The following is a 132,706-nucleotide window of genomic DNA, read 5'->3' as shown; positions in this document are numbered from 1 at the left end:
CACAGCTACAGGTAGATCTTTACTGGCGGATTCTCCATAGTGTTTTGATATTTGGATGGAGTTTCGCCGTATATTTATGGTTATCTCATGTCTTGCCTTCTTTAATAGCGATATTATAAGTGTGAGCCGGACGGCTCTTGGCATACCTTGGCTACTACTCCCTATGTAAAGGTAGATATGGTCTCTTTTTTTGTCCTAATCAGTGGCCTTGATTGTTACTTGTCTCATGGGAATTACACGGGATTCCTTCTCAGTCACGTCGCGTGGTTCTGTTCACCTCGTGGTGGTCCAGGAGATGGGTTTAGGTCCTAGTTTGGTGGAGATCGTTATACCAGTTATTTTTATACGGTTTTTTGAGGGTTCTAGGTCCACTTATTATTCACTTATAGATCACTAGCCCCCTTTTTTATCTTAGTGTATGTTTAGCCTCACGTCCTGGGTGGACTTTATTCTTATTCTTTTCTCAGCCTACGTCGTTGAATATTTTATGTGTTATTTATATTACTTTTTTCTGATATTATAGACTTCCTTGAGAAAGGCAAAAAATTGCCGAAACGTTGGATGATTTTTGATGTCTATTGTTCCTGTATATCGGCTGAGTGTTGAAGATAAATGAATAAAAATATCTTTTTTTCAAAGAAATAATTGAGCAATTGACTCTGAGTGCCGAAGGTTATTTCCTCTAATATATGACTTTTTAATAATAGACCTGAGACAGGGACAAGGGGGCATCCTCTACGTCTGGAGGAAAGAAGGTTTAGGCATAATAACAGATGCGGGTTCTTTACTTGTAAGAGCAGTTAGACTATGGAACTCTCTGCCGTATGATGTTGTAATGAGTGATTCATTACTTAAATTTAAGAGGGGACTGGATGCCTTTCTTGAAAAGTATAATGTTACAGGTTATATATACTAGATTCCTTGATAGGGCGTTGATCCAGGGAACTAGTCTGATTGCCGTATGTGGAGCCGGGAAGGAATTTTTTTCCCCAATGTGGAGCTTACTCTTTGCCACATGGGTTTTTTTTTTGCCTTCCTCTGGATCAACATGTTAGGGCATGTTAGGTTAGGCTATGGGTTGAACTAGATCAGTGGTCCCCAACCTTTCTGACCTTGAGAGCCACATTCAGCTTAGAAAGAGGGTCGCGAGCCACATCCAGCTCCCACCCCCCTTCAAAGTAGTGTCAACCAAAGCTCCCATTACAGGTATAATGATAACCAAAGCTTTTGCACAGAAATCACTCCAAAGCCGTAACCTGAGATCCATGGGTTCCCACAATACCCCCATTCAGTATTCTCCCATCAAGGACTCCCAACACACTGTCACGCCCAGCTTTGAGCATCTCCTCTAACAGGTAGTACCATCTTCTAGTGCAGTGTTTCCTCAACTCCGGTCCTCAAGAGCCACCAACAGGTCATGTTTTGAGGATTTCCTTAGTATTGCACAGGTCATTGAATGCTTTCCTGTCCAGGTGATGCAATTAGCACCTGTGCAATACTAAAGATATCCTGAAAACATGACCTGTTGGTGGCTCTTGAGGACCGGACTTGGGGAACACTGTTCTAGTGTACCATACCTAAAACATCTCTAAACCCCTAAGACCAGTAAATGTGCATCCAGATCTGCACTTCTCTGCAGGGCTACTCACAAAATTCACCATTTTGAGATGTGCTCTTCATACCAGTTTGCTAGACATTGAGCTAATGCACCAAGCTGGCAGACAGTCGCGAGCCACAATTCATGGGACCGCGAGCCACATGTGGCTCCCGAGCTACAGGTTGGGGACCCCTGAACTAGATGGACCTAAAGTCTTCCTTCAACCTTAATAATATGTTACAAACAAAAAACATTTTTTTTGGTAAATTCCATATTTTCCAAGACCCATAATATCTCCATTTTACCATCAATGGCGAGGTGACATTTTTATTGATAGCATTGTGGGGTAGGTGCAATGTTTTTATTGCTTCGTATTGCATTATTTGTGGTGTTGCAGCAACTCAAAAACTGCATTTCTGGAGTTTCCTTTTTTATTTTCTTAATACACCATTTACTGATCGAGCTAATGAAATATTACATTTTGATAGACTAGACATTTATGGTGTGTCATTAGGATTTTTTTTTTTAATTTCTTTATTTGTAATGAGGCAAAGGGGTTAATTCTAATTTTTTTTTTTATAAATTTTTTTTTTATTTTTTACTTTAGGGACATTAATCTGTGATCGTCAGACTGCTTACACTATATACTACAATGTCATAGTAGTGTAGTATATTTGTTAGGTAATCCCTGCAGGTGTCGAACAGCCACAAGACAAGCAGCCATGGCGACTCAAACATAGTAGTCACTAGAACTAGAGGGAACGCAAAGGTGCAGGGAACCTATTTACTTGGAAACTTTGAAGGGATCAGTTCAGTGACCCTTTTCTTTCAGGGTCATTGTAGTAATGTGTTCTGACTGATGATGCATTCAGAGTAAATAATTGGTGAACAAATGTTTGCCGAAACGCTTGTTACCAATTACAGGCCCACAGAAACAAACCAGCGATCACCCGATGATCATATCGGATGCCTGCAATTAAAGAAAACAAAAAAAATTATGTGCAGCACATCACCCAGTGTAAACAGATGAACTGCCGATCACATGATACTATATAGGAACAGAAGGATAGTATTAGCGATTGTTCTGTACCATTGCTCTACATTATTCCATTGCAAAGATATTCAGATTTGTTTTTTTTCGGCAGTGTGACTGCAAAGCAGAGATTTAACATACTACGCTCCAAAAGAAATATGTGAGTATCTCTGCAATGGAGTGGCACAGCACAATATGGAAAAGAGCAGCAGAAATAGGGGAGCTCAGGGATTTTTATATTTCAAGCAAGTAACGGGTCATCTAGAAATAAAATAAAGAGTCAAGAACAAGTCCTGGGAGGTCCTTAAAGTATTTATTTTAAACAAAATCAATTTTATTTGCAGTTGAACAGCTTATGAGATTATTAGGATAAATTTCCATTTCTCAAGGCATTTTGTCATGGAGCATAATGAAGTGTTAAATGGGCCCTGGAAGCTCACTGCAGTACAGTAAACTACAGGTCCATAAAGAAAACCTGTGGGATGGCACAAGAATTTCACACCAGAGCATTGTTCATTCCTTCCACAGAGCTGACTCACTTCAGATGGTTGGAACAGGAACACCCATTTAGCTAGCACGTGTTACATTTCACTATTTAGGTTGACATTCTTGTGCAAGGAGAACTTCTGGATGTCATCAGCATCACTGCAGTCATCAGATTTTTTACTGGGTGAGCAATTCACAGTACTGGACTTTATTAGAGCTCACTGGGTTGTAAAACCAACAGTCTCTTTAAAACCGAATCTGTGCACAACATTCCTATTAATTGGCTCACACTGTTCTATCCTCCACATATTATTCTAGAATTGCAATTCCTTATAACATACCACGGAAAGATAGAGTTATAGATACTCATAGATGAATCATGGGAGGACCTACTGGATTTCAGTTACTGAAAAATCAGATATGGAACCTTACACAGCAACATTTCGACAGTGCAAATCTGAAGGACAAACCCGTATAGCAGATATTACATTAACTCAAGCACCAGTCCTAATGCTTTAAAGGGAATCTGTCAATGTTTTACCCCTACAAACTGCTGTGATGGCGGCATAGATAAAAGTGCACGGATTCAGATTATATAGTCTCTGCACCTGGCGTTCCCATGCAGTCAGCCTCCAAAGGATCTACATGTTACAGAGGACTTCTATGTGTGCACATACAATGGAGAGTCAGTGTAATCATTATCACACAAAGTGCTCCAATGAATGGACCCAGTGCTGTTTTAGTGCAATCGTGGGACTAGTACAAAGGCACAAGTGCCCTACTACTAAGAATTCTGTAATCGTCATAAATAATGACAGATTTTCTTTAAATCGTATATTGGGCCATACACTGGCAGCAGATCAGCCATAGTTCTGTATACATTATATACACTGCCCACACCTTTTAGTTATGTTTTGTAATCATCAAATGACAACTAGTGAGACAGGCACTACTTACAGGAAGAAAATTGCTTATGTTGGCTCATGCACAAAGTGTTTGTGAAATAATATTCAATTTGCGCCGGCATATACTATTTCTGATTGGCAAGGCAGCATTCCTTCAACCACCTATAAATTTACAGAAAACATTGTTTCCAGGCTGTATCCTAAGTGAATTCTAATGAACAGAGATATTGGTATGCATGCTACCCCTGACATACATGCATCGGCTCACCTTTACTACCTAAAGAAGAAAACTGAAGACAAATAACCACAACTTTAAGGCACTTCGAAGTCGCATCCAGAAATAAGAGTAGCAAATTTTACGTTGTGACTTTCATTTCTGACCCCTTAACCAGAACATGAGGTCGAAGTTGGCTGTTAACTGCATTAAAAAAAAAAAAAACAATGCCGCAATACATACGGAGGGTAGCATTAAAGGGAAGCCATCATAGAAAAATTACCTATTTGTTAAATAATTGTTTTGCGCTAAATATATATCTTTGTTTAAATTGTGGAATTTTTTTTATGATTCATTTTAGACACCAACTTATCTTTGTTTCAAGAAACAATACATGTACAGAGCCAGATTCTGACCCTATCATTTTGCATTGAAAGATCTAATGAACATATGCAAAGGTCTTTGTGAGGCAAGGAGAAGCTGACATCACCTATTGTGATTGGTGGAACTTGTGTTTTCAGTCGTGGATAGAAGTATTGCCTGTCATTGCAATCCTAGGTCTGGTAAGGAGCCTTACTGAAAACTCTTCCTGAAAGAGGAGAAGTAGGAGTCTACAATAGCCCCAGTGACCAGAAAATGGCAAGATTTCTAATTTTGTTCTTTTTTTTTTTATAAAACACAAAAACCTGATTTAAACAGTAGATCATTTTCTCATAGAAAGAATTAAAGCCGAATCAGAGCATCTATTAACATATGATCACTCGATCATCTCTTACCAACTTTCGGACATTATGGTGGATCACATAAGGTGCTTCATCTTACTAGTGCTGTTTATTTGCTTCGGTGCATTTGTGCAAAGGTGCACGGAGCAGAGCAAATGACCATCAGGAAATCCATCTTTATGGACCAGGACTATTGTCATGGTCCATAACAGAAGGTTAGGGAGAACCCTGTGTCATTAAGGTATTTGCCTCACAGTGAACAGATCCTCCTGGACTTCACTTAAAGATGACAGAAGACATTAATTATGTTCAGGGTGTATTGGAGAGGCGTGACATAATCCGTATGCTATTGTGACTCATGGTTTAAGGTCATTTCTTATTAGTTCCCTAGGGAACAGCCTTTGGCACATAACCTGCATATTGCACTCCCTTGGGAAACATTTATTGCAGCAGTAACAGGTTTCGTTCACTGATCGGCCTGTAAAACAATTATTAAGATCACATCTGTACAGATCATGCAACAGGGAATAGGTATAACTACTTTTTATATACTTATGGGCAAGGGAGACCCAAGAAAGCAATTAGAATCAATAATGAAACATGCTTCAAGACTCTAGGAGGTTCAAAGAAAGAAAAAAAAATTAAGTCAAGGCAGAACAAATCAGTATATTTTTCCTTCATTTTTGGATCGATCCACAGAAAAGATCAATTTAAATAAAACGAAAAAAAAAAAGTAGAACAAGCCCCGTCATCAATAAACATCTTGAATATTCTGGTGTAAGAATGCTATTACATAAGTGTAAGGAAGATGCATGAGATTAGACCAGAGAACTAAACTTGTTTTGCTTCATTCATTTACTTGCCAAAGGAGAGTGCAAAATTCATTTTCCTATAGGAGAAAGATACGGGGCATGGAATTAACATATTGGTTGGCCATCCCAGCAAAACTACGCAGGCGCCAATTCAATACTACATAGCTGAAATATGTGATACTTTCAATATGTCTTTAAGGCACAATTCTCTGAATATCACCTTCTTTTAGGAATAAGGTGCACTTAAGGAAGCGGGAAGAAATTATTACATAAAGAAAAAAAAAAAAAATCATCCTTCGTTAACACTCGCCAACATAACTGAAAAGGAGAAAATGATCTGAATATAAGCAATAGCTACAGACTGCATGGCTCTGACCATCACCTAACAACCTAATCAGCTGAAACCATTCCCTGCAATGCAATTTTAACATTTTTTTTTTAAATCCAAATTTACCCATGGAAAGATTTCTTCCCCTGTATTCTGTAGAACAGGACATAGCAATAACTTAGAAAGCAGATGGCGACACATGCAGTCCACAGCAATGCACCTCCTTCTTGATAGCGGTGGTACAAAACAGAATTTGCCGAGGAAGAGAGGGCCTCATTCTGCTACTTTCCAACAAATAATCTCCAGGGTTACATTTGGTTAGAGCGATGTAGGTGAGCAGTCCAGAACTGGCTTTAAAGGGTATGATAATTCCTGTCTTTGGCCTTGCAAAATTTGTACAAAAAGAATACCACAGCTTGAATGCCCAGTACAAGAACAATTCCTCCAATAAAGCTAGCGGCGTCAAAGGTGTTCTTCCTTATTGGCGATGTTGTTGGCCCAGGGGGCACTTTTGTGGTGACTGCAAACAAAGAACAGAGAAAGTGACGTTTTATAAGATACGTCACCTTGCAACTTTCACAAAATAACTGAAAACCCAAAAGGAATTCTATTGTACATGCAACGCAAATATTACAGACTAATAGGCACAGAGAAACACTTCCTCCAAGCATAGAACACTTGCTCCAAGCTGTGCAGAAAGGTATATCAACAGAACTTACCGGTTACATTGCTTTGGGCAGTGGATGAAGCAGGAACCACCGAGATGTTGGTTACTGCAGCTAATAGGAAGAGTAGAAAAGCAAATCAGAAAAAAGGAAAAAAATAAATAAATACGCAGTTCTACATTGCCTCGACACATACAAATAAAATGGTAGCGTTTGGTAAGCAGTGGTAATCAATTTCACTGTGCTTTATCAGTTTAGACCTAAAGTACAGGGGTCCCCAACCTATCGCTCGGGAGCCACATGTGGCTGTGTAGCGCACAGCTATCGGCCATCTTGGTGCATGAACACAAGTTCCAATAAATGGCTATGAAGAGAAGATCTCCAAATGGTGACATTTGTGAGTTATCGTGAACAGAAGAGCTCTTCTGGATGTGCAGAAATATGGTAAGCTGGAGATAAAATGGTCCCATTAGTTAGCGGGGCGTGGAAACTGGATGCAGTAGTTTGGTGGGAGCGCTTCATGTGAGAATTCTGAATGGGGGTAAAATTGGAACCCCTGGATGTACGTATACTGCCTAAAAGGGATCTTGGCACAAAGTGTTTGCCTGTCGTTATACCAGTAATTGGGGTTCTGAATAACCCTACCGTTGGTGAGGGTGGGCCTGCTGGACATGCATCTCAAGGTAAAATAGGTAGGGAACCACGTCTCTAGGTGATTGGGGCAGGGGATGGAGTGTACCGTACATACATTTTTATCAAATGGTTGGTGGCTTCGGCAAGTCTTAGCCCCATTTTCGTTAGACTGGGTTCAGCTGGCCATATTTCAAAGCCTGGACTGACAGTGGGTCTCTGTAGCTGAACTTATAGCCTCAGACCTTGAGAACCACGCATATATGGACCATGAAATACAGTCATCTAAACCCGGTCTTGCTAGTTAGTTACAAACCGCAGTTGTAAGTTCAGCAAAATATTTGAAGAAGAATTTTAAGCCACATGCTCATACTTTATGATTAGACTCAGTAATTTCTTATTAAAAATAAAAATTAGTATATATTGTCATAACATTACAACAATATCCATTTAGTAAGGAAAAAAATCAATTCTCTTTTTAAACTATTTAGTACTTACATGGGACTGAGGTAGTTACATTGGTTACAGTTCCATTTGTGGTGGTCTCAGCTGCACAGAAAACAAAACAATAGAAGCTGGTGATTCAACCCCATCATATAAATCAACTGCTAAAGGGCGACCTGCTGAGACCTTGGGTTGCTATAGACTTATGGTTCCCCATGACTTCTCACTGTCCTTACTGCTATATCTTGGGTATACTGAGTCAAGAGACAATAGAAAGATTGGTTCTCAAATTGCTAGATTGTCTCAAACGGAAACAATGACCACGACAACCAACTGGGCTGAAATGAAATAGTAGGCCCACCGCATGGACGCAAGTGGCATGTTGTCTGCTACAGGTTGTGGTCTGTACAAGTTCCAACAGCATAACCCCTCAAAGGAAAAACCTAGCAATATGCCAACAATGATTACTACAGTTAGCTGTGAACTAGCGAGCCAAACAGTCACAAAACATTGTGACTACCACAATGGCTAGTCCAATGACGTCCCCAGCCTTCCCCTCCCTGCCCCGCTCTAGCTGAATGAGAAGTTTATTGGTTAGTCCGGCTTCTCTATAGTCCTCGGACGGCACTTCAAACTGATCTCTCGGACACACCACAGTGTAGTTGGGGCGGCATGACTAGTCACAGGTTCCCTTTAACGCTCCCATCTTTTCATTCCATAATCTAATGGGAACCTGGCATGGTGAAAGTGTACCGATTACATAAGTGGCATTTTTCCACTGCAGACAGTTCAGATTAAAGATGCGGCAAGTCAACGAGAAAAGTGGTAAAAAAAAATAAAATAAATAAAATACTAATGATGTGCTTTACCTGCTGGGAGAGTTGGGGTTGGTGCTGCTGTAGTTGCGGCAGCTACTGTAAAAAGATAATAAGAAAAAGATATTTTACACTCCTCTATAGGAACGTACATTAGAAGTGGAACCTGTCTGAACAGCAATACTCCTTCCTAATGGTTAAAATGACACTATAGGTTATCATAGAATGTAAGAGGTGGAAGGGACCTCCAGAGTCATCGTGTCCAACCCCTGCTCAATGCAGGATTCACTAAAGCATCTCTGACAGATGTCTGTTCAGCCTCTGTTTGAAGACTTCCATTGAAGGAGAACTCACCACCTACCTCTTGTGGCAGCCTATTCAACTCACTGATCACCCTCACTGTCAAAACCGTGAACAAACCATTCACAATACAGCACAAAAATGGATCAGGGATCATCATGAGGACATGCAAACTGCTCAGACTGGACTTTATATTATTGTTCAATCCATTCAGCAAGTTATAGCTTATATCCTGATCAAGTGAAGCATCTCAGCAGGCGGCTTTCCTGCCAAGGCCGCCCAAAGAGTGAGCAGATCACTTTTTAACCACTTCAGGGTTTATGAAAAGGATGATACAAAACACAGATCATGTATACAACAATGTTGTATTGACATGGTTATACACTATGTTCATTTTATGGGACGCTTTCACAAAGTAGATTCCAGACAGAATCTGCATGGAAAAAAGGCGTTGTGTGCACATGCTCTGATTTCAATTTTTGTGTGGATTGCATTTTTTTTTTTTTTTTAACATTTTCGGCAATATATTTTTATTTCCATATCACAATCTATTAATATAGTATAAAATAGAAATCTTGCAATTTTCACATTGGCCACTAGGGCTATTTTATCATTGTATCGAATGAGCATCTGGAAAGGTCATTGTGGATGGAGGGGACACAGGGTCAGCTGTGACATCACCTATTGTGATTGGTCGATCCTGTGTTATCAGCTGTGTATACAGGGGTTACCGGTCACTGTAGCCCTGCCTCTGATGAAGAGAAGCTCCTGTAAACTCTTCCTAAGGCCGGCTTCACACTCAGCGTATGAAAATACGGTCCGTATATTACAGCCGTAATACGCTGAAAAGTCCCGAAAATAGTGGTCCGTAGCTCCTCCGTAGGCAGGGTGTTTCAGCGTTTTTTGCGCATGGCATCCTCCGTATGTCATCCGTACTGCGTGTTTTTATCGCAGGCTTGCAAAACCGACATACAAGGGATCCATGTGTCAAAAAAAAAAAAAAAAAAAAACACACACACATATATATACACATACAAATATATATATATATATATATATATATATATATATATATATATATATATATATATATATATATATATATATATATATATATATATATATATATATATATATATATATATATATATATATATATACATACATACACACAGTATATATGTGTGTCAGTAGACACATATATGTATATATATTAACATTTCATCCAGCGCGATATAGCAGAAAGCCGGTAATTCAATTACCGGCTTTTGCTTTCTCCTTCCTAAACCCGACATGATATGAGACCTGGTTTACATACAGTAAACCATCTCATATCCCCATTTTTTTTGCATATTCCACACTACTAATGTTAGTAGTGTGTCTATGCAAAATTTGGCTGTTCTAGCTAGTAAATTAAGGGGTTAAATGGGGGAAAAAATTGGCGTGGGCTCCCGCACAATTTTCTCCGCCAGAGTAGTAAAGCCAGTGACTGAGGGCAGATATTAATAGCCTGGAGAGGGTCCACGGTTATTGGCACCCCCCTGGCTAAAAACACCTGCCCCCAGCCACCCCAGAAAAGGCACATCTGGAAAATGCGCCTATTCTGGCACTTGGCCACTGTCTTCCCATTCCCGTGTAGCGGTGGGATATGGGGTAATGAAGGGTTAATGTCACCTTGCTATTGTAAGGTGACTAGGGTTGAGCGAAACGGGTCGAACATTTTCAAAAGTCGCCGACTTTTGGCTAAGTCGGGGTTTCATGAAACCCGATCCGACCCCTGTGCGGGGTCGGCCATGCGGTACGCGACTTTCGCGCCAAAGTCGCGTTTCAATGACGCGAAAAGCGCCATTTCTCAGCCAATGAAGGTAAACGCAGAGTGTGGGCAGCGTGATGACATAGGTCCTGGTCCCCACCATCTTAGAGAAGGGCATTGCAGTGATTGGCTTGCTGTCTGCGACGTCACAGGGGCTATAAAGAGGCGTTCCCGCCGACCGCCATCTTACTGCTGCTGATCTGAGCTTAGGGAGAGGTTGCTGCCGCTTTGTCAGAAGCAGGGATAGCGTTAGGCAGGGTCCATTAACCACAAAACCGCTTGTGCTGCAGCGATTTGCACTGTCCAACACCACCCTCGGTGTGCAGGGACAGTGGAAGTTTTTTTTTTTTTTTTTTTCCCCTCAGCGCTGTAGCTCATTGGGCTGCCCTAGAAGGCTCCCTGATAGCTGCATTGCTGTGTGTACGCCGCTGTGCAAACCAACTGCTTTTTTCAAAGCACAAATCCTCTTGTTCCTTCCTTTCTGCAAAGCTATCTTTTTTGTTTGTCCACACTTTTTATTTCATTTGTGCATCAGTCCACTCCTTATTGCTGCCTGCCATACCTGGCTGAGATTACTGCAGGCAGGGAGATAGTAGCTGCCTGCCATACCTGGCTGAGATTACTGCAGGCAGGGAGATAGTAATTGTAGGACATTCCCTGTTTTTTTTTTTTTTTTTTTTTTGGTGGGAGATTAAGATTGGCAATTTGGCATTTCTGCTAGAGTGCCATCCCTGTGTGTGCCATCTCTCTCACATAGTGGGCCATAGAAAGCCTTTTCATTTTTCTGTATTTTTTTTTGTGGGGTGTATAAATTCTCCCTGATAAAAATACAGTGGGAGATTAATATTGGCCTTTGGGCTTGTGTGCCAGTCCTGAGTGTGCCATCTCTCTCACAAATAGTGGGCCATAGAAAGCCTATTTATTTTTTTTTTTGGTTTTATAAATTCTCCCTGAAAAAAAGGGAGATTAATATTGGCCTCTGGGCTTGTGTGCCAGTCCTGAGCGTGCCATCTGTGCCAGCCCTGAGCGTGCCATCTCTCTCACAAATAGTGGGCCATAGAAAGCCTATTTAAATATTTTTTTGGTTTTATAAATTCTCCCAGAAAAAAAGGGAGATTAATATTGGCCTCTGGGCTTGTGTGCCAGTCCTGAGCGTGCCATCTGTGCCAGCCAGCCCTGAGCGTGCCATCTCTCTCACAAATAGTGGGCCATAGAAAGCCTATTTAATTTTTTTTTTTGTTTTATCAATTTTCCCTGAAAAAAGGGAGATTAATATTGGCCTCTGGGCTTGTGTGCCAGTTGTGAGCGTGCCATCTGTGCCAGTCCTGAGCGTGCCATCTCTCTCACAAATAGTGGGCCATAGAAAGCCTATTTAAATATTTTTTTGGTTTTATAAATTCTCCCAGAAAAAAAGGGAGATTAATATTGGCCTCTGGGCTTGTGTGCCAGTCCTGAGCGTGCCATCTGTGCCAGCCAGCCCTGAGCGTGCCATCTCTCTCACAAATAGTGGGCCATAGAAAGCCTATTTAATTTTTTTTTTTGTTTTATCAATTTTCCCTGAAAAAAGGGAGATTAATATTGGCCTCTGGGCTTGTGTGCCAGTTGTGAGCGTGCCATCTGTGCCAGTCCTGAGCGTGCCATCTCTCTCACAAATAGTGGGCCATAGAAAGCCTATTTAAATATTTTTTTGGTTTTATAAATTCTCCCAGAAAAAAAGGGAGATTAATATTGGCCTCTGGGCTTGTGTGCCAGTCCTGAGCGTGCCATCTGTGCCAGCCAGCCCTGAGCGTGCCATCTCTCTCACAAATAGTGGGCCATAGAAAGCCTATTTAATTTTTTTTTTTGTTTTATCAATTTTCCCTGAAAAAAGGGAGATTAATATTGGCCTCTGGGCTTGTGTGCCAGTTGTGAGCGTGCCATCTGTGCCAGTCCTGAGCGTGCCATCTCTCTCACAAATAGTGGGCCATAGAAAGCCTATTTAAATATTTTTTTGGTTTTATAAATTCTCCCAGAAAAAAAGGGAGATTAATATTGGCCTCTGGGCTTCTGTGCCAGTCCTGAGCGTGCCATCTGTGCCAGTCCTGAGCGTCCCATCTCTCTCACAAATAGTGGGCCATAGAAAGCCTATTTTATTTTTTTTTTGGGTTTTAGAAATTCTCCCTGAAAAAAGGGAGATTAATATTGGCCTCTGGGCTTGTGTGCCAGTTGTGAGCGTGCCATCTGTGCCAGTCCTGAGCGTGCCATCTCTCTCACAAATAGTGGGCCATAGAAAGCCTATTTAAATATTTTTTTGGTTTTATAAATTCTCCCAGAAAAAAAGGGAGATTAATATTGGCCTCTGGGCTTCTGTGCCAGTCCTGAGCGTGCCATCTGTGCCAGTCCTGAGCGTCCCATCTCTCTCACAAATAGTGGGCCATAGAAAGCCTATTTTATTTTTTTTGGGGGTTTTATAAATTCTCCCTGAAAAAAAGGGAGATTAATATTGGCCTCTGGGCTTGTGTGCCAGTCCTGAGCGTGCCATCTGTGCCAGCCCTGAGCGTGCCATCTCTCTCACAAATAGTGGGCCATAGAAAGCCTATTTAATTTTTTTTTTTGTTTTATAAATTTTCCCTGAAAAAAGGGAGATTAATATTGGCCTCTGGGCTTGTGTGCCAGTTGTGAGCGTGCCATCTGTGCCAGTCCTGAGCGTGCCATCTCTCTCACAAATAGTGGGCCATAGAAAGCCTATTTAAATATTTTTTTGGTTTTATAAATTCTCCCAGAAAAAAAGGGAGATTAATATTGGCCTCTGGGCTTCTGTGCCAGTCCTGAGCGTGCCATCTGTGCCAGTCCTGAGCGTCCCATCTCTCTCACAAATAGTGGGCCATAGAAAGCCTATTTTATTTTTTTTTGGGGTTTCAGAAATTCTCCCTGGAAAAAAAAAGGGAGATTAATATTGCCCTTTGGGCTTGTGTGCCAGTACTAAGCGTTCCATCTCTCTCTCTCTCTCAGTCAGTGGGCCATAGAACGCCTATTTTTGGTTTTATTTGTTTTCTAAATTCTCCCTGAAAAAATCATTTTATTTTATTTGGTTTCTAAATTCTTCCTGATAAAATCATATTTTTTTTATTATTTTTATTTCTAAAGTCTCCCTGAAAAAAAAAAAAAAAAAACAACCAAAAAAACAGTGGGAGATTAATATTGGCCTTTCTGCTTGTGTGCCAGTCTTGACTCCTGGGTGTGCCATCTCTCTCTCTCTCTCTCTCTCTCTCTCTCTCTCTCCAATTGTGGTCCATAGAAAGCCTATATTTTTTTTCCTTGATTTGGGTTCTAAAATCTACCAGAGAAAATAACTACATCAATCATTGGTAGAAAAATATTGGCCTCTGGGTTTGTGTGCCACTCCTGACTCCTGTGTGCGTCATCTCTCAGTCAGTGGGCCATAGAACGCCTATTTTTGGTTTTATTTGTTTTCTAAATTCTCCCTGAAAAAATCATTTTATTTTATTTGGTTTCTAAATTCTTCCTGATAAAATCATATTTTTTTTATTATTTTTTTTTCTAAAGTCTCCCTGAAAAAAAAAAAAAAAAAACAGTGGGAGATTAATATTGGCCTTTCTGCTTGTGTGCCAGTCTTGACTCCTGTGTGCGTCATCTCTCAGTCAGTGGGCCATAGAACGCCTATTTTTGGTTTTATTTGTTTTATAAATTCTCCCTGAAAAAATCATTTTATTTTATTTGGTTTCTAAATTCTTCCTGATAAAATCATATTTTTTTTATTATTTTTTTTTCTAAAGTCTCCCTGAAAAAAAAAAAAAAAAAACAACCAAAAAAAACAGTGGGAGATTAATATTGGCCTTTCTGCTTGTGTGCCAGTCTTGACTCCTGGGTGCGTCATCTCTCAGTCAGTGGGCCATAGAACGCCTATTTTTGGTTTTATTTGTTTTATAAATTCTCCCTGAAAAAATCATTTTATTTTATTTGGTTTCTAAATTCTTCCTGATAAAATCATATTTTTTTTATTATTTTTTTTTCTAAAGTCTCCCTGAAAAAAAAAAAAAAAAAACAACCAAAAAAAACAGTGGGAGATTAATATTGGCCTTTCTGTTTGTGTGCCAGTCTTGACTCCTGGGTGTGCCATCTCTCTCTCTCTCTCTCTCTCTCTCTCTCTCTCTCCAATTGTGGTCCATAGAAAGCCTATATTTTTTTTCCTTGATTTGGGTTCTAAAATCTACCAGAGAAAATAACTACATCAATCATTGGTAGAAAAATATTGGCCTCTGGGTTTGTGTGCCACTCCTGACTCCTGTGTGCGTCATCTCTCAGTCAGTGGGCCATAGAACGCCTATTTTTGTTTTTATTTGTTTTATAAATTCTCCCTGAAAAAATCATTTTATTTTATTTGGTTTCTAAATTCTTCCTGATAAAATCATATTTTTTTTATTATTTTTTTTTCTAAAGTCTCCCTGAAAAAAAAAAAAAAAAAAAAAAAAAACAGTGGGAGATTAATATTGGCCTTTCTGCTTGTGTGCCAGTCTTGACTCCTGGGTGTGCCATCTCTCTCTCTCTCTCTCTCTCCAATTGTGGTCCATAGAAAGCCTACATTTTTTTTCCTTGATTTGGGTTCCAAAATCTACCAGAGAAAATAACTCCATCAATCATTGGTAGAAAAATATTGGCCTCTGGGCTTGTGTGCCACTCCTGATTCCTGTGTGCGTCATCTCTCACTCAGTGGCCCATAGAAAGCATATAGTTTGTTACATTTGTTTTCTAAATTCTCCCTGCAAAAATCTATTTTTTTTTTTTTGGGGGGTTTCTAAAGTGTTCCTGAAAAAAATAAAAATAAAAAAAGAATAATAGTGTGACATTAATATTAACATTTGTGCTTCAGTGACAGTCCTGCGTGTGGGGCATCTCTCTAATTTGCAGCCACCAAAAAAAGAGTGTGTAACATTGGGCCTGATTTTCGCTGTGGTCTCACCAACCTGTAAAGGGGTAGCTAAATCATACTGAAGTTATAGCTCACCGTGTAAGTTGTGTGACTGCAACAAATAACGTTAGTTTGGTTACGTTTTTAAAACAATGAGGAAGTCTAGTGGAAGAGGTCGTGGCCGGGGGCGTTCATTGTCAGCTGGTAATGAGGGTAGTGGTAGTGGTGGAGCATCAGGTGGTCGTGGGGGAAAAAATATTGCACCTAAGTCTGGAGCTGTGGAGCCAGGTTCGTCGTCCGGCTACACAAGGCCTCGAACGCTCCCTTTTCTGGGATTAGGAAAACCGCTTTTAAAGCCGGAGCAGCAAGAGCAAGTTTTGGCTTATCTTGCTGACTCAGCCTCTAGCTCTTTTGCCTCATCTCGTGAAACTGGTAAAAGTAAAAGCAGCGCGTCGTTAGTGGATGTTCACGGTCAGGGACAAGTCACTTCCTTGTCCTCTTCAGCAAAAACAACAACAGAAGAATGCAGCAGGCGACACAACGGGTTACTCCATGGAGCTCTTTACACATACCGTCCCTGGCTTAGAAAGTGAAGCAGTTAACAGTCCATGCCCATTACAAATTGAATCTGACATGGAGTGCACTGACGCACAGCCACAGCCAGACTACTATGCTGGTCCTTTGACTCAGACCACAACATTGCCCTCGCAGGGTGCTGATCAAGAATCAGACCCTGATGAGACTATGTTGCCCCATCACGAACGCTATACCACCGAACGACACGGTGACACAGACGAAGTTGCGCAGGAGGTACAAGAAGAGTTATTAGATGACCCAGTTCTTGACCCCGATTGGCAGCCATTGGGGGAACAGGGTGCAGGCGGCAGCAGTTCTGAAGCAGAGGAGGAGGAGGGGCCGCAGCAGGCATCAACATCGCCACAGGTTCCATCTGCCGGGCCCGTATCTTGCCCAAAACGCGTGGCAAAGCCAAAACCTGGTGGAGGACAGCGTGGCCATCCGGTTAAAGCTCAGTCTGCAATGCCTGAAAAGGTATCCGATGCTAGAAAGAGTGCAGTCTGGCATTTTTTTAAACAACATCCAATTGATCAGCGCAAAGTCATCTGTCAAAAATGTTCTACTTCCTTAAGCAGAGGTCAGAATCTGAAAAGTCTCAATACTAGTTGCATGCATAGACATTTAACCACCATGCATTTGAAAGCTTGGACTAACTACCAAACGTCCCTTAAGGTTGTTGCACCCTCGGCCAATGAAGCTAGTCATCAACGCAACATCCCTTCCGGCAGTGTAGGACCACCATTTAGCGCACCACCTGCTGTATCTGTGCAGGTATCTTTGCCAGGCCAAAGCAGTCAGGGTCAGGGAATCACCAGTTTCGTAGTAGGAAACACTGCATCTAGGGCACCGGCGGCAACAATACCATCTCCCACCGTCTCTCAGTCTGCCATGTCCACCGGCACCCCCGCTAGTTCCACGATCTCCAGCTCTCCAGTCCAGCTCACCCTACATGAGACTATGGTTAGAAAAAGGAAATACTTAGCCTCGCATCCGCGTACACAGGGTTTGAACGCCCACATAGCTAGACTAATCTCGTTAGAGATGATGCCCTACCGGTTAGTTGAAAGCGAAGCTTTCAAAGACCTGATGGACTACGCTGTACCACGCTACGAGCTACCCAGTCGACACTTTTTTTCCAGAAAAGCCATCCCAGCCCTCCACCAGCATGTAAAAGAGCGCATCGTCCATGCACTCAGGCAATCTGTGAGCACAAAGGTGCACCTGACAACAGATGCATGGACCAGTAGGCATGGCCAGGGACGTTACGTGTCCATCACGGCACACTGGGTAAATGTGGTGGATTCAGGGTCCACAGGGGACAGCAAGTTTGGGACAGTTCTGCCTAGCCCACGGTCTAGTAAACAGTTGTCTGTAGCCGTTCGCACCCCCTCCTCCTCCTCCTCCTCGTCCTCCTGCAGAAGCAAGAGCTCGTCCACAGACCGCAGTCGCACAAACACTCCATCCGCACCTGCCACTGTTGCACACCAGGTCTCCCATTATGGGGCAGCTACTGGCATACGTCAGCAGGCTGTATTGGCTATGAAGTGTTTGGGCGACAATAGACACACCGCGGAAGTTCTGTCCGAGTTCTTGCAGCAAGAAACGCAGTCGTGGCTGGGCACTGTAGATCTTGAGGCAGGCAAGGTAGTGAGTGATAACGGAAGGAATTTCATGGCTGCCATCTCCCTTTCCCAACTGAAACACATTCCTTGCCTGGCTCACACCTTAAACCTGGTGGTGCAGTGCTTCCTGAAAAGTTATCCGGGGTTATCCGACCTGCTCCTCAAAGTGCGTGGACTTTGCGCACATATCCGCCGTTCGCCTGTACACTCCAGCCGTATGCAGACCTATCAGCGTTCTTTGAACCTTCCCCAGCATCGCCTAATCATAGACGTTGCAACAAGGTGGAACTCAACACTGCACATGCTTCAGAGACTGTGCGAACAGAGGCGGGCTGTTATGTTTTTGTGGGAGGATACACATACACGGGCAGGCAGTAGGATGGCAGACATGGAGTTGTCAGGTGTGCAGTGGTCGAAGATTCAAGACATGTGTCAAGTCCTTCAGTGTTTTGAGGAATGCACACGGCTGGTTAGTGCAGACAACGCCATAATAAGCATGAGCATCCCCCTAATGCGTCTGCTGATGCAAAGTTTGACGCACATAAAGGATCAGGCGTCTGCACCAGAGGAAGAGGAAAGCCTTGATGACAGTCAGCGATTGTCTGGTCAGGGCAGTGTACATGACGAGGTACCGGGCGAAGAGGAGGTGGAGGATGAGGAGGATGATGGGGATGAGTATATTTTTAATGAGGAAGCTTTCCCGGGGGCACGGGAAATTGGTGGCGTGGCAAGGCCGGGTTCTGGTTTTTTGAGGGACACAAGTGACGTAGATTTGCCTGCAACTGCCCCTCAACCAAGCACAACCGCAGATTTGACAACGGGAACTTTGGCCCACATGGCGGATTATGCCTTGCGTATCCTCAAAAGGGACACACGCATTACAAAAATGATGAACGATGACGATTACTGGTTGGCCTGCCTCCTTGATCCTCGCTATAAAGGCAAATTGCAAAATATTATGCCACATGAGAACTTGGAACTAATATTAGCAACAAAACAATCAACTCTTGTTGACCGTTTGCTTCTGGCATTCCCTGCACACAGCGCCCGTGATCGTTCTCACACGAGCTCCAGGGGCCAGCAGACCAGAGGTGTTAGAGGGGCAGAAATCAGAAGTGGCGTTGGACAGAGGGGTTTTCTGACCAGGTTGTGGAGTGATTTTTCTATGACCGCAGACAGGACAGGTACTGCAGCATCAATTCAAAGTGACAGGAGACAACATTTGTCCAGTATGGTTACCAACTATTTTTCATCCCTTATCGACGTTCTCCCTCAACCGTCATTCCCATTTGATTACTGGGCATCCAAATTAGACACCTGGCCAGAATTGGCAGAATATGCATTGCAGGAGCTTGCTTGCCCGGCAGCTAGTGTCCTATCAGAAAGAGTATTCAGTGCTGCAGGTTCAATACTAACAGAAAAAAGGACTCGTCTGGCTACCCAAAATGTAGATGATCTAACCTTCATTAAAATGAACCACAACTGGATTTCAAAATCTTTTGCCCCACCCTGCCCGGCTGACACCTAGCTTTCCTATGAAAAGGTCTTGCCTGTGGACTATTCTGAATGACTTTTCCAATCTCGTAATTTTCTTCACCTGATTGTCCAGCATACGACATGTTTCCACCTCACGAAATGGCCAAACTCCCCACACGGGGCCGTGCTATCGCCACTTTGCGCTTGGACCCTTGAGAGTGCTGTTTGTCTGAAGAGGTGGGTGTGGCCGCTTTTGGTCGACGGCACTGCCACTGGGTCCCTCATAGTACAATAAAGTGTCTCTGGCGGTGGTGGTGCGCACCCAACGTCAGACACACCGTTGTAATATGAGGGGCCCTGTGCCTGTACCGCCGGCCACAAGACAGTTCCCCCCCCCAGCTCAAACAGTGCTCTACCACTAGCAAAATTATCTCTCACAGCTTCACCAATGTGTAGTCTAGCCGCTGACATCCTTCAATGCCTGGCACTGACAATACCATTGTTTTGACATTTTTGTTATGTTAGGCCTTCGAAGCCTGTCTGCGGTCCCTTCTTTCTACAACTACTACACTGACCAGGCCACTGCTGGCCGTGTTACCCTGGAACCAATTTAAAAGTGCCTACAGTCAGCCCAATTTTGTTATGTTAGGCCTTCGAAGACTGTCTGCCGTCACTCCTTCCACTAGACTTCCACTGACCATACACTGCTGCCCATGTACCCCTGGAACCAATTTAAAGTGCCTACAGCCAGCCCAAGTTTGTTATGTTAGGCCTTGGAAGCCTGTCTGCGGTCACTCCTTCCACTAGACTTCCACTGACCAGACCACTGCTGCCCGTGTACCCCTGGAACCAATTTAAAAGTGCCTACAGCCAGCCCAAGTTTGTTATGTTAGGCCTTGGAAGCCTGTCTGCGGTCACTCCTTCCACTAGACTTCCACTGACCAGACCACTGCTGCCCGTGTACCCCTGCAACCAATTTAAAAGTGCCTACAGCCAGCCCAAGTTTGTTATGTTAGGCCTTGGAAGCCTGTCTGCGGTCACTCCTTCCACTAGACTTCCACTGACCAGACCACTGCTGCCCGTGTACCCCTGGAACCAATTTAAAAGTGCCTACAGCCAGCCCAAGTTTGTTATGTTAGGCCTTGGAAGCCTGTCTGCGGTCACTCCTTCCACTAGACTTCCACTGACCAGACCACTGCTGCCCGTGTACCCCTGCAACCAATTTAAAAGTGCCTACAGCCAGCCCAAGTTTGTTATGTTAGGCCTTGGAAGCCTGTCTGCGGTCACTCCTTCCACTAGACTTCCACTGACCAGACCACTGCTGCCCGTGTACCCCTGCAACCAATTTAAAAGTGCCTACAGCCAGCCCAAGTTTGTTATGTTAGGCCTTGGAAGCCTGTCTGCGGTCACTCCTTCCACTAGACTTCCACTGACCAGACCACTGCTGCCCGTGTACCCCTGGAACCAATTTAAAAGTGCCTACAGCCAGCCCAAGTTTGTTATGTTAGGCCTTGGAAGCCTGTCTGCGGTCACTCCTTCCACTAGACTTCCACTGACCAGACCACTGCTGCCCGTGTACCCCTGCAACCAATTTAAAAGTGCCTACAGCCAGCCCAAGTTTGTTATGTTAGGCCTTGGAAGCCTGTCTGCGGTCACTCCTTCCACTAGACTTCCACTGACCAGACCACTGCTGCCCGTGTACCCCTGGAACCAATTTAAAAGTGCCTACAGCCAGCCCAAGTTTGTTATGTTAGGCCTTCTAAGCCTGTCTGCGGTCCATTCTTTCAACTACTACTACACTGACCAGGTCACTGCTGCCCGTGTACCCCTGGAACCAATTTAAAATTGCCTACAGCCAGCCCAATTTTTTTATTTTAGGCCTTCGATGCCTGTCTGCGGTCCATTCTTTCAACTACTACTACACTGACCAGGTCACTGCTGCCCGTGTACCCCTGGAACCAATTTAAAATTGCCTACAGCCATGTGTTATTATTTTAGGCATTCGATGCCTGTCTGCGGTCCATTTTTTCAACTACTACTACACTGACCAGGTCACTGCTGCCCGTGTACCCCTGGAACCAATTTAAAATTGCCTACAGCCATGTGTTATTATTTTAGGCCTTCGATGCCTGTCTGCGGTCACTCCTTCCACTAGGCCTCCACTGACCACACCACTGCTGTCCGTGTACCCCTGGAACCAATTTAAAATTGCCTACAGCCATGTGTTATTATTTTAGGCCTTCGATGCCTGTCTGCGGTCCATTCTTTCAACTACTACTACACTGACCAGGTCACTGCTGCCCGTGTACCCCTGGAACCAATTTAAAATTGCCTACAGCCATGTGTTATTATTTTAGGCCTTCGATGCCTGTCTGCGGTCACTCCTTCCACTAGGCCTCCACTGACCACACCACTGCTGCCCGTGTACCCCTGGAACCAATTTAAAATTGCCTACAGCCAGCCCAATTTTTTTATTTTAGGCCTTCGATGCCTGTCTGCGGTCCATTCTTTCAACTACTACTACACTGACCACACCACTGCTGTCCGTGTACCCCTGGAACCAATTTAAAATTGCCTACAGCCATGTGTTATTATTTTAGGCATTCGATGCCTGTCTGCGGTCCATTTTTTCAACTACTACTACACTGACCAGGTCACTGCTGCCCGTGTACCCCTGGAACCAATTTAAAATTGCCTACAGCCATGTGTTATTATTTTAGGCCTTCGATGCCTGTCTGCGGTCCATTCTTTCAACTACTACTACACTGACCAGGGCACTGCTGGCCGTGTACCCCTGGAACCAACATCAGAAAATATAAAAATAAGTATTTTGCTTATAAAAAAGAAAATACTGGTGAGATATCAAATGCAGACATTTTAACATTAAAAACAAACACACAACTAAAATCTGGTACAGTACTAAAAATGGCCACCAGCTACAATTACTTTCTCCTGCAAGTAGTTAACTGAAAGTTTTTTTAAATTGAAAACACACATATGGCATCCACCGAGTGTTGTCCTGTCGCGTCTTCTTTATATTATTGCCGAGAAGATGCAAAATAATGAAAATAATAAAATCATTAATTACCAAAATAATAGAGAAAGTCAACACCACATTGCAAATAAACATTCATTCCAAATAAAGAAGCAGGGCGCGTCCGAGGGTGAGTATATACCTAATAAGAATATAATCACCCTCGGACGCGCAATGCTTATTTCCAACAGCCTTCCTTCCTAAGAATCAGCCCTTCCGTCGTGTAGAGAGACGTTGTGTTACACTCCAAGGTGTTCCCCAGGTTGCCTTTCCTGAGCTTCGATCTTCCGGCTCTCGTTTAGTAGTTCTTGGAAACTACTCTGCATTAGGCCTTCAAATTGGGTATGGGGTGTAGAGAGATGGTGTGTTCCACTCCAAGGTGTTCCCCAGGTTGCCTTTCCTGAGCTTCGATCTTCCGGCTCTCGTTTAGTAGTTGTTGGAAACTACGCTGCATTAGGCCTTCAAATTGGGTATGGGGTGTAGCGAGAGGGTGTGTTACACTCCAAGGTGTTCCCCAGGTTGCCTTTCCTGAGCTTCGATATTCCGGCTCTCGTTTAGTAGTTCTTGGAAACTACACTGCATTAGGCCTTCAAATTGGGTATGGGGTGTAGAGAGAGGGTGTGTTACACTCCAAGGTGTTCCCCAGGTTGCCTTTCCTGAGCTTCGATATTCCGGCTCTCGTTTAGTAGTTGTCGGAAACTACGCTGCATTAGGCCTACAAATTGGGTATGGGGCGTAGAGAGAGGGTGTGTTACACTCCAAGGTGTTCCCCAGGTTGCCTTTCCTGAGCTTCGATATTCCGGCTCTCGTTTAGTAGTTGTCGGAAACTACGCTGCATTAGGCCTACAAATTGGGTATGGGGTGTAGAGAGAGGGTGTGTTACACTCCAAGGTGTTCCCCAGGTTGCCTTTCCTGAGCTTCGATCTTCATGCTCTCGTTTAGTAGTTGTCGGAAACTACGCTGCATTAGGCCTACAAATTGGGTATGGGGTGTAGAGAGAGGGTTTGTTACACTCCAAGGTGTTCCCCAGGTTGCCTTTCCTGAGCTTCGATCTTCCGGCTCTCGTTTAGTAGTTGTTGGAAACTACGCTGCATTAGGCCTTCAAATTGGGTATGGGGTGTAGCGAGAGGGTGTGTTACACTCCAAGGTGTTCCCCAGGTTGCCTTTCCTGAGCTTCGATCTTCCGGCTCTCGTTTAGTAGTTCTTGGAAACTACACTGCATTAGGCCTTCAAATTGGGTATGGGGTGTAGAGAGAGGGTGTGTTACACTCCAAGGTGTTCCCCAGGTTGCCTTTCCTGAGCTTCGATATTCCGGCTCTCGTTTAGTAGTTGTCGGAAACTACGCTGCATTAGGCCTACAAATTGGGTATGGGGTGTAGAGAGAGGGTTTGTTACACTCCAAGGTGTTCCCCAGGTTGCCTTTCCTGAGCTTCGATCTTCCGGCTCTCGTTTAGTAGTTGTTGGAAACTACGCTGCATTAGGCCTTCAAATTGGGTATGGGGTGTAGCGAGAGGGTGTGTTACACTCCAAGGTGTTCCCCAGGTTGCCTTTCCTGAGCTTCGATCTTCCGGCTCTCGTTTAGTAGTTCTTGGAAACTACACTGCATTAGGCCTTCAAATTGGGTATGGGGTGTAGAGAGAGGGTGTGTTACACTCCAAGGTGTTCCCCAGGTTGCCTTTCCTGAGCTTCGATCTTCATGCTCTCGTTTAGTAGTTGTCGGAAACTACGCTGCATTAGGCCTACAAATTGGGTATGGGGTGTAGAGAGAGGGTTTGTTACACTCCAAGGTGTTCCCCAGGTTGCCTTTCCTGAGCTTCGATCTTCCGGCTCTCGTTTAGTAGTTGTTGGAAACTACGCTGCATTAGGCCTTCAAATTGGGTATGGGGTGTAGCGAGAGGGTGTGTTACACTCCAAGGTGTTCCCCAGGTTGCCTTTCCTGAGCTTCGATCTTCCGGCTCTCGTTTAGTAGTTCTTGGAAACTACACTGCATTAGACCTTCAAATTGGGTATGGGGTGTAGAGAGAGGGTGTGTTACACTCTAAGGTGTTCCCCAGGTTTCCTTGCCATTGCTTCGGTCTTCCGACTCTCGTTTAGTAGTTGTAGAAAAGTACACTGCATTAGGCCATACAAAATGGGTATGGGGTGGAGAGAGATGGTGTGTTACACTCCAAGGTGTTCCCCAGGTTGCCTTTCCTGAGCTTCTATCTTCAGGCTCTCATTAAATTGTGGTTAAATGGAACAACTGCATTTGGCGTACTAGTTGGTTTGGGGCCTACTATCGGTGTCTGCCACTCCTTGCTGTTCTCCTCCACTGAACAAAGCTGTGCCGCCTGTTTACTACGGTTGCCAATTTTGAACTGCATTTCGACTACTTACTGATTTGGCCCTACTCTCTGTGTCAGCCTCTCATTCCAGTTGTCCTCCACTGCAATGCCCCCTGGTTATTCCTGTGTTACCAATTTTGAACTGCATTTAGCCCACTATCTTCTTTGGGCCTATATCTGTGTTTCCACTTCATCGTGCCCATTGCCCAGCCAGTGATAGATGAGTCTGCTGGTACATTGACCCATAACGCAACATTCCCCGTGCACGCTACACAACAACATTGTGACCCTGCTGAAAGTCAGGTTGCTCTTCCCGCATACCATACCACCTTACACGGGGACAAAGAGGAAGGTGCAGATGAAAGTGCAGGTTCCTTCATCAGGTGGGGGGAGGAATACTAGTTGGCGACGTCACTGGCACAGGGCCTCTCATAGTACGCAAAAGTGTTGCTGCCGGTGGGAGGCGCCCCCGCCGTGCAAACACACCGCTGTACTTTGAGGGGCCCTGTGCCAGTGCCAATGCCAACGAGTGGGCCCCCCCTGCTTGCTCAGGTTCACAGCACTTGCAAAGTTGAAATACTTACCTCTCCCTGCTCCACTGCCGTGACGTGGTCCAGATTTCCTGGGCCCACTAATTACTTGAACCAGCCCTACCCCCCACAACTTTAGCCAAATGACCCCCAATTTCAAATGCCTTCCAATTATTATAAGGTAAATTACGCTTGACAAGCTTCATTAAGAAGAATGGATGGTTTTGACATTAAAATGGCCACTCTAGGTGTTTTCCTGGCCCCCACTCACTGCCGACTATGCTGCCCCATTGACTTGCATTGGGTTTCGTGTTTCGGTCGATCCCGACTTTACGTCATAATCGGCCGATTTCACTCGACCCGACTTTGGACATAGTCGGGTTTCGCAAAACCCGGCTCGACTCTAAAAAGGTCAAGGTCGCTCAACTCTAAAGGTGACATTAAGCCAAATTAATAGTGGAGAGGCGTCAATTATGACACCTATCCATTATTAATCCAATACTAGTAAAGGGTTAAATAAATACACAAACACATTATTAAAAATTATTTTAATGAAATAAAAACAAAGGTTGTTGTAATATTTTATTGAACGCCCAATCCAATCACTGAAGACCCTCGTTCTGTAACAAAAAAAACATAATAAACCAACAATATCCTTACCTTCCGCAGATCTGTAAAGTCCAACGATGTAAATCCATCTGAAGGGGTTAAAATATTTTGCAGCCACGAGCTTTGCTAATGCAACTTTGCTCATGTCTGCAAAACCCCGGAGAATGAAGGTAAAGTAGGTCAATGACCTATATTTACCTGCATTTGCGGTGAGGCGCCCTCCCTCTGCTGGCTGTTCCTGGAGCGTGGGAACTTTCCTAGAAAGCTCCCAGGCTCGAGTTCATAAGAGGCGCCCTCTGCTGGTTGTCCTCTTATGAACTCGAGCCTGGGAGCTTTCTAGGAAAGTTCCCACGATCTAGGAACAGCCAGCAGAGGGCGCCTCACCGCAAATGAAGGTAAATATAGGTCATTGACCTACTTTACCTTCATTCCCCGGGGTTTTGCAGACATGAGCAAAGTTGCATTAGCAAAGCTCGTGGCTGCAAAATATTTTAACCCCTTCAGATGGATTTACATCGTTGGACTTTACAGATCTGCGGAATGTAAGGATATTGTTGGTTTATTATGTTTTTTTTGTTACAGAACGAGGGTCTTCAGTGATTGGATTGGGCGTTCAATAAAATATTACAGCAACCTTTGTTTTTATTTCATTAAAATAATTTTTAATAATGTGTTTGTGTATTTATTTAACCCTTTACTAGTATTGGATTAATAATGGATAGGTGTCATAATTGACGCCTCTCCATTATTAATTTGGCTTAATGTCACCTTACAATAGCAAGGTGACATTAACCCTTCATTACCCCATATCCCACCGCTACACGGGAATGGGAAGACAGTGGCCAAGTGCCAGAATAGGCGCTGTCATGATATGTACTTTTGCCTTGTCCTGTATGTGAATAATATGCCATTTGATGTATGTAACTGTTCTCTGGTTTCTATTAGCTGTAATTTATGTATTTTCTTGTGCTGGGAGTTCGCCTGTAACAATATGTCTCCTTCCCCCAATACTTGCAGCCCTAAGCTATAATGTAATTAAGCTTTGTCAATACCACTAGTGAAAGAATAGCCATTCTTCCTCACAGCAGGTGGCTAGTCAAATGTACATACTACATGGACTACTTGGAGCCCACCAGTCTAGAATCTTCTGGTGGACCCAACCATTGAATAGAAGGTGTGACCCCTACACCCCTTCATGGGCGGATCCCAGGAGCTCAGACAATCCATTCTTATTTTGAGATCAGATGTGAGTTGATCCTTGAAGGAGAAGGAGTGGGGATTCTTAGCTGAGGCAAGACCCCACGCCCATCTGGGACTGCGGAAGCGAACGGGGCGAGACTTGAGCTGAGGACATATCTCGTCGTTCGTGAGATTGTTTTGGGATCCCTTGGACTCGTGTGGACTATTGCTTTGTTAGCTGGCACAAGGATTATCGGGAGGTGCCCCCGAACCTGTTCCGTTGGACTAATTGTGGACTCTGTAGATCTACCTGCATGTGTTGTTCCAGCGTTCTTGATAATAAATCTGTGGAATCATCCCTTGGCCTGTTGTCCCTTCTTGCTCTGCCGTACACCCTGTCACAGGCGCATCTTCCAGATGTGCCTTTTCTGGGGTGGCTGGGGGCAGATGTTTTTAGCCAGGTTGGGGGGGGCCAATAACCATGGACCCTCTCCAGGCTATTAATATCTGCCCTCAGTCACTGGCTTTACTACTCTGGCGGAGAAAATTGTGCGGGAGCCCACGCCAATTTTTTCCGCCATTTAACCCCTTAATTTACTAGCTAGAACGGCCAAATTTTGCATAGACACACTACTAACATTAGTAGTGTGGAATATGCAAAAAAAATGGGGATATGAGATGGTTTACTGTATGTAAACCAGGTCTCATATCATGTCGTGTTTTAGGAAGGAGAAAGCAAAAGCCGGTAATTGAATTACCGGCTTTAAAGCTGTCTAGCGCTGGAAGAAAATTATATATATATATATATATATATATATATATATATATATATATATATATATATATATATATATATATATATATATATATATATATATATATATATATTCTATGTGTACACATTTATTCTACCTATTCTACTGGAAGCTGTCAGTGTGATTTTACTGTACACCGCACTGAATTGCCGGCTTTTCTCGCTAACACCGCTGCGTATTTCTTGCAAGTCACACTGCTGGTCCGTGTGTAATCCGTATTTTTGGGGCTTCCATAGACTTTCATTGACGTTTTATTTGCGCAATACGGTGACAAACGCAGCATGCTGCGATTTTCTACGGCCGTAGAAAGCCGTATAATACTGATCAGTTTAATACGGCAGATAGGAGCAGGGGCATAGAGAATAATTGTGCCGTATGTTTTGCGAGTTTTACGGACGTAGTTTCTGCGCTCTTACGTCCGTAAAACTCGCAAGTGTGAAGCCGGCCTAAGTCAGAGTGTAAAATAGGCCCAGTGGTCAGTGTGAAAACTGCAAGATTACTAATTCTGTTCAATAATAATTTGTGATTAAAAAAAAAGCCTTTTGTTGTTAATATATGCAACAAAAAACAATATACACAATAGGTCATAATCTAATAGGGACAGTCCGCAGATCTCCTGATCTAAACTCCCTTATGGGCATACATGAGGCTGCCGAGCTTGGCCCAGTACACCCACGGGCAGTCAGCACATCGCGGTTTGTACTCTGAGAAACAAGAGAGTGTAAAACCAGACTTATAGCATAGGTTTACCACAAATTAGTATAAAGTCGCCCTCCTAAGCAAATTAACTTCACATACTTGGACATTTCCATATACAAGTGTGGAGTAAATGGACAGAATAGAGATTACCTTCACAAGGTAGGTGTGTGCAGTTGCTATCAGATGAGTTTGCTGAACATTTTGGCTTTTCATCTAGAAGGAAAGTGAAATCATTAAAAGGGAACCGCTCCCTTGAAAAAAAAAATGCAATTAACCAGCAGATATGGGGTTAATCTCCAGGTGAATAGCATCCTGAATCTGCCCGACACTCGTACCTAGAGCCGTGCTGCCCGGAGAAAGACAACTTTATTGTCCCCCGGCAGCATTTGGGCTTCAGTCACTGCGCTGTGTATAGAGAGCGGTGGCTGTAACCATGAACCCCCGCACTGACTGACAGCAGCGCAGCGTGAGGACCTGTGGGCAGTCAGTGCCGGGGTGCAGTCACAGCCGCCGCCTGAACCAGAGGCATAGAATACAGCAGACAGCTAGAGAAGCTTTATGGACCATCCCGAAGATCTCACAGACGTTAAACATGGCACGGTCATAGCATGCCACTTGTGCCAAAGTTAGTGATGTGCCCCCATAAGTGTAAGCTCTTCACAGGTCCACCTGCCGAGGGCACTCTCGTCTGAATGACTTGGCGCCATCATTCCCTGGGGCAAAGAGTGGTCCTTCAGCAAGAGCACAGTAGGAAGTCACCATCCCTAATACATGCTTCTGCCAGACATGGAGAGGACTGTGGTAGGACACGGGCATACGTGGTAGGACACGGGCATACGTGGTAGGAGGCCCAGTCTAATCCCCGGGGCTTTGGCCAACCCTGATGAAGAACCGAGTCCTCTAAGCTGGAATAGACTTTACTTCAGCTAAAAACATGAAATCTAATATTTTAAAGAAGACGAGGAAAAGGGAAAATTCTTCCAAGTGACGGAGATTATGTAGCCGTCAAGATCTCTTACCGGAGGTACAATTAACCCACGCACAGCCGGAGATGTTCATACACGCGTCACATGTACTGGCGCCATCACAGCCCTCTGCAAATAAAACAGAGATAAGTCACTGAAAACAAGACCCCACGATCTCTATACGTGAAGCGGAGACGTGGCGGGCCGACCCCGGCGGGCGGCAGATATCAGAGCCAGGCATAATGCGCACTACCTGAGACGTGAAACCCTGAAAAGACGGCAGGGGACCATGCGGCCCAGAGGGGCTTCACCCCACTACCCCTACACCTGCGGCAGTGACCCATGGCCGGCTCCGATGCCCACCCTGCCCGTCAGTAGGACCACGCTCCAGGAGGGGCCCCTGGTGACAATGTAACATGGACACTACACAGTTATCACCATCTAGGCTGGAATGTGAGGCATCCACTCAAAACTAGGTGTGGGCTCCATACAGGGTACTGCTCTTCCCTGTGCTGGCCACAATGCAGATTGTGACGTCACGATGTATCGCACTGTGACGTCACAGAGTGACTGTGCATGATTTAGAGGCAGTGTCCATACTGCGGTGCATACACAGGAAGCGTCTTACCTGCAGCAGCAGCAGCGCCCGTCGCCCCCCACAGCAGCAGCAGTCCGGGCAGCAGCAGCAGCAGGAGCCGGTGTGGCAGAGCGCCCCCCACAGTCTTCATCGCGGCTCTGGAGTGTTGCAGTCCCGCAGCGGTCAGCAGCCGTCCTCTCACTCCGCGGCGCTCCCAGCCAGGTGCGGCTCTGCAGGCAGCGGTGATCAGTGGCGGCGGTCCTATGGCCAGCAGCTCCTCTGCCGGGAACTGAGAACCGGTCTGGGGAGACTTCGCACCTCCTGCCGTGACGTCACTACGAACGTGGCACTGGAGAGCGCTCACCTCGTCACTGGCCGTCACCTTCCACCTTCTATCCCCTGGGTGATAGCGCCATCTGGAGTGTGGCTGGTGCAACTGCAGTCACGGGAGAGACCATGAACGAGTCACCTGTGAACGGTCTGCAGCCGGTGTACCGTCCGCTGCGGGTTAGGGAGGGTCAGAAATCCGGTAACCGCAGCAAAACCGCTGATCTTTTTTATATCTGCGGTTTTTCTGACACAATGTTGTGCACACATTGCGGATCCGCAGCGTTATTTGAGGTGCCGAAACGCTGCAGATCCGCAATTGATTTACAGTACAATGTAACTCAATGAGAAAAAAAAATGCTGTGCACACTTTGCAGAAAATCCGCTGCGGAAACGCTGCGGTTTGAGGCTATGTGCACACGTTGTGGATTAGGTTTAAGGGTATGTTCACACGTTCAGGATTTCCATCCTTTTTTTTCAGGACAGTTTTTTTAAAAAACTGCAGCTCTTGGCAGAAAACGCAGGTCCTTTTGTTGTCCGTTTTTGATGCGTTTTTTTATCCTTTTTTTACTGTGTGTTTCCTAGGAAGCTTTTTAGGGCTAAAATGGCTGAAAATACCTAACCCTACCCCTAACCCTACCCCTAACCCTACCCCTAACCCTACCCCTAACCCTACCCCTAACCCTAACCCTACCCCTAACCCTACCCCTAACCCTACCCCTAACCCTACCCCTAACCCTAACCCTATTCTAACCTTAGTGAAAAAAAAAAAAAAAATTCTTAATTTTTTTTATTGTCCCTACCAATGGGGGTGACAAAGTGGGGGGGTGTCATTTACTATTTTTTTATTTTGATCACTGAGATAGGTTATATCTCAGTGATCAAAATGCACTTTGGAGCGAATCTGCCGGCCGGCAGATTCGGCGGGCGCACTGCGTATGCGCCCGCCATTTTGCAAGATGGCGGCGCCCAGGGAGAAGACGGCCGGACGGACACCGGGACGCCGGGTAAGTATAAGGGGGGGAGATTAGGGCACGGGGGGGGGCATCAGAGCACTGGGGGGGGCATCGGAGCACGGGGGGGGGGCATCGGAGCACGGGGGGCGGGATCGGAGCACGGGGGGGCAGCCACACTCCGCCCACGCACTTCCGCCCGCTCCCCCGCACTTCCTGCTGCAGCGGTTCTGCACATCAAATCGCAGTAAAACCCGCAGATATATTTTTGATCTGCGGGTTTTACTGCGATTTTGACCTCACAATGGAGGTCTATGGGTGCAGAACCGCTGCGGTTCAGGAAGAAGAATTGACATGCTCCTTCTTTTTTCCGGGAGCTATTCAGCGCGTCTTTTTTTTTACAATTTCCGGACCATGTGCACAGTGTGTCCTGTTTTCCATAGGGTACAGTGTACTGTACCCTGCATGGAAAACAGCTGCGGAACCGCAGCGGCAAAACCGCCGCGGTTCCGCGGTAAAAAACGCACTGTGTGAACATGGCCTAAGAATTTCTGGTGTGGATTCTGCCTCTCCTGGCAGAAAACGCACCTGCGGATTTGTCGCGTTTTTTGTGTGGTTCCGCAGCGTTTTTTGTGCGTTTTTGCTGCGGTTTTCTTGCGGATTTGCTGCGGTTTTTACCCCTACGGTTTTCTATAATGGAATGGGTACAAAAATGCTGCAGATTCACAAAAAAGAAGTGACATTCTACTTCTTTTAAACCGCAACGTTTCCGCAGTGGATTTTCCACAAAGTGTGCACAGCATTTTTTTTTTCTCATTGATTTACATTGTACTGTAAATCATTTGCGGATCTGCAGCATTTCTGCACCTCAAAAAACGCTGCGGATCCACAGAGAATCCGCAACGTGTGCACATACCCTAAAAGAAGTAGCATGTCACTTCTTTTTTGCGAATCTGCAGCGTTTTTGTACCCATTCCATTATAGAAAACCGCAGGGGTAAAAACCGCAGCAAATCCGCAAGAAAACCGCAGCAAAAACGCACAAAAAACGCTGCGGAACTGCACAAAAAACGCGACAAATCCGCAGGTGCGTTTTCTGCCAGGAGAGGCAGAATCCGCACCAGAAATTCCTAAGCCTAATCCGCAACGTGTGCACATAGCCTGCAAATCCATGGGTGCAGAAACGCTGCAGATCCACACAAAGGGTATGTGCACACGTAGAAAGCTCCTCTGCGGATTAATCCGCAGTGCAAAACCGCTGCGGTTTTTCCTGCTGATTTATCGCGGTTTCTATTGCGGATTCCGCTGCGGTTTTACATCTGCAGTTTTCTATTGGAGCAGGTGTAAAAACACTGCGGATTCCGCACAAAGAATTGTCATGCTGCGGAAAATAAAATGCTGCGTTTCCGCGCGTTTTTTTCCGCAGCATGTGCACTGCGGATTTCGTTTCCCATAGGTTTACATTGTACTGTAAATTCATGGAAAACTGCTGTGGATCAGCAGCTGTGGAAACGCTGCGGATCCGCAGCAAAATCTGCAGCGTGTGCACATACCCAAAGAATTGACATGTTGTGGAAAAAACAACGCAGCATTTCCGCGCGTTTTTTTCTGCAGCACGTGCACTGCGGATTTGGTTTTCCATAGGTTTACATGGTGCTGTAAACCGCATGGGAAACTGCTGCAGATCCACAGCGTAGAAAACGCTGTGGATCCGCGGTGAAAACCGCAACGTGTGCACATGGCCTAAGGCTATGTGCACACATATTTTTGAGGCCTGCGGATTTTATGCGGATTTAGGGTATGTGCACACGTTGCGGACTCTCTGCGGATCCGCAGCATTTTTTGAGGTGCAGAAATGCTGCAGATCCCCACTTGATTTAGGCTATGTGCACACGTTGCGGATTAGGCTTAGGAATTTCTGGTGCGGATTCTGCTTCTCCTGGCAGAAAACGCACCTGCGTATTTGTCGCGTTTTTTGTGCGGTTCCGCAGCGTTTTTTTGTGCGTTTTTGCTGTGGTTTTCTTGCGGATTTGCTGCGTTTTTTACCCATGCGGTTTTCTATAATGGAATGGGTACAAAAACGCTGCAGATTCACAAAAAAAGAAGTGACATGCTCATTGATTTACATTGTACTGTTAGGCTATGTGCACACGTTGCGGATTCTCTGCGGATCCGCAGCGTTTTTTGCAGTGCAGAAACGCTGCAGATCCGCAATTGATAACAGTACAATGTAAATCAATGAGAAAAAAAATGCTGTGCACACGTTGCGGAAAATCTGCTGCGGAAACGCTGCGGTTTAAAAGAAGTAGCATGTCAATTCTCCTGGCAGAATCCGCAGCTGCGGATTTACCGTGGTTTTTATGCGGAATTTGTGCGTTTTTTATGCGGAATTGATGCGGATTTTCTGCCGTTTTTGCCACTGCGGATTTTTATCATGGAGGGGTGCAGAAACGCTGCAGATAAGCACAAAAGAAGTGACATGCAATTCTTTGAAATCCGCAGCAATCCGCACCATCTGTACAGCTTTTTTTTATCCCATTGAATAACATTGTACTGTACATCACAGTGCGGCTCTGCAGCGTTTCTGGGAGGGAAAATCCGCTGCGGATCCGCAGCAAATCCGCATCGTGTGCACATAGCCTAATTGCTCTAATAGCATGTAAAACTCTACAAATCAGATGACAATTGTAGACTATTGCTAGGTGTCAGCAATCTATTGGAGACGAACAAATCTTTTGTCATTCAAATTCACCAACTTTGGTATCCCCCCCCCCCCAAAAAAAAAAAAAAAAATGTCTGTTTCAAATTGATTCGTAAAAGTACTGTAAAGGCTGTAATTTCCCCAAAGGACAAGTTTAACACTCTGAGGTCTCCTAGGACTGTAGCCAACCCCTTCTGGAGTGCAAACACCGCATTAGGCCCCTTCACATGTGCACATAAAATCACATCCGTGTGGGACGTTCGTTCTGACCATCCGTGCGGTTCTTTTATCAGCACCCGCGAGACTCGGCAATGCTGAAGAGTGGCGATGTCGGTAACATTACTGCTCCTCAGACATTCCGGGTCACGCTGTGCGCTATGTGACTCGGCGACTGTGAATAGTCGTTTAATAGTCGAGAGACTCGGAGCACAGACACATGACACTTGGCTCCCGCTCGCAGCAGAACAGGAGCCGAGGGTCATTAGCATTTCGCATCCAATGCTCTCGTGTAATAGAGTGCAGGGTTGAGTATGTCACCACAGAACAGACAGACCAACTGTTGAGGGGAATTTATTAACAGGCGTAAGATTCTCCTCGCAGGGAGTAAACAGGGGGTTAATAGAGATACAGTAAACAGTTAAGCGGAATCGAAACTGTTAACGAATGTTCTTGTAACTTATCAGTCCAGGACGGTCCTGACTGGAGGGGCGCCTTTGGCTAATGACATTCCTTATAGATGAAGAAAGTGGACTCTCAGAGGGTGGACTCTCAATGCGTTTCCCCCAAGTGGGTTCATTGGGAGAGATTCTTGATAACATGGCAGTAAAGAGTTGTCCTAAAGATGAGGCGGCCTCAGAATATACAGTGCCTTGCGAAAGTATTCGGCTCCCTGGAACTTTTCAACCTTTTCCCACATATCATGCTTCAAACATAAAGATACCAAATGTAAATTTTTGGTGAAGAATCAACAAGTGGAACATAATTGTGAAGTTGAACAAAATTTATTGGTTATTTAAAATTTTTGTGGAAATTCAAAACCTGAACAGTGGGGCGTGCAATATTATTCGGCCTCTTTAACTTAATACTTTGTTGCACCGCCTTTTGCTGCGATTACAGCTGCAAGTCGCTTGGGGTATGTCTCTATCAGTTTTGTACATCAAGAGACTGAAATTCTTGCCCATTCTTCTTTGGCAAACAGCTCGAGCTCAGTGAGGTTTGATGGAGATCGTTTGTGAACAGCAGTCAGGGGTGCTGCTACCATGTGGCAAGTTGAGTGCTTTGCCTCAAGTGGCACTGCCTTCAATGGAGACAGGGGGCGGAAGATTCTGCTGCTGTAGTAACTGAATTTGCGTCCTGAATCCTTCCTTCCAGCCCTCCCCGCCTCACGTGACCGGTCACGTGATCGTGACATCATCACAGGTCCTGAAGCTGAAGTTGCTCCTCTCCTGCATCTGTTTGGGCTGCTCATAGAAGGCTGTACTGTGTACACAGGACTTGTGATGAGGTCACTGGAGGGGGGGAGTCAGGGGTCACATGATCAGGTGCCTCTGTGTATGCAGGACTCTGCTGTGCTGTTGTCTTGGTGTAGAGGACAATAAAAAACTTAAACAGAAATGAAAAAAAAATAAGAAAAAACCATGGATAAGACAGGTGACATGAAGCAGAATTGCCATGAGTGATAAACAGTTATGTCCATAAATATTTGGCCAGTTCTTAGATAAGGATTGTTTTATTGTCCTCTGATTGGGGTCTGGTTCTGTTCTGATGACCTCTCATAGTCTGAGGGGCAAGTTCCTTAGTTGACGTAAAAAAACATAAATCCGTGGCACACATTCATTCCTGCATAAAGACTGTCAAAGGTCGTCATCAGTTTATATTCCCATACTCTTCTGTCTCTCTTAGATTTGAAGCTACCTTTTAACACAAGTAATTTCATGTCCATAATGTTATGATTTGGGAGACAAAAATGTATTGCCACAGGTAGATCCATTTTTTTTTTCTCTTATTGTGTGGCGATGAGAATTCATTCCTGTTCTAAGCTTTTGCCCTGTCTCCCCCACATACAGACCCACAGTTGGACATTTAGTGCAAATAATTAGGTACACCACATTAGAAGTGACGCAGCTGAAAGTACCTGGTATCTTGTAGTCCTGATGTGAATTGGGGATCTTTATCTTGTCCGTGGTCATTATAAATGGACAGGTTTTACATTTTTTCTGATTTCAAGCAAAGGCACCTGCAGCTGTTGGAGAGGACAGGGAGAACCAGACCAACAGAACCAGACTCCAATCAGAGGACAATAAAACAATCCTTATCTAAGAACTGGCCCAATATTTATGGACATAACTGTTTATCACTCATGATAACTCTGCCATGTCTTATCCATGGTTTTTCCTTTTTTTCATTTCTGTGCTATGTTGTGCATAAATGTGTGATTCTTCAGAATTTCTTTTAGTCTTTGCCTGATGAAGAGACCTGTGTAGTCTCGAAAGCTTGCAATTTGTTACCATCTTTTCAGTTAGCCATTAAAAGGTATCAACCACTGAGGACTCTCAATTCTAAATATTTGTCCCAGTCTCAGGTCTTTTGCAGACTCCAACAGGTTTTCTTCAAGAATGGTCCTGTATTTGGCTCCATTCATCTTCCCATCAATTTTACCCATCTTCCCTGCTGAAAAAAGGAGGCCCAAACCATGATGCTGCCACCACCATGTTTGACAGTGGGGATGGTGTGTTCAGGGTGATGAGCTGTGTTGCCTTTACGCCAAACATATCAATTGGCATTGTTGCCAAAAGGTTCGATTTTGGTTTAATCTGACCAGAGCACCGTCTTCCACATGTTTGGTGTGTCTCCAAGGTGTCTTGTTGCAAACTTTAAACAACACTTTTTATGGATATCTTTGAGAAATGGCTTTCTTTATGCCACTCTTCCATAAAGGACAGATTTGTGCAGTGTACGACTGATTGTTGTCCTATGGACAGACTGTTCCACCTCAGCTGTAGATCTCTACAGATCATCCAGAGTGATCATGGGCCTCTTGGCTGCAACTCTGATCTGTCTTCTCCTTGTTTGAGATGAAAGTTTAGAGGGATGGCCGGGTCTTGGTAGATTTGCAGTGGTATGATACTCCTTCCATTTCTATTTGATTACTTGCACAGTGCTCCTTTGGATGTTTAAAGTTTTGGAAATCATTTTGTATCCAAATCTGGCTTTAAACTTCTCCACAACAGTATCACGGACCTGCCTGTTGTGTTTCTTGGTCTTCATGATGCTCTCTGTGCTTCAAACAGGACCCTGAGACTATCACAGAGCAGGTGCATTTATACGGAGACTTGATTACACACAGGTGGATTATATTTATCATCATTAGGCATTTAGGACAACACTGGATCATTCAGAGATCCACAATAAACTTCTGGAGTGAGTTTGCTGCACTGAAAGTAAAGGGGCAGAATAATATTACACACCCCACTTTTCAGTTTTTGATTTTCCACAAAAATTTTAAATAACCAATAAATTTCGTTCAACTTCATAATTGTGTTCAACTTGTTGTTGATTCTTCACCAAAAATTTACATTTGGTATCTTTATGTTTGAAGCATGATATGTGGGAAAAGGTTGAAAAGTTCCAGGTAGCCAAATACTTTTGAAAGGCACTGTAAATAGGGGAGCCACCCACAAGCTGGATCAGAGCTACCCCTTCTGGCCTGGAGTATGATCATGTTGCATGCTTGTGATTACCTGATAAGAGAGATCCTTCCTCGCTTCCAAGCGTAACATCACTCTCCCCGTGAGGAAAGCAATGCCACTGTAACAACCAGGAACCTGGGGTGTTACACAAACAATAAGCATGCACTTTGTTAGAAAGACCAAGGTCCCAGTTGATTAACTTTTTGCTTCTCCTCCTCCTCGTCAGTGACGGTTGGTCACCATAGCCTGCATTGTCATTGTGGAGTTTTTTTCAATATAAATATGAGAGACATTACATCGTTGATGCCACAATTGTCACTACTGATAAATGTAGTATTTTCTTCAATGGGCATCAGTAGGCGACATGTATCGCTCATCAGATGCCAATGGCAGATCTTAACCCTTTAATGACTGGAGCTTTTTTCGGTTTTGCGTTTTCGTTTTTCGCTCCCCTCCTTCCCAGAGCCATAACTTTTTTATTTTTCCGTCAATATGGCCATATGAGGGCTTATTTTTTGCGGGACGAGTTGTACTTTTGAACGACACCATTGGTTTTACCATGTTGTGTACTAGAAAACAGTAAAATAAAAAATTCCAAGTGCTGTGAAATTGCAAAAAAAGTGCAATTCCACCCTTGTTTTTTTATTGGCTTTTCTGCTAGGTTCACTAATTGCTAAAACTGACCAGCCATGGTGATTCTCCAGGTCATTACGAGTTCATAGACACCAAAAATTTCTAGGTTATTTTTTATCTAAGTGGTGAAAAAAATTCCAAATTTTGCTTAAAAAAAAAAAAAAAGAAGAAAAATTGTGCAATTTTCTGAGACCCGTAGCGTCTTATTTTTCGTGATCTTGGGTTGGATGAGGGCTTATTTTTTTGCTTGCTGAGCTGATATTTTTAATGATACTATTTTGGTGCAGATGCGTTCTTTTGATCGGCCACGACCCAAAAACGTAATTTTGGTGTTTTGAATTTTTTCTCACTAAGCCGTTTAGCGATCAGGTTAATCCTTTTATTTATTCATAGATTGGGTGATTCCGAACGCGGCTATACCAAATATGTGTATGTTTGATTTATTTTTTCTTTTGCTTTATTTTGAATGGGGCGGAAGGGCGGTGATTTGAAATTTTATATTTTTATTTTTTTCATATTTTTAAAAACATTTTTTTTTACTTTTGCCATACTTCAATAGCCTCCATGGGAGGCTAGAAGCTGGCATAGCCTGATTGGCTCTGCTACATAGGAGCGATGCTCAGATCGCCGCTATGTATCAAAATTACTGCATTGCTATGAGCGCCGTCCACAGGGTGGCGCTCATAGCAATGTGGTATCAACAACCAAAGAGGTCTGCTGGAAACTTCTGGTTGTTATGCCGACACACTGATGATCCCTGATCACGTGGCAGGGGTCAGCGGTGCTCGCATTTTCGGCTGGTAGCCGGAAGCGCTTGTTAAATGCCACTGTCAGTTTGACAGCAGCATTTAACTAGTTAATAAGCGCAGGCGGATCACGATTTCGCCCACGCCTATTGCGGGCACATGTCAGCTGTTCAAAACAGCTGACATGTCCCGGCTTTGATGGGGGCTCACCGACGGAGCCCGCATCAAAGCGGGGGGTCTGTCATCATAAGCCATGCTCACTTGGCTACTATATGACTTAGGCTACTTTCATACTTGCGTCGGTACGGGCCCGTTGCTATGCGTCGGGCCGACGTACCGACGCACGTTGTGAAATAAATGAACAACGAGGCAGCGGATGCAGTTTTTCAACGCATCCGCTGCCCCATTGTAATGTCCGGGGAGGAGGGGGCGGAGTTTTGGCTGCGCATGTGCGGTCGAAAATGGCGGACGCGACGCACAAAAAAAGTTACATGTAACTTTTTTTGTGCCGACGGTCTGCCAAAACACAACGCATCCGTCGCAGAACGGTTGCAACATGTGGCCATACGTCGCAATGCATCGCTAATGCAAGTCTATGGAGAAAAACGCATCCTGTGGGCAACTTTGCAGGATGCGTTTTTTCCCCAAAACGACGCATTGCGACGTATGTCACACAACGCAAGTGTGAAAGTAGCCTAAATCAGCCACTGCTTTATGCTTCTCATACCGATGCTCTAACATATGCAGTGCTAATCCCATCATGTTGCAACATCACAAATCAGGCGATGCTCAGACAGACTGTTTTTGCAAAGCCTGCAGGCCATGCTTTGCCATGCAAGACCAGTTGAAATGCCCAGATACTCTCCCCTGTCCTAGGGCATCACCTTCTTCAAGCAGATACATTTCTTTAAACAATTTAGGAAAATCACATTTAGGACATGAACAATTGAGGGAGCATGAATTACTTTGCCCAAATGTAGTGGTTCCTCAATGCCTCAGGCATTATCGCTTACTACAATGCCCAGTTGTAAGCCCAGTTGTGGCTGACAGAGAACAATCTAGCATGAGATTTGATGCTTTTTGCAGAGGTTACTTGTCCTCTGTATGGCTTTTGTTGGCCATGCTCATATACCGTAAAGTAGGTTGGAAGACATGGAGAAGCACCGTGTTTTATTGGAACTAGACCTAGTGCCCAACTGAGGCTTCATCAACTATCCTGTTGTTGTGGTATATCAATACCCTGAAAAAACATTGACCGAGTGGGCCATGAAGGAAGGGTACGGTCCAGTGTTATCTTCTAGCATGGTTGAGCGCATGCCATAATTTTCTGAAAGGCAATGGAATCCACGATGTGTTGTTTAATGGCCACAAAATCAGGTATGCACATCTAGCAAGAGAAAAGGTGAAATCTGAGTGCGACAAGCTGTAAATGACCATGAGGACACCTATCTGTGATCAGCCTCCCAGAAAGACTATCACAATAAGGAAGTGGACAGCTTGAGCTTTGCTCATATTGCTGGCCAATTTGCTTTTCCTACGTGAGCAGGTGACGCCGCTTTATGTGCTGATGATGAGCTGTAGTTCCTAGGCAATTGTGCCAGGATGTCCGCGGCTTATTTTATTCCTGCTGAGCCTGAACAGAGGAAAAGATTAATTAGTTAGCCATGTGGGAAATAATTCCAACTTCTAAGGCTACGTTCACACTAGCGTTCGGCTTGTGTGCGTCGCGCTAGCGTCGGGCGACGCAGCGGCGACGCACGCGTCATGCGCCCCTATGTTTAACATGGGGGACGCATGCGTTTTAGCTTGTTGCGTTTTCCGACACGTGCGTCTTTTTTGACGCTAGCGTCGGACCAAGAAAACGCAACAAGTTGCATTTTTCTTGCGTCCGATTTTCGTCAAAAAATGACGCGCGCGTCGAAAAACACAGCGTTTTTGCGTGCGTTTGCACGCGTTTTTCGGTGCGTTGTGCGTCGCGTCGCCGACGCAGCGGCACACAACGCTAGTGTGAACGTAGCCTAAGATGGCATAGGACGTGCCAAGCCCCCCCAACACAACACAACTAAAGCTGTCAGGAGCCTCCTACACAAACAGCAACTCCTGAGCTGACCACAAAAGAAGCAGATCTGCCTCTGAAATATCTTTTTGCTGGATGTCAGCAGCTCTCTTTATTTCAAACACTACAACCCTCCTCCTTTGATGACATCACCTCCTTATTATACAGATTTGGTTCCCAGGTGCTGTCCACAATCATCATCATCTCTCATTGTGCTGACTTTTCTAAATGTGGGAAATATCCTAAGCTCCTTGTTCCCCCAATTCTCGCCTCCATGATTTGCGTTACCAAGAGTGCCACTTTCACCTCAGCTGCCAATGCCCAAACCCGCATGGCTGAATGTGCCACTATGATTGTATCCACCAACATAGCTAAGCATTTAAGTCCTGTACTCCTATGTCACCATTTCGACTAAGTATAAACGCTGACTGCTCATCTTATCCACTACATCAACTGTATTGTATTTTCCTTAGCACCTGTAGTGTTGTGGTTTAGGGGAGAAAGTCTGCAATCGAAAAGATCAACTGCTGTGGCAGAGAAAAAGAACTGTGCATAACATTGACTCAAACTGACAGTGTCACTCTCAGAGGTAACATCATCCTTCTGTGATGAGCGATATATTCAATAATGTCCTCTTCCTGTTCACTAATACATTTGCTGGAGGCAAAGGAGAAAAATTGTAAGCTGTATATGTTAATACTACTGCTTGGAAGGCTGGTGTCAATGGTAGTGTTGTCTGCAGTTCCCACATCCTTATTGCTACTTGTAGATGTGATAAAGGAGTGCGTTTTCTTTCACATTAACCTTTCCATTTACACTTTTTTTTTCTTTTACCATAATTTTTTACTACACCAGAATTAATTTGCTACCTTTTTTATCCATGACATGCATTTCCAATTAGATTACTATAAGTGTGCAAAAAATCAGTAGGTTGTGACAAAAGCACACTTTGTGAGGCTATCACAGGTGTTTCTTTTAATGGCAAAAGTTTTTCCTGTTTCTGCATGAAGAATGAAAAAAATCTGTAAGGATAAGAACTATACAGTTTTAGTATAGCATAGAAAAGTTGCATAGAGGTTTTATATTATTTTAGTGGCTGAACAAAAAATTTGAACTTTGTAAAAAGAAAAAAATATGTTTCCGAGACCCATAGCTTTTCTTTGTTCTTTTTCTATCAACAAAGGCTTAGTTGGTTTTGCATACCGAGCTGTAGTTTTTAATAGTGCCAATTTGGGGTACATATGAAGTGTTGATTTCTTTTTATTTAATATTTTAGGATTGGTTTTGCAACCAAAAACTATAATTTTGTATTTCTTTATAATGCTTACCTAATGGGTTAAATAATTTTCATAGATCAGAATTTTATGGACACGATAAACTAAAACATGCATATCTGTTTATATTTTTCATTTCTTTATTTTTAACTGGGGAAAAGAAGGTGATTAAAAAACTTTGCTTTTAATTTTTTAAAAATTTACACTGTATTTATAGGTAATTTTATACTACAAAACTACATCATGGGCTCCTATTAGTGATGAGCGAATAAACTCGTTACTCGAGATTTCCCGAGCACGCTCGGGTGTCCTCCGAGTATTTTTTAGTGCTCGGAGATTTAGTTTTTCTTGCCGCAGCTAAATGATTTACATCTGTTAGCCAGCATAAGTACATGTGGGGATTCCCTAGCAAACAGTCAACCCTCACATGTGCTTATGTTGGCTAACAGAAGTAAATCATTTAGCTGCGGCAATAAAAACTAAATTTCCGAGCACTAAAAAATACTCGGAGGAAACCAGAGCATGCTCGGGAAATCTTGAGTAACGAGTATACTCGCTCATCACTATCTCCTATGAATCACATACTGTTATTGGGCATCACAGGGGTAGCAAGATGGCAGCAACATGAGCCTTCAGCAAGCGATAGGTGACTTAGCAGACGTGCCACCAGGTTGGTGGAAATTAAAGGGCTTGTATCAATATGATAGATAAATTATTAACTTCTTCCCGACATTGGATGTAACGGTATATAATGTTTTGCCAGGTGCTCCTACAAATGGACGCCTAGGTGATTGTATGTTATAATATAAACTAGGAGCAAAAAAAGCGCAAATACCTGAGAATACCAATTATGCAAATGAAGCATATGCTGACACACAACCATGAATACGCATGAAAACAGCCGCTACAGATTCACGGGTCTTCCGACCAGGAAAAACGGGAAAAATAAAGGAGCCAAATGTGGGCTATTTGCTTTGCTGGTAGGCAATGAAGATCCAAATGGAAGTAAAATAAAGGATTTTTTTAGGGACTTACTGGTGTTAAAATGTTACCGTGAATGAATTTTGTTTCATTATAGAGTATATCTTAATGAGAATCACAATATAAAACCAATAAGTCTCTTTTGTGGAAATCATAGCATGTCATCAATGTTATCATTCTTGTTAATTTTAATAATGCAATTTTAGTAATGTCATTTACCTTGATGTGCTCTCAAGAAGAATTTTGATCCTTTCTTTTCCTCCTTCACTCAGCTTCATGCTTCCCTTGTTTTTAGAACAGCAATTGTACTGGCAGTCCCTTCTTTTTTCTGCCTCTCACGTCCATATTGCTCACTACCGTGCAGCAGGGGACCTTCACATGCAGTGAATCACGCTGAGTCCCTTGATTGACTCAATCTCGAAGTCTATGTCACATTTACACCTATAGCCGCACTTACACTGGCAGACTCCTCTTCATTCTGTCTCTGACGTCGATCTGTCTCACGGCCATGCGGTAAGTAGAGTAGAGATGGGCGAACCCGAACAGTAAAGTTCAGCGTCCTTACCAAACAATTACTATTCAGGCATGGACACCGAACATGGACTTCACCAGAAATTCTGTGTTACTGTTCAGGTTCAGCCCCCTAAACGTCGCGTATTTCTCATGCTGTCATGTGCCGGTCAGACAGCTGCGGTTCCCACGCTGTCAAATGACAGTGTGAGCTGCAGTTGTGATTAGATGTAAAAAGTTTACCTATGGTCACTGGCTGGCAACATAGGAACAGATGATACACGGTCATACAGAATATCATACAAAAATATAAACTTTATTAATAATTATTAAAACAAATGCATGGAAGGTGATACAGACAGGGCCGCCATCAGGGCATTACAACCGTGACTGGCGTATGGGGCCCGGTGAGCAGAGGGTGCCCGCATCGGGCCCCCTCTTACCTGCTCACCGGGCCCCTACCAGCAGCCGCAGGCTGAACCGGGCCCTTAGCGGCGGCTGGCGCTACAGCTGTTTAACGCTATTGACGTGCGGGCCTGCGCCCGCACGTCAATAGTTAACAGCCGCCAGCCACAGCGTGCAGGTCGCCGGCGTCTGACGTCATTGTCAGTCGCCGGCGAGTGCACGGTGCAGCTGCGTGGAGAGATCAGGAGCGCGGCAGGTAAGCAGAACTTCTTTTTTTTTTATTGAGAGCGGCGATCCAGGGGGGGGGGGGGCCAGGGCAGTAAAGCTGGACACAGGGGGGGAGGGCAGTAAAGCTGGACACGGGGGGGGGGGGCAGAAAGCTGGACACAGAGGGGGCAGTAAAGCTGGACACGGGGGGGGGCAGTAAAGCTGGACACAGGGGGGGCAGTAAAGCTGGACACAGAGGGGGCAGTAAAGCTGGACACAGGGGGGGGCAGTAAAGCTGGACACAGGGGGGGCAGTAAAGCTGGACAGCAATGACAGTCCTCAGAACCTAATATTATTGTTATTCAAAGGTATAATCCAAGAAAAAAACTAAATAAAAGGTACAAAGAAACCTAAAAAATAAACAAAACAAACTAAATATAGCAATGTGTGGCATAATCCCTGTGGAGTGAAAAACTGAACTGCTGGCAGTAATGCACTAGGAATTACCAAGGACCTAAGACAGGGGTACACCAGATATATTATCAGTGTACCATGTAAAGATCCATATTAGGTATAAGACCGCTGATCCACAATGTAGCAGTTAAATACACCGCCGCCGGTCTCCAATGTAAAAAAATGAATACACCGCCGCAGAAAAGTACCCACCGCAAGAGGACTGAAGATCCCATGAACGCGCCTCCGCCTCAACGTGCGTTTCGGTAGTAAACCTTCGTCAGGGGGCATGCATACTGATTACACAGCAGGTATATAAAGAGAAGACCCCGGAAGTAGAATCCACCGTAACCCGGAAGTAATAATGCCGTATCCTGGCAACCACAGCGCGGCACACTCCGAGAGACACAGACGGACGCCAGAGAACACAGGGGCCCCATGTGATCAAAGGCGCCCAACCGCGGCCACGGACGTGCGCATGCGCAGCAACGCCAACCATCGGCTCGGCAAGAGGGCAGATACACATAGTGAGTAACGTATTTAAATAAACAAAGACAGATACAGAAATCGGCGACTACTTAGGTACTTGTATACCCACTATAATCGATCATATATACAGGTGTGCTAATCACTTAACTAATATAAAAGGGAAGAAACAGAAATAAATACAAATCGTCATGACAACGGAGGACATAACAAATACAGGGCTTTGGCAGATACCAGAGCCAAGATACAAGACCAAAGCCACCGCTCCAAGATATATAAGTATACAAAAATACGCTATTTAGGAAAAAGGTATCAAAATTGCAGATGTATCGCATATATTTGCCGCTATATTTAGGAGGTATATTATTAATATTAAACAACAGTGGTACACATAAAAACCAATATGCATATAAATATACAACAACCATAATCCTATATGGGGTATACCAGGCAGGCTATATAAATATAGCCTACCTAGTGGCCCTCCCCCCAAAAAATACAACTTGCAAATATAACTGAATAGGCAGCCGCCACTACGTATACTGTATAGCAATCATAAGGCTCAAGCTTGATGAAGAAAGAAGCAGTCCATATTAGTCTTTCACTGGCGTCAACTGCTGGGACTACTGCTACCATCAGCCTACACTTGCTCGCACTAATAACAGCGAGAGCAGGCAACAGCTGATGGGAGTATTCACCAGCCGGCTCCTGCACTTGAAATAAATATTTTTTTTTTTAAAAGGCAGCATGGGTTCCCCTGTATTTTTGATAACCAGCCAGTCAAAACTGACAGCTGTGGGCTGCAACCCTCAGCTGTCAGTTTTAGCAAGGTTGGTTATCAAGAATGGAGGGGTCCCCACACAGTTTTTTTTTTTTTTTTTTAAATAATTTAAAAAACAGCATGGGGTCCCCCCAATTTTTGATGACCAGCCAAGCTAAAGCAGACAACTGTGGAGTTGTTATTCTCAGGTTGGTAAAGGGGCCATGGATATTGGCCCCTCCCCAGCCTGAAAAAGAGCAGCCCCCAGCTGCCCAGAAAAGGTGCCAATTCTGGCACTTTGCCTGGCTCTTCCCATTTGCCCTGTGGTGGTGGCAAGTGGGGTTCATATCTCTGGGGTTGATGTCACCTTTGTATTGTCCGGTGACATCAAACCTCTCCATTACTAATCCTATAGTTATATTGTAAATAAACACACAGCCAGAATAAAGTTTTTCATTTTAAATGGAACAAAACACACTTTTACTTTTTAATTAAAAATAACAAACACAGTTATACTCACGTAACACCCATTCCATTGAAGACCTCATCTACTGTGATAAAAAAATAAAAAAAACAACATCCCTCTGCTGCCAGTCATTCTGTCCCATGCCGTAATCCAAAATTTAGTTTATGTCTACGCAGCTGCATGATTTGCGGCTGCTATGCAGCTTGAATACATGTGGGGATTGCCTGTTAGGCAATCCCCACATGTATTCAAGTTGTCTAGCAGCTGCAAATTATGCAGCTGAGTTGACATTAACTAAATCTCTGAGCACTCTAAAATACTCAGAGACCACCCGAGCATGCTCGGAGAAACTCGATTAGCGAGCATACTCGCTCATCACGAGTTATGTGTGGTTTTCTTGCGGATTTGCTGCGTTTTTTACCCATGCGGTTTTCTATAATGGAATGGGTACAAAAACGCTGCAGATTCAAAAAAAGAAGCGACATGCTCATTGATTTACATTGTACTGTTAGGCTATGTGCACACGTTGCGGATTCTCTGCGGATCCGCAGCGTTTTTTGAGGTGCAGAAACGCTGCAGATCCGCAATTGATAACAGTACAATGTAAATCAATGAGAAAAAAAATGCTGTGCACACGTTGCGGAAAATCTGCTGCGGAAACGCTGTGGTTTAAAAGAAGTAGCATGCCAATTCTCCTGGCAGAATCCGCAGCTGCGGATTTACCGTGGTTTTTATGCGGATTTTGTGCGTTTTTTATGCGGAATTGATGCAGATTTTGTGCGGATTTTCTGCAGTTTTTGCCACTGCGGATTTTTATCATGGAGGGGTGCAGAAACACTGCAGATCCGCACAAAAGAAGTGACATGCACTTCTTTGAAATCCGCAGCAATCCGCACCAACTGTACAGCTTTTTTTTTATCCCATTGAATAACATTGTACTGTACATCACAGTGCGTTTCTGGGAGGAAAAATCCGCTGCGGATCCGCAGCAAATGCGCATCGTGTGCACATAGCCTAATTGCTCTAATAGCATGTAAAACGCTACAAATCAGATGACAATTGTAGACTATTGCTAGGTGTCAGCAATCTATTGGAGACGAACAAATCTTTTGTCATTCAAATTCACCAACTTTGGTATCCCCCCCCCCAAAAAAAAAAAAAAAATGTCTGTGTCAAATTGATTTGTTAAAAGTACTGTAAAGGCTGTAATTTCCCCAAAGGACAAGTTTAACACTGAGGTCTCCTAGGACTGTAGCCAACCCCTTCTGGAGTGCAAACACCGCATTAGGCCCCTTCACATGGGCACATAAAATCACATCCGTGTGGGACGTTCGTTCTGACCATCTGTGCGGTTCTTTTATCAGCATCTGCGAGACCCGGCAATGCTGAAGAGTGGTGATGTCGGTAACATTACTGCTCCTCAGACATTCCGGGTCACGCTGTGCGCTGTGTGACTTGGCGACTGTGAATAGTCGTTTAATAGTCAAGAGGCTCGGAGCACAGACACATGACCCTTGGCTCCCGCTCGCAGCAGAACAGGAGCCGAGGGTCATTAGCATTTCGCATCCAATGCTCTCGTGTAATAGAGTGCAGGGTTGAGTATGTCACCACTGAACAGACAGACCAACTGTTGAGGGGAATTTATTAACAGGCGTAAGATTCTCCTCGCAGGGAGTAAACAGGGGGTTAATAGAGATACAGTAAACAGTTAAGCGGAATCGAAACTGTTAACGAATGTTCTTGTAACTTATCAGTCCAGGACGGTCCTGACTGGAGGGGCGCCTTTGGCTAATGACATTCCTTATAGATGAAGAAAGTGGACTCTCAGAGGGTGGACTCTCAACGCGTTTCCCCCAAGTGGGTTCATTAGGAGAGATTCATGATAACATGGCAGTAAAGAGTTGTCCTAAAGATGAGGCGGCCTCAGAATATACAGTGCCTTGTGAAAGTATTTGGCTCCCTGGAACTTTTCAACCTTTTCCCACATATCATGCTTCAAACATATAAATACCAAATGTAAATTTTTGGTGAAGAATCAAAAAGTGGAACACAGTTGTGAAGTTGAACAAAATTTATTGGTTATTTTAAATTTTTGTGGAAATTCAAAACGTGAACAGTGGGGCATGCAATATTATTCGACCTCTTTAACTTAATACTTTGTTGCACCACCTTTTGCTGCGATTACAGCTGCAAGTCGCTTGGGGTATGTCTCTATCAGTTTTGTACATCAAGAGACTGAAATTCTTGCCCATTCTTCTTTGGCAAACAGCTCGAGCTCAGTGAGGTTTGATGGAGATCGTTTGTGAACAGCAGTCAGGGGTGCTGCTACCATGTGGCAAGTTGAGTGCTTTGCCTCAAGTGGCACTGCCTTCAATGGAGAGAGGGGGCAGCAGATTCTGCTGCTGTAGTAACTGAATTTGCGTCCTGAATCCTTCCAGCCCTCCCCGCCTCACATGACCGGTCACGTGATCATGACATCATCACAGGTCCTGAAGCTGAAGTTGCTCCTCTCCTGCATCTGTTTGGGCTGCTCATAGAAGGCTGTACTGTGTACACAGGACCTGTGATGAAGTCACAGGAGGGGAGGAGTCAGGGGTCACATGATCAGGTGCCTCTGTGTATGCAGGACTCTGCTGTGCTGGTTGTCTTGGTGCAGAGGACAATAAAACTTAAACAGAAATGAAAAAAAAAAGAAAGAAAAAACCATGGATAAGACAGGTGACATGAAGCAGAATTGCCATGAGTGATAAACAGTTATGTCCATAAATATTTGGCCAGTTCTTAAATAAGGATTGTTTTATTGTCCTCTGATTGGGGTCTGGTTCTGTTCTGATGACCTCTCATAGTCTGAGGGGCAAGTTCCTTAGCTGACGTAAAAAAACATAAATCCGTGGCACACATTCATTCCTGCATAAAGACTGTCAAAGGTCGTCATCAGTTTGTATTCCCATACTCTTCTGTGTCTCTTAGATTTGAAGCTACCTTTTAACACAAGTAATTTCATGTCCATAATGTTATGATTTGGGAGACAAAAATGTATTGCCACAGGTAGATCCATTCTTTTTTCTCTTATTGTGTGGCGATGAGAATTCATTCTTGTTCTAAGCTGTTGCCCTGTCTCCCCCACATACAGACCCCCAGTTGGACATTTAGTGCAAATAATTAGGTACACCACATTAGAAAAGATGCAGCTGAAAGTACCTGGCATCTTGTAGTCCTGATGTGAATTGGGGATCTTTATCTTGCCGAGGTCATTATAAATGGACAGGTTTTACATTTTTTCTGATTTCAAGGAAAGGTACCTGCAGCTGTTGGAGAGGACAGGGAGAACCAGACCAACAGAACCAGACTCCAATCAGAGGACAATAAAACAATCCTTATCTAAGAACTGGCCCAATATTTATGGACATAACTGTTTATCACTCATGGTAATTCTGCCATGTCTTATCCATGGTTTTTCCTTTTTTTTCATTTCTGTGCTATGTTGTGCATAAATGTGTGATTCTTCAGAATTTGTTTTAGTCTTTGCCTGATGAAGAGACCTGTGTAGTCTCAAAAACTTGCAATTTGTTACCATCTTTTCAGTTAGCCATTAAAAGGTATCAACCACTGAGGACTCTCAATTCTAAATATTTGTCCCAGTCTTGGGTCTTTTGCAGACTCCAACAGGTTTTCTTCAAGAATGGTCCTGTATTTGGCTCCATTCATCTTCCCATCAATTTTACCCATCTTCCCTGCTGAAAAAAGGAGGCCCAAACCATGATGCTGCCACCACCATGTTTGACAGTGGGGATGGTGTGTTCAGGGTGATGAGCTGTGTTGCCTTTACGCCAAACATATCAATTGGCATTGTTGCCAAAAGGTTCGATTTTGGTTTCATCTGACCAGAGCACCGTCTTCCACATGTTTGGTGTGTCTCCAAGGTGGCTTGTTGCAAACTTTAAACAACACTTTTTATGGATATCTTTGAGAAATGGCTTTCTTTTTGCCACTCTTCCATAAAGGCCAGATTTGTGCAGTGTACGACTGATTGTTGTCCTATGGACAGACTGTTCCACCTCAGCTGTAGATCTCTGCAGTTCATCCAGAGTGATCATGAGCCTCTTGGCTGCAACTCTGATCTGTCTTCTCCTTGTTTGAGATGAAAGTTTAGAGGGATGGCCGGGTCTTGGTAGATTTGCAGTGGTATGATGCTCCTTCCATTTCTATTTGATTACTTGCACAGTGCTCCTTGGGATGTTTAAAGTTTTGGAAATCATTTTGTATCCATATCTGGCTTTAAACTTCTCCACAACAGTATCACGGACCTGCCTGTTGTGTTCCTTGGTCTTCATAATGCTCTCTGTGCTTCAAACAGAACCCTGAGACTATCACAGAGCAGGTGCATTTATACGGAGACTTGATTACACACAGGTGGATTATATTTATCATCATTAGGCATTTAGGACAACACTAGATCATTCAGAGATCCACAATAAACTTCTGGAGTGAGTTTGCTGCACTGAAAGTAAAGGGGCAGAATAATATTGCACACCCCACTTTTCAGTTTTTGATTTTCCACAAAAATTTTAAATAACCAATAAATTTTGTTCAGCTTCATAATTGTGTTCAACTTGTTGTTGATTCGTCACCAAAAATTTACATTTGGTATCTTTATGTTTGAAGCATGATATGTGGGAAAAGGTTGAAAAGTTCCAAGTAGCGAGTACTTTTGCAAGGCATTGTATATAGGGGAGCCACCCACAAGCTGGATCAGAGCTACCCCTTCTGGCCTGGAGTATGATCATGTTGCATGCTTGTGATTACCTGATAAGAGAGATCCTTCCTCGCTTCCAAGCGTAACATCACTCTCCCCGTGAGGAAAGCAATGCCACTGTAACAACCAGGAACCTGGGGTGTTACACAAACAATAAGCATGCACTTTGTTAGAAGGACCAAGGTCCCAGTTCATTAACTTTTTGCTTCTCCTCCTCCTCGTCAGTGACGGTTGGTCACCATAGCCTGCATTGTCATTGTGGAGTTTTTTTCAATATAAATATGAGAGAGATTACATTGTTGATGCCACAATTGTCACTACTGATAAATTTAGTAGTTTCTTCAATGGGCATCAGTAGGCGACATGTATCGCTCATCAGATGCCAATGGCAGATCTTAACCCTTTAATGACTGGAGCTTTTTTCGGTTTTGCGTTTTCGTTTTTCGCTCCCCTCCTTCCCAGAGCCATAACTTTTTTATTTTTCCGTCAATATGGCCATATGAGGGCTTATTTTTTGTGGGACGAGTTGTACTTTTGAACGACACCATTGGTTTTACCATGTTGTGTACTAGAAAACAGTAAAATAAAAAATTCCAAGTGCTGTGAAATTGCAAAAAAAGTGCAATTCCACCCTTGTTTTTTTATTGGCTTTTCTGCTAGGTTCACTAATTGCTAAAACTGACCAGCCATGGTGATTCTCCAGGTCATTACGAGTTCATAGACACCAAAAATTTCTAGGTTATTTTTTATCTAAGTGGTGAAAAAAATTCCAAATTTTGCTTAAAAAAAAAAAAAAAGAAGAAAAATTGTGCAATTTTCTGAGACCCGTAGCATCTCATTTTTCGTGATCTTGGGTTGGATGAGGGCTTATTTTTTTGCTTGCTGAGCTGATATTTTTAATGATACTATTTTGGTGCAGATGCGTTCTTTTGATCGGCCACGACCCAAAAACTTAATTTTGGTGTTTTGAATATACCAAATATGTGTATGTTTGATTTATTTTTTCTTTTGCTTTATTTTGAATGGGGCGAAAGGGCGGTGATTTGAAATTTTATATTTTTATTTTTTTCATATTTTTAAAAACATTTTTTTTACTTTTGCCACACTTCAATAGCCTCCATGGGAGGCTAGAAGCTGGCATAGCCTGATTGGCTCTGCTACATAGGAGCGATGCTCAGATCGCCACTATGTATCAAAATTACTGCATTGCTATGAGCGCCGTCCACAGGGTGGCGCTCATAGCAATCTGGTATCAACAACCAAAGAGGTCTGCTGGAAACTTCTGGTTGTTATGCCAACACACCGATGATCCCTGATCACGTGGCAGGGGTCAGCGGTGCTCGCATTTTCGGCTGGTAGCCGGAAGCGCTTGTTAAATGCCACTGTCAGTTTGACAGCAGCATTTAACTAGTTAATAAGCGCAGGCGTATCACAATTTCGCCCACGCCTATTGCGGGCACATATCAGCTGTTCAAAACATCTGACATGTCCCGGCTTTGATGGGGGCTCACTGACGGAGCCCGCATCAAAGCGGGGGGTCTGTCATCATAAGCCATGCTCACTTGGCTACTGTATGACTTAAGCTACTTTCATACTTGCGTTGGTATGGGCCCGTTGCTATGCGTCGGGCCGACGTACCGACGCACGTTGTGAAATAAATGAACAACGAGGCAGCGGATGCAGTTTTTCAACGCATCCGCTGTTCCATTGTAATGTCCGGGGAGGAGGGGGCGGAGTTTTGGCTGTGCATGTGCGGTCGCAAATGGCGGACGCGACGCACAAAAAAAGTTAATGTAACTTTTTTTGTGCCGACGGTCTGCCAAAACACGACGCATCCGTCGCACAATGGTTGCGACGTGTGGCCATACGTCGCAATGCATCGCTAATGCAAGTCTATGGAGAAAAACGCATCCTGTGGGCAACTTTGCAGGATGTGTTTTTTCCCCAAAACGACGCATTGTGACGTATGTCACACAACGCAAGTGTGAAAGTAGCCTAAATCAGCCACTGCTTTATGCTTCTCATACAAATGCTCTAACATATGCAGTGCTAATCCCATCATGTTGCAACATCGCAAAACAGGCGATGCTCAGACAGACTGTTTTTGCAAAGCCTGGAGGCCATGCTTTGCCATGCAAGACCAGTTGAAATGCCCAAATACTCTCCCCTGTCCTAGGGCATCACCTTCTTCAAGCAGATACATTTCTTTAAACAATTTAGGAAAATCACATTTAGGACATGAACAATTGAGGGAGCATGAATTACTTTGCCCAAATGTAGTGGTTCCTCAATGCCTCAGGCATTATCGCTTACTACAATGCTCAGTTGTAAGCCCAGTTGTGGCTGACAGAGAACCATCTAGCATGAGATTTGATGCTTTTTGCAGAGGTTACTTGTCCTCTGTATGGCTTTTGTTGGCCATGCTCATATACCGTAAAGTAGGTTGGAAGACATGGAGAAGCACCGTGTTTTATTGGAACTAGACCTAGTGCCCAACTGAGGCTTCATCAACTATCCTGGTTGTTGTGGTATATCAATACCCTGAAAAAACATTGACCCAGTGGGCCATAAAGGAAGGGTACGGTCCAGTGTTATCTTCTAGCATGGTTGAGCGCATGGCATAATTTTCTGAAAGGCAATGGAATCCACGATGTGTTGTTTAATGGCCACAAAATCAGGTATGCACATCTAGCAGTGCAAGAGAAAAGGTGGAATCTGAGTGCGACAAGCTGTAAATGACCATGAGGACACCTATCTGGTAACTGAGGATGTGATCAGCCTCCCAGAAAGACTATCACAATAAGGAAGTGAACAGCTTGAGCTTTGCTCATATTGCTGGCCAATTTGCTTTTCCTACGTGAGCAGGTGACGCCGCTTTATGTGCTGATGATGAGCTGTAGTTCCTAGGCAATTGTGCCAGGATGTCCGCGGCTTATTTTATTCCTGCTGAGCCTGAACAGAGGAAAAGATTAATTAGTTAGCCATGTGGGAAATAATTCCAACTTCTAAGATGGCATCCCCCCCAACACAACTAAAGCTGTCAGGAGCCTACACAAACAGCAACTCCTGAGCTGACCACAAAAGCAGATCTGCCTCTGAAAGATCTTTTTGCTGGATGTCAGCTACTCTCTTTATTACAACCCTCTTCCTTTGATGACATCACCTCATTATTATACAGATTTGGTTCCCAGGTGCTGTCCACAATCATCATCATCTCTGATTGTGCTGACTTTTCTAAGTGTGGGAAATGTCCTAAGCTCCTTGTTCCCCCAATTCTCGCCTCCATGATTTGCGTTACCAAGAGTGCCACTTTCACCTCAGCTGCCAATGCCCAAACCCGCATGGCTGAATGTGCCACTATGATTGTATCCACCAACATAGCTAAGCATTTAAGTCCTGTACTCCTATGTCACCATTTCGACTTAGTATAAACGCTGACTGCTCATCTTATCCACTACATCAACTGTATTGTATTTTCCTTAGCACCTGTAGTGTTGTGGTTTAGGGGAGAAAGTCTGCAATCGAAAAGATCAACTGCTGTGGCAGAGAAAAAGAACTGTGCATAACATTGACTCAAACTGACAGTGTCACTCTCAGAGGTAACATCATCCTTCTGTGATGAGCGATATATTCAATAATGTCATCTTCCTGTTCAGTAATACATTTGCTGGAGGCAAAGGAGAAAAATTGTAAGCTGTATATGTTAATACTACTGCCTGGAAGGCTGGTGTCAATGGTAGTGTTGTCTGCAGTTCCCACATCCTTATTGCTACTTGTAGATGTGATAAAGGAGTGCGTTTTCTTTCACATTAACCTTTCCATTTACACTTTTTTTTTCTTTTACCATAATTTTTTACTACACCAGAATTAATTTGCTACCTTTTTTATCCATGACATGCATTTCCAATTAGATTACTATAAGTGTGCAAAAAATCAGTAGGTTGTGACAAAAGCACACTTTGTGAGGCTATCACAGGTGTTTCTTTTAATGGCAAAAGTTTTTCCTGTTTCTGCATGAAGAATGAAAAAAATCTGTAAGGATAAGAACTATACAGTTTTAGTATAGCATAGAAAAGTTGCATAGAGGTTTTATATTATTTTAGTGGCTGAACAAAAAATTTGAACTTTGTAAAAAGAAAAAAATATGTTTCCGAGACCCATAGCTTTTCTTTGTTCTTTTTCTATCAACAAAGGCTTAGTTGGTTTTGCATACCGAGCTGTAGTTTTTAATAGTGCCAATTTGGGGTACATATGAAGTTTTGATTTCTTTTTATTTAATATTTTAGGACTGGTTTTGCAACCAAAAACTAGAATTTTGTATTTCTTTATAATGCTTACCTAATGGGTTAAATAATTTTCATAGATCAGAATTTTATGGACACGATAAACTAAAACATGCATATCTGTTTATATTTTTAATTTCTTTATTTTTAACTGGGGAAAAGAAGGTGATTAAAAAACTTTGCTTTTAATTTTTTAAAACCTTACACTGTATTTATAGGTAATTTTATACTACAAAACTACATCATGGGCTCCTATTAGTGATGAGCGAATAAACTCGTTACTCGAGATTTCCCGAGCACGCTCGGGTGTCCTCCGAGTATTTTTAGTGCTCGGAGATTTCGTTTTTCTTGCCGCAGCTGAATCATTTACATCTGTTAGCCAGCTTAATTACATGTAGGGATTTCCTAGCAACCAGGCAACCCCCACATGTGCTTATGTTGGCTAACAGATGCAAATTATTCAGCTGAGGCAATAAAAACTAAATTTCCTAGCACTAAAAAATACTCGGAGGAAACCCGAGCGTGCTCGGGAAATCTCGAGTAACGAGTATACTCGCTCATCACTATCTCCTATGAATCACATACTGTTATTGGGCATCACAGGGGTACCAAGATGGCAGCAACATGGGCCTTCAGCAAGCGATAGGTGACTTAGCAGACGTGCTACCAGGTTGGTGGAAATTAAAGGGCTTGTATCAATATGATAGCTAAATTATTAACTTCTTCCCGACATTGGATGTAACGGTATATAATGTTTTGCCAGGTGCTCCTACAAATGGACGCCTAGGTGATTGTATGTTATAATATAAACTAGGAGCAAAAAAAGCGCAAATAGGGTCTTACCTGAGAATAACAATTATGCAAATGAAGCATATGCTGACACACAACCATAAATATGCATGAAAACAGCCGCTAAAGATTCACGGGTCTTCCGACCGGGAAAAACGGGGGAAAAAAAGAGCCAAATGTGGGCTATTTGCTTTGCTGGTAGGCAATGAAGATCCAAATGGAAGTAAAATAAAGGATTTTTTTTTTAGGGACTTACTGGTGTTAAATGTTACTGTGAATGAATTTTGTTTCATTATAGAGTATATCTTAATGAGAATCACAATATAACACCAATAAGTCTCTTTTGTGGAAATCATAGCATGTCATCAATGTTATCATCCTTGTTAATTTAATTTTAATAATGCAATTTTAGTAATGTCATTTCCCTTGATGTGCTCTCAAGAAGAATTTTGATCCCTTCTTTTCCTCCCTCACTCAGCTTCATGCTTCCCTTGTTTTTAGAACAGCAATTGTACTGGCAGTCCATTCTTTTTTCTGCCTCTCACGTCCATGTTGCTCACTACCGTGCAGCAGGGGACCTTCACATGCAGTGAATCACGCTGAGTCCCTTGATTGACTCAATCTCGAAGTCTATGTCACATTTACACCTATAGCCACACTTACACTGGCAGACTCCTCTTCATTCTGTCTCTGACGTCGATCTGTCTCACGGCCATGCGGTAAGTAGAGTAGGGATGGGCGAACCCAAACAGTAAAGTTCAGCGTCCTTACCAAACAATTACTGTTCAGGCATGGACACCGAACATGGACTTCACCAGAAATTCTGTGTTACTGTTCAGCTTCGGACCCCCAAACGCCGCGTATTTCTCATGCTGTCATGTGCCGGTCAGACAACTGCGGTTCCCACGCTGTCAAATAATTTGACAGTGTGAGCCGCAGTTGTGATTAGATGTAAAAAGTTTACCTATGGTCACTGGCGTCAACTGATGGGACTACTGCTACCATCAGCCTACACTTGCTCGCACTTATAACAGCGAGAGCAGGCAACAGCTGGTGGGAGTATTCACCAGCCGGCTCCTGCACTTGAAATAAATAATTTTTTTTTTTTTAAAGCTAGCATGGGTTCCCCTGTATTTTTGATAACCAGCCAGTCAAAATTAAAAATAACAAACACAGTTATACTCACGTAACACCCATTCCATTGAAGACCTCATCTGCTGTGATAAAAAAAAAATAAAAAAAACAACATCCCTCTGCTGCCAGTCATTCTGTCCCATGCCGTAATCCAAAATTTAGTTTATGTCTACGCAGCTGCATGATTTGCGGCTGCTATGCAGCTTGAATACATGTGGGGATTGCCTGTTAGGCAATCCTCACATGTATTCAAGTTGTCTAGCAGCTGCAAATTATGCAGCTGAGTTGACATTAACTAAATCTCTGAGCACTCTAAAATACTCAGAGACCACCCGAGCATGCTCGGAGAAACTCGATTAGCGAGCATACTCGCTCATCACTAGTTATCACCCATGCATGCTCGGATAACACCTTACCTGAGCACGTTCACTCATCACTATCTAGGGTCAGTAAACATAGGTTAGCCTGGGAAGTTTGGATCTATTAACATGGGGAAGGTCTGGTCTGTATTTATTTAGGAATTTTGTTAGGTTGGTCTTAGCAAGGTTCACAAGAGTATGTCTGGGTGAGTTTGGTGTAGTAGAACTTGAGTGGCCCAAGTTAAGCCCTTCATTCCCAACAAACGCCAAGTGTCACATATTGTGGTGTAAATCACACCACCTTTGGGCACTGTAGAGGTGGAAATTAGTTTTATAGAGTGACAACTCAAGTTTCTCTATCTGGCAGTTTGATGGACCAGTTTGGGTTTGACAAGTGCCAGGAGAATGTTACCTACCTTACAGCAATGTGCAAACTATACAGTTTGCTGAGAAAGGAATAATGCTATGGGGTTGTTTTTCTGGGCTTGGCCCCAAACTCTTAGTTCTAGTGATGGTAAATCGTAATGCTTCAGCATACCAAGAGATTTAGACAATTGTATTCTTTTGACTTCGAGGGAACAATTTGGGGAAGGCTCTTTTATTTTCACTGAGTTACAACCCATGGTAAATTCTAGATCAGTGATAACACATCTGCAAGAGAAATCACCCAGTGCTGGCTGCTTGTTCATTGCTGCACAGGTTTTGCTTTAGTAATTTGCCTTTTAGGAAGGATATTGTACATTGATCGGTTTGTAGGAAAGAAACTTATCGGCTGCATTACAAAAGCTTAGCTAACTGGCAAATGTCCCTACAGGCAGAGGCTAGTTTACATTAGTGGGCAAACAAGTGGCGTGACAAGCTTTGGATAAAATTTCAGTGCTTTTATTAGGTTTACAAGAGAATAACTGCCAAAGAAAATACAAAGAAAATATGTAATTGTCAAGGGTTAAAAATGCCACAATCCACAATCGTGCAGTCCACTTTTGGTCTTTCATTGTATGTTGGGATATCCTCAATTTTCTGTAGCACCTCACTACCTTCAATCAGTTGGCTAAAATGTAGAACACAATTCCATTAGTTTCCATTGTTATGAAACATAAAATATACATAATGCTAAAAGACATAGTTATCAGGGTTGGCCTCTTATAAAGCACTAGATGATGGCCCGATTCTAACGCATCGGATATTCTAGAATATGCATGTCCACGTAGTATATTGCACAGCCCATGTAGTATATTGCCCAGCCACGTAGTATATTGCCCAGTCATGTAGTATATTGCCCAGCCACGTAGTATATTGCCCAGTCATGTAGTATATTGCCCAGCCACGTAGTATATTGCCAAGCCACGTAGTATATTGCCCAGCCACGTAGTATATTGCCCAGCCACGTAGTATATTGCCCAGCCACGTAGTATATTGCCCAGCCACGTAGTATATTGCCCAGCTACGTAGTATATTGCCCAGCCACGTAGTATATTGCCCAGTCAAGTAGTATATTGCCCAAACACGTAGTATATTGCACAAACACGTAGTATATTGCCCAGAGCTATGTAGTATATTGCCCAGCCACGTAGTATATTGCCCAGTCACGTAGTATATTGCCCAGCCACGTAGTATATTGCCCAGCCACGTAGTATATTGCCCAGCCACGTAGTATATTGCCCAGCTACGTAGTATATTGCCCAGCCACGTAGTATATTGCCCAGTCAAGTAGTATATTGCCCAGCCACGTAATATATTGCCCAAACACGTAGTATATTGCCCAGAGCTATGTAGTATATTGCCCAGCCACGTAGTATATTGGCCAGTCACGTAGTATATTGCCCAGCTACGTAGTATATTGTCCAGACACGTATGTCACAGGTTAAAAAATAAAAAATAAACATATACTCACCTTCCGAGGGCCCCTTGTAGTTCGGTCACATGACCATGACGTCATGGCAGGTTGTTCTCGCGCAGGCCCTGTGATTACGCCGCGGTCACATGACCGTGACGTCATGGCAGGTCCTTCTGCCATACCATCCTTGCCACCGAAACTTGCTGCTTGCATGGAGCGGTTACCGGAGCGTAGCGAGGAGCGGGAAAGGCAGTGGAAGGTGAGTATATAATTATTTTTTTTATTATTATTTTTAACATTAGATGTTTTTACTATTGACGCTGCATAGGCAGCATCACTAGTAAAAACTTGGTCACACAGGGTTAATAGCGGCGGTAACGGAGTGCATTACCCGCGGCATAATGCGGTCCGTTACCGCTGGCATTAACCCTGTGTGAGCGGTGACTGCAGGGAGTATGGAGCGGGCGCTGACTGCAGGGGAGTAGGGAGGGACTAATCGGACTGTGGCCGTCGCTGATTGGTCGCGGCAGCCATGACACGCAGCTGGCGAGACCAATCAGCGACTTGGATTCCATGACAGACAGAGGCCGTGACCAATGAATATCTGTGACAGACAGAAGGACAGACAGACAGAAAGACGGAAGTGACCCTTAGACAATTATATAGTAGATAGGGTGGGTATCTGAAGTTGGCCGTCCTACTATCTATTTTACAGTTGAAAGTTGGCATTTTACGTTGCAGGAGACATCCAATAAAAATGTGACAAATCTTATATTTATTACGTAACTCTCAGTTTTCATGAAAAGTAGGTGAAAAAAGTTGAACGTTCATATGGGCTTCAAAAACATGTCCTTTACTTTACAAGCCCAATTTCTACAAAACACATTCAATATCCATGTTTTTGATCCGGGCCAAGAAATAATGACAAATATAATAAGAGTAACCACTTTTTTTTTAAATCAATAGTATACATGGAAAAAAAAAGCAATTCTGCAATATATCTTATTAGAGAAATCTGTTTCTTCCTCCTTCTCAACTGATCATTCTTTCTCAAAATTCTCAATTTATGGGCGAAATCTATCTTCATTTAATACAATTTCCCATTATTGAGATATAGGAGATAACAATCGGTCCTCAAAGTTATTTGGAGAACTGTAACTTGTTTTACTAGAACTTTCCAGTAATGTTTCTGTCTCATTCTAGCCCCCCCTCCTCTCTCCATAGTTTTACAAGCACCAACTGTCATCTTTTATCTTAGTAATGTGAAAGTCTATATTTACTGAATACAGATTATAATAATGGAATGAGAGTAAAAGATCAATCCAGGGGGAAAATAAGCAGATTTTTCTAATACTATATGGATCGCCCCCGTATAGGGCAAGGTATACACGGTACCAGGTCCTTCGGTTCTCAGGGGGATGTCACGGTGGCTGACCCGGTCCGAGGCCCTCGGGAGGTCCGTTGTAAAGTGGAATGGTCTTTAAAGGGGAACTGTTCGTGATGCCACCTGTGGGTCCGCTGGGGTGATGTTATGGCAGCTGGATGGTATACCTTCCCACAGGTGAAGTGTGTCCCCAGGGCTTGTAGATGGTGGATGGTGTGAGGCGCAGTGAAGAAGGAGGACACAAGGTTGCAGTCTCTTTACCTTTTCGGAAGGCTTCAGCATCCACAGTCCAGAGCACCAGATCACAGGGCAGGCAGAGTCCGGCCGGTTTGGAGGCAAATCCAGAGTCATCTTATCCAGGTGGAAATCAGTAGCCTTCCTCTAGCACCTGGGTGTTGCAGTACCTTATTGCTGAGCCTCTCATAAGGTCCTCACAACTGTTGTAGATGTTCTAGATGCTATGTATCTCTCTGTCCCCCGGATGGAGTGGACAAACCCGTATAACTGGTGGCCTGAGGCTTTTTACAGGGAATCTAGCATGCCCCAACCCCCATAAGTTGCCACCATACCTCCTGGGTATAGGGCGGATCAGTAACTTGAAATTAGCTGTCCTGCCGGTCTCAGGAGTAAGGCATAGAGAACTGTTGCTCCCTCGGTGTTCCATCTACCAGATCCTGCGCTATATACTACGTGGCTGTGTTATATACTACATGTCTGAACTATATCCTGCACCCCGAACCCCCGACATCCAGCACCCCGAACCCCCGACATTCTGCGACCAATCAGCGACAGACGCAGTCCAGGTGCGAATTGACGCGGGATTTAAACCACGCTTAAACCACCGCGACCAATCAGCGATATTGGCACAGGATTGAAACACCTCTTCAGTGATTGGTCACGGCCGGCCGTGCACGACCAATCAGCGATATTGTCGTGGTATTTAAACACCGCTTCGGTCATTGGTCGTGCCCGGCAGGCCGTGACCAATCAGCGATATTGGCGCGGGATTTAAACGCTGCTTCAGTGATTGGTAGCTCACGGCCGGCCGCGACCAATCAGCGATATTGGCGTGGTATTTAACCCCTTAGTGACCGAGCCAAATTTTTGAAATCTGACCAGTGTCACTTTATGTGGTAATAACTCTGCAACGCTTCAAAAAATCCCAGTGATTTTGAGATTGTTTTTTCGTGACACATTATACTTTATGATAATGGTAAATTTTGTTCAACATTTTTTGTGTTTATTTATAAAAAATATCAAAAATTTGAGAAAAATGTTAAAAAATTAGCAATTTTCTAAATTTGAATGATTATCCCTTTAATCCAGATAGTCATACAACAGCAAACCATTAATAAATAACATTTCCCACATGTCTGCTTTACATCAGCACCATTTGTAAAATGTTATTTTATTTTGTTAGCATTTTAGGAGGTTTAAGAATGTAGCAGCAATTTTTCATTTTTTCAAAGAAATTTACAAAATTTATTTTTTTAGGGACTTATCCATGTTTGAAGTGACTTTAGGGGTCCCATATATTGGGAAACCCACAAACGTGATACCATTTTAAAAACAGCACCCCTAAACATATTGAAAACTGCTGTCAGGTAGTTTATTAACCCTTCAGGTGCTTTACAGGAATTAATACAAAGTGGTATGACAGAAATGAAAATGTGTATTTTTACCACCTAAATGTCTCTAACTTCTAAACAGATTACTACAGCCGTCAGACTCTAAGGCCGCTATTTGGTCATGAATTGCCATGGCAAACATCAGGACAACAAAATCATGATCTGAGGGCACCAATTGTGACAAAGAAGAAGCCCCCACACTCTGTTAACCATTTATAATGATGTAGTCACTATTGACAGCAGCATCTAAGGGGTTAAACAGATTTAGATGGTGCAAATACTGATCGTGGCTGGTACAGCAAGTTGTCAGCTATAGTGTACAACCGACAGATGCTGGATTGTCTCCTGTATGGGGAGGCTAGTCTCTTATATCTCAGGTCAGTTAAAAGACGTATTGGCGGTCATTAAGGGGTTAAAAACCGCTTCGGTCATTGGTCATGCCTGGCCGGCCGCGACCAATCAGCGTCAGGCGCAGTCGGGCCGCGAATTGGCGCCAGATTTGAACCACGCTTCGCTGATCGGCCAGCTGGGTGCGACCAATCAGCGATATTGGCGCGGAATTTAACCTCCATTCACAGCGCGACTTACATACATACATACATATTCTAGAATACCCGATGCATTAGAATCGGGCCACCATCTAGTTCTTTCTATAAATGTCCCTAATATTTACAAGAACATTGATGCGATCTGATTTGAAGTCACAAAATAGGATAGCTCAACATATAATACTGGGGTTCGACAAGCTGAACATGGACCTTAATAAGCTGTTCCCATAATGAGGACAATCAATAGTGAGTTTCATCAAAAATTCAAGTAGATCTTGTGCCTTCGATGTCGCAGTTCTGTTATGTTTTCACGTTCAGGAAACGCTGCGTGTTTGACGCTGCGTAGAGCCGCAGCGTCAAACACGCAGTGTCCAGATGTTACAGCATAGTAGAGGGGATTTCATGAAATCCCTTCTCCACTATGCATTAAAAGACGCATGCGGCAGACCCGCAGAAACGGACATGCGGCGCGTCTTTTCAGAACACAGCATGTCCTTACAATGCTCAAACAATGCACGAACAACGCAGGTGACCTGCCAGTGACCTCAGGTGCAGATTTGGTGCAGATTTTACCTGCGTAAAATCCTGTCCAAATCCTGATGCAATCCTGAACGTGGACACATACCCTTGTACAGCTGAACTGATAGTGAGCACTTAAATCCGCACATGGTTCAGGAATCCAGTGCATATGCAAAACAATGCGCAGTAGGGTTGCGCTTGTCAACATTTCTAACTTTGCTTGTACTGGTCTAGGATGAGAAGAAATCAGTGCATGTGCATTTCAGTGACCACAATCTCCAGCTTGGGCCAGATGTGTCAAAGTCATGTATTGGGGGAGGGACAAGAGCAGCGTGAAGGCAGGGAGAAAGGTTTCTCCTTAGCAGGAGGCATTTCTTACAAACACCAGAACATCTAATGAAGATATATTCATAAGCTGTAATGTGTACCTTATCTGCCTCACATTCGTAAGAATATAAAGTGGCCAACTCCTTTAACAAGCAATTCTACAGATAAAGAATCTGGATGGAGAATAGTGAAAAGATGATCATTAATAATGATGATCAGGTTAAATCAATATATATACACAAGTTAAGCAAAAAAAAAGAAATCTGAATAGGGTGGTCTTCTTTCTTTCTTTATGAGGCCACGTGCACATACTGAGTATTAGGTCAATATTTTACATCAGTATTTGTAAACCAAAACCAGGAGCGGTGATAAATACAGAAGTGGTGACGTGTTTCTATTATAGTTTTCCTCTGATTGTTCCTCTCCTGATTTCGGCTTGCAAATACTGATACTTGTGAATGTAGCCTTAATGAAACTTGGAGGAAACTGCAATTTAAGATCATGCATGTGGCTATACACACTTTTAATATACCTAAAAAAAAGACCCACTAACTGACATTAACTGCATGCCTCCAATGCCATTTTCCTGAATCTGACCTAATCCATGGTCTCGTAGCCAACAAATTAAGAGACCTCCTGTGACGCTGAGTTGCTGCTCATGGTCAAGCCATGCGGCAGGGAAGCGAAGAAGTCCAAGGTCAAAAGCCAGGAGGATACGTCAAGGAAAAAAGGGATTAGACAAATGGATAGTCAGAGGCACAGTCCGGGGTCACGTAACAAAGGTCAAAGTGCTTCGAAGGCAAAAGGGGTAATACAAATGAGTAGTTAAAAGTGAAATCCAATGTCCGGCAACAAAGATCAGGAAATCAGAACATAGAGTACAGAGCAACACACCACTGAACAAAGCTAAACTGGCAATCATCTAACCAATGCCAGCCAGCTGAATAGCCAGAGCGGGTGAGATCTGGAGGAAACCCCACATGTCCAGTCAGTTGGACCACTGGGCTGTCAGTCACAATACTGAGAGCCCGGCACACTCCTGCCTCAGACTGGATGACTAAGCTGTCACTCGCAATACCTGACAGCCCAGCATGCCCTTTTCCCCAGAGGGCGGTTGAGCTGTCACTCAAAGGGTGGAATCATGACACCTTCACACTCTACTTTTAATATAATAAAAAAGTAATCCATAAATATTGGTCAGAACCCACCACTCCATCTATCTCGTAACTGTTAGCTTTGATAAAACATTTTATGGAGGTGGAAATGGGGGATGTAGTTATTAAAGAGTTGAAATGAAGACAGTTTATTATAAAGTTTTGCACTTTGGAAGAAAAAAACAAAACAACAATTGTTGGACCTTTTGCCACAACTACCTGGTATATCTTAGAAGATCTAAAAAACAACCAAGGTCAACTTTATATCAATAATTCCATACTAAAGGGAGTGGACTGGATTATTTAGCGGGGAATTCCCCCACACCCCACCCTGCCTCCTTTTTTTGATGATGGCTTTTATGTTGCTTTAATAATGTTTTCCTTTAGTGGACATTTTCTCAATATCTGGGGCTATCTTTAGTAAATTATAAATGTGCTATTATTAATGACTTTGGATGCCCAGTCTGCGTGCTGGATGTGATTTGTTTTTATTGAAATTGTTGATTGTATTACTTAGTAAAATAAATAAAAATTATATATTTAAAAAAAAAAAAAAAGAGTAGCAGCAGCCATATATAAGTGGTCAATGGCCACTGGACCAGACCCTGCAAATCTTCTTTTACTTGATTAGTTCTGGTGCAATAATATCATTGCAATGTGACGAATGCATGACGTCGAGCTGGATCTACTAATCAGAAGAGACTATGAGAATGCTGGCAGGCAGGAAGAGATTTGCAGGGTCCTGATCCGACAGCCACAGACCACTGACAAGGCTACGGGACCACCACCCTCCGAATCTTTTGCTCGGCTCTAACATACAGTGTGTGTGTGTGTGTGTGTGTGTGTGTGTTTGTGTGTGTGTGTGTGTCCACTGCAAAATGTTCAGTTCATCTGATTTTTCTCATTACAGGTATATTTTTGAGTAAAATGTAAATTGTTCTTTTATTCTATAAACTACTGAAAATATGTCTCCGAATTTCCAAGCAATACATTTTGTATTTTTTCTCTGAAAAGGAGAAATAGTGAAAATTAAAAACTAACAGGGCTTTCAGACCTCAAATAATGCAAAGAAAACAAGTTCATAATCATTTTGAAACAACAATACTAATGTTTTAGCTCAAGAAGAGTTCAGAAATCAACCATGATTTTTAATCACAGCTTTCATGCGTCTTGGCATGCTTTCCACCAGACTTTCACATTGCTTCTGGCGCATAAATGTATGCAGCTCTTCTTTGCTTGATGGCTTGTGACTATCCATCATCCTCTTGATTATGTGGCGCCCCAGGGTCCTGGTCGTCACAGTAGCGTTGCTCTCCTCACCGGGAGGGTGATGTTACGTTTGGAAGCGATGAAAGATAACTCTCATCAGGTAACCGCCATACACACAACATGTTCACACTCCAGGCCACAAGGGGGAGCTTTTGATCCTATTTACTAGGTGACTCCTCTACATACATTGTGGTTTGGAGGGAAAGGGAGATTAGATTGTCAGAGAGACAGAAGAGAGCTGACGGACCTCGAGGGTCTGAAGTACCACAGCTCCTGGAAAGAAACACACAGAAAGCCGAGCATTGTTCAGTGAGAGTGAAGGAGAGCGAAGCAAAAGGAGAAGGACATCAGGGGAGACCAGCCACAAGCAGGCTGCGTCCCTCTGAAGCTGAAAAAGCGGGTTCCTATATATAGCTAAAATATAACTTTTAATCTTTACCAATTAAAAAAGTGCAAACATATAGTGCTGACAAAGGTGCAAAGTGCATACATACCACATAAAGACACATATAAAAACGTATACGCGTATAACCGCACGCCAAGATAGGGTCTAGTATATGGGTAAATCCACTAATATCTTGAACATAACCTGGTCATAAACTGTGAATCCGTAACCTCTAGATCTCACTGCTCCAGATCAGAGCTATATTACTATAGTGGGGTATCATCCCAACAGGCTATGTGTCTACTTCAAGCCTTACGGTATCTGCTGCTGCAGTATAAACCAAAACCCTTACACGGCGGTACGCCAAGATAGAGTCTAGTATATGGGTAAATCCACTAGTATCTTGAACATAACCTGGTCATAAACTGTGAATCCGTAACCTCTAGATCTCACTGCTCCAGACCAGAGCTAATATACTGTAGTGGGGTATTATCCCAACAGGCTACGTATCCACTTCAAGCCTTACGGTATCTGCTGCTGCAGTGTAAACCAAAACCCTTACACGGCGGTATACTTGCAATTGCTCAAAGCATCCGCAGTGATCCTATAAACGTACCAGGGCCCTTAAACTAGCGGCATTACTGGCCTAATATACATAGGGTCACATGCGTAGGTAAACCAGTGATACTCATCTGCCTTCTGCTGGTCACCGTCTAGAGACCTGGTGCAGTGCTGAGTTGTAATGGCCCGTCACGTCGGTTATTCGACTTGTAACCACATCATTCCTTCTGGGTCCATTGTCATGTGAGGTGCCTCCCTGGTACGTTTATAGGATCACTGCGGATGCTTTGAGCAATTGCAAGTATACCGCCGTGTAAGGGTTTTGGTTTACACTGCAGCAGCAGATACCGTAAGGCTTGAAGTGGATACGTAGCCTGTTGGGATAATACCCCACCACAGTATATTAGCTCTGGTCTGGAGCAGTGAGATCTAGAGGTTACGGATTCACAGTTTATGACCAGGTTATGTTCAAGATACTAGTGGATTTACCCATATACTAGACTCTATCTTGGCGTACCGCCGTGTAAGGGTTTTGGTTTATACTGCAGCAGCAGATACCGTAAGGCTTGAAGTAGACACATAGCCTGTTGGGATGATACCCCACTATAGTAATATAGCTCTGATCTGGAGCAGTGAGATCTAGAGGTTACGGATTCACAGTTTATGACCAGGTTATGTTCAAGATATTAGTGGATTTACCCATATACTAGACCCTATCTTGGCGTGCGGTTATACGCGTATACGTTTTTATATGTGTCTTTATGTGGTATGTATGCACTTTGCACTTTTGTCAGCACTATATGTTTGCACTTTTTTAATTGGTAAAGATTAAAAGTTATATTTTAGCTATACAGTGGGGCAAAAAAGTATTTAGTCAGTCAGCAATAGTGCAAGTTCCACCACTTAAAAAGATGAGAGGTGTCTGTAATTTACATCATAGGTAGACCTCAACTATGGGAGACAAACTGAGAAAAAAAAATCCAGAAAATCACATTGTCTGTTTTTTTGACATTTTTTTTGCATATTATGGTGGAAAATAAGTATTTGGTCAGAAACAAACAATCAAGATTTCTGGCTCTCACAGACCTGTAACTTCTTCTTTAAGAGTCTCCTCTTTCCTCCACTCATTACTGTAGTAATGACACCTGTTTAAACTTGTTATCAGTATAAAAAGACACCTGTGCACACCCTCAAACAGTCTGACTCCAAACTCCACTATGGTGAAGACCAAAGAGCTGTCAAAGGACACCAGAAACAAAATTGTAGCCCTGCACCAGGCTGGGAAGACTGAATCTGCAATAGCCAACCAGCTTGGAGTGAAGAAATCAACAGTGGGAGCAATAATTAGAAAATGGAAGACATACAAGACCACTGATAATCTCCCTCGATCTGGGGCGCCACGCAAAATCCCACCCCGTGGGGTCAGAATGATCACAAGAACGGTGAGCAAAAATCCCAGAACCATGCGGGGGGACCTAGTGAATGAACTGCAGAGAGCTGGGACCAATGTAACAAGGCCTACCATAAGTAACACACTACGCCACCATGGACTCAGATCCTGCAGTGCTAGACGTGTCCTACTGCTTAAGCCAGTACATGTCCGGGCCTGTCTGAAGTTTGCTAGAGAGCATTTGGATGATCCAGAGGAGTTTTGGGAGAATGTCCTATGGTCTGATGAAACCAAACTGGAACTGTTTTGTAGAAACACAACTTGTCGTGTTTGGAGGAAAAAGAATACTGAGTTGCATCCATCAAACACCATACCTATTGTAAAGCATGGTGGTGGAAACATCATGCTTTGGGGCTGTTTCTCTGCAAAGGGGCCAGGATGACTGATCCGGGTACATGAAAGAATGGATGGGGCCATGTATCGTGAGATTTTGAGTGCAAACCTCCTTCCATCAGCAAGGGCATTGAAGATGAAACGTGGCTGGGTCTTTCAAGATGACAATGATCCAAAGCACACCTCCAGGGCAACGAAGGAGTGGCTTCGTAAGAAGCATTTCAAGGTCCTGGAGTGGCCTAGCCAGTCTCCAGATCTCAACCCTATAGAAAACCTTTGGAGAGAGTTGAAAGTCCGTGTTGCCAAGCGAAAAGCCAAAAACATCATTGCTCTAGAGGAGATCTGCATGGAGGAATGGGCCAACATACCAACAACAGTGTGTGGCAACCTTGTGAAGACTTACAGAAAACGTTTGACCTCTGTCATTGCCAACAAAGGATATATTACAAAGTATTGAGATGAAATTTTGTTTCTGACCAAATACTTATTTTCCACCATAATATGCAAATAAAATGTTAAAAAAACAGACAATGTGATTTTCTGGATTTTTTTTTCTCAGTTTGTCTCCCATAGTTGAGGTCTACCTATGATGTAAATTACAGACGCCTCTCATCTTTTTAAGTGGTGAAACTTGCACTATTGCTGACTGACTAAATACTTTTTTGCCCCACTGTATATAGGAACCCGCTTTTTCAGTATTTGGTATATTCTGGTTCTTTTGGTTTATTCGAGTCTGGCTTTTTGTTGCCTCCCTCTGAAGCGCAGATAACTGGTAGCCAGTCCACACAAGGATTGAAGGAACTCCATGACTTACATCAGAGACCGGCAGGACAGCTGAACTGCAAGTTACCTGTCCACCTTAACACCCAGGAGGCACAGTGACACCTATAGAGCCTGGGGCGTGCTAGAGTCCCTATAAACCGGGTTATGTCCTATCCTATGTGGGGGACAGAGAGGAACTGTGAGGACCTTATGTGAAGCCTTAGGCAGTAAGGGACTACAATACCACCGCACTAGAGGAAGGCTTTTAACTCCCACCTGGTAACGGGGGACTCTGGATTCGCTTCCAAGCCGGCCGGACTCTGCCTGCCCTGTGATCTGGTGGCCTGGACTGTGGCTGCCTGAAGTCTTCAGTAAACCAGGTAAAGAGACTGCAAACCTGTGTCCTCATTCTTTACTGCACCATTTACCATCTTCCATCTACATACCGGGAGCCCTGGGGACACACTTCACCTGTGGGAAGTTATACCATCTAGCTGCCATAACATCACCCCAGAGGACCCTTTAAAGCAGCGTCGGTCCCTACTGACCAAATACCACAGGTGGCGTCACAAACATAAACTTTATTCCCTTTAAAGACCTTTCCCCTTTTACATGGGCGCCCAGGGCCACGGACCGGGTCGCCACCGTGACATCCCCCTGTGAACACAGGACCTGGTACAGAGAACCCCACGGCCCTGGCGGGCGACTCAATTACATTTCAGAGGTTTTCAACGGGGTTCGGGTCTGGAGATTGGGCTGCCCATGACAGGGTTTTGATGTGGTGGTCTCTTCATTTTTGCCAGAGCTGTATGTGTATATATATATATATATGTATGTGTATATATATATATATATATATACTGTATATACACTTTATATGATTATATATATTTTGTAATGATTGATTTTTGTTTTGCAGTGTTTTTCTTCTGTTGGATGAACAGATTTTTCTAAATTGAGCACTTACCCAAATGCAACGTGTTTTCTATCCATGTACGGAGTGGCCTGTAGAGTGATATAGAACTGGGAACCATTTGAATGTCGCCCCTTATTGGCCATTCCAAGAATTCCCCGCTTATTATGAGGAACTGCATAATTTTCATCTGCAAAATAATTTTCACGCTCTTTTCAGGCAAAGCAAAAAGTACACATATAAGTTTAGTCAATTTTCTGTGACACTAGATATATGACTTGCTGGCAAAAGTACGGCATGAGTTAAAATGTTAATAATGTTACATATTATCTGAAGCAGTATACAGTACTTCCACAATGAGTTGTTTAGAATGGTACATCTAGAAAATTGGAAGTGCATTACTGCCATAGACATTGGTTAAGTGCTATATTACTTACATGTGAAATTTTGCCCAACTGCAGCGTCAATGTGTACCTTATCTACATGCTAAGTACTGTATTTTCTGGCGTATAAGACTACTTTTTAACCCCTGAAAATTCTCTCAAAAGTCGGGTGTCGTCTTATACGCCAGGTGTCGTCTTATAGGGCATATTGTGGGGGGAGCCGTCCCAATGACGAGGTGAGGGGGCACCTCACCGGGAAGGTGTAAGTGAAGCAGAGGCAGAGAAGGAGATAATAGGATACAAGGGCGAGCCAGATGAGTGAAAGAGGAGTGTTTTTCTAGGCACAGCACCGCTCTCTCTCTCTTTTTTGCATACCCCTGGCATCCCAGAAGCTGATAGTTTGCTTTACTTACACCTTCCTGGTGAGGCGCTCCCTCACCTCGTCATCGGGACCACTCCCCCCCACTATATACGTCAACCGCAAATTGCTCCACACCCACCCTATAAGACGACACCTGGCATATAAGACAACCCCCGACTTTTGAGAAGATTTTATATTTTAACTGGAAAAGCTGGGGGTCGTCTTATACGCCCAGTCGTGTTATACGCCGGAAAATACGGTACCTTTTTTTTTCTGTAAATTTTCTTATAGCAAATTTTGCATTTCCAAACTTTCCAAAATTTCACATGTACGTAATATAGCACTTAGCCACTGTTCTATGGCAGTAATGCAGTTCCAATTTTCTAGATGTACTATTCTAAACAATTCAAAGTGCAGCTTTATATTTTCTTAGAATTGTTATGTTAGCTGGCACCTATTCACACTAGTAGGGATGTGCCTGTCAGTCTTTTTCTGTTTGTAGTTCCACAATGAAATGTAAAACACATGTACATGTGGCGCCCCAGGGTCCTGGTCGTCACAGTGGCATTGCTTTCCTCCCGGGGAGAGTAATGCTACGTTCGGAGGCAATATAGGATAACTGTAACCAGGTACCACAAACATGCAACACATTCACACTTCAAGCCACCAGGGGGAGCTTTTGATCCTATTTACTAGGTGACTCCCCATATATATATGGAGTGCCCCCAGACACAGGGCCACGAGTTCTCGGTACCGGGCCTCTCTGGTTCGGTTCTGAGGCTGTCACGGTGGCTAGACCCGGCCCGCGACCCTGCTAAGGGGCGTCCAATAAAGGTGATAGGAGTCTGTCAAGGTTTCGTGACGCCACCTGTGGTGTTCGGTCAGGGTGACTGACACTGCTGTGGGGTCCGCTGGGGTGATGGAATGGCAGCTGGATGGAATACCTTCCCACAGGTGAAGTATGTCCCCAGGGCTTCCCAGTAAGGTGGATGGTGATGGTGTGAGGTGCAGTCAATAACGAGGACACAAGGTTGCAGTCTCTTTACCTCTTTACTGAAGACTTCAGGATCCTCAATCCAGAGCACGCTTAACCGGGCTATCTAAGACCGGCCGGTCCGATGGGCACTTCCAGAGTTCCCTTTGCAGGTGGAAATCAGTGCCTACCACTAGCGCCTGTGTGTTGTAGTGCTACCCTGCTGAGCATTCGGAATAGTCCTCACAACTTCTGTTCTCGTTCGTTCGTTCTTTCTAATTCGTTCCAGATCTTTCTAGTTCAACGTCCCCCAGGTATGTTATGGCTAGGATGTACCCGTATGACGGGAAGGCCTGGAGTTCTTCCGGGACCCTAGAGACGCCCCTCTCCCACAGTTGCCCCCTATGTCTTCGTAGGTGTTTAGGTGAGACAGCCAACCTATAATTTTACTGTCCTGAGGAGTTTGAAGTAAAGCGTAGAGTCAGTTACTCCCTTGGTGTTCCGGCCACCGGCTACGCGCCTCAGTAGGATGTTGCCTCGGTCTCACGGCATGACTCCTACTGGTTCTCCTTTGTGCTTGATCTCGTTTCTCACTGTTCCACAATATCCTTCGCTTCGTGTCTCTTTCTTAGGATACCGCCTCGGGGTGTGCAGGCGCGGTTCCGTAACGTTCTGCTCTGTTCGCTAGGCACCTGCCAGGTTCCCAGACCTGACAGGGACCCCCCTGTGTCTTCTCCCTGCAACACCCCCTGCCACGGGATGTTGCCTGAATCCAACCCAGTCAGCTTCTGACTAACTTCCTGTCCAACCCCTAGTTTTACCAGTGTGGGGAGTGGCCCAATAAATAAAGCCTTTTGCTCCCCCTAGTGGCTGGAGTGTGAAGTGTAATGTGTGCTGGTGATACCTGGTCAGTAGAATTCCTTCAGTGCCATCAGACGTACCATCACTCCCCTTAGTGGCAGAGTGTCATACTGCAACGACCAGATCTCTGGGGCGCTGTACATATATATATATATATATATATATATATATATATATATAATCTGGTAGTCTGTAGGGAAAGTTAGTGAGTTCCAGACATCAGCCCGAGGAGGACCGAGGGTCAACGGAGCTGTGCAGGCCGCAGAGCTGCAGCTCCCGAAAAGAGACATTTTGAAAGCAGAATTGATTGCAGTGAGCGTGCAGGAGAGGAAGCACAGGAGAGGATACCAGAAGGTGACCAGCCCCGAGCAGGCTGCCTCCTTCTGAGGTGCAGAAATCCGGTAGCCGAAACACCGAGGTTGTGAGGTCCTCCACGCCTTACATTAGAGACAGGCAGGACAGCTAATTGCACGTTACCTGTCCGCACCCACACCCAGGAGGCACGGTGACACCCCACAGAGCCGGGTGGGTCATCTAAGAGACCCTATAAACAGGCTCAAGTCACCAGTCATACGGGTTTTGTCCTATCCTATCCGGGGGACAGAGAGAGAGATAACATCTGTGAAGACCTTATGTGAAGCTTGGCAGTAAGGGACAACAGCGCAAAGGCTTCTATTCTCCACCTGAATAAAGGGACTCTCGACTTGCCTCCTGACCGGCCGGACACTACCTGCCCTGTGATCTGGTGCCCTGGACTGTGGCTGCTGAAACCAACAGTAAACAAGGTAAAGAGACTGCAATCCTGTGTCCTCGTTCTTCTCTGCACCTCTCACCATACCACCATCTACACACCGGGAGCCCTGGGGACATATTTCACCTGCAGAAAGTTATACCATCTAGCTGCCATAACATCACCCCAATGGACCCCTTAAAGCAGCGTTGGTCCCCTTTTACATGGGTGCCCAGGGCAACGGACCGGGTCGCCACCGTGACATCCCCCTGTGAACACCTAACCCAGTGCCAGGCACCCCACAGCTCTGGCGGGCGACTCATCTTTGGCGTCGCAAACAGGATGGACTGACTCAGCAAATCTGGCCATGTGCGCCTAAAAGACTGCCTGAATTGTGCTTTATTGAGAAACTGTGTACTGTGAAATACCGCAAAAAATTGCCGACAAAATCGCCACCATTACAGCACCATGTGGCGTGCAGGAGGAGTGGGGAGTGTTTTCGTGGGTGGAGCATGGAAAAATGGCGCAAAAGTAGTAGCCACCCCTCACAGATACTACTATGTCCAAAGGATATGTCCATCAACAAAAGAGATCCGCCTCCTAGTCTGGGATGGTGGGGGAAGGAGCAGAGACCGCGCAGAACAGGAAGACGCCGAAGCAGACCTGGTTGGCAACATGGCGAGCGGAGGTCACCCGGAGGAGGGGGAGGAAGCCCACAGCTACTTTGACCAATTGGAGGAGCAAAGGACCCCGTCGTCACTAATGGACCCGGAGGTTCTCGGCATAGAGGTGGAGGAGCTATGCCATCAGCTCCAGTGTTCATGGTACCGCGCAGCCGCAAACGTCTGGGAGCAGCAGCGCAACCAATCCCTGGAGCCCGAGTCTGCTGCAGGAGAGACTGGCACCAGAGACGCCGCAGCAGCAGGTAAGCAATCCAAACCTAACCCGGTCACCGAGGACACCCCGCTCGTGCCAATAGACTCCCCGCCACCGTGACTACCCGGCCGGGTGTGTAGCCTCCTTGAGTGGGAACGGCCCTGGGAGACCTTGCAGACCCCTGACGTCCCACTGCAACTGACACGGAAGGCCTGGACGTACAAGGAGAGTGGGTGACCTTCCTGTGGAAGCATAGCAGCACCAACCTGATTGGGTTCCCCGGGGAGGCCCAGGCTGAAGGGGAGCAGGTGGAAACCATTAGCCCGGGAGGAGTACCGTCCTCGTTCTTCTCTGCACCTCTCACCATACCACCATCTACACACCGGGAGCCCTGGGGATATACTTCACCTGCGGAAAGTTATACCATCTAGCTGCCATAACATCACCCCAGAGGACCCCTTAAAGCAGCGTCGGTCCCCACTGCCCGAATACCACAGGTGGCGTCACGAATGTAAACTTTATCCCTTTAAAGACCTTCGCCTTTTACATGGGCGCCCAGGGCCACGGACCGTGTTATGATCTGGTGGTTTAGGAGCAACATGGAACGAGCTCTGAAGGACGTGGTAACTGTACTGACCGCAGTCCCTAAGCTCAACACAACACTAGAAGTAGCCGTGGAATGCTCCTAATGCTCCCTAGGCATCTGGTCACAGCCTAAGAGCTAACTACCCCTAAAGATAGAAGCAGGAAAGCTATCTTGCCTCAGAGAAAATCCCCAAAGGATAGATTAGCCCCCCACAAATAATGACTGTGAGTGGAGAGGGAAAAGACATACACAGAATGAAACCAGGATGAGCACAGGAGGCCAGTCTAGCTCACAGTGAGGAGATTGGAACAAAACAAAATCCTCTAAACTGCATGCTCGCAAACGCCAGAAGCCTGACAAACAAGATGGAAGAACTAGAAGCAGAAATATCTACAGGTAACTTTGACATAGTGGGAATAACCGAGACATGGTTAGATGAAAGCTATGACTGGGCAGTTAACTTACAGGGTTACAGTCTGTTTAGAAAGGATCGTAAAAATCGGAGAGGAGGAGGGGTTTGTCTCTATGTAAAGTCTTGTCTAAAGTCCACTTTAAGGGAGGATATTAGCGAAGGGAATGAGGATGTCGAGTCCATATGGGTTGAAATTCATGGAGGGAAAAATGGTAACAAAATTCTCATTGGGGTCTGTTACAAACCCCCAAATATAACAGAAAGCATGGAAAGTCTACTTCTAAAGCAGATAGATGAAGCTGCAACCCATAATGAGGTCCTGGTTATGGGGGACTTTAACTACCCGGATATTAACTGGGAAACAGAAACCTGTGAAACCCATAAAGGCAACAGGTTTCTGCTAATAACCAAGAAAAATTATCTTTCACAATTGGTGCAGAATCCAACCAGAGGAGCAGCACTTTTAGACCTAATACTATCTAATAGACCTGACAGAATAACAAATCTGCAGGTGGTTGGGCATTTAGGAAATAGCGACCACAATATTGTGCAGTTTCACCTGTCTTTCACTAGGGGGACTTGTCAGGGAGTAACAAAAACATTGAACTTTAGGAAGGCAAAGTTTGAACAGCTTTGAGATGCCCTTAATCTGGTAGACTGGGACAATATCCTCAGAAATGAGAATACAGATAATAAATGGGAAATGTTTAAGAACATCCTAAATAGGCAGTGTAAGCGGTTTATACCTTGTGGGAATAAAAGGACTAGAAATAGGAAAAACCCAATGTGGCTAAACAAAGAAGTAAGACAGGCAATTAACAGTAAAAAGAAAGCATTTGCACTACTAAAGCAGGATGGCACCATTGAAGCTCTAAAAAACTATAGGGAGAAAAATACTTTATCTAAAAAACTAATTAAAGCTGCCAAAAAGGAAACAGAGAAGCACATTGCTAAGGAGAGTAAAACTAATCCCAAACTGTTCTTCAACTATATCAATAGTAAAAGAATAAAAACTGAAAATGTAGGCCCCTTAAAAAATAGTGAGGAAAGAATGGTTGTAGATGACGAGGAAAAAGCTAACATATTAAACACCTTCTTCTCCACGGTATTCACGGTGGAAAATGAAATGCTAGGTGAAATCCCAAGAAACAATGAAAACCCTATATTAAGGGTCACCAATCTAACCCAAGAAGAGGTGCGAAACCGGCTAAAAAAGATTAAAATAGATAAATCTCCGGGTCCGGATGGCATACACCCACGAGTACTAAGAGAACTAAGTAATGTAATAGATAAACCATTATTTCTTATTTTTAGTGACTCTATAGCGACAGGGTCTGTTCCGCAGGACTGGCGCATAGCAAATGTGGTGCCAATATTCAAAAAGGGCTCTAAAAGTGAACCTGGAAATTATAGGCCAGTAAGTCTAACCTCTATTGTTGGTAAAATATTTGAAGGGTTTCTGAGGGATGTTATTCTGGATTATCTCAATGAGAATAACTGTTTAACTCCATATCAGCATGGGTTTATGAGAAATCGCTCCTGTCAAACCAATCTAATCAGTTTTTATGAAGAGGTAAGCTATAGACTGGACCACGGTGAGTCATTGGACGTGGTATATCTCGATTTTTCCAAAGCGTTTGATACCGTGCCGCACAAGAGGTTGGTACACAAAATGAGAATGCTTGGTCTGGGGGAAAATGTGTGTAAATGGGTTAGTAACTGGCTTAGTGATAGAAAGCAGAGGGTGGTTATAAATGGTATAGTCTCTAACTGGGTCGCTGTGACCAGTGGGGTACCGCAGGGGTCAGTATTGGGACCTGTTCTCTTCAACATATTCATTAATGATCTGGTAGAAGGTTTACACAGTAAAATATCGATATTTGCAGATGATACAAAACTATGTAAAGCAGTTAATACAAGAGAAGATAGTATTCTGCTACAGATGGATCTGGATAAGTTGGAAACTTGGGCTGAAAGGTGGCAGATGAGGTTTAACAATGATAAATGTAAGGTTATACACATGGGAAGAGGGAATCAATATCACCATTGCACACTGAACGGGAAACCACTGGGTAAATCTGACAGGGAGAAGGACTTGGGGATCCTAGTTAATGATAAACTTACCTGGAGCAGCCAGTGCCAGGCAGCAGCTGCCAAGGCAAACAGGATCATGGGGTGCATTAAAAGAGGTCTGGATACACATGATGAGAGCATTATACTGCCTCTGTACAAATCCCTAGTTAGACCGCACATGGAGTACTGTGTCCAGTTTTGGGCACCGGTGCTCAGGAAGGATATAATGGAACTAGAGAGAGTACAAAGGAGGGCAACAAAATTAATAAAGGGGATGGGAGAACTACAATACCCAGATAGATTAGCGAAATTAGGATTATTTAGTCTAGAAAAAAGACGACTGAGGGGCGATCTAATAACCATGTATAAGTATATAAGGGGACAATACAAATATCTCGCTGAGGATCTGTTTATACCAAGGAAGGTGACGGGCACAAGGGGGCATTCTTTGCGTCTGGAGGAGAGAAGGTTTTTCCACCAACATAGAAGAGGATTCTTTACTGTTAGGGCAGTGAGAATCTGGAATTGCTTGCCTGAGGAGGTGGTGATGGCGAACTCAGTCGAGGGGTTCAAGAGAGGCCTGGATGTCTTCCTGGAGCAGAACAATATTGTATCATACAATTATTAGGTTCTGTAGAAGGACGTAGATCTGGGTATTTATTATGATGGAATATAGGCTGAACTGGATGGACAAATGTCTTTTTTCGGCCTTACTAACTATGTTACTATGTTACTATGTAAATAGAAAGGACAGGATGGAATACTGTGCGGTCAGTATAAAACACTACAAAAAATCCACGCAGAGTTTACAAAAATCTCCACACCTGACTAAAGGTGTGGAGAGTAAATCTGCTTCCCAGAGCTTCCAGCAAGACAGAATTAATTCATACTGATAAGCTGGACAAACAAAGAAAGCAAAGAACGGATAAGTCCACAATCTATGGACAGAAAAGAGCAAGCAAAAACTTAGCTTTGCTGAACTGGTCAGGATAACAGGGAAATCCAAAGAGATGTGAATCCAACCAGGAACCATTTACAAGTGGCACTGGCTGAAGGAAAGAGCCAGGCCTAAATAGCAGAGCAGAAGAGACGATAAGTGGAGGCAGCTGATGACAGCTAACTCCAAGGAGCAGCCATACCACTTGAAACCACAAGAGGGAGCCCAAGAGCAGAACTCACAAAAGTGCCACTTACAACCACCGGAGGGAGCCCAAGAGCGGAATTCACAACAGTACCCCCGCCTTGAGGAGGGGTCACCGAACCCTCACCAGAGCCCCCAGGCCGATCAGGACAAGCCAAATGAAAAGCACGAACCAAATCGGTGGCATGGACATCGGATGCAACAACCCAAGAATTATCCTCCTGGCCATAACCCTTCCACTTGACAAGATACTGAAGCCTCCGCCTCGAAAAACGAGAATCCAAAATCTTCTCAACCTCATATTCCAACTCTCCCTCAACCAACACCGGGGCAGGAGGGTCAACAGAGGGAACAACAAGCACCACATATCTCCGCAACAAAGATCTATGGAAAACATTATGAATGGCAAAAGAGGCTGGAAGAGCCAAACGAAAAGACACCGGATTAATAATTTCATAAATTTTATAAGGGCCAATAAACCGAGGTTTAAACTTAGGGGAAGAAACCTTCATAGGAACATGACGAGAAGACAACCAAACCAAATCCCCCACACGAAGCCGGGGACCAACACACCGACGGCGATTAGCAAAACGTTGAGCCCTTTCCTGAGACAACGTCAAATTGTCCACCACATGAGTCCAAATCTGCTGCAGCCAGTCCACCACAGAATCAACAACAGGACAATCAGAAGGCTCAACCTGCCCAGAAGAAAAACGAGGATGAAAACCAAATTACAAAAGAAAGGTGAAACCAAAGTAGCCGAACTAGCCCGATTATTAAGGGCAAACTCGGCCAACGGCAAAAAAGACACCCAATCATCCTGATCAGACACAAAGCATCTCAAATAGGTCTCCAAGGTCTGATTAGTTCGCTCAGTTTGGCCATTGGTCTGAGGATGAAACGCCGAACAAAAAGACAAATCAATGCCCATCCTAGGCCCGCCAAAATCTAGAGACAAACTGAGAACCTCTGTCAGACACAATATTTTCCGGAATGCCATGCAAACGAACCACATGCTGAAAAAATAATGGAACCAGATCAGAGGAGGAAGGCAACTTAGGCAAAGGCACCAGATGGACCATTTTAGAGAACCGGTCACAAACAACCCAGATAACAGACATCTTCTGGGAAACAGGAAGATCCGAAATAAAATCCATGGAAATATGCGTCCAGGGCCTCTCAGGGACCGGCAAAGGCAAAAGCAACCCACTAGCGCGGGAACAGCAAGGCTTGGCCCGGGCGCAAGTCCCACAGGACTGCACAAAAGCACACACATAGCGCGACAAGGAAGGCCACCAAAAGGACCTAGCAACCAAATCTCTGGTACCAAAAATCCCAGGATGACCAGCCAACACTGAACAATGAACCTCAGAAATTACCTTACTTGTCCATCTATCAGGAACAAACAGCTTCCCCACTGGACAGCGGTCAGGCCTATCAGCCTGAAATTCCTGAAGTAACCGCCGCAAATCAGGGGAGATAGCAGAAAGAATCACCCCCTCCTTAAGAATGCCAACCGGCTTAAGGACTCCAGGAGAATCAGGCGAAAAACTCCTAGAGAGGGCATCAGCCTTAACATTCTTAGATCACGGAAGATACGAGACCACAAAATCAAAACGGGAGAAAAACAGGGACCATCGAGCCAGTCTAGGATTCAGCCGCTTGGCCGACTCGAGGTAAATCAGATTCTTATGATCGGTCAGGACCACAACGCGGTGTTTAGCTCCCTCAAGCCAATGTCGCCACTCCTCAAATGCCCACTTCATAGCCAACAACTCCCGATTGCCGACATCATAATTGCGTTCCGCAGGCGAAAACTTTCTGGAAAAAAAAGCACACGGTTTCATCAGACTCCCTCTGAGACAAAACGGCCCCTGCCGCAATCTCAGACGCGTCAACCTCAACCTGAAATGGAAGAGAAACATCCGGCTGACACAACACAGGGGCAGAAGTAAATCGTCCTTTAAGCTCCCGAAAGGCCTCAACAGCCTCAGAGGACCAATTCGTCACATCAGTGCCTTTCTTCGTCAAATCAGTAAGGGGCTTAACCACACTGGAAAAGTTGGCAATGAAACGGCGATAGAAATTAGCAAAGCCCCAAAATTTTTGAAGGCCTTTCACAGATGTGGGTTGGATCCAGTCATAAATAGCTTGGACCTTAACAGGATCCATTTCTATAGACGAGGGAGAAAAAATAAAACCCAAAAAAGAGACCTTCTGAACTCCGAATAGGCACTTAGACCCCTTCACAAACAAAGCATTATCACGAAGGATCTGGAACACCATCCTGACCTGCTTCACATGAGACTCCCAATCATCGGAAAAAATCAAAATATCATCCAAATATACGACCATGAATTTATCAAGATAATTGCGGAAAATATCATGCATGAAAGACTGGAACACAGATGGAGCATTAGAGAGCCCAAATGGCATCACAAGGTATTCAAAATGGCCTTCGGGCGTATTAAATGCAGTTTTCCATTCATCACCCTGTTTAATACGAACAAGATTATATGCCCCTCGGAGGTCAATCTTAGTAAACCAACTAGCCCCCTTAATCTGAGCAAACAAATCAGTAAGCAAAGGCAAGGGGTATTGGAATTTGACCTTGATCTTATTAAGAAGACGATAATCAATACAGGGTCTCAAGGAGCCATCCTTCTTAGCAACAAAAAAGAAACCCGCTCCCAATGGTGATGAAGAGGGCCGAATATGCCCCTTCTCCAAAGACTCCTTAACATAACTCCGCATGGCGGCATGCTCTGGCACAGACAGATTGAAAAGTCGGCCCTTAGGGAACTTGCAACCAGGAATCAAGTTAATAGCACCAAAGGAAACAAAGAACCTCCGCACTGCTGTTGTTAGGCTAGACTCTGTTATTTTTATCACCCTTTTTTTTGAAGTAAGCCGATATAATATCCTTTTTTATACAACGGGGTGCGACTTGCAAAGTAATACATAACAGTCCATGAAACGAAAAAAGTTAATAGCACAATCACAGTCCCTGTGCGGAGGAAGGGAACTAGACTTGGGCTCATCAAATACATCCTGGAAATCCGACAAAAACTCAGGGACCTCAGAAGAGGGGGAAGAGGAAATTGACATCAAAGGAACGTCACTATGTACCCCTTGACAACCCCAACTAGTCACCGACATAGTTTTCCAATCCAGCACCGGATTATGTTCCTGTAACCATGGAAAACCCAGTACAACAACATCATGCAGGTTATGCAACACCAGAAAACGGCAATCTTCCTGATGTGCAGGAGCCATGTACATAGTCATCTGTGTCCAGTACTGAGGTTTATCCTTGGCCAAGGGTGTAGCATCAATACCCCTCAAAGGAATAGGGCTCTGCAAAGGCTGCAAGGAAAAACCACAGCGCCTGGCGAATTCTAAGTCCATTAAGTTCAGGGCAGCGCCTGAATCCACAAATGCCATAACAGAAAAGGACGACAATGAGCAAATCAGGGTCACAGATAAGAGAAATTTAGGCTGTATAGTACTAATGGTAACAGACCTAGCGACTCTCTTAGTACGCTTAGGGCAATTAGAGATAACATGAGCAGAATCACCACAGTAAAAACACAGCCTATTCCGACGTCGGAATTCCTGCCGTTCTGTTCTAGTCAAAATCCTATCACATTGCATAGGTTCAGGACTCTGCTCAGAGGATACTGCCATATGGTGCACAGCTTTGCACTCACGCAGACGCCAATCAATCTGAATGGCTAGCGACATAGATTCGCTCAAACCGGCAGGCGTAGGAAAGCCCACCATAACATCTTTAAGGGCTTCAGAAAGACCTTTTCTGAAAATAGCAGCCAGAGCCTCTTCATTCCATTTAGTGAGCACAGACCATTTTCTAAATTTCTGGCAGTATAACTCTGCCGCTTCCTGACCTTGACACAAGGCCAACAGGGTTTTTTCTGCATGATCCATAGAATTAGGTTCGTCATACAATAATCCGAGCGCTTGAAAAAATGCATCAACATTCAATAATGCCGGATCCCCTGTTTCAAGAGAAAAAGTCCAGTCTTGAAGGTCACCACGCAGCAAGGATATGATGATTTTTACTTGCTGAATGGGATTACCAGAAGAACGGGGTTTCAAAGCAAAAAACAATTTGCAGTTATTTTTAAAGTTCAAAAACTTGGATCTGTCCCCAAAAAACAAATCAGGGGTAGGAATTCTAGGCTCTAAAGCCGGAGTCTGGACAACATAGTCCTGGATACTCTGTACTCTTGCAGCAAGTTGATCCACACGAGAAAACAAACCCTGAACATCCATGGCAAAGCATATATCCTGAACCACCCAGATATCAAGAGGAAAAAAAAGACAAACCAGAGCACAGAAAAAAAAATGGTTCAGAACTTTCTTTTCCTTCTTTTGAGATGCATTTAATTCATTTTTGGCCACTTGTACTGTTATGATCTGGTGGTTTAGGAGCAACATGGAACGAGCTCTGAAGGACGTGGTAACTGTACTGACCGCTGTCCCTAAGCTCAACACAACACTAGAAGTAGCCGTGGAATGCTCCTAACTCTCCCTAGGCATCTCGTCACAGCCTAAGAGCTAACTACCCCTAAAGATAGAAGCAGGAAAGCTATCTTGCCTCAGAGAAAATCCCCAAAGGATAGATTAGCCCCCCACAAATAATGACTGTGAGTGGAGAGGGAAAAGACATACACAGAATGAAACCAGGATGAGCACAGGAGGCCAGTCTAGCTAAATAGATAGGACAGGATGGAATACTGTGTGGTCAGTATAAAACACTACAAAAAATCCACGCAGAGTTTACAAAAATCTCCACACCTGATTAAAGGTGTGGAGGGTAAATCTGCTTCCCAGAGCTTCCAGCAATACAGAATTAATTTATACTGATAAGCTGGACAAACAAAGAAAGCACAGAACGGATAAGTCCACAATCTATGGACAGAAAAGAGCAAGCAAAAACTTAGCTTTGCTGAACTGGTCAGGATAACAGGGAAATCTAAAGAGATGTGAATCCAACCAGGAACCATTTACAAGTGGCACTGGCTGAAGGAAAGAGCCAGGCCTAAATAGCAGAGCAGAAGAGACGATAAGTGGAGGCAGCTGATGACAGCTAACTCCAAGGAGCAGCCATACCATTTGAAACCACAAGAGGGAGCCCAAGAGCAGAACTCACAAAAGTGCCACTTACAACCACCGGAGGGAGCCCAAGAGCGGAATTCACAACAGGACCGGGTCGCCACCGTGACATCCCCCTGTGAACACTGGACCGGGTGTCGGGTACCCCATGGCCCTGGCGGGCAACTCATACAACACATCCAGTGATGATTGGGAAAACAAAGATCAAGATCTAAGTTTATGGCTTTTGTCAAAAATAGAAAAATTCTGAAATAAATAAGAAAACTTGAAACACGTTTCGTCTTATGCTTTGCAAAGTGTAAGCTTTGTGGTGAAAGTCGTTGAATTTCAACATCAGAATAAGCCTGCTGAGAATTTTGAAAATTGGCAGCCTGTTCGAATTTCCTTGCAAAATGTATGTAGTACTGTACATGTGGATGGGGTTTTGATGGCACACTCTCATGTTCAAAGTGTATAGCAGTGTCCATGTCCACCTAATGAGATGAATGCAGTTGGTCTCAAGTAATGAAGGAACGTGCTCGGATAAGGTATTATCTGAGCATGCTTGGGTACTAGCCGAGTGTCGTCGGCATGCTCGAAAAACATGTTTGAGTCCTTGCGACTGCATGTCTCATAGCTGTTTGACATCCACAACTCACGCAGGGCTTGCCTGTTTCTTATTCGAGAACTCCAAAGACATTTGGTTAGCACACGAGCGTGCTCGGATAAGGTGTTAAGTTCGCTCATCACTATTGGTCAGACAGCACTCCACTTGTTAGGCGGACATGGACACTGCTATATACTTTGAACACCAGGAGGTGCCAAATTATGTATAAAAATGTTATAATATCATTTAATGTTGGGCCAACCCCATGTACATGATCATACCACAGCCATCATTTTTACTTATCTTAAACAAGGTAGAATGCGATAATCACAAAATGTTGGATTTGGTAAGGCATCACTGTGTAGCTCCCTTTTTTACAGCTTGAGGAAGGTTTATATGCTGAAATATTGCTGCTTTTGCTTAGGTGCTCACAATATGTTATTATTATATAACATATTGGTGCTGCCTTGAACTTATTTGCTTCTTCCGATTCTATAATATTAGTGGACTAAGGTGAAGCCCTCCCCAAGAGTGCATGCCTACTTTGGACCTGGTTCACATTTTACCCACCTTGGTACACCTTAGAGGGGTTGTTGACTACTCAGACAACCCATTGTCAATCCCTATGTTTCTCCCTTGTAAAATAATAACATCTATACTCGCCTCCAGTGCTGTGCCATTCCAGTGTGTGGGCAATGGCTCTCCTGGGGACACCGATTATGTCATGCGATCCCTGCGGCCAATCAGCAGCCCACCTTCGGACAAATCGCATATGAATGTGTTGTTTGCACCTTACCTTAGGTCCAATGGCAGACCCCTATCAGAGTCAATGGCGCCCTTCTGCTTCAGTTTGAATCCATTTTGTAACGAATCTGTTTTCCTAATGAATTTCATTTCTCTGCTCCAAAAAAGGAACTGAGAAATGGAACTCAAAACTCAGGTGTGAAAAGAGCCTGGGAGGCTTAGATTTTATTTTCTGTTTATCTTAGTAAAATAGTTGAATTAATTCACACTTGACTCACAATTCAGGACATTTAAAGTTACCTTCAAATGTATCTCCAAAAATAGATTCTCCTCCGTTTCCTTTTCCAGATGCTATATCTATAGAACACATAAGAAAAGCACAGAATTAGTTTCTTTTTTCATTGTTATTTAAATCATACCAAATGTGCTGCAAAAGTGGAAATCATTTTAGGCATATAATTTAAAGGGAATCTGTTGCTAGGTTTTTGCTACCTAATCTGAGACCAGCATGATGTAGGGTCAGAGACCCTGATTCCAGTGATGTGTCACTTACTGGGCTGCTTGCTGTAGTTTTTAAAGAATCATTGCTTTATTAGCAGGAAATTAGCACTGGAGGACTAGTAATCCTGTTGCCAGGTAGTCCAATCATGCTCTCGTGACTGATTGGCAGCTTTCCGTGTACACTGTACATAGGCAAAAAGGTGCCAATCAGTGATGTGGGCGGAGTTATACCGAGCTCGGAATTCGCAGAACTGCTAGATCTGCAGCAGAGAAACAGATTGTAATCAAAACTGCAGCAATCAGCAAAGTAATTGATACATTGTTGGAATTAGATCTGTATCAAGATACTCCCAGATTGGGTAGCAAAACCTGGTGACAGATTCCTTTTAATACATGAAATACAGCGGGTGAAATAAGTATTGAACACATCACATATTTTCTAAGTAAATATATTTCTAAAGGTGCTATTGACATGAAATTATCACCAGATGTTGGTAACAACCCATCAAATCCCCACAGGATTATAAGACGCTCCGGATTATAAAACGCACCCCAAATTTTGAGGAGAAAAATAGTATTTTTAAAAAAAAATAAAATGGTGGTGCTTCTTATAATCCATGCACCTTATTGCTTACCGGGGGTGGTGGCTGCGGTGAAGCGGGGACCCAGGGTCGCCACTGGAGGAGGCAAGAGTGGAGAGTTACTGCAGGCCTCAGACTGGGATGAGGGGGTGTCTGGTGCGGGTGTCTGGTGCTGCTGCGGGGGTCTCCAGTGCTGCTGCAAGGGTCTCCAGTGCTGCTGTGGGGGTCTCCAGTGCTGCTGCAGGGGTCTCTGGAGCTGAAATCTCATCTTCCGAGATCCTGGTGCCGAAATCTCCATCTGCGCATGCAAAACCGCCCCCCCACCACCACCCGGCGGCCATTTTCCCAAAGTCAACCGCACAGGAAACCATGGAACTGTGTCTGCAGGGGCTCTGGCCTTTCACAAAATGTCAGCAGGACCTCCGCAGCAGCACCGGAGACCCCCTCATGCCAGCCTGCAACCTGCAGCAACTACCGGTAAGGTATGTCCACATTATAAAACGCACCCCCATCATCGCCCCAAATTTTGGGGGGAAAAGTGCGTCTTATAATCCGAAAAATACGGTAAACCATACAGTAGCAATGTGTAAATTATATTATCGTTATGTGTAATAATGAGAAATTACACAGAGAAAAAGCATTGAACACATGAAGAAAGAGAGGTGCAAAAAGCCATGTAAGGTCATGGCTCCTGCTGACATGTATCAGTAAGTAGAAAACAATCCTGCCACATAGTGAAAAATAATATCAGCTGAGTCAACTGATGGCCTATAAAAAAAGAGTCTCATTACCAAGGTGCCACCCAAGAAGCATCTGATGATGGATAAAGTCAGTGAGCGGTCTCAAAAACATTGCAACCTTATTGTAGCAAAACATACTGATGGCATCGGTTACAGAACAATTTCTAAACTACTTAAGGCGCCAGTGAGCACTGCTGGGGCCATAATTCGAAAGTGGAAAGAACATCATTTTACCATAAATCGGGCACGACCAGGTGCTTCCTGCAAGGTTTCAGACAGAGAAGTGAAAAGAACTATCAGAACAGTTGTCCAAGAGCAAAGAACCACCTGTGGAGAACTACAGAAAGATCTGGAATCAGCAGGTACAACTGTTAAAGAAAACTATAAGTAATGCACTTAACCTGCATGGTGTGTATGAACGCTCACCACTCATGATTCCATAGCTGGTCAAAAAGCATGTTTAAGTGCATTTACAGTTTCCTCAACAACATTTAGTCAAGCCAATGAAATACTAGGAGAACAGAGTCTGGTCAGGCGAGTCCAAAATTGAACTCTTCGGATGTCATATTGCATATCATGTTTGGAGGCCAAAAGGCACTGCATATCACTCCAAAAACACATTACCAACAGTGAAGTTTAGAGGTTGGAACACCATGGTGTGGGGCTGTTTTTCAGCACATGGCACTGGCAAACTTCATATGATTGAAGGAAGGATGAATGGTAAATCTACCGAGACATTATTGTTGTTGCCATCTCCAGGATTATGAAGATGAAACGAGGGTTGACATTTCAGCAAGATAATGGTTCCTAACACACAGTTAAGGAAACTCTCAATTGGTTCAGAGGAAAAAAAAGTTGCTAAAATGGCCCAGGCAATCACCTGACCTCAAGAATTCAATAGCAAATTTACGGAAGGAACTAAAGCTCAGCGTTCATAGAAGGAGCCCATGGAACTTTCAGGATTTGAAAAGAATGAGCCAAAATCACACCTGTGCAATGCATGTGACTAGTTTCTCCATACTGGAGGCGTCTTGAAGCTGTCACAACAAAGGCTTTTGTACAAAGTATTAATTACATTTCAGGAAGTGCGTTCAATACTTTTTCCATCTGTTATTTCTCATTATTACTCATAATTTATGGACATCTATGGTTTGATTTCTTTGCCTGGGTGGAATAAATGGGTTGTTACCAACATCTGGTGAGAATTTCATGTTAATAGCATCTTTAAAAATATATTTACTTAGAAAATTGGTGATAAGTTCAATACTTATTTCACCTGCTGTATATATTTAGGCATTTAATTTAAAATGCCATTTTATGTCCTATAGTTAAACAAATTAAGCATAGGGGCTAATTCATCAAGCAGTTTATGCCACTTTTTATGGAATAAAACAGCTTGAAATGTGGCAAATTTTCGTGTAACTACAACTTTTGTCATTTTTAGCCAGCCATGGCTAGCTCCTCCAACTTTAGAGACGTGTATGACAGGGCTTGAAATCTTTTTACCTCCCCCTTGTATCCAGCCATTTTTCACTATGCGATGAAATGGAGATCCTTTGTAATGCAATTTCAAGCCACTTCTAGAATCCCCAGCTTCTCCAGAGCACAAGTATTGGAAATTTTTACATGTTTTGGGGCACATATCTGAAAATAACTGAAAATAGTCATGTAATAAATGTATCAGCTGAAAGGGAGTGTATACCATACTTACAACTTATCAACCTTATAATTGTTTTTCACTTACATTTATGCTACATGGTTCCCAAAACAAGTATTCTATACTGCTGCCCTGTTTTTACCTTTACTGGTGGGCAAATTACATGAAATCACTGGGCACAGTTTACTAATTTATTAGCTTTTTCGTATATTTTTATTATATTCATTTATTTTACTCAATTCTATAGCGCCATTAATTCCACAGCCCCTTACAGACATCATCATCACTGTCGCCATTGGAGATCACAATCTAATTTCCCTACCTTCCCTACCCTATCAGTAGTTCTGCTAATATCTCCTCCAAATACATTGCAGCACCTCAAACATAGCCTGTCGGGCAGAGCTGGGCGCACTCCCCATATGGGTCACTATACAGTAGAGGGCACTATCACAACAGGCGCACATACAGAGCAGCAACCCCAGCTCCTACAAAAATAAAGAAGATCTCAGAGAGCTGCAAGATGCAATATATAGAGGGTTGGCAGAGTGAATTAGAGAACTCCCAGAAACTCACTATCTACTGGTCACTGCAAAGGGACTATACTCTGCTCCCATATCCGGAGAGGTTCCATCACCCCAAAGACAGGCAGACCCTAAATCTGTAAAGAGTGAGTGCCCACAGCCTAGAGGTGGAAACAGGGCGGCACCGACAGACATACAATCCCCAGGAGAACAGACTGTTCCAGCACTGTCAGCAGGATGTCCTGTAAGACGAGGTGCACATCCTGCTGCACTACAACAAATACTCAGTAGTGAGGGCCTCACACTTCCAGAGACTTTCCATTCACAACCCAGACTTCCCATCCATGCAGGCTCGGACTGGCCCACCGGAGAACCGGAGGATTCTCCGGTGGGCCCAGGCACTGACACCTGCTGGCATACTGGCCAGCAGCTGCCTAGGGCCCCCACTGCTCCAGGGGCCCCTTGCCAGTGGCTATAGGGCCCCTGAGTCAAGGGGGCCCGCCCTGTGCCAGTAGCAGCAGCTGGAGACAGGATCCTGTTCCCGCTGCTAAAGCCAAATGAATATTCACGCATCCCCACGCCCCTATGGGCGTGGAAGAGGTGTGAATACCATTTCTCTTTAATAGCGGGCAGCGTTAGCCGCATGGTGCAGCTAACACTGCCCGCATGTAAAGCCGTACCACACACACACACTCACAAAGTACCGCACACCCACACACAGCACAGCACCGCACACATACACATGCAGGCACACAGACTCCCAGAGCAGCTCACCTCCGGGCGTCCTGCTTTCTGTCTGAGACAGCCCAGCTGGATGACGTCATCATCCAGCGTGCTGCTGTCTCAGTCATTATACCCTATGAGGGTGCTACATTATATTCTATGGTGGGGACTGCATTATACCTGGGGGGGGGGGGGGTTGCATTATATTTTGTGGGGTGCTGCATTAAATTCTATTAGAGGGGACTGAGTTATATTTTATGAGGGGGCTAAATTATATTCTGTGAGGGGGCTAAATTATATTCTGCGAGGGGGCTACCCCTACCTTTGCTACATAATTAAGACATGTACTACCTTATATTATACCCTGATATTAGTGCTTTTTACCACACAATTGGTGGTCTTGTATCTATTTCTATGTAGCTACATAGTGGGCCCCAAGAATGATTTTCTCTAGTGGGCCCAAGGTGCTCCAGTCCGACGCTGCATCCATTAACGAGGAGAGGAAACTCTGCATCGTACTGGGGAAAGAGGAATCAACAGTGGAGATCGCCGCCCAATACGTCACCATATGTCATAAACTGACAGGAACTTAAAACCCCCAAATTGACCATTATTTCCTAAATTGTGCCCCCAACACCCCATTCCCATAATCCCTAATCCCCTCCCCTGGCACATCTATTTTCCTTGCTTTGGCAATACTAAATGTATTTTGGTCCTGCCAATAAAGCCTATTTGAGTATGTCTTTGGAGTGTGGGAGAAAACTAGAGAACCAGGAGGAAACCCACACAAACACGGGGAGAACCTACAAACTCCTTGCAGATGTTGTCCTTGATGGGATTTGAGCCCAGAACCCCAGTGCTGCAATACATGGAGCATTGTTTTGTTTTACTATTGTATCACTTACAATAACAAAAGAGTCCAAAATGATCAGAAGTACTGAGGATAAGCAAGAAAGCCTTTCCCAGAAGGAGGCCTCCTAGAAGACTGGATAGGATGCTGACATTTAAATTTTTTAAAACTACGTTCACATTAGCGTTGCGTCGGGCGCATCCGCGGCAACACATGCGTCATGCGCCCCTATATTTAACATGGGGGCGCATGGACATGCGTTGTCTTGCGTTTTGTGACGCATGAGTCATTTTTGGCGCAAGCGTCAGGGCGCAGAGGAAGCAGCAAGTTGCATTTTTTTGCGTCCAAAAGCAAGCCAAAAATGGGGGCATGCGTCACAAAACCATGCGTTTTTGCATGCGTTTTGCATGCGTTGTGCGTTGCGTCGCCGACGCAACACACAACAACGCAAATGTGAACGTAGCCTAACTTGTCCTGGTACATTGACTTTTTATGGAATACAAGACCTCTTGAGGTCAGATAAACCTGTTTAACCCCTTAGTGACAGAGCCAATTTGGTACTTAATGACCGAGCCAATTTTTACAATTCTGACCACTGTCACTTTATGAGGTTATAACTCTGGAACGCTTCAACGGATCCCGCTGATTCTGAGTTTTTCGTGACATATTGTACTTCATGTTAGTGGTAACATTTCTTCGATATTACTTGCGATTATTTATGAAAAAAACGGAAATATGGCGAAAAATTTTTAAAATTTTGCAATTTTCAAACTTTGTATTTTTATGCCCTTAAATCAGAGAGATATGTCACGAAAAATAGTTAATAAATAACATTTCCCACATGTCTACTTTACATCAGCACAATTTTGGAAACAACATTTTTTTTTGTTAGGGAGTTATAAGGGTTAAAAGTTGACCAGCAATTTCTCATTTTTACAACACCATTTTTTTTAGGGACCACATCACATTTGAAGTCATTTTGAGGGGTCTATATGATAGAAAATAACAAAGTGTGACACCATTCTAAAAACTACACCCCTCAAGGTTCTCAAAACCACATTCAAGAAGTTTATTAACCCTTTACGTGCTTCACAGGAACTGAAACAATGTGGAAGGAAAAAATGAACATTTAACTTTTTTTTGCAAACATCTTAATTCAGAACCATTTTTTTTATTTTCACATGTGTAAAAACAGAAATGTAACCATAAATTTTGTCATGCAATTTCTCCTGAATACGACAATACCCCATATGTGGGCATATGTGGGGGTAAACCACTTTTTGGGTGCACCGCCGAACTTGGAAGTGAAGGAGCGCCGTTTGACTTTTTCAATGCAGAATTGGCTGGAATTGAGATCAGAGGCCATGTCGCGTTTGGAGAGCCCCTGATGTGCCTAAACAGTGGAAAACCCCCACAAGTGACACCATTTTGGAAACTAGACCCCTTAAGGAACTTATCTAGATGTGTGGTGAGCACTTTGAACCCCCATGTGCTTCACAGACGTTTATAACGTAGAGCCGTGAAAAAAAAAAAAAATCACATTTTTTCTACAAAAATGATTTTTCACCCACAAATTCTTATTTTCACAAGGGTAACAGGAGAAATTAGACCACAAAAGATGTTGTGCAATTTCTCCTGAGTACGTCGATACCCAATATGTGGGGGTAAACCACTGTTTGGGCGCACCGCAGATCTTGAAAGAGAAGGAGTGCCGTTTTACTTTTTCAATGTAGAATTGGCTGGAATTGAGATCGGACGCCATGTCGCGTTTGGAGAGCCCCTGATGTGCCTAAACAGTAGAAATCCCCCACAAGTGACCCCATTTTGGAAACTAGACCCCCCATGGAACTTATCTAGATGTGTGGTGAGAACTTTGAATGCCCAAGTGTTTCACAGAAGTTTAGAATGCAGAGTCGTGAAAATAAAAAATATTTTTTTTTCCACAAAAAAGATTTTTTAGCCTCCTAGTTTTTATTTTCACAAGGGTAACAAGAGAATCTGGACCCCAAAAGTTGTTGTCCAATTTGTCCTGAGTATGCTGGTACCCCATATGTGGGGGTAAACCACTGTTTGGGCGCACGGCAGAGCTCGGAAGGGAAGGAGCGCCATTTTGGAATGCAGACTTTGATAGAATGGTCTGCGGGCGTTATGTTGCGTTTGCAGACCCCCTGATGTACCTAACCAGTAGAAACCCTCCACAAGTGACCCCATTTTGGAAACTAGACCCCCAAGGAACTTATCTAGATGTGTGGTGAGAACTTTGAATGCCCAAGTGCTTCACAGAAGTTTAGAATGCAGAGTCGTGAAAATAAAAAATATTTTTTTTCCACAAAAAAAGATATTGTAGCCCCCAAGTTTTTATTTTCACAAGGGTAACAAGAGAAATTAGACCACAATAGTTGTTGTCCAATTTATCCCGAGTATGCTGATGCACCATATGTGGGGGTAAACCACTGTTTGGGTGCACGGCAGAGCTCGGAAGGGAAGGAGCGCCATTTTGGAATGCAGACTTTGATAGAATGGTCTGTGGGCGTTATGTTGCGATTGTAGAGCCCCTGATGTACCTAAACAGTAGTAACCCCCCACAAGTGACCCCATTTTGGAAACTAGACCCCCCAAGGAACTTATCTAGATGTGTGGTGAGAACTTTGAATGCCCAAGTGCTTCACAGAAGTTTAGAATGCAGAGTCGTGAAAATAAAAAATATTTTTTTTTCCACAAAAAAGATATTGTAGCCCCCAAGTTTTTATTTTCACAAGGGTAACAGGAGAAATTGGACCACAATAGTTGTTGTCCAATTTATCCCGAGTACGCTGATGCACCATATGTGGGGGTAAACCACTGTTTGGGTGCACAGCAGAGCTCGGAAGGGAAGGAGCGCCGTTTTGGAATGCAGACTTTGATAGAATGGTCTGTGGGCGTTATGTTGCGATTGTAGAGCCCCTGATGTACCTAAACAGTAGTAACCCCCCACAAGTGACCCCGTTTTGGAAACTAGACCCCCCAAGGAACTTATATAGATGTGTGGTGAGAATTTTGAATGCCCAAGTGCTTCACAGAAGTTTAGAATGCAGAGTCGTGAAAATAAAAAATATTTTTTTTTCCACAAAAAAGATATTGTAGCCCCCAAGTTTTTATTTTCACAAGAATAACAGGAGAAATTGGACAACTAAAGTTGTTGTCCAATTTATCCCGAGTACGCTGATGCACCATATGTGGGGGTAAACCACTGTTTGGGTGCACAGCAGAGCTCGGAAGGGAAGGAGCGCCGTTTTGGAATGCAGACTTTGATAGAATGGTCTGTGGGCGTTATGTTGCGATTGTAGAGCCCCTGATGTACCTAAACAGTAGTAACCCCCCACAAGTGACCCCGTTTTGGAAACTAGACCCCCCAAGGAACTTATATAGATGTGTGGTGAGAATTTTGAATGCCCAAGTGCTTCACAGAAGTTTAGAATGCAGAGTCGTGAAAATAAAAAATATTTTTTTTTCCACAAAAAAGATATTGTAGCCCCCAAGTTTTTATTTTCACAAGAATAACAGGAGAAATTGGACAACTAAAGTTGTTGTTCAATTTATCCTGAGTACGCTGATGCCCCATATGTGGAGGTAAACCACTGTTTGGGCACACGGCAGAGCTCGGAAGGGAAGGAGCGCCGTTTGGAATGCAGACTTAGATAGAATGGCCTGTGGGCGTTATGTTGCGTTTGCAGAGCCCCTGATGTACCTAAACAGTAGTAACCCCCCACAAGTGACCCCGTTTTGGAAACTAGACCCCCCAAGGAACTTATATAGATGTGTGGTGAGAACTTTGAATGCCCAACTGCTTCACAGAAGTTTATAATGCAGAGTCATTAAAAAAAAAAAAAAAAAAAAAAAAAATTTCCACAAAAAAGATTTTGTAGCCCCCAAGTTTTTATTTTCACAAGGGTAACAGGAGAAATTGGACCCCAGAAGTTGTTGTCCAATTTATCCTGAGTACGCTGATGCCCCATATGTGGGGGTAACCCACTGTTTTGGCGCACGGCAGAGCTCAGAAGGGAGGGAGCACCATTTGACTTTTTGAGCGCAAAATTGGCTGTCGTGTTTGGAGACCCCCTGATGTACCTAAACAGTGGAAACCCCCCAATTCTAGCTCCAACCCTAACCCCAACACACCCCTGACCCTAATCCCAACCCGATCCATAATCCTAATCACTAACCCTAACGATAATCACAACCGTTACCCCAAAACAACCCTAGTGTCAACCCTAACCATAACCCTAATCAAAACCCTAAATCCAACACACCCCTAATCCTAATCTCAACCCTAACCTCAAACCTAACCCTAATCCCAATACACCCCTAATCACAACCCTAACCTTAACCCAAATCCCAAACCTAACCCTAATCCCAAGCGTAACCCTAATGCCAACCCTAACCCTAATACCAACCCTAATCCAAACCCTAACCCTAATCCCAACTCTAACCCTAACTTTAGCCCCAACCCTAGCCCTAACTTTAGCCCCAACCCTAACCCTAGCCCTAAGGCTACTTTCACACTTGCGTCGTTTGGCATCCGTCGCAATTCGTCGTTTTGGACAAGAAACGGATCCTGCAAATGTGCCCGCAGGATGCGTTTTTTGCCCATAGACTTGTATTGCCAACGGATCGTGACGGATGGCCACAAGTCGCATCCGTCGTGCATTGGATCAGTGTTCTGGCGGACCGTCAGCACAAAAAACGTTCAATGTAACGTTTTTTTGTACGTCGCATCCGCCATTTCTGACCGCGCATGCGTGGCCGTAACTCCGCCCCCAGGACATAGATTGGGCAGCGGATGCGTTGAAAAACTACATCCGCTGCCCACGTTGTGCACAATTTTCACAACGTGCGTCGGTATGTCGGGCCGATGCATTGCGACAGCCCCGTACCGACGTAAGTGTGAAAGAAGCCTAACCCTAAATTTAGCGCCAACCCTAACCCTAAATTTAGCCCCAACCCTAACCCTAAATTTAGCCCTAACCCTAGCCCTAACCCTAATCCTAGCCCTAACCCTAACCCTAGCCCTAACCCTAGCCCTAACCCTAACACTAGCCCTAACCCTAACCCTAATTTTAGCCCCAACTGCTCTTCTCCAGCCGGCCGGCAGATGGAGACAGATGGCGGGCGCACTGCGCATGCGCCCACCATTTTCTTTTCCCCAGAAGACGCCGGCGGCCAGGAAGAGCAGCAGGAGGACCCAGGGACACCGGTGAGTATAATAGGGTCCCCGAATCCCCCTATTTCTCTGTCCTCTGATGTGCGATCACATCAGAGAACAGAGAATTACACTTTGCTTTTTTTTTTGCGGTCGCCGGTAAACAGTTAATTACCGGCGATCGCAAAACAGAGGTCGGTAAAACCGACCCTGATCATGCTCTTTGGGGTCTCGGCTACCCCCGGTAGCCGAGACCCCAAAGATTCTCCCGGGGCCAGCCGGCGGGCGCACTGCGCATGCGCCCGCCATTTTGAAGATGGCGGCGCCCACCGGGAGCCACGAGGAGCACCGGGGGAGATAGGTGAGTATCGGGGGGCGATCGGGGACCCCTTTTCTCTGTCCTCTGATGTGCAATCACATCGGAGGACAGAGAAATTAAAAAGAAATCACGTTTTTGTTTTTTTTTGCGATCGCCGGTAAACGGTTAATTACCGGCGATCCCAAAAGCGGGGTCGGTAAAAAAAACCCCGAATCATGTTCTCTGGGGTCTCGGCTACCCCCGGCAGCCAATACCCCGGAGAAAATCCGAATCTGGGGGGCGCTATTCACTTCTTCCACAGCGCCGTTAATTAACGGCGCTGTGGTTTAAGTACCCTTAGCGGCCGCCGTTAAAAGGCGTATCGGCGGTCGCTAAGGGGTTAAAGAGGGCCATTTACCAAATTTTTCATGTGGAACTGGCCACACAATAGAATATACAGAGCAGAATGATTTTTTTTTTTCTATTGTGGAGATATTAGCGATCAAATTATTTGGCACCTAAATAGTTAATGTTTTCAGAGTCATTACCAAAGAGATTTCACTGGGGGTGTGTTCTATTTTCTCTTTCTGACACTGACCAATCATAAGACAGCAGCAACACACTAGGAAAAGAAAAGCATGCTCCCACAATAGGTTAGAACAGGCTTTGTTTGATACAAGAACTGACTGCTCTCCTTACTGCAGAGTGATGACCTGTGCTGGAGTACAGCAGACCTGAGTGTGATTAACAGTTTCATCTCCAGCAGTCAGTGTAGTGGGAGGGGGCAGTACAGCACAGTTGGCAGCATTACACTTGCTTTGGCAATGCTAACGTTTATTTGGTCTTTCCCATAAAGCGCATGAGAATTTTTAGAGGCAAGCTATTAGAATTTGTTTGTAATGAGAATCATCTTCTGCAGTACTGCCCCTCCCCTTAAACTGCTGTCAATAAAAACTGAATGTGGTCAGTTATAGGAAACGTGTCAACAGTTTTGTCATATATCAACTAAAACTATCACCTTATTCAGCGCCTGTGCTTAATTTCATAAATGGTAACATAACCCCCTGACTCCCCCTGTATAACCTCCAAAAACCTTTTTAAGTTCTCAGTCGCTGTATGTTAATCCTGTTGATCCGGTCCAATAAGTCTCCATTCTGTGTTCTCTATTCCTCCTATTGGCTGCTGTTCGCCGTCCTCCTGCCTTGGATTAGTATGCTTACAGCCACCACTCACTGTGAACTGAGCAGTGACTGAAGCCACTCTGAGCACCTCCCCACAACTAAAAGCTGTTGGCGCCTTGGAGGAACAGTAGCCACACTTTCAGTAAAGTAGCCAGAAAGCATTGCAACACAATTAATCTGCAGATTGACCCTATATTAGCAGCTTACAAGGGTAACAGGAGAAAATTGAAGCCCAAAATTATTGTGCAATTTCTCCTGAGCACGCCGATACCCCATTTGTGGGGGGAAATGACTGTTTGGGTGCATGACTCAGAAGAAAAGGAGCACTGCTTGACTTTTTGGATGCAAAATTTGCTGGAATTGAGAGCAGCCACCATGTCTTGTTTGGAGAAAAATATAAATATGTATATATAACATTTTTCCCCAAAAAATGTTCTCTGAGCCCCAATTTTTTTTATCTTCACAAGAATAACACGAGAAATTGCACTATACAATTTTACCAATACTCCATATTTGGTCAAAAACTACATCTGGGGCACAGTGCAAAGTTCAGAAGGGAAAAAGCACCATATTGGAGTTCAGATGTTGCTGGAATGGTTTGAAGGTCCATGTCACACTGGCAGAGCCTCCGAGGTGCCAGAAGAGCAGAAAGCTCCCAAAAGTGACATCAATTTACAAACTACACCTCTCAATGAATTCATGAATTAATCTAGAGGCGGAAATTTATACCATTCGGCGGTGAAGAAAGAATACCATATATACTCGTGTATAAGCAGAGTTTTTCAGCACTTTTTTTGTGCTGAAAACGCCCCCCTTGGCTTATACACGAGTCATTATACCAGAAAGACGGCGGGGGAGGGGGAACAGCGGAGCTACGGGTCACAGAGACAGGAGCCGACAGCTAAAGTCTGTGCCCGCTGCTAAAGAGAAGTGAATATTCAATGCACTGGCAGCAGCAGCCAAGCTAGCACGGATGCCCACTCATTAAGGTAATGAATATTGACCCCTCTCCACTCCCATAGGCGTTGAGTGAAGATTCATTACCTTAATGAACGGGGACACGTGATCGTTCGTCCGGAAGAGCTGCTGGCACCAGAACGAGATGCAGCAAGGGCGCACAGGGAAGGTAAGTAGGATGTTTTTTTGTTTTTTTTATAGGAGCCATGCATACAAGGATAGGGGATAAGGAGCCATGCATACAAGACCCAGGATAAGGAGCCATGTATACAAGAACGAGGAGCCATGCATACAGGGACGGGGAGCCATGCATATAAGAATGGGGATGGGGAGACCTGCGTACATGGACAGGGATGGGGAGACATGCATACAAGGACAGGAATGAGGAGCCATGCATACAAGGACAGGGATAGAGAGCAATGCTTACAAGGATAGGGATGGGGAGCCATGCATACCAGGATAGGGATGAGGGGACAATGCATACCCGGCGCTTATACTCGAGTCAATAAGTTTTCCCAGTTTTTCATGACAAAATTAGGTGCCTTGGCTTATACTCGGGTCGACTTGAATGTGCCAGTTCTCCTGAGTCAGGAGCTACTTTTGACGCACAGTGCAATACTCAGAAGGGAAGGAGCACCATAATTTAGTGCAGATTTTACTGTTATGGTTTGCTTGTGTCAGGACCCACTGGGAGAGCCCTTGAAGTGCCAGAACAGCAGAACCCCCCATAAGTGATCCCATTTTACATACCACACCTCTCATTGAATTCATTTAAGGGTGCAGTGATCACATTGACACCACAAGTGTGTCATAGAATTTTATAACATTGGGCAGTGAAGAAAAAATAATTATATTTTTCACATTTTCACAAGGAGAAATAGGTAAAAATGGCACCATAATGTCACATAATTTTTGCTCAATGTGGAAATACCCTATATGTGAGTGTAGAGTACTGTTTAGTCACACGGCGATACTCTGTAGAAAAGAAGCACTATTTGCCTCCTGGAGGGAAGATTTTGCTACAATAGTTTGCATACTCAATATACAGAGCTCCTAAGTGCTAGAAGAGCAGAGAATCCTCCTCAAGTGACCCCATTTTGAAAATTATACCCCTTTGGGAGTGTATCTACAAGTGTAGGGATGATTTTGACTCCATGGATGTTTTCCAGAAACAAGCAGAAGTGGATATTACTGAGTGAAAATTGCTAATCTGGTATTGTAGTGACCAGTATATTGTATTTCTTCCCAATACATTAAGTCTAACTCGTGCTTCTGGAGACACACACCTGTAAATTAGGCAGGCACTCATTGCTACAGAAATGCCAAACACGTGGACGGTAAATTTGGTTTAGACACACTATGGGACTTAGAAGGGAAGTGGGCAATTGGATTTGCAGAATTCGCTGGATTTCTTTTGGGGGGCAAGGAGTCAGTGTTTTTCCAGAGCCTTTTTACTACCAGTTACGTGGAAGCCCCCTACATTTCCGTTACCAGATGATGGACATAAGTGCAGAATTGCTTTTTTTGAGGATTGATTTGAAGCATTTATTAGGAACATTTTCCATAACTTTTGTAATCACATCCAGAGCTCTACGCTGAGCACTTACTTTGCGGTTTCCATCTAAATCTTCAAATGACATGATTCAAATTAAACCCCCAAGGGATCCGTTCACTAGAATGAGGCAGCAGAGTTACTCTAGACCCATATGGCCTCTGTTCAGTGTTGTCCTTTTTAGAGGTTCACAAAACTGCTATACGAAGTAGACCGTGTCTCTATCTGCCTCATTATAGGGAATTTTCCACCGGGGGTTCCTTCTGAATAATGTATTTCAGAGGTTACATGGAAACCACAGTGCAAGTGCTCAGCTCAGAGTGCAGGATAAATGTGAGTTTAGCCTTATTGTGATCTTTGGGAGGCAGAATAAACAAATCAACAGAAGGCCAAGAATTTTTATTTCTTTTTTTCTACCACTCCTTGTGAGGTATTAGTGATAAAACAACTTTATTCTTCAGGTCGGTGCGATTACAGACTTATATAGTTTTTTTATGTTTCTACTGTCATACACTAAAATACACTTTTTTTTGCCAAAACTAGTTTTACCATCGCCATATTTTGAGAGCTATATTTTATTTCAGATTTCTGCTGATAGTCATGTGAGGGTTTGCTTTTTGCAGAACAAATTGACATTTTTATTGGTACCATTTTTGGGCACATGACATTTTTTATCTCTTTCTATTCCGATTTTTTTGGCAGAATAAACAAAAAACAGTAATGTTATGGCGAAAAAGATCATGCAGATCGAAATGTCGCCACAGAGGGCAGAATAAAGAAGATGTGACATTCACCAACTTGTGAAGTGCTTACTCTACTCTCTATTTGATATTTGCACGTTTTTCAGGAAGGACTCCCTGGATTTTGACGTGTGCTCCGACAATGGGTAAAAGTTAACCCTGTGTTGCTATGAGGTGCTGTGGATCATCATTTATTTGACTGTGCACCTGTATATGCTGTCACGCTCAGGTCAGGAGAACAGACGTCCAGTCCAAGAATTACGTTGGGATCCTCAGACATACAGCAGTCTGAATGAATCAATGACACCGGCAGAAGGATGAGGGGGATTATGAGCAGGGGAAGGGATGAATATTCATTTGGCATTATCATACATTTGACTAGCCAGCGTGAGACTATACATTTTCAGGGGTTTACCATCTATTCCCCTTCTCTATATCCATGATGCAACATTGGTTTTAGGGCACCTTTTCTCAATATTCAAATTGACTCTGTATATTATAATTCTGTTTATATGTCTGGAGTTATGTTGTGTAATTTATAGTTTTTTTTTTATTGTATTAATAAATATATAATTTTTATAAAACAAGTTATGAGTTAAATACTTCATTTCTTTTGGTTTCTATATTTTCAGGGGTTTGCAGCAACGCATCAGGGTAACGTACAAAAATAAAAGTCATATATCGTGAAAGGGCTGCCCAAGCCATAATTCAGGATACTATTAGTAGGATTCTATTAGTAGGATAGGCAAACATGACCTGACATATTCCCTTTACTATGTAAATAAGCTGGTAAGATTTAGAAGCCAGACACAGATCTCCCTGAAAACCTGCCTCAAAAACTAATTTTAAATTAAAAGGGGCATTACCAGTGTCGGACATGTAGGTCAGGAGAGCAAACTGTCAGTCATAACATGCCACTGGTATTCCCCCTCTCATTTAAAATAAGCTCTAGAGGCAGATTCTCAGGGAGATCTGTGTCCGGCCCATAGATCTTAACGGTCCATTTACATTATAAGAAAAATGTGGATTTCTCTGGAATGAAACATTGGATAACAGATATAAGGTATCGGTTATTCAATTTACTATGATCTACTTGCCCATATAGATGGCTTAGGCGGTTTGATCCTACTGATCCTACTGACAAACTCTCTTTGACATCTGATAATCAGGCTGTTAATACACAGAATAGTTTACTATTAATCAAAATAGTTTTACAAATTAAGTTAAAAGGTACCTACCAACATGAGCCATCCGACAAATGTTTCCCTTTGCTTAAAAGGACGAAAAGGTAGACCTCCCTTGAGCCAAGACTTTATGAATGATGCCCAAAACGCACAAAATGAAATCAGAGGATAAATTACTTACCTCAAAGAGTAATCTTCCTATTACTTTATCCTGAACTGCGATGTCAAGGTATACCAATGTGTGCTGGAAAAAAAAAAACATTGCTGACATGTAGAAGAAGCTCATGAATGGTTGCATGTCAATATGATGCTCTTTTGAGATGTTGCTAACATAAACCTAAAGTGTCATGTGAATACAGGCAGGACAAACCTTTCCACAGACCATCATTTAGCAGGCAAAGGCCTATAAAGTTGGTCTGGCTACTTTGCACTTGCATACTATATAGGATAGAGCAGAAGATTACATTTCCCTATACAGGGAACCACCACAAAAAAACTATCGTGCAGTGTAATTTTTTACAATGGATCTCTATCAAGGACAGAAGTCTAGGCATCAGAGTTGGTGTGAATTTATTTGCAGGACCAAGTCTATCAGCCACATCAGTAATCTGTGGCCACTGGACAGGAGGCCTGAAAACCACATTCTACTTTCAGTTATCCGCAGCGTTTCTTTTGATTAGCCATCCTGGCACGATGTCACATGTGTTCAACACAAAAAAAAATTGCTGTCCACTAGGTCAGTGTAGGGTACAACACTAATTACAATTTGCCTATGGCAACAAAAAAAAAACATCTAAAGACCATAAAAAATTCACTTTTAATTCACTACTTAAATAATTTAAAAACTTACACAGGTCAGTGTGTACAAGGAGCAGATCAGCTATATCCTATGTCTTGCTGATCATAGTCCCAGTACTTGTCTCCTTATTCATATGCATTGCCCTGTGTCACGGTTTATAGGGATTTATTGGTGCGGCCGCTACCTTATTCTCTTCAAAATCACCATACACATCTGAACAGTGTTAATTAAAAATTGCTCTAAAGGTCTCTGGTGAAACATGGCGGGGAGGCTTTAGGGCAATACCTCCTGAAAGTATGCGGCCAACATTGGCCGTAAACATATTGTGTCTCTAGCCTCCATGTACTGTACTCTGCTCACACTTTTTTGGTTATTCCTTTTCATAATTAAGAATAACATAGTCTGTATCACTGGTACTAATAATGGAACTCCACTGGAAACCTTACAGACTGCATTGTAAGTGGACATCACGATCTGTTAGGAGTATCAATGCAAGCCTTTGATTTGATACTGTACCACATAACAGCCTCATACAGAAGCCACAGAAGCAAGGACAGGTGGAAACTACAGTAGCGATCAAAAGTTTTGCATATTTTTTTTAAAGCGTGATTACTTCTGTCTGGTTGTTGTGATGCCATTTTCCTGGTGATGAATAAAAAGTGCATAAAGTTGTCATCATGCAAGACCTTAATTTTCACCAAAATGCTTTAGAATATAGGTATGGTCATTTAAAGAAAACTGATGGCCAAAAGTCTTGCATATACAATTTATTGATTACAAAATGGAGAGTAATTCATTGTTTACAATGCCATAACTTAGTATTTGTAGCATGACCTCTTGCTTTACTTACTGAACCACACAAACAGGGCATTGAAGCCACTCAGGTATTCAAGACATCCTGATGAATCTTACCCCATTCCATTTGAAAATATGCAAACATTTCATCTTTATTGCTACGTGTAAAGGCCCCAATTCGTTGCCCTAACTAATCCCAAAGGTGCTCTACAGGGATTAAATACGGTGATTTGCTTGGCCATTGCAATAAGCGAGCATTTTTCTATGCTAACCAATTTTTTACTAAATTGGATGTGTGCTTAGGATCATTGTCTTGCTGGAATTTCCTGCCCCTGCCTACGTTGGTTTTACCATGTGGCAGCATAACATTCTCCAGTATATCCTTGTACATTGAAATTCATATTTCCATCAATTCCATGCAGAGGGCCAAGGGCAGATGCAGAAAAGCAGCCCCAAATCATGACATTGCCACCACCATGTTTCACTGTAGGTGTATGATAACTTACATCATTACATTTGCCAATTGTGCGGTATATATAGTGCTTGCCATCAGTACCAAACAGATTGAACTTCGATTCATCCAACCACAACACCTTAGACCATTGTTCCCCAACTCCAGTCCTCAAGAGCCACCAACAGGTCATGTTTTCAGGATTTCCTTAGTATTTCACAGGTGATGGAATTATTGCCTGTGAAGGTGATGCAATTATCACCTGGGCAATACTAAGAAAATCTTGAAAACATGACCTGTTGGTGGCTCTTGAGGACTGGAGTTGGGGAACACTGCCTTAGACCAATCTGTCACTTTCCATTGGCTGTGTTCTTTGGCAAACTCAAGTCAGACCTACTGGTTCTTTGCAGGGATTAAAGGTTTCTTGACTAGAACTCGTGCATTCAACCCTACTGCTCTTAGCCATCACACCACAGTTTGGCTAATCACTTTGACCTCATATTGTTAGTTCATTTTGTGTGAAATCTGTACAGCGCTTTTGATTTGATGTGATCAACTTTGGAGGAAGTTTTCTGTGGTCGTCCACTTCTAGGTTTGACAGCTATTCCATAACCTTCTTTTTCTTTCTTTATTATATGTGACACTTGACTCAGAGCAGTTGAATTTCATAACTACCGTACCTCTTTTTGGCTTTTGCCTGACTATACTCATAAAGAGTTGCCTGAAATCTGGTGATAAATTTGGTTTTGTCTTTGCCATGTTTTAACCTAAAAATACACAAACAAACAAAAATTTTGACTACACATGACTACCCATGACAAAATATGCAAAACACTTGGTCCATTATTTGTTGAAAGCTAACACATATAGGGATAAAACAATGTCAAACACATTTTTCATACTTAAAGCTGAGAACCATTTGCTTCCAATTTACTAAAATCACCAGTAAAATGGCATCACAGCAACTAGACAGAAGTAATCACACTTTAAAAAAAGCAAAACTTTAGGTCACTACTGTATATGCAGATGGGTAAGGAATTGAATAAATGACAGGAAACATAGTTGTCATAAATGGTACGTTCTCTAAATGGGATATAGTCAGCAGTGGGGTACCACAGAGATCTGTGCTAGGGCCGATTCTTTTTAACCTCTTTATTAATGACCTTGTGGATGGGATTGAGAGTAAAGTATCAGTCTTTGCTGATGACACCAAATTATGTAGGATATTAAAATCTGACCTTGACATTACAATATTGCAAAATGATCTGAATAAGATGACTGAATGGGCAAACACTTGGTAAATAAGGTTTAATGTAGATAAATGTATTCACCTAGGACAGAGTAATTCTATTGCTGAATATACATTAAACGGGAGTATACTTGGGACTATAGAACAAGAGAAGGACTTGGGTATTCTTGTTACAAGTAAGCTGAGCAGTAGTACTCAATGTCAAGCAGCAGCCGCAAAAGCAAACAAGATTTTGGGATGTATATAAACAAAGATAAAATTCGGCGATCCCAACATATTGTTACCCCTTTATAAGTTACTTGTGAGGTCACATCTAGAATATGGGATCCAGTTTGGGGTTCACATTTTAAAAAGGATATTCAGAAGTTAGTCAGTTCAAAGGCGGCAACTCGATTATTACAACAGATGGAAGGCCTCTCATATGATGAGAGGTTGGAAAAGTTGGGCTTGTTTAGCTTAGAAAAAAGAAGACTCATAGGAGATGTCATTTACATCTATTTATATAATTGCCTTGTAATGTTTTAATTTCCTGTTCTGTCCAGATGTCACCGTATCCCAGAATTCCAAGCAGAGGAAACTCACCGACAGCCATATTGGGACATCCAAGTGATGGGTGTCTCAATATGGAAACTGCTGCTGGTACCAACCTATTGTGCGGTACCACCAGCGGAACACCGTCGCACCACACACACACACACACACACACACACACTCTATACGCCGTATGCACCACACACACACACACACACACACACACTCACGCAGCGTCTTGCTCGGTACCACCAATGGAACACCATCGCGAACACACCGCCACCGGCATCAGCCAAATGATTCACTGACAGCCACCATCTTTGTACAGGAGGAGCACATGAGAAGTTTTAATGTGACCACCGCTATCTGTCTGCACAAAGATGGCGGCGGTCTGATTTACTGCGCCTGCGCGAATTACGTGCAGGTGCAGCAAATCATTCGGCAGATCCCGGCGGCAGATGCGCGACGTGTCTACAGGCAGAGGAAGCCGGTCACATTAAAGGGGTTTTCCAATGAACGAAAGTTCATTTTAAAAATTTACTGTGTCTGACCGTGTACAGAGCATACCACATCTCCTGGGCAAGTGAGGAAGTAAAAGACAATACTGACATTACAGCAAGGGATCACAGTTGATTCATTTTGTGAGGCAAAATATTTCACGGACCGTTTTTACAAAATATTTTACCTCACAAAATGTATCCTCTGTGATCTCTTGCTGTAATGTCAGTATTGTCTTTTGCTTCCTCCCCTACCCAGGAGCTGTGGTATGTTCGGTACACGGTCAGACACAATTTTTAAAATGAACTTTTGTTCATGGGAAAACCCCTTTAAAAAGCAAATATCAATGCCAACATGGCTCCTCCTAAAAAGTACCCCAATGACAATGAAAGGAAAGCAGCAAAGGCACAACGTCGAAGACAACAAAGGGCAAATGAGACTCTTGAAGAGCAACAGCACCGCTGGGACAAAAACAATGCATATAAGCGTAGGCGTCAAGCACGAGTCCCCTGATGCAAAAGTAATTAGATCATCACAGGATGCCATTAGGCAACAACAGCGCCACATGCCTGCCCCTATCGTGACATTACCGCCCTCCTGATGCTATAGCATCGGGCCTCCATCTAGTGTATGAATATATGTGGTCAGTACACAGGACTGGTACATGACTTCCACAGACCATACTGAGGACTAGGGGGCACTCATTACAGGTGGAAGAAAGGCGATTCCAGCAGCTAAACAGGAAAGGCTTCTTTACAGTTAGAGAAGTCAGACTGTGGAATGCCCTACCACAAGAGGTAGTAATGGCAGACACGAACAGCTTTTAAAAAAGGGCTGGTTGATTTCCTCAGTACACATGACATTGTGGGTTATAGTTAACTAGCTATTGAACCCGTTCTACGCCCGGGTGGCGAGCATTTATATTGGTATATGGTCTCCATCCTGGTATGTGCTGCTCCATCCTGCGTCCCCATGCTATCATGTGCTGCTCCATCCTGCGTTCCCATCCTTGCATGAGCTGCTCCATCCTGCGCCCCCATCCTGTCATGTTCTGCTCCATCCTGCGCCCCCATCCTGTCATGTGCTGCACCCATCCTACGCCCCCATTCTGTCATGTGCTGCTCCCATCCTGCGCCCCCATTCTGACATGTGCTGCTCCCATCCTGCGCCCCCATTCTGACATGTGCTGCTCCCATCCTGCGCCCCCATTCTCACATGTGCTGCACCCATCCTGCGCCTCCATTCTGACATGCGCTGCACCCATCCTGTCATGTGCTGCTTCCATCCTGCACCCCCGTTCTGTCATGTGCTGCTGCCATCCTGCACCCCCGTTCTGTCATGTGCTGCTCCCATCCTTCGCCCCCGTTCTGTCATGTGCTGCTCCCATCCTGCGCCACCGTTCTGTAATTTGCTGCTACCATCCATATGCCCTATACGCTGCTCCATAAAGGTTGATGGCCCCCATAAGATGCCCCATAGTATATGCCCCATATGCTGCTGCATTATGGTTGATGGCCCCCATAAGATGCTCCGTAGTATATGCCCCGTATGCTGCTCCATAAAGGTTTATGGCCCCCATAAGATGCTCCATAGTATATGCCCCGTACACTGCTCCATAAAGGTTTATGGCCCCCATAAGATGCTCCATAGTATATGCCCCGTACACTGCTCCATAAAGGTTTATGGCCCCCATAAGATGCTCCATAGTATATGCCCCGTATGCTGCTCCATAAAGGTTTATGGCCCCCATAAGATGCTCCATAGTATATGCCCCGTACACTGCTCCATAAAGGTTTATGGCCCCCATAAGATGCCCCATAGTATATGCCCCGTACACTGCTCCATAAAGGTTTATGGCCCCCATAAGATGCTCCATACTATATGCCCCGTATGCTGCTCCATAAAGGTTTATGGCCCCCATAAAATGCTCCATAGTATATGCCCCGTATGCTGCTCCATTATGGTTGATGGCCCCCATAATATGCTCCATAGTATATGCCCCGTATGCTGCTCCATAAATGTTGATGGCCCCCATAAGATGTTCCATTATATTATATGCCCCGTATGCTGCTGCGATATATATAAAAAAAATAACATACCTATCGTCGCTGGGCGCCGAGTGCTGGGGGCCTGAGCAGGCGGGGACACCGGCGCGCTGTGGGGGTCAGGTGCCGGAGTCGCCGCTAGCTCAGGCCCCCGACACTTGCTATATTCACCTGTCCCGTTCCAGCGCTGCGTGCCGCTCCGTGTTCCGGGTCCTCTGGCTGTGACTGTTCAGTCAGAGGGGGCAGCGCGCATTAAGCGCGTCATCGCGCCCTCTGAACGTCACAGGCAGAGGACCCGGAAGAGAGCGGCACGCAGCGCTGGAACGGGACAGACAGGTGAATATAGCTTATACTTACCCTCCTGGCACGTCCCTGCCTCTCCGTTGGAGATCTCGGTGTGCGTTCAGTGCTTACGCATACCGCGATCTCCTGGGAGCGTCACTCTGTGGGGTCCAGACTGCGCCGGCGCTTGCGCTTGCGCGGTCTATAAAGGCTTCGGACAGAGTGACGCTCCCAGCCTTATATTATAGATTTAGTGACAAAATGTATAATTGGTGGAGAAAGGTTGAACTTTATGGACCTAGGTCTTTTTTCAACCTATGTACCTATGTAAGCCATGAAGCTTGTGTGAACAAAGTCTTCAACCAACAGCTTTTTCTCCAGACCCCTATACACATGCACGCTCAGCAGTGGTTTTCTGAACAGAACTAACCACCAAATCCTTGGCATTAATTTTTCAAGTCATATTATAACATCTTTCAATGGTTGCAAGCATATTAAGCACCAGCAGTCATGCAAGTCTGGAATATGCATTTGTTATATTGTATTGTTCCATGTTTATATGGTACATCTGTACATTAAACTGGTGAATATTGATATAAATCTACTAACCTTAGTATTTCTCATGTACTTGGTGTAAAAGTCCTCGGCCAGAGCCTTGTACAGTGCCAAGGGTCTGTAATCCTTGTAACCCCACGTGTCATTAGCCCACATTTTGAGGTCTTTTTCATCTCCTATGAACTGTCCATTAACAAAGCACATGACATCAGATGAAAATTCCCAAACTTCGCCTTTAATTTCCTGTGTTGCATAGGAAAATATAATGGTTCTAATGCATTAATGCAATAACAGAATAAAATAATTCTAATTACATTTACATTATAATTATTATTATTTTTTTTTTACCAAACTGTACTGTAAAGAGAGGCAGGAAGGAATTGCAACTAGTGGTGTAACTTGAAGCTTGTGGGCTCCAAAGCAAAATTTCGAACTGGGCTCAAACTATCAAAAGGTGTTTAACCCTTTCACTGCTGAGCCTGCTTTCACCTTCCTGACCAGTCCAATTTTGACAATTCTGATCAGTTTCACTCTATGTGGTAATAACTCTGGAACGCTTCAACAAACGCCAGGGATTCTGAAATAGTTTTTCCGTCAGACATTGTACTGTATGTTACTGGTAAGTTTAGGTTGATATTCTTCCATTTATTTGTGAAAATATTGCAATTTTGCAAAAAAATTTTAAAATTTGCAAATTTCAAACTTAGTTTTTATACCTTTAAATCACATATTTATATTGCACAGAATAGTTCATAAATAACATTAAAAGAGAACCTGTCAGCAGTTTTGGCAGATATAAGATACGGCCATCACCTTTCAAGGCTTATATACAGCATTCTATAATGCTGTATATACGCCCCCAACCCAACCTGGAAGAAATGAAAAATAAATTTTAATATACTCACCTGCGTGGCGGTCCGGTCCAATGGGTGTCGCTCGTCTTGGTCCGGCGCCTCCCATTTTCTACGATCACTGTCCTCCTGCTTGCTACTTGTGGATGACCTGACTCTGCATCATCCACACAGGCTTCATGGCATCGCGCTCCTGCGCAGGCGTACTTATCTGCCCTGTTGAGGGCAGAGCAAAATACTACAGTGCACAGGAGGTAGAAAAGGTCAAAGAGGCCCGGCACCTGAGCACTGCAGTACACTGCTCTACCCTCATCAAGGCAGATAAGTACGCCTGCGCAGGAGCGCGATGCCATTAAACCTGTGTGGATGATGCAGGTCAGGTAATCCACAAGAAGCAAGCATTAGGGCGGCGATCATAAGAAGCTTGGAGGCACCGGACCAAGACCAGCAACACCCATCCGACTGGACCGCACCGCAGGTGAATATAATAAAACTTATGTTTCAGTTCTTCCAGGTCGGGTTAGGGGCCATGGGCGGACATACCGCCGGTTCAACCTGTGCAACTGCACCGGGGCCCAGAACGGGAGGGGGCCCCCGAAGGACAGAGAAAGCAATGCGGTGAATGACAGCCGGCGGCAGGATTACTGATAACAGGAGAAGCAGGGGGCCCGCTCTGCTGCACACGTGATATGATGGTCAAAAGGGGCCCCCTGCCTGACCTCTCCTGTTAGCATACATTATGCTGCTGTCCGGCTGTCACTGGTGCAGTGTGGTGAGGGGCGGCAGACGCTGGAAGAGGAGTGAGGGAGTCACTGAAGCTGCGTCTCTGCTTGTGGCTCCCTGGCCTGCTGTGCAGGTACACATTCTTCCCAGAGCCCCAGTGATCGGCAGGACTGGGATACACATGAAAATAGGGGGAGGGGAGGAAGAATTACTACTCTAGGTAGGAGATAGGAGAAGGCCTGGCCCGCCGGGAGTCTGCAGGGATGAGTTCTGACAGGCTCCATGTCTCCCCTGCTCATTTCCTGTGTTCTGGGCCTGACCAGCTCCCTGCAACTGCACTCTCTGTAGGTACTGTACATATTCCATGTGATGGATGTTGATATGTCTAGTGTGTGTTTGTGTATACTGCTGTTTGTATATGAAACCAGAACACATGAGCTGCGCGCACAGTGAACAAGCCCGTAGAGACATGTTCACACCACCAAGAGACTTGAAAACACAAAAAAGCATAGTAAAACCAAAAACACACTGTTGCAAAAAAATCACAGTGGACAGCAAGTGCTAGTAAAAAGATGGAAAAAACAGGGTATTTGGTTGATACGTTTTTTGCAAAAAATGTATATTAAGCCGCTCTACCAAACGTCAAGGTATACCCATATCAAAGCAGTCCTAACTAATGTATGTAATCCCTATCTGATGTATTTAAAACCTGGTCATATGTACAATAACTGCATGAGCAGGATTCAGAAAAGGAATGTCCATGTGGACTGTTATGAACTGGTGATTTAGAACCACAATGGACCTGGTGGTTAAGAGCACTGAAAATGACCTGATAGTTACTAACAACATAGGACGAGCTCTGAGACGTGGGAACTCTGCTGACCGCAATCCCTAATCCTATCACACCACACTAGAGGTAGCCGTGGAGCGCTCCTGACCAGACCTAGGCGCCTCGGGCACAGCCTGAGAAACTCTAGCCCTGAAGATAGAAAAATAAGCCTACCTTGCCTCAGAGAAATTCCCCAAAGGAAAAGGCAGCCCCCCACATATAATGACTGTGAGTAAAGATGAAAATACAAACACAGAGATGAAATAGATTTTAGCAAAGTGAGGCCCGACTTACTGAATAGACCGAGGATAGGAAAGATAGCTTTGCGGTCAGCACAAAAACCTACAAACAACCACGCAGAGGGCGCAAAAAGACCCTCCGCACCGACTAACGGTACGGAGGTGCTCCCTCTGCGTCCCAGAGCTTCCAGCAAGCAAGAAAAACCAATATAGCAAGCTGGACAGAAAAAATAGCAAACAAAAGTAACACGAGCAGAACTTAGCTTATGCAGGGCAGACTGGCCACAAGAACGATCCAGGAGAGAGCAAGAACAATACTGGAACATTGACTGGAGGCCAGGAACAAAGAACTAGGTGGAGTTAAATAGAGCAGCACCTAACGACTTAACCTCGTCACCTGAGGAAGGAAACTCAGAAGCCGCAGCCCCACTCACATCCACCAAAGGAAGCTCATGGACAGAACCAGCCGAAGTACCACTCATGACCACAGGAGGGAGCCTGACCACAGAATTCACAACAGTACCCCCCCCTTGAGGAGGGGTCACCGAACCCTCACCAGAGCCCCCAGGCCGACCAGGATGAGCCAAATGAAAGGCACGAACCAGATCGGCAGCATGAACATCAGAGGCAAAGACCCAGGAATTATCTTCCTGACCATAACCCTTCCACTTAACCAGGTACTGGAGTTTCCGTCTCGAAATACGAGAATCCAAAATCTTCTCCACTATATACTCCAACTCCCCCTCAACCAAAACCGGGGCAGGAGGATCAACGGATGGAACCACAGGTGCCACGTATCTCCGCAACAATGACCTATGGAATACATTATGGATGGAAAAAGAAGCTGGGAGGGTCAAACGAACAGACACAGGATTAAGAACCTCAGAAATCCTATACGGACCAATGAAACGAGGCTTAAACTTAGGAGAGGAAACTTTCATAGGAATATAACGAGACGACAACCAAACCAAATCCCCAACACGAAGTCGGGGACCCACACAGCGCCTGCGGTTAGCGAAACGTTGAGCCTTCTCCTGTGACAATGTCAAATTGTCCACTACATGAGTCCAAATTTGCTGCAACCTATCCACCACAGTATCCACACCAGGACAGTCCGAAGACTCAACCTGCCCTGAAGAGAAACGAGGATGGAAACCAGAATTGCAGAAAAATGGCGAAACCAAAGTAGCCGAGCTGGCCCGATTATTAAGGGCGAACTCAGCCAAAGGCAAAAAGGACACCCAATCATCCTGATCAGCAGAAACAAAAAAATCTCAGATATGTTTCCAAGGTCTGATTGGTTCGTTCAGTTTGGCCATTTGTTTGAGGATGGAAAGCCGAGGAAAAAGACAAATCAATGCCCATCCTAGCACAAAAGGCTCGCCAAAACCTCGAAACAAACTGGGAACCTCTGTCAGAAAGGATGTTCTCCGGAATGCCATGTAAACGAATCACATGCTGGAAAAACAATGGCACCAAATCAGAGGAGGAAGGCAATTTAGACAAGGGTACCAAATGGACCATCTTAGAGAAGCGATCACAAACCACCCAAATGACCGACATCTTTTGAGAGACGGGGAGATCCGAAATAAAATCCATAGAGATATGTGTCCAGGGCCTCTTTGGGACCGGCAAGGGCAAAAGCAACCCACTGGCTCGAGAACAGCAGGGCTTAGCCCGAGCACAAATCCCACAGGACTGCACAAACTAACGCACATCCCGCGACAGAGACGGCCACCAAAAGGATCTAGCCACCAAATCTCTGGTACCAAAGATTCCAGGATGACCAGCCAACACCGAACAATGAACCTCAGAGATAACTCTACTCGTCCATTTATCAGGGACAAACAGTTTCTCCGCTGGGCAATGGTCAGGTCTATCAGCCTGAAATTTTTGCAGCACCCGCCGCAAATCAGGGGAGATGGCAGACAAAATTACCCCCTCTTTGAGAATACCCGCCGGAAGTAGCAACAATTGAATTCTGTAGCACAATTTTGTCTGGAATAGATTGTGGTTGCCATGTCATATATGAAGAGCACCTAACATGCCAAAACAGTAGAAACCCCAACAGGTGACTCCATTTTGGAAACTACACCTCTTGAGGAATTAATTTAGGGGTGTAGTGAGCATTTTTAAACCTCAGATGATTTACAAAGTTGTATAACGTTGGTAAGAGTCAATGGAAAGTTACAATTTTTTTCCACTAAAATGTTGCTTTGGCCCCAAGTTTTTAATTTTCAAAAAGGATAATAGGAGAAAATAAACAGTACAATTTGTTGCACAATTTCTCCTAACTACGCCAATACCCCATATGTGGTCAAAAACTACTTTTGAGGCACAGGGCAAAACTCAGCAGGGTGGAAGTGGCATATTGAAGTTCAAATTTTGTTGGAATGATTTGAGGGTGGTATGACACTTTGGCAGAGGCCCTGGGTTGCCAGAACAGTGGAAACCCCTCACACAATTGACCCCATTTTGGAATGTTGACTCCCTGAAGCAATTTATCTAGATGTGTGGTGAGCTCCTTGAACCCACAGGTGCTTCACAGACGTTTATAACGTACAGCTGTGAAAATAAAACAAATCAAATTTTTCACACAAAAATGTTGCTTTAGCTCCAAATTTTTTATTTTCACAGCAGTATTTGGTCAGTATTTTACATCAGTATTTGTAAGCCAAAACCAGGAGTGGGTGATAAATACAGAAGTGGTGACGTGTTTCTGTTATACTTTTCCTCTATTTGTTCCACTCCTGGTTTTGGCTTACAAATACTGACGTAAAATACTGACTAAATACTGCTAGCGTGACGGCAGCGTTACACTGACAGAAGCCTCTTGGATCATGCTCCTGGCAAGGTTTAACATGCCACCGTAGCAGACAGATCAGGAGGTCGACCTCTGGTTGCCATGACGACAATTTGGACTTAGTGAAGACGTTGCGGGGGCGCTGATCGGAATAGAAAGGGCGTCCCCTCCTTCTCCCAGCCTCCTAAATGTTCTGTTTGATATTGAAAGAGGCATTTAGAGGGTAAAATAGCCGAGAGTGGTGCAGGCACTGCTCCTGGTTATAACAGCTGGAGCTCGGCTATCATGTAAGTCAAGCTCCAGGTAACGATTGCGCTGGCACAGTTCCTGTGCCACGCACGTTCACCATGACATATCTATATATCCTGGCTTCACTCTGATCTCTATTTATAGTGACAGTCTTTTCATATGGGCCCAAAGAACTTTTTTGGTCCCCATAGGCTCTAGGTCCCAGGTGCGACTCCAACCCTACCGCCCACTATATTTGCACCACTGACTATACCTTTTTCTTCGTGCATAAATACTTGTGCCACGCACACTGCAGAAGTGGCTTCACGACTGGATCTTCAAAATGAGCATCAAATGAGTGTTTCAGCACCTAGAAATAAAAATAATTAGCAACATCGAATCAAAGCCGCTGATGATTTAACTGCACATCTCCACTTTATATTCACTATTTACTTTGTTCACTTGGCACCTTGTAGAAAACACACAAACAGCACAGGTCAGTCCCCACAATCAACTCAGGAACGGGCCCATGTTACTAAACCACAAAAGACAACTTGAACAAAAGGTGCAAATCATTTGCTGAATTTGACGCAAATCACAAAGTCACTAATTTTTTCCAGACTATTCACACCAAAAAGACTATTGGAAATAAAATGATAAATCATGCCCATTCTGCACAAAAAAAAGGAAGCAAGACAGTTTTTCATTCAATATGTGAATCAAAATCGCCCATTTTGTCCCAGCCCCGACATGCAGAGGTGTGATGAGGTCATCACACTGCTGCTGATGAGAGCCTGCAGAGGTGCCGAGGATACAACAGGCACCGGTAAGAGCTCCAGGGGCCAATAACATTATGGGGAAAAACAACTTGGAAAAACCAATATACTTGAGGTAATATAGAAGGAACTATCATAAAAACCTCATAAACACTGTTAAAAAGTTACAATAGTAAAATAGTGCACTCTAGGTTCACCCTAACAATTGTCCCTGATCAGTACCCTACCTGTCTGCGGAGGTTGGCACCCTAGATGAATATATGAGAATGGCGCCCCCGCTCAACGAAGACTGCCCCATATTTCCTATTTGGCCCTAGGGACAAGTGACCAATACATTCTAAGTCCAAAGGGGACCCTTGCAACCTAGTTTGATGCAAAAGGGACAGTAAAGAACAGGTAGTTATATAAGAGGTAAATAGAGGTGAACCCTTTTAAATTGCAGGGTAATAAGATAGACAATTATGACATGGATGTTGTCACCCCTCTGGGCTGATACCTGCGCTGTGCCCCGCCTGACAACGGAGGTTGTCACCCTACTGGTCAGCGGACATGGTGCCCCCACTCCACGACGGCTGTCCCTAGAAAACCCTTGATCAAATATAAAGTACTTTCAGACAACCTCTCAATGAAATGTGAGGCTTGACAAATAATAAAAAGCGTGGGGACACAGATTACTACATACCTGCACAAAACTCGGCAGGTCAGACTCAGGTGTTACCAGGGTCATTAGAACCTATGACTGTCAAAACAAGCAAGTTATGGGGATCCTACAGAGACACTAGGGTATTTTGACAGCGGTATACAGTTTCTTTAGAAGACCAATCGCGTCTGGTACATGGCTGGATCGAAAAATTTGTGGTTTCTTTACAGGTGGGAATTGCGTGAAATGCAGATGGATGAACCCGTGCAAATCCTTCCGCAGTTCCGCCAATGGTAAAATATTCTATCAACACGATTTCTCTAATTGCAAAAACACGGGCGTGATCTACTTGGCCACGTGTACATGTCCTAGGGATTACATAGGTAAAACTGTGAGAAAAATTAGGAGGAGGGTGGGTGAGCACATTGGGGATACCAGACAAATGTGACACCCCCCTGGCAAGGCACATGAATGAGCAACATCAGGGCAACCTCAATGAGTTTTCATTTTGTGTGATCGAGGTGGTTAAACCAAACCTAAGAGGTGGAAACGTTGATAGTCGTCTGCTCCAGAGGGAGTGTGAATGGATTTTTCGTATGAACTCGGTGGCCCCATCAGGGCTCAATGACCAGATTTCGTATGCCTGTTTCATTTAAACGACCTGACTAAACAAGGCCTGAAGATCTATGATGCGGTAGCCATGCTCTAAGACCCCGCCCATTATTATGGGGGATGTAGCGTGGCTAAAGGATGTCTAATCGATGGGAGATATGTGTCTTATAGATGGCTTGCTGCTGTGATGTAACCATAGCTACCTATATGTGTTTCAGGACCTGTGGTGATGTCACAACCACATGTCTGGTCATGTGATGGGTTCTGGGTGTGGTTAGACATATAAAAGAAAGCCTAATGCTTAACACAGGTAGATATGTGAGGAGGTGAAACCCTCCTGTGTGTGTCAAGGCTCCAGGACTGAGCCGGAAGGACTGGACATTTGTTTTCTTTTCCTGAGCCAAAGGCTATTTGTTTTCTGTTATTTCGGCACGTGGTTTATGATGCAATAAACCCTATGAACTTTTCAAGAAACGTGCCTCCTGAGTCTCAGACGTCGCACCCGAGTGAGTGAAATCCCTACAATTGGCGGTAGACGTGCGGGCAGCGTTCCCAGCGGAGACGAAGAGTCTGTTATTGGATGTCCTGGGTCAAGTCTGTGGTAAGCCAGCAAGCTTTGCCGGGGAAAATGGAGGACCTGCTGAAACACTTGCTCCAGTCGCAGCAAGAGAGCAACAGGCTGTTGACGCAGCAGATACAACAGAGCCAGCAGGCGCAACGGCAGCAGATGCAGCTTCTGGCAACCGCCATCCAGGGCAAGACGAGTGCCCCAACACCAGGTCTGGCTGATGACGCCCACGTCCGGAAGACGGTAAGACGCGCATTGCAGAAAATGACCCCCGGGGATGATGTTGAGGCCTTCCTGACAGTGTTTGAGAGGGTCGCTGAGAGGGAAAAACTTCCGCCAGAGCAGTGGGCAGAGGTATTGGCGCCATACCTGACGGGAGAACCCCAGAAGGCGTACTATGACTTGACCTTGCAGGATGCCAAGGAGTATCACAAGTTGAAAGCCGAGATTCTCGCACGTTTGGGGGTGACACGGACTGTCAGGGCACAGCGAATTCACTGCTGGGCCTATCACCGGGACAAACCACCTCGTTCCCAAATGTTTGATCTGTTGCACCTGGTCCAGAAATGGCTGCAGCCAGAGTCATCTACACCTGCACAGATGGTAGAACGGGTGATGATGGATCGGTTTGTCCATTCCCTCCCGAGGCCTATACAGTCTTGGGTTGCCCAGGGTGATCCCCAGAATGCCGACGAGCTGATCGGACTGGTTGAGAGATACCAAGGGTTGGAAGGCTCCTTCGGGAGGCAGTCCATGCCGTACTGGGGGTCCCAGAAGGGAGCTGAGTCCCAAAAAGGGGTGGTGCGTCCAAGGTCACAAAGGGCGGGGGAGGTGGTGCCCAAGGTCCCTACGGGTGATATTATTTGTTGGAGGTGCCACGGGCCGGGACATATAGCTGCCCGTTGTTCCCAGACCACTGAGCAGATGGACTGCAGCATGGGACGCCATTGTTCATACTATGCGTATCCAGCCTGTAGTGTGAACTCTCCATCCAACGAGGGACCTCAAGCGTGTCCCGTAAAGGTGAACGGTCGAGCAGTAACGGCACTGTTAGACTCGGGGAGCCTAGTGACCCTGGTGAGGGCCACTTTTCCTCTCCACCTGCTCCCAGGAAAGAAGGTCGGAGTGCGATGCATACATGGTGATGCAAAGGACTACCCTATGGCCAGGGTGGACATTGAAACGGCATGTGGCACTGAGTCCCACATAGTCGGCGTCGTTCAGGACTTGTTGCACCCTATAATTATTGGCCGGGATTTCTGTTTGTTTTGGGATTTGTGGGGGAAAGGTTCTGGGCTGCCTAGCAAGAGTAGGGAACCAATGAACCCTGGAAAGGTGTCGCCACACCCAGAGTCAGACAGGTTTCCTTTTTGTGTCCTGGTTGGAGATGAGGAGGAAGTGTCCCCTGCATCTGACATTCTGGAGTTAGAGGTGTCCGGTGAAAATTTTGGGACTGCCCAACATAGGGACCCCACTCTGAGGGAAGCCTTTAATAATGTCACAGTTATTGACGGGGTGGTACAGGAGCCGGGGGCAGACACAAGATTTCCCCATTTTCTAATGAGCAGGGAGTTGTTGTACCGGGTCACGAAAATAAGGGAGGAGTTGGTAGAGCAGTTGGTAGTGCCGGGTCCATATAGACGGAAGGTGTTGGACATGGCCCATTCACACATCTTGGGTGGACACCTAGGGGTGGAAAAAACGCAGGAACGGGTTGTGCAGAGGTTCTATTGGCCTGGGTGCCACCGGGAAATAGTGAACTATTGCAGGTCCTGCCCTACATGTCAGCTAACTGCTCCCACTCCTCATTTCCGGAACCCCCTTGTGTCACTGCCCATTATTGAGGTGCCATTCGAGAGAATTGCCATGGACTTGGTCGGTCCCTTAGTTAAATCAGCCCGGGGCCATCAGTATATATTAGTCATCCTGGACTATGCCACACGCTATCCTGAGGCAATTCCCTTGAGAAATTCTTCTTCAAAGAGTATAGCTCGCGAGTTGGTCCATGTCTTTTCCCGGACAGGTCTGCCGAAGGAGATCCTGACTGACCAGGGGACACCTTTCATGAGCAAGGTGATGAGGGAGTTATGCAAAGCCCTGAAAATCTCCCAGCTGAGGACCTCGGTGTACCATCCCCAGTCAGATGGCCTTGTTGAGAGATTTAACAAGACACTGAAGAGCATGCTGGGAAAAGCTATAGAGAAAGACGGTAGAGACTGGGATTGTCTCTTACCCTATTTGATGTTTTCCATTCGTGAAGTTCCACAGGCCTCCACAGGTTTCTCACCGTTTGAGCTTCTGTATGGCCGACATCCACGAGGACTCCTGGATATAGCCAAGGAAACCTGGGAAGCCGAAGTCACGCCCTACAGAAGCGTCATTGAGCATGTGGCCCTGATGCAGCAGAGGATTGCAAAGGTGATGCCTATCGTGAAAGAACACCTTCTCCAAGCACAAGAAGCTCAGGCCAGGGTCTACAACCGGTCTGCAAGAGTGAGGCAATTCAATCCGGGAGACCGAGTTCTTGTGTTAGTTCCGACAGTGGAAAGCAAGTTCTTGGCCAAATGGCAAGGGCCATATGAGGTTGTCGAGAAACTTGGTGAAGTAAACTATAAAATTCACCAGCCAGGAAGACGGAAACCATTCCAAGTATACCATGTCAACCTTATCAAGCCGTGGCAAGATAGAGAGCCGACAGTAACTCCATCGTTGTTAAGCAACCCAGAAGATGAGGTTGGAGCGGTTACTATAGCGGAGACGCTATCGGAGTCCCAGAAACAGCAATGCCGGGAGTTACTCCAGAAAAACAGGGACCTGTTTTCCGAGTTGCCTGGGTACACGAAGGTCATAGAGCATGAGGTCCTGACAGAGCCCCATGTGCGCGTGAACGTGAAGCCCTATAGAATTCCTGAGGCCCGTCGAGAAATAGTCTCCAAGGAAGTGGAGCGTATGTTGAAGCTTGGAGTCATTGAGGAATCCAAGAGCGGTTGGTCGAGCCCAATTGTCCTGGTCCCAAAACCTGATGGGGAGTGGAGATTTTGCAACGACTATAGGAAGTTGAATGAGGTCTCCAAGTTCGACGCATATCCCATGCCCCGCGTTGATGAGTTCATCGAAAGGCTTGGGCCCGCCAGGTACATAACCACCTTGGATTTGACGAAGGGGTATTGGCAGATCCCCATGGCACAGGAAGCCAAGGAGAAGACGGCGTTTTCTACACCAGATGGATGCTTCCAGTATGTCCGGATGCCATTTGGCCTACAGGGAGCTCCGGCCACCTTCCAAAGGGCTATGGATAGAGTCCTTGCACCCCACAAGGCATACGCTGCTGCGTACCTAGATGATATCGTCATCTTTAGCCCGGACTGGGAGAGTCATCTGGAGAAAGTCCAAGCGGTGTTTGATGCTATAAGAGAGGCCGGATTTACAATAAACCCGAAGAAGTGTGCATTGGGTAAAGAAGAAGCTAAGTACCTTGGATATATAGTGGGTCATGGAGAAATAAAACCCCAAATCAGTAAAGTGGAGGCAATTCAAACATGGCCAAAACCAGTTTCCAAGAAGCAAGTTAAAGCCTTCCTGGGAATCGTGGGATATTACAGGAGGTTCATCCCAAACTTTGCCACAATGGCGGCGCCTCTGACTGACCTGCTAAAAGGGACAAAATCAGTAATGGTTAAGTGGTCCGAAGAAACAGATTCAGCCTTCCAAGAAATGAAAGAGGCTTTATGTAAGCAACCCGTTCTGATGGCCCCAAACTTCAAGAAAGAGTTTATTCTTCAGACAGATGCCTCAGATGTTGGGGTGGGAGCAGTCCTTTCCCAAGAACTACATGGAGAAGAGCATCCTGTTCTCTATCTGAGTAGGAAGCTGTCCTCGTCTGAAAAGAACTACTCAGTCGTTGAAAAGGAGTGCTTGGCCATAAAATGGGCAGTCGACACATTACGGTACTATTTGCTGGGACGTAAATTTAGACTGATATCCGACCATGCCCCACTTAGGTGGATGAGGGAAACGAAGGGTAGAAATGCTAGGGTCACCCGTTGGTTCTTAGCCCTGCAGGACTTCTGTTTCCATGTGGAACATAGGGCCGGAAAGCTGCACGGTAATGCTGATGCCCTGTCAAGAATCCCTTGTCTAGTGGGGGAAAGTGCCAAGCCCCACGGCTTTAGGCAGAGGGGGGAGGTATGTAGCGTGGCTAAAGGATGTCTAATCGATGGGAGATATGTGTCTTATAGATGGCTTGCTGCTGTGATGTAACCATAGCTACCTATATGTGTTTCAGGACCTGTGGTGATGTCACAACCACATGTCTGGTCATGTGATGGGTTCTGGGTGTGGTTAGACATATAAAAGAAAGCCTAATGCTTAACACAGGTAGATATGTGAGGAGGTGAAACCTTCCTGTGTGTGTCAAGGCTCCAGGACTGAGCCGAAAGGACTGGACATTTGTTTTCTTTTCCTGAGCCAAAGGCTATTTGTTTTCTGTTATTTCGGCACGTGGTTTATGATGCAATAAACCCTATGAACTTTTCAAGAAACGTGCCTCCTGAGTCTCAGACGTCGCACCCGAGTGAGTGAAATCCCTACAGGGATTACATATTGATGTAAATATCATTACTATCCATTTACCTTTATTTATTTACTTATTTAATTATCAGGACTTATTTTCATTTTTTTGCGTGCTAATCACATTCAGCCCATTATTTTATCAATCAGGGGACATAGAGGTGTTTATGGGCATCTTATCTTGTATGGTACCTGTAATTGTATATGTTTGCATTATCAATAATTCATTTGATGCATGCGTGATGTTATTAAATCAAAAGGGTCTTCCGGAAGTTCCTTGCGTTCCAAATAGTGGAGCGCATTGGATTCTGGCGTATGTGCAGTGAGGACAACATCTCCGGTCACATGATCGTAACCCCTGGAGGAGACCCGCTGGCTTCCAGAAGTTCTGTGCGTTCCAAGCGGTGGAGCACATGGCATTCCGGCGCACAAGCAGCATAGACCATACAACGACACTTCCGGTCACATGATCATTATTCTCAGAAGAAATTTGCTGTTTTTTTGTCTATGTAAGGTACACAAGTGAATTTTTGCTACAATATTAAACTATAGTTTGGTCTCTCCCTAGATATATACGCGCCTTGCAGGTGGGTCTGAACTTATCCCATTATGGCGACATATTAACGAGCGGAAATAAGCAGATAGAGATGTACCAGGGGGCCATATTGGTTGAGCCTCAGAGAGTATGCACTCCATTGGGTCTTTGTGGAAAATAGAGACAATTTGCTACTATGGGATCTAGCCTATTGATACCCCTGGTGTTGACACTATCTGACCCTAATTAAAGATGGGGTTGAAATGGTATATATGGGTCCATTTTAGCTTGTATAAGCACAATGCATTATCCATTTATCCAGCCTCCTGATGAGCCATGTGGTGAAACGCTTTGAGGTTATGTGACATCTGAACGATGAGTATCCCCCTCTACATAGCAGGACATAAGTGTTTTATACATTTGTGATCTTTGTGCTTTTTTTAATCTGATATCCGATTGATGGATTAGGGCTGGGTACCTACCAATTGTTTGTCTGATATCCTATTGGAGGATCTAGCCTAAGTGCAGAGTTGTGGGCTTTAACCATTTGAACTTGTTCATATCTGATTTCCTGCTGGGATGTTTATTTTTCAAGTTTTATTTCATCTGATAGCCTACTGGAGGATTCGGTCTGACTATAAATCAGTGTATGTAAAAAAGCCGCGGAGACACCATCACGTGTTTCCTAACGCAAGCAATAAATAGCCAGGTCTTTCACCAGGAAGGAACAACCACGGGAAGGGCAGCATCCATAAAGGAAAACCACCTATGCCAAAACATGGTATCCATCCACAGACAGCTGTTTCGGGGTATTTGCCCCTCATCAGTGTGGAGTAGGAAACTGGCTATTAGGAGCAGTGCCTTAGTAGTAGCCTCCGCGGTGTTGGATGTTTTGATCTCCCTGAGGTCATTCATCCTTATGTTTATAGTCCTTTCAGTAGGCACTGCTCCTAATAGCCAGTTTCCTACTCCACACTGATGAGGGGCAAATACCCCGAAACAGCTGTCTGTGGATGGATACCATGTTTTGGCATAGGTGGTTTTCCTTTTTGGATGCTGCCCTTCCCGTGGTTGTTCCTTCCCGGTGAAAGACCTGGCTATTTATTGCTTGCGTTGAGAAACACGTGATGGTGTCTCCGCGGCTTTTCTACATGCATTTGCATATTTCCCATAAGGGATGGGAGCAGTGTTCTGGATCACTGCGTTGAGAAACACGTGATGGTGTCTCCGCGGTGTTGGATGTTTTGATCTCCCCGAGGTCATTCATCCTTATGTTTATAAATCAGTGTGTCCCCCGCACTTTCTGTCTTTGTCAAACCTCACATTTCATTGAGGGGTTGTCTGAAAGTACTCTATATTTCATCAAGGGCTTTCTAGGGACAGCCGTCACGGAGCGGGGGCACCATGTCTGCTGACCAGTAGGGTGCCAACCTCCGCTGTCAGGCAGTGACAATATCTATGCCATTATTGTCTATCTTTCTTATTACCCTGCAATTTAAAAGGGTTCACCTCTATTTACCTCTTATATACTCGCCTGTTCTTTACTGTCCCTTTTGCATCAAACTAGGTTGCAAGGGTCCCCTTTGGACTGAGAATGTATTGGTCACTTGTCCCTAGGGCCACATAGAAAATTAGGGTCAGTCTTCGTTAAGCAAGGGCGCTATTCTTGTATATTCATCTAGGGTGCCAACCTCCGCAGACAGGTAGGGTACTGATCAGGGACAATTGTTAGGATGAACCTAGAGTGCACTATTTTGCATGGTGTATGAGAGTTTATGTTGTTTGTCCTTTTTCTTTTTTAATAAAGTTGTAACTTTTTAACAGTGTTTATGAGGTTTTTATGATAGTTCCTTGGAACATTATAGGGCAATGAGGACCATTATTGAGCAATGAGGACACTATGGAGGCCATTATGGGGGACATTTTAAGGCAATGGGGAACACTGTGGAGCCCATTATGGGGAACATTATGAGACAATGAGTAACATTATGGGGCAATGAGGGACATCATTGAGCAATGTGGGACACTATGGAGGCCATTATAGGGGACAATATGAGGCAATGGGGAACCTTATGGAGCAATGGAGAATACTATGGGGCCATGATGAAGCAATTTGACAATGGGAACATTATGGGGCAATGGGTGACATTATGGAGCAATGGAAGACACTACGGGGCCATTATGGAGCAATGGGGAATATTTTGGAGCATTGTTGGGCATTGAGGGGCAATGGGGCACATTATGGGGCAATTTGGGGGGTTGTGAATGGGGTCATAGCATATAGCATAGTGTACGGTGGGAGACTTTAAGCACGAGGCAGTGTGGGGGAGTTATTATGGAAAGGTGCAATTTGGGGCTACACTATAGAGAGTGGTAGTATGTAAAATATCAGTGTTAGGGGGTATTTTGGACAGAAAGCACAGTAAGAGGCAATTATTTATTCAGGAGTGCAACATGGGAGATATTTATATTTATGGGGCAGTATAATAATATTTTTTCTAAGGCGATCATAGAGAATTATCCAGCTCCAGGTATTCCTTTAAAATCATGTTTATTGATAAATCTTTAAAAATTATCACAACTGGCATACGATTTCACCAGCCCCCAGGGCAGGGGAGTAATATATATATAGGCAGACACGTTTCGAACTTCATTGCAATGATTAATAACAGCAAGGTACGAAACGCGTCTGCCTATATATTACCATCTCATTCTGAGGGGAGAGGGAAAAGTATTTTTTCTCATCCGAAAATACGGACGACCTATTGAAAGAGGTGAGAGCAACCATGAAGATTGAAGAAACAGAGGTCCCTCGCACGGTTCAGGACGAGATGTTTGGCAGTCTCAGAACACAAAGAAATAGTGTTCCCAGTAAACCTGCATATTAGAGCCATGATCCTGGAAGATTGGGAAGATACAGAGAAGCGCCTGGTCATCCCTCATGACTTTAAAGCCCGTTTTCCTTTTGATCTTTCAGAAATCAAAGAATGGGAGGAAATCCCTAAGGTGGACATTCCCAGAGTGGCAAAAAAGACCGCTATACCATTTGAGGACTCTTCCTGCCTGCGGGAAGCCATGGACAGGAAGGCAGAGGGTCTGTTGAGAAGAACCTGGGAGTCCACGGTGGCATTACTAACACCAACATAGCAGCCACCTCGGTAGCTAGGTCCATGTGCGTCTGGATTGACGAACTGTCCACCCAGATAAAATCTAACACCCCTAGAGAGGTTCTAGCAGAATCTATCCCCATGTTAAAAATGGCGACACAGGTTATGGCGGACACTTCAGCAGAGTCTGTAAGATTTGCGGCTAGAAGTTATGTACTATCTAACTCGGTGTGGCTGGCCATATGGCTTAAAACATAGTCAGGGGATAGCCAATCCAAAAGCAAGCTCTGCTCCATCCCTTTCTCAGGAACACGTCTTCGGTCCTGTCCTGGATGACCGCTGATGACAAAAGGGGGTTTCCAAAGGAAAAAAACAAAAAATGTTGTGCTTTCGTAGGCCCCGTCAGCCCTCTAGGCAGGACTATAAGGGAAAGGGAAAAACAGGCAGGGGGAGTTACCCCAAGGGAGGTAAGGGTAGAGTCACCCAATCGTTCTCCGCCATACATAGAAGGTCTTGACACCAGGAAAGTAGGATGGAGACAGAGTGGGGGGCCATAACCGGCAACAGATGGATCCTGTGAACCATAGGAGAAGGTTACAGGATAGATTTCGCCCATCTCCCTGCCCATCGGTTTTGCATCACCAAATCCCTTTCCGCAAAAAGCAGGCTCTGGACAGATGTCAGAAATCTCTTAGAATTGGGGATGGTCAAGCCGATACCGATTGTAGAAATAGCTACTGATCAAAAAAGAAGAAGATCATGCCCACACAATAGGGAGCTACCCAGCATATATAAAACATGTAACTTTATTGATAAGCATACAAAAATGCAAAAAGCATATACAAATACACTTCACACAGAAGAAAAGATTAAAAACATTTAACATGCACCACAGACCTATACATGAGTCATATCCTAATATGGGGAAAATGACACGCCACATCCCTATCCCCACCAAAATAGTCATATAATGCAATAACCTGGAATATAGCCGTATGCAATAAATACATTCAAGATGCAACAGTTTCAATACAAAACAGGAAATGCATGTGCATCTATAACCCTACCCATATCACAGTACCATATAAACCCACAAAAAAGGACCAGAAATATGTCCTAGCAGAGGTAGATGATAAATGCCTAGAAAGCTAAAAAAATATATATGTATTTTAGAGCCATGAGAAACAGAGGACAGCTGGATATGATAAGATATATGTGTACCTAGATCAAAAGTATACACAGGACAATCAGTACAGATCCATATCCCTCCGATATTACAGAACAATCGACACCGATCCGTATCCCTCGATATTACAGGACAATCAGCACAGATCCGTATCCCTCGATATTACAGGACAATCAGCACAGATCCGTATCCCTCGATATTACAGGACAATCAGCACAGATCCGTATCCCCCGATATTACAGGACAATCAGCGCAGATCCGTATCCCCCGATATTACAGGACAATCAGCACAGATCCGTATCCCCGATATTACAGGACAATCAGCACAGATCCGTATCCCCCCGATATTACAGGACAATCAGCACAGATCCGTATCCCCCGATATTACAGGACAATCAGCACAGATCCGTATCCCTCCGATATTACAGGACAATCAGCACAGATCCGTATCCCCCCGATATTACAGGACAATCAGCACAGATCCGTATCCCCCGGTATTACAGAACAATCAGCACAGATCCGTATCCCCCCAATATTACAGGACAATCAGCGCTGATCCGTATCCCCCGGTATTACAGGACAATCAGCACAGATCCGTATCCCCCGATATTACAGGACAATCAGCGCTGATCCGTATCCCCGATATTACAGGACAATCAGCACAGATCCGTATCCCCGATATTACAGGACAATCAGCACAGATCCGTATCCCCCCGATGTTACAGGACAATCAGCACAGATCCGTATCCCCGATATTACAGGACAATCAGCGCTGATCCGTATCCCCCGGTATTACAGGACAATCAGCACAGATCCGTATCCCCCGATATTACAGGACAATCAGCGCTGATCCGTATCCCCGATATTACAGGACAATCAGCACAGATCCGTATCCCCCCGATATTACAGGACAATCAGCACAGATCCGTATCCCCGATATTACAGGACAATCAGCACAGATCCGTATCCCCCCGATATTACAGGACAATCAGCACAGATCCGTATCCCCCGATATTACAGGACAATCAGCGCTGATCCGTATCCCCCGATATTACAGGACAATCCGCACAGATCCGTATCCCCCGATATTACAGGACAATCGGCACAGATCCGTATCCCCCGATATTACAGGACAATCAGCACAGATCCGTATCCCCCGATATTACAGGACAACCAGCACAGATCCGTATCCCCGATATTAGAGGACAATCAGCACAGATCCGTATCCCCCGATGATACAGATCAGCACAGATCCGTATCCCCCCGATACTACAGGACAATCAGCACAGATCCGTATCCCCCGATAATACAGAACAATCAGCACAGATCCGTACCCCCGATAATACAGAACAATCGGCACAGATCCGTATCCCCCGATATTACAGGACAATCAGCGCTGATCCGTATCCCCCGATATTACAGGACAATCAGCACAGATCCATATCCCCCCGATATTACAGGACAATCAGCACAGATCCGTATCCCCCCGATATTACAGGACAATCAGCACAGATCCATATCCCCCCGATATTACAGGACAATCAGCACAGATCCGTATCCCCCCGATATTACAGGACAATCAGCACAGATCCGTATCCCCCGATATTACAGGACAATCAGCACAGATCCGTATCCCCGATATTACAGGACAATCAGCACAGATCCGTATCCCCCGATATTACAGGACAATCAGCACAGATCCGTATCCCCGATATTACAGGACAATCAGCACAGATCCGTATTCCCCCGATATTACAGGACAATCAGCACAGATCCGTATCCCCCGATATTACAAGACAATCAGCACAGATCCGTATCCCCCGATAATGCAGATCAGCACAGATCCGTATCCCCCGATATTACAGGACAATCAGCACAGATCCGTATCCCCCGATATTACAGGACAATCAGCACAGACCCGTATCCCCCCGATATTACAGGACAATCAGCACAGATCCGTATCCCCCCGATATTACAGGACAATCAGCACAGATCCGTATCCCCGATATTACAGGACAATCAGCACAGATCCGTATCCCCCCGATATTACAGGACAATCAGCACAGATCCGTATCCCCCGATATTACAGGACAATCAGCACAGATCCGTATCCCCGATATTACAGGACAATCAGCGCTGATCCGTATCCCCCCGATATTACAGGACAATCAGCACAGATCCGTATCTCCCGATATTACAGGACAATCAGCACAGATCCGTATCCCCGATATTACAGGACAATCAGCGCTGATCCGTATCCCCCGATATTACAGGACAATCAGTGCTGATCCGTATCCCCCGATAATACAGAACAATCAGCACAGATCCGTATCCCCCCGATATTACAGGACAATCAGCACAGATCCGTATCTCCCGATATTACAGGACAATCAGCACAGATCCGTATCCCCCGATATTACAGGACAATCAGCACAGATCCGTATCCCCCGATATTACAGGACAATCAGCACAGATCCGTATCCCCCGATATTACAGGACAATCAGCACAGATCCGTATCCCCCGATATTACAGGACAATCAGCACAGATCCGTATCCCCCGATATTACAGGACAATCAGCACAGATCCGTATCCCCCCGATATTACAGGACAATCAGCACAGATCCATATCCCCCCGATATTACAGGACAATCAGCACAGATCCGTATCTCCCGATATTACAGGACAATCAGCACAGATCCGTATCCCCCGATATTACAGGACAATCAGCACAGATCCGTATCCCCCGATATTACAGGACAATCAGCACAGATCCGTATCCCCGATATTACAGGACAATCAGCACAGATCCGTATCCCCCGGTATTACAGGACAATCAGCACAGATCCGTATCCCCCGATATTACAGGACAATCAGCACAGATCCGTATCCCCCGGTATTACAGGACAATCAGCACAGATCCGTATCCCCCGATATTACAGGACAATCAGCACAGATCCGTATCCCCCGATATTACAGGACAATCAGCACAGATCCGTATCCCCGATATTACAGGACAATCAGCGCTGATCCGTATCCCCCGGTATTACAGGACAATCAGCACAGATCCGTATCCCCCGATATTACAGGACAATCAGCACAGATCCGTATCCCCCGGTATTACAGGACAATCAGCACAGATCCGTATCCCCCGATATTACAGGACAATCAGCACAGATCCGTATCCCCGATATTACAGGACAATCAGCACAGATCCGTATCCCCCGATATTACAGGACAATCAGCACAGATCCGTATCCCCGATATTACAGGACAATCAGCACAGATCCGTATCCCCCGATATTACAGGACAATCAGCACAGATCCGTATCCCCCGATATTACAGGACAATCAGCGCTGATCCGTATCCCCCGGTATTACAGGACAATCAGCACAGATCCGTATCCCCCGATATTACAGGACAATCAGCACAGATCCGTATCCCCCGGTATTACAGGACAATCAGCACAGATCCGTATCCCCCGATATTACAGGACAATCAGCACAGATCCGTATCCCCCGGTATTACAGGACAATCAGCACAGATCCGTATCCCCCGGTATTACAGGACAATCAGCACAGATCCGTATCCCCCGGTATTACAGGACAATCAGCACAGATCCGTATCCCCCGGTATTACAGGACAATCAGCACAGATCCGTATTCCTCGATGCACACGTGTTATTACACCGCCAGCCTCTATTCGCGCACATTGAGCACACAATTTCCTTTGCTGGAGATCTGTCATTAGAAAATGCTCTCACTAAGGCTACGTTCACACTAGCGTTGTTTGCTGCACGTCGCTATGTGTTGTTTGGTAGAAAAAACACATCCTGCAAAAGTGTTTGCAGGATGCGTTTTTTTCTCCAGACTTTCATTAGCGACGTATTGCCACACGTCACAACCGTCGTGCGACGGTTGCGTTGTGTTGCGTCGGTCAGTCGCCACCAAAAAACGTTGCATGTAACGTTTTTTGGTGCATCGTTACCGTCTTTTCCGACCGCGCATGTGTGGCTGGAACTCCGCCTCCTCCTCCCCACACCTCACAATGGGGCAGCGGATGCGTTGAAAAACAGCATCCGCTGCCCCCGTTGTGCGGCGCTTCCACAGTATGTGTCAATGCGCCGCAATGTCGCATTATGACGTGCAGTGCACGACGCTAGTGTGAAAGTAGCCTAAGGCTGAGAGAGAGAAAGGGATCCGGCAAAAAACGGATGAAACGTGAGGCCATCAGGCGCAATCCGGCGCCAATACAACTTTATGAACGAAAAAAAAACGGATCCGGCAGCAAAAAAAGTTTTTCCAAAACTCGCCGGATTGTGCCTGACGGCAAAAGCCTGATGTGTGAAAGTAGCCCTAATCATCTCTAAAATCTGTTCTAATGGTCGCACCGATGTTCAGATCGCAGCTGCTAGATCACTGCCCACAAGAGCCCCGCAGACTGCCCGCTGCGGCTCCGTGGCCATCCCCTCGTTTACCTCGGCTGCGCACTTAGCAACGTGGAAAGGGGGTTCACTGAGGAGCCCGACAACCTCCAGCTGCAGCCGCTCCGAGGCCATGATGTGTCTCCTGCTCCTCTCCGCGTCCTACACGCCCCCGTAACCAGGCAACAAGGAGGCGCCCTGACAGGTCCCCGTGCTGCGTGACGTAATAGAACCTAGGGGAGAAGTGAAGCACAGTGTGACGGTGCAGTCCCTCTGCATACACACTGGGGGCGCTGCGGCACCACTTACCAATCAGGTTACACCTTTCATGTTGGTAAGGCAGATAGGAAAATTACAGCATTGATCTGATTGGTTGTTATGAGTTAGAGACCCTCTTGTCTTTGCCCTCGGGACAAGCCTGAACGCGATTTCTATGATATCTTTATGCAAATCATGCGACCCCAATTGTGTGAGCTGTGTGACATGACTGCAACGTGTGAACACAGACTAGGCTACTTTCACACTAGCGTTAACTGCAATCCGTCACAATGCGTCGTTTTGCAGAAAAAAGGCATCCTGCAAAAGTGCTTGCAGGATGCGTTTTTCCCCATAGACTTGTATTGACGACGCATTGCGACGGATTGCCACACATCGCATCCGTCGTGCGACGGATGCGTCATGCTTTGGCGGACCGTCGGGAGCAAAAAACTCTACATGTAACGTTTTTTGCTCCTGACGGACCGCTTTTTCCGACCGCGCATGCGCGGCCG

The 132,706-nt window shown here is 44.4% G+C and overlaps 2 protein-coding genes across 4 annotated transcripts; both read right to left on the bottom strand.

Annotated features, from left to right (window-relative positions):
- Positions 1-2,924: 2,924 nt before the first annotated feature.
- CD164 (CD164 molecule) lies at positions 2,925-30,412 on the bottom strand. Of its 3 annotated transcripts, none has more exons than XM_069726236.1 (7): positions 30,131-30,412; positions 29,557-29,631; positions 28,688-28,750; positions 8,706-8,750; positions 7,891-7,941; positions 6,817-6,876; positions 2,925-6,617 (listed from the first exon to the last, which is right to left on the bottom strand). In XM_069726236.1, the coding sequence occupies exons 1-7, from the start codon at positions 30,228-30,230 to the stop codon at positions 6,451-6,453; spliced, it is 561 nt and encodes a 186-aa protein (XP_069582337.1). In that variant the 5' UTR covers positions 30,231-30,412; the 3' UTR covers positions 2,925-6,450. The 3 variants fall into 3 exon arrangements, with proteins under 3 accessions (XP_069582337.1, XP_069582336.1, XP_069582338.1); XM_069726235.1 differs by having other exon boundaries at positions 29,557-29,636; positions 30,133-30,402; XM_069726237.1 differs by having other exon boundaries at positions 29,557-29,636; positions 30,139-30,402.
- A 28,500-nt stretch (positions 30,413-58,912) lies between these two features.
- On the bottom strand, positions 58,913-132,110 carry PPIL6 (peptidylprolyl isomerase like 6). Its single transcript, XM_069767986.1, has 8 exons — positions 131,991-132,110; positions 115,795-115,890; positions 109,902-110,090; positions 102,824-102,886; positions 89,307-89,454; positions 86,279-86,335; positions 71,171-71,306; positions 58,913-59,097 (listed from the first exon to the last, which is right to left on the bottom strand). The coding sequence occupies exons 1-8, from the start codon at positions 132,069-132,071 to the stop codon at positions 58,986-58,988; spliced, it is 882 nt and encodes a 293-aa protein (XP_069624087.1). The 5' UTR covers positions 132,072-132,110; the 3' UTR covers positions 58,913-58,985.
- Between the last annotated feature and the right edge of the window lie 596 nt (positions 132,111-132,706).

Source organism: Ranitomeya imitator, chromosome 5 (genome assembly GCF_032444005.1).
Source record: "Ranitomeya imitator isolate aRanImi1 chromosome 5, aRanImi1.pri, whole genome shotgun sequence".
Classification (NCBI taxonomy): Eukaryota; Metazoa; Chordata; class Amphibia; order Anura; family Dendrobatidae; genus Ranitomeya; species Ranitomeya imitator.
This window is presented reverse-complemented; position numbering and strand designations above follow the sequence as displayed.

Coding starts and splice junctions, on each gene's coding strand:
- CD164 (XM_069726235.1), bottom strand. CDS start 30,230: ATGAAGACTGTGGGGGGCGCTCTGCCACACCGGCTCCTGCTGCTGCTG. Junction 7,942..8,705: donor AACCCCAACTCTCCCAGCAG/GTAAAGCACATC, acceptor TTTTCTGTGCAG/CTGAGACCACCACAAATGGA. Junction 6,877..7,890: donor TGTAACTACCTCAGTCCCAT/GTAAGTACTAAA, acceptor TCTTCCTATTAG/CTGCAGTAACCAACATCTCG.
- PPIL6 (XM_069767986.1), bottom strand. CDS start 132,071: ATGGCCTCGGAGCGGCTGCAGCTGGAGGTTGTCGGGCTCCTCAGTGAA. Junction 102,887..109,901: donor AGTACATGAGAAATACTAAG/GTTAGTAGATTT, acceptor TTTTTTTTCCAG/CACACATTGGTATACCTTGA. Junction 86,336..89,306: donor TGGCTGGATACAAGGGGGAG/GTAAAAAGATTT, acceptor TGTGTTCTATAG/ATATAGCATCTGGAAAAGGA.